The sequence below is a fragment of the Phoca vitulina genome, unplaced genomic scaffold (genome assembly GCF_004348235.1).
Source record: "Phoca vitulina isolate PV1807 unplaced genomic scaffold, GSC_HSeal_1.0 scaffold26, whole genome shotgun sequence".
Classification (NCBI taxonomy): domain Eukaryota; kingdom Metazoa; phylum Chordata; class Mammalia; order Carnivora; family Phocidae; genus Phoca; species Phoca vitulina.
This window is the reverse complement of record NW_022589729.1, coordinates 21,256,898-21,398,988: the sequence shown is the minus strand read 5'-3', so window position 1 is coordinate 21,398,988 and position 142,091 is coordinate 21,256,898. Positions and strand designations below refer to the sequence as shown.

Below are 142,091 nucleotides of genomic sequence, written 5' to 3'. Positions count from 1 at the left end.
ACCCACATCTTGGTTCATGAGGTTTATATGTTCTCCTCTAATTGGTTGGGTTGACCTTCCCAGGACATAGCTAAGGTAGCCCTTGAAAGCTATAATTAAAAAAAAAAAAAAAAAAAGCCCCAAGAAGTCCAGAGAGCTCCAAAAGTTAGGTAAAAGCAAGGAGGTGGGGGGGTGGGGAGGGAGTGTCAGAAGTAGTGAGGAAAGATCAAGGATTAACTTGGAAGTCCTGCTTTCTCGGATACCTGGATCTAGGCACATCGTCTCCCCTCATGTCTACTGGATCACTCATCACCTAGACATTTTTTTATTAAAGTTCACCCCAAAACAAATTGATAACACAAATCTTAACATGCCTTAAAAAAATGATAGGGGCGCCTGGGTGGCTCAGTTGTTAAGCGTCTGCCTTCGGCTCAGGTCGTGATCCCAGGGTCCTGGGATCGAGCCCCACATCGGGCTCCCTGCTCAGCTGGAAGCCTGCTTCTCCCTCTCCCACTCCCCCTGCTTGTGGTTCCCTCTCTCGCTGTGTCTCTCTCTGTCAAATAAATAAAATCTTAAAAAAAAAAAAATGATAAACAGCAGACTGTGATACTTGCTTTTAGTTGCTCCTGGCAGGCAGAAATCGGTGTCATTCATCAGCTTCCTAGTTGGCTGTCTGTGGGAAACATCTGCAAGTATGCCTGTCGGGACAAGAACTGGTATAGCTCGCACAGGTTTGAGCACCCTTAGCATTACCTTCCTCTGCGTGCTGTCATCTGTGGAGAGATTCATTTAGGCCTCTAGAAAACCCTGTGCAATCTACCTTTTCATATCCAGGAACCCAATTACTGCTTGGTAGCTCTAACCTATTTTTTTGTTTTTAAGTGTTTAAATTCTATATCAACCTCCTCCGTGGCCGCCATACGGCATATCCAGCCATGCTGTACCATCACATATCTGTCTGAAACTTTCTTGGGGGTGACAACAGGGCATAAATAGCTTCGTAGTGTTTCTAGACCGTCCTAAATGAAAAAGGTTAATTATATGTCATTCTTACAGGAATAAATCAGTGGAAATGATTAGCGAGCTTTGATATCTATATAATGGCTAAAACTGATACCTGGTAAAATCGTAATTTCCTTGTCTTAGTGAAAAAAAACACTGTTTCTTCACTATAGAGGCAACTGCCAGAGTCTACAGGGCTGGCTGAACTTAAAGCTGAAGATGTAGCTAAAATCTTACCCAACAAATTAGATATTTACAAAGAGGAAACTAAAGCATTTTCAAGTGAGGTCCCACATTTTAGTAATAACAAAGTCAATAGATAAACGTGATTTGTCAGTAAATGAATCAGGTCTCAGTCAGTGAATACCATGCAAGGTAGACTTCTATTTCAGTTAGGAGGAAGCAAAAGAAGGCACAAGGCAGAGTAGTTTGATTATATATGGGTCCTTTTCCATACCTAAGAGATGGTGTGGCAGGTCTGTCTTTGGAGAGACTGACAAGAATAGTTCTCCCAAGGGCAGGGTGGGGGGGAGAACGGTTCTCCCATATGGACAGTGAAGTTTGAAAAAGGCAGCTTTGCCTAGAAGTAGCAAGAGAAAGTAAATGGTCTCTTAAATTGTTAAATTGTTTCATTTGGTTGTCTGTGAGCTCAATTCCCTGACTCAAAGGTCCTAAGTTAACTTACTACTCTAACTGACATCAGCAGCCAATATAGTATTTTTACAACCAGAAAGGGAACAGGGGAGGGGGGCAGGGCAGGAGAGGAAGCTGACATTTTAAGAATGTACTTCCTCATAACTATCACATTTAATTTTTACCATAAGAGTAGCTGGTAACTTGCACAAGGTCACATAGCTAGAAGATGTCAAAGCAACAATTGGAGCTCAGGTCCAGCTAAGGACATCACACTCTTTCCCAGAAGCATTAACAGTTTAGTTCCGTGAGTCTTCACTGAGCACCCATCGTGTTCTGGCACTGAGGATGTAACTGGGAAAAAGTGCATGCATCACCGGTAAGGAAACCCCCCGTAACAACATGTCTTTTTTAAATCTATGGATGTATGTCTTTGTATTTCTCTAACCTTCTCTTCTCAAAATTCATGACTTTTAGGAAGCCTTTGTAGTTGGAGCCCACTGATTACCACCCTTACCTCCTTAGCCCTTACTCACATGTGTTCCTTCCCTTGCTTCAGACAAGCTTGTTGATTATGTTCCTGGTGCTCTCCTGACTCACGCAGCTTATTCTGTGTATTCTTCCTTGGTGCCTCTTCTGCAGGGCTTTGCACGCAGTGGGTTCTTAAATTCACTAGATCCTTAACATTTGCTGGTATGGAGTTCATTCTTAATTCATGAATCTTTGCCATGTCAGTTTACAGTTTTCCTGGGATATGAATTTGAATTCACCCAGATGCCTTAAAAGCTGGATCTTAACACTAAGCTGGTGAGTGGGCATCGCCAACAGTCTAGCATCTCAGTTTTCACTTGAGTAGACTTGAAACGTGTTTATACATTAAGTAATTCTCGAGAGGTGATTAAAATTTAGTTTCTTTGTTCGAAAATAGGATTCAAGTAAGAGAAACAACCTTAGTTAATGTTGATAAAGTAGTCATTGATAGTGTGGGCTAGGCATATGACTCTCCCTGAAGATCAGTTATAAATGTGAGACAGGGACCATTCCTCAATTCCAGATTCGTAAGTTTTAGGACACTACAACTCCCAAGTTTATGAGAATGCTAAAGAGGCACTATATACTTTTCTTACTGGCTTCCCCATCTCCAGTGGGACACATCCTCACATTAAAAAGCCTTTGTTTAGTCCAGTGGTGCTTGACCAGGGCTGTACCACAGAATCACCTGGGGGACTTTAAAAAATACATGTTAGAAGGCCCTACTCTAGACCTAGGGAAAGAGAGTCTCTAGGGTTGATGTTGGGATATGTACATTTTGAAAAAGTCCACGAAAGAATTCTGATGAATATACTTGTGGTTTAGAGAGAGAATTCCTTTCAGCAAACACTTCTGGACAGCTTTAGGGGGTGGTATATATTGTGCTGTCATGCTGTGTTGGCTGACAAACCAGTGGCTTCCAGGGACCGTTTAATGCTTCTTCAACAAAGCAGTGTCATTGAGTGACTCCTCAGCAGTCAAAGGATTTATTATTCGTTTTGTAGATTATTGGGCCCTTGTTTCTCTTCTTCCATTTTTTGTGTGTCCTTGAGGACTTTGTTGTTCTTCAGTATCTCCAAAGAGAAAATAAGTAAATACATTCAAATCAACTGAGTTTTTATTTGCCTGAGTTCTTTAAAAAAAAAAAAAAAAAAAAGGTGGAAATAAGAGGGTAACGGTCATCTATGATTTTTTAAAATGTAAAATATCGACATAATCATTCTTTGTTGTTTGTTTACAACCATAGATAGACCATCGATAGATAACCAAGCTTACAGTTTGCATCTACAAAACTCCTTTCTTCTGAGACCTCAAAGTACTTTCTTATTCTTTTCATTTTCTAACCACCATCCTAGGGACTAGGATGGGACTTACCCGCTCCCTGTACTCTCTTGCTCACCTTTCACCAGAGGTCTAGGATAAAGCAAGAAACTGTCCTGAGTTTTAATATTTGTAGATTACAGTATTCACTCAGGGCAGGGTTGGGGGTTTGTGAACAGAAGGAAGTTAATAGAATGGATATTGAGATCCAGAGAGGCTAAATACCACACAGAAAATCAGTCCCTCCTAGAACACAAGCATGGTTTGTTAGTTGGGTGGTGGATAAGGGTGGGGGTACGTTTTTGATCATTTTACAGTTTGCTGACTTCCAGTTAAAAAAGATGCTTTCCCCAGTCTCAAATCTACTGAGTCATGGAAGACTAGCTTAAGTAGCCTTTTGTGCAGTCATTGAATTGCTTTTCTTAAATTGCACCCATATCTCCACCTGTGAAGTTGAGACATCTGATTTGAAAAGTGCATTTATAAATGGAAATAATAATTATCAGTCCCTTGCTAATGCTGGTTTTGTTTTTGTTTTGTCTCTTCCTTTCTCTAGCATGAAAGACTTTCTAGGTAAGACCTTTCCCTGTTTTATATGCATGCTTAATACTTGTGAGAAGTGCATGTCTAATTAAACTTAGCTTTATATCATGTGCTCATATTTCTCACATCCTTTCCTTCCTTTTCATTTCCTCAGCCACCGCAGTAGTTCAGACTTTTATTATTTCCTAAGTTAATGCAGTAGCTTTTCAACTCACCTCCTGCCTTCAGATTCTCCTCCTTCCAATTCATTTTGTATACTTCCACCACATTAATTTTCCTACAGCACCTACCAGGCACTGTGCTACAGAAACAGCATGAATAAAACCCTATCCTCACCTTCAGTAAGGGCCAGGATAGTGGTATGGACAGTATTATGAGCAGAGAGAAGAGGCCATTAGCCTAATCTGGTGGTTCAAGAAGACTTTGTTGCAGGATACATGCCCGAATTGAGATTGAGTTTAGATACTGTCATTTAATAGTGGATCTAACACAATTCCTTGTACATTGATGGTGCTCCGTAATAATTTATTGAAAGAGCTAAAGACCAGTGTTGCAATTGCTGAAAAATTAAGGAAGCAGATCAGAGTTTGGGGAATGATCCTCTCTAATTTTTCACCTAGCATCGGAGGATACAAAACTGATCTTCCTGAAGAACAAAATAAAAAATAGTAAAGACTGTGGAGCCAACAGTATGAACCGCTCCCTTTCCAGTTTTCCTCTGATAGAGAAATTAAGAAGAAATTGAGGGAAAATGTAGTTATGGGATAGCATAGGGCAAATGAGTCTTATAATTTGTTTGATAATTGAGCTTATTGCACCTTAATGATATATTTCAAAATGTTTAAACTTGCATGGATTCTTCCTCTGCTCACCCTCTCACCAGGCACCAGCTGAAGATAAATAATTTACATCTAACCTAGCAGAAAATTAGTTTTGCAAAATTGGTAGAGAGTGGTTATTTTGCTATAGTTAATTTTTTGTGGATTCTGTTACATTATAATAGCCATTTATGAAAAGAGACTTTCCCTATAGACCTCAAAATATGCCAAAAAACTAATGGTTAAAACAGTGGGGTATTAGTTCAAGAATAAACAAAGATATCAATGGAACACAGTATAGTCCCCCAAAAGTCATATGTAAAGGTGATTTGTCAACTCTGTGGGGGAAGAGTTATTTAATAAGTGATCATTGGGACAACTGACCGTCTGTTTGGGAAAACATATCCTTCCCTGAAGCCATACCAAAAAACAAAAACAAAACCAGATTCCAGATGGATTACAGTTTTTAAGAGAAAATGATTTTACTACAAAAGCAATAGAAGAAAATATTTATAATCTTTATATAGGAAAGACTCTCCCAGGCATGGTACCATAAAGGTAAAAATTGTCCAATTTAGTTACATAAAATGTAAAATCACTGCTAGTAATAGACACCATAAACAGAGACAAAAAGTAAAGTGGGAAAAAATATTTGCAGCTTATGTTGTATAGTTTTAAAAGCTTTGCTATATAGGATGCTCCCACAGTGTAACAAGCGGAAGATTAACAAAGGCTCTGAATCGACAATTCAGAAACAAAGATAAATAATCAAAGATACTGAACCTTCCTAGTGATCTACAAATATTAAAATTAACGACAATGTTTCTCCTGTTGGATTAGAAAAGATTAAACTCTCTGAAGGACAGTATGACAATACATGTATCTAAATTTAGAATAGACTTACACCCGACCAAAGGGTTCCACTTCTAAGATTTTATCCTAAGAAAATAATCAGGCAAATGCACTAAAATTTATAGACACGTCTTCTCACTTGTAGCATCATTTCTAATAGCTAAAAAGTTCAAAATAATAGAGGTGTCTGTCACTAGAAGATTCAATTACCATACACCACACAGTGGAAGACTGTGCGGTCGGTCATCTTTTTTTTTTTTTTTTAATGAGACAGATCTGTTTACTTACATGGTAAGATGCCTCCAAGCGTAGTGATAGGTGGAGGGAGGAGGAGGAGTTAGACAACAGTATGTATTATCTGGTTTTATTTATAGAAATATATACATTTTAATGTATCTATGTGTTTAACCCTTTGCAAGGATATGAAGTAACTTAACAGTGGGTTATTTCTTGGGCAGGATTATGGAGTGACTTTTACTTTCTGTTTTAGACACTTTGGTACTACTTACATTTTTCTGCAAGCACATACTGCTTTTGTAATCAGAAAAGTCAGTGAAGAGGTTTCTATTTACAAATTAAAAAAAAAAAAGTGTAAGAAAAAAAAGAAAGCTGTGAAGACTGTTGTAGGACTTAGCATCTCTGTAAGACAAAGTGGCCCTTAATGCCATTAGGAGCTTTGCCTCTCCCCTGCTGTGTCCTCCTTATTGCTCCTCTACTTCTTCTGATACGTATTCCAGCTCCCCCACCCCCAGCTTTGGCAATAGCTACCACAGGATAGAGCCTTGAGATGGAAGTTCCACAGCTGTGATTCGGCACACCATCCCAGTTCAGGGAGGGAGAGCTCTGCAGGGCTGGTTTGTACGTAGCAGTCTTGTGGGCCACATTTTCATTTGGAAAGAACAAAGTCTGAGAAAAATGTAAACCACTGTTAAGAATCAGGATGATCGTTGTACACTTAAACAGATAGTCAGCTGAGAGGCCCTTCCACTAATGAACTTACCACTCCTGGAAATGAGGCCACCATTGACTCTCAGAGCTCAACTGCTGGAAGACGTAGAAATCCTCATCACAGGCTCACAACCGCAATGTGGACTGGAGAAGAGAGGGTAGAAAAATAGCTGTTTGGGCACGGAGGTGGTACCCTGAAATGTTTGAGATTCCAACAAACCTGCAGTGCACCTAAAAAACATACTCGCCATGCCCTCATTGTCATTTCCGCCCCCACACCCTCCAGCTCTGAACTCACAAGTCCGTATGTTTTTGATTCATTGACAGTTCGTTGGAATCATTGTCTAAGAGCCATTGAGATCCAAAAAAACTTCTGCTTTTAAAAGCACACTCTTTGAGGAAAGCTGTTCAACCCCAAACTAATTTGAAAAGCTCTTAAGATTTAAGTCGGCACATGGGTCCAAACCGCCAGTTTTTCAAGTAAGCTCCATTCTTGGCAAATGATGGCCTCCTCCTCCAAGCTGGCGCAGCTTAGCTCAGAGGTCCAAGAATGCTGGCTGAGGGGATTCAGGGAAGGAATGTGCGTTGTTTCTGGCCAAGGTGCTCAAGTGCCTCTTAGAAAAGGTGCAAACTCCCCTGAAGCATTACCTTCCTCCCGCGCTCTTCATTCTTAAAACCAATGTTCACCTTTAATGTATCTCCCACAGGTTGGAATCAGGAGGTAGTAACCCTACAAGCAGCGATTCTTACAGTGACCGGGCCTCAGCAAGAGCCCGCCGCGAGGCCCGGGAGGCCCGCCTTGCCACCCTGACCAGCCGCGTGGAGGAGGACAGCAACAGGGATTATAAAAAAGTAGGCTCCCTTTTCAACTTTGCTGTTGTTGGGTTACAACACGTAAACCTCTCAGCCTTTTCCCCAATGTAGAAAAATGATTGTAGTTCCCATGAAGCAGAAGAAAAGTGCTTTACATGATAAATAGTAGCAACTAATTTTCTTGGTTTGTTCCACCTCTCTACCAGCTGAACACAGACCATTTCATATATTGTTTTTAGTGCAGTAAATATATGCCTTGAATCAGATATTTAGAAGTGTAGGAAAAAGTAAAGATTGACAATTGTAGAAAGGGGAAATAAAAGTAGTGCTGTGTGTCTGAGCCCAGAGAGTCATTTGGTAAGACTCATGTTATTAACAGACATGTGCTTTTAATGCGGTCCTGTGAATGTCAACCAAATACTTCTTGGTGATGGTAAATGATAATCTGGTTTGTTGGGGGTTTAAAACACTTTACAGTTCATTGCCTTTGGTTCTTGCAGAAGAGTACCTAGCTCCAGGGGCTGACTTGAAAACCTTCCCTTTCAAGTGCTTGAGATGCCACGGGAGAAAACCATTTTTGTTAATGAAATGTTTGTTTTGTTAATGTTGTGTTAAGCAGAACTTGACTAAAATCAATATACACACTAGACCGGCTCTAAAAAAATAATTCTCTTTGTATGGGGAATGACAGCGACTATTTTTTCCCCCAGAGATTAACATTTTTGAAGTTGGAGCACCATTCTGTTTGTGTTCAGCACCTGGGACTTCACCAATGTTAAGAAGCAAGAAACCAATTGGCTGAATATATTCTGTTTCCTAGACTTCCTCCATCTTCTCCATCTGTCCCACAATGATGGTTTGGGGTGGAGGTGTGGTTCTCATAGGATGAAACTGTGTGAGTGCTAATCCTGCAAGCCCTGCCTAGTAGGTGACCTGATTCTCTTTCCCTCCCCTCAGCTCTATGAGAGTGCCCTGTCTGAAAACCAAAAACTGAAAACAAAACTTCAGGAGGCCCAGCTAGAGCTAGCAGATATAAAGTCCAAGCTTGAGAAGATGGCCCAGGTAAGAGAGAAGAGGAAAAAGGCTGGGTGGCAGGGTGAGTGTGAGGAGGCAAAGTAACTTGGGGTCTTAGAGAGGGGAAGTGACATGGAATTAAGATTGGCCCTCCTCAGAGACAGGAAGACAGAAGCCCCTGAGATTCTCATCTGATTTCAGGGTTCAACTGGCATTTAACTTAAGACGGAAAACTGATAGTTCAGTGAACAAGTCCTAACAGCCTGAATGCTAATAATTAATATTATGGATTATCTACTTATTTCTTAGTAAAACGGTATTAACCAGCATCATAAGATTAGTCCTAGACAGTGTCTCCTGTCTTGATCATCATGTTTCAGTTCAGTTTATCTACAGTCACCTCCTAGAGAGGGATAAGCAAGACACCATTAAACCCAGTGCAGAGAGGTAGCAAATTAGGCCTAGAGAAATAAGTGGTTTGCCTGGGTCATATAAGAAATCAAGGACAGGGGCGCCTGGGTGGCTCAGTCAGTTAAGCATCTGACTCGATTTCAGCTCAGGTCATGATCTCAGGGTTGTGAGATAGAGCCCTGAGTTGGGCTCCACGCTGGGCATGGAGCCTGCTTAAGATTCTCTCACTCCTTCTCCTTCTGCCCCTCACGCTCTCTTGTGTGCTCTCTCTCTCTCTCTCAAAAAGAAAGAAAGAAATCAAGGACAAAGGTGTTAGAATGTACAGTCAGGTCCCAAAGCAAAGATTCTGTCCTGCAGCATATGTTACCTCCTCAAGCCACCACCGTTTTTCAGCCTAGAAATAAGGAATGTTAGCGGCAAACAGACCAGATAAACCATTTCCTTTTACTGCCAGGCCTGATTTAATTAGGTGACACTTTAGAGGATACTAGAGGCAATAACCTCATCACCAGTGAGACAAACACTGCAGCTGAAAGCCAAAGCAGGTGCTGTCTTGGGTTATTGCTGAGTTAACAGGAAACCTATTGAGTTATTGCCCTCCTGGAATGCCCAGTGACTAAGAATTTTGAAAGCTGAACTGAGGTAAAAATGACTCTTTACTGGGAAGGCATAAATGAAAACCAGAGATGGCTAGTTGTTCTGGCCATATGATATAATCCAAAAGCAAAGCCTAACACGCTAGGATTGTCCAGTACTGAATACATGGGGCTTGGGGGGCAGGGGTGGTCAAATACCTCTGAACATCTTGCGGCAACCCCTCTGGAATGGGATGGGCCAACACTTGGAAGACAGCAGGACAGACTGCGTGGGATTTCAGCAGGACAGCCAGGACACCCGCATTCTCCAGGGAAGGGCTCGGTCAGGTGCACAGGGGACGGCCTGGCCTGTGCCTGTCCGTTTGGAAGAGGCCCCCCTCCGCCTGGTTGGAGTAGCTGAACGTGGCTCTTCTGCTGAGGATCTGTAAGGCACAGATGACAGCTGAGCATGGAGTGATTCAGTGCGACAGGAAAAGTGGGTCTCAGCCCAGGAGAGCACACGCACACACATGCACGCGCACACGCACGGCACGGGTAGAACTAAACAAACCTCAAGGGCTCTGCCGGCCCCAACCTGACTGAGCCAGGTGGAATGTCTCATTCACAGCACACCCGCAGAAGATCCCTGAGGCCGACTTTTATTCTGAGGAGTGCCACAAACTGACAGTTATTAATTAATACAGATCTGCTGCTGCTTCTCATCAGGAATTACTGGGGCTATTTTACAGAAAATTGGGGAGCAGTCATGTGAGGAACCACAGGAAGACCCAATTTTACCTGCTCCCCCACTCTCTCCAGAAGCACTCTTCTGACAGCACATTTCTTGACCTTTAGGGGTTCTTGGCTTTTCCACCAGCTCGTGCTTCGGAGCAGTGAGCAGGCTAACAAGCTGCTGACATTGACTTGCACAGAGGACACTGGAAATAAAATCACCCTTGCACTAGGGAAGGGTTTACTTTCTAGGCAACTGCTTTGCTGGGTGTGTCGGAATATACTTCGTTTTGCCAAATACAGGTGACTAAAAATCAGGAGAAACAGCGGTGCTACACACCAGTTCTCTGCTGTTTACCCCAAGTGGAGCTGTCGGGCAGGGCAGAGAGGAGGAGGGCCCGTCAGCCACACACGTTGTAGGGAGCCCCTTACCACATGGACACACACGACGTCTTACATAAAAGGTCCACTCTAACCCTAAGGGGGTTAAGATTTAAAAAACAAGACAAAACTAGTTCTGTGTAGAAGTGAACTGGTTAAGGTCACTCTGTAGAAGTGACAGCTTCTGTGCTTCTCAGGCTGACCAGGATAGAAACAAGCGCCAGGATCTACTTCTGCCTTTTTTCTTTTCCTTCCGCTTCATAGTAGATTCAGTGAAAGGCAGATGGCCCTGACCTTCAGAACAGAAGGTGAAAGCCCAGCGCAGGAGCCAGAAATCAGAGTTTTACTGTTAGTTCTAGCTATTCCTTAATATTCTGAAGAAAGAAACCTCTGCTAGAAGACCAGCATACTTTCTATATTTATTAAAGGTTGCTTGTGCATGGTACTAGGCAAAATAAAAATAATCACCCTGTATTTATTAAATGTAGTCTATTAAATGTAAGAAATTTTACAGTGCTAAGGCCAAAAGGAACTTAAGGTTCAATTCCATTCCCTGTTTAAGAGTCACTACCTGAAGTAATTCTACTTGTTAGCTCTGGTGGCTAAATTTTTTTGGCCCTTCTGTGACATTTATAGCAAAAGTCAAAGATGTTCTGAAAGAAAGTTCTAATCTTTTGTTCAGGTTAAATCTTACCTCACCTGGAAGCTCAGTATACAAAAGAGATAAAAGGGGAACTGTTCAGTTCAAAGCAGGGCAGATGGCACGAGTGAGCTCCTGGGAAGCCCTGGAACCCACCCACACATGCAAACCACTGCTTTAAAAGAGAAACGGCATCAGTGCCCAAAGCAGAAAGAATGAGTGCAAAGGGATTGCTTAGAAGAGTGCCAGAGACTTAGACCTTCAAGTTCATGAGTCTCTAGCTTTCAAAGAAGAAAAGCCACTTTTCATTTCCTCTGGGTTGTGAGATTACTCACAGATCAGGAGAAGGGAGGGGTGGTGAGGCATAAGAAGATAGTTGGCGTTGAAGAGCTAGCAGGGGTTTGTGTGTGTGTTGTGGGAATGTCTTTGCACTTGTGACTGTGCTAAACTTCAAGAAACACCACTACTGCCTTCTACTCCCCGATGGGAATCCTGCAAACTTCAGAGAGGCAATCATGTCAGGCTTAGAGATCTGTCAGAATCTGTTTGCTAAGGGCCTCTGCCACAGTGAGAGCCCAAAGCCCTGACATCTATTTCTGGGTGTCTGACGGTGAAGCTGAACCAGACCGGGCTTTCTAGTGACCCTCAGACAACCCAAGTGACCGTTGTTTCTCTTCAATTTGCACTAGCAGAAACAAGAGAAGACCTCTGACCGATCATCAATGCTGGAGATGGAGAAACGGGTATGTGTGTGTTTCTTTCCCCTCTCTGTTTCATCTGAGTTTCTCTGACTTTGTTGTTCATGCCAATGGAAAAAGTTCGTCTTCAGAAGGCGGGAGTTCTGCCACATTCCATTCCCAGCTTGATAATAAATTCTTTTTGTGTGACTCTGGACAGCAGTTTGATTGCTAGTCCTTTTGGCTTCTTCAGATGCTTAGTACTTTTCACTTATTCCAGTCTTAGGGTGGGAAGGGTCCTTGGAAGGTCATCCCATGCACTGGTTTGGCCTATAGGCAGAACTGCACACACACACATACCTACAGTATATTTTGGTTTACTGTAAATCAGCACACACGTACACACCCACGACCAAGGTCTCTTTACCCTTCCCGTCACCTTGAACAGAAAGGAAGTTTTCAGCAGGACCCTCTGCCATTGATTTAGGTCTTCTGACTTGAAATATGAGCCAGCAGAATCTTTCCCTCACTCTGACTCGGGGTGGGGAGGGGGCGTTCCAGTTCAATTGCTGACCTCCTCCTGACTGCATTCAGAATATTTTTCTAGGATTTGACATTCTTGGATTGGGAAAACTCAGATTTATTGATGAACCCTCGCTGTGATTTGACCCTAGGGGTGTAATATGTTCCCATCTCTCCTGTTTAATTTGGAAAGCAGCAAAGTTTTACATTTTATTTCCTTGGCCTATAACAAAAACTCGGTATCTCATCTAGAATCTAAGAATCTTTAGAGTTCAGGCTAAATCAGGAGTGGGTTGCTGGGAGAGAGATGGGCTCGGGGGAAGGGTGCTGTTTCTTCCTAGACAACGATGGCTACTTCCCCACTCACCATCTGCTCCCCATCATGGGAGAAGCAGCTCCTTAGGAATTTGAGGGGAGCGTTCCTGAAGATAAGGATGCCTTTTATTAATAGAGAGCAGGGGCCCAGGTCACTTGGAGTCATTTGAAATATTCCATGAGATCTTCAGCTTGCACAGAATAGCCAGAGTACCCTGATGCTGCCATTTGTTTAACTTCTAGTATTCTGATGGGAGATTGAGGTCCTGTGATTTCTCTCAGTGAAGTAGTGTCATCCCACGGATCAGATAGTGCTTAGTCTCCTGCATGAGGTTTGCCTGAGAGGTGGCGCTGCTGATCACACGTCAACCGGGAGGCAGCATTTTGACTCCCTTCTAAACCCAGTAGATGTTCAACAGTCTCCTTGTTTCTCAACAGGAGAAGCGAGCCTTGGAGCGGAAAATGTCAGAGATGGAGGAGGAGATGAAGGTATGGAAAGATCTCCTTTCTCTCTTTGTTCCCCAAATGCCTGCCAGGACTGGGTGATTGAGCCTAGGCCCACCCCTCCGGATTTCACCACACACTCCACCCCCTCAAGAAGAAAGGATGTGTGAAGAGGAGCCGAGCATCTCTCCTCAGCCATTTCATAGGCCCTCTCAGATCACACAGCATCCCCTCTGGGCACCTGGCAGCCCTTCTGGGAACCAGTGCTGCCTCTGGTTTAAGTGGGGGGAGGGGGGAGGTATCTGCAGACTGGAGACAAACCTAAGTTGAACTTCTAAGATTTTCCAAGCAGTAGTTTCACCCTCAGGGGCTGGATGGAAACCCTAAAACAAGGGTCCCAGCTCTGCAGGCCTCACATGAGGTGCCTGGGGAAGCCTGAAGGCGACCAGAGACTTTCCTGCCTGGTGCGCCTCCCTGTCTCAGCCCTTCACTGGAAGGAACACAGTTTGAGTCATTCTGCAGCAGAATGCAGATTAATTCACACATCGATTTCCTGCCCCAGCCCATTTCACCTGAAATACTCAGTAATATTCGGTACTCGCCCACTAGAATCAGCTCATGCCACCAGTTACACCTCACGGCTCACTGCTTTCCTCTCTCCCTTCACCATGCCCTGCAATGACCAGCATCTCCATTAGCCACTTTAATGAACAACTGCCATCCTAGGCAGCAGCTTTGAGTGCTGAGAACTGGCAGTCGACCCAGAAGAGTCAATTCCCTGCTGTGGAAGAGGCCTGCAGAGCAGTAGGGAACATAGAGCTGCTCGGGGTAGCCACCTGGGGATGATGTGGAGCATCTGAGCCCTGCAAGTGCATGATGCCACATGCCCATAATCACCTAGTGCTTGCTCAGCTTCAGACTTTTTTTTTCCTTCAAGGATCTTATTTTACCAGATGTATGATACAAAGCATTCATCTGGTGAAACTCTGGTTTCTTTACCTGCAAACCAGAAGCACTGGGGTAGAGGCAGATCTCCAGGGCTCTTGCTCTGAACAAGCATCCCTAATATGCAATTAGAGCACTTTAGGAGAGACATTTATTATTACAATGGCCAAAAAGATATATAGTTATTTACTTAAAAAAAACTTCTCAGGACCTGACAAGGTCCAAGTTTACACAAGATCCAGTGCTCATAGTCCTGTTACTCTTTATATAATTCCAGAATGAGGGAGATGTGCCCTGCCCTTGAGTTCTATAGTCACCATTCCAAGGCCATAACTGATCGCATTCACATAGAATTTTAAGCAATACTACTTATATCTCCAAAAAGTGGCACTTATATCTTTCAAGTTGATGTAAAACAGCAAGCGTAGAAATAATTAATGGTTGATTCTCCTACGATAAAAACAGGATGACCCAACACCCTTAGCTTCTCCATCTTCTGGTTTTTCCAGATCCACCTCACCTACCGCACAGAAGTATTTTCTGTCATTTAGAGAAGTATGTTAGTAGAGCTAAACAGTTCTTGATGAATGAATATCCACAGCTCTTGGTTGCACTGGGGCCTCCTCCATTTCTGAAACCCCTTGAGTGATACCATCTGTACTCTGCTGTTCAGCAGCTGTCAGTGATGCTCCTTAAGGAATAGCCTAAATGCTGATCAGGAGCACGTAAATGAGGCCAAAGCTGGTGCCTTCTAATGAGTACCCAGGAGCTCAAAGCCAGCCCAGACCCACTAGTCATGGAACTCTGCACCACGTCTGCCCAGGCCCTCACACAAAGACCCAGAAAGTCTCCAAGTGGAGCAGTTGAGGTCCTTCTTTATTTCCATTCCAATCCTAAATTGCCAGGCATGAGAGCCCCTTCACTGGTTCCAGTTGCTCTCAGTTCTATGGTTTGAGACAGGCTTACATATTTCTTTCTCCCTATCCTGCCAGGCTAGGATTTCCTAAACTAGGTCATGAGTTCCTTTCTTTCCTCGGTAGAGATCATAATACATGAAGGTGTTTGCAAATGTTTAAATTATCAAATGGAGCCAGATCCTGGCTGTTTAGACCTCAAAAAATAGGTACACCAATTTGAAACTTTTTTGTTGTTTTTATTTTCGTTAAAAAACGGACGCAGTCAGTTGCCATTATTCTCCATTACCAATTGCAAAGCCATTTGGAGAAGAAACACCTGCAAGTTCTAAAGCCCCTAAACACCCTTTGCTCAGATAAAGCCCAATACCAGGTTTACGAATCATCCAGCTCCCCCTAGAGGACAAAGGGGAAGGAACATACAAACTCGTAGCCAACGCCAACTTCGTTTGTGTCTGAACCTTGAGATAGGCAAAAACTTCAGATATATAGATACAGACATCATAAAATTGATCTCACTGGCCTTAAAGGAGTCTAAGAAGCTGCTCAGGTAGCTTTCAAGTCCTTCTTCATCCAGGCTACAGTTTGTGGTAATCAACATCTTGGGAATGATCAGTGGTCAAAATCTCTGTTCTAGGCCGCCAGTCCACTGCACAGGTAACTGTCTTATTGAATCTGGGACCCAGTAGAATTAAGGGCCAGTTAGCCCCCGTGCCTGCTGCATATTTGGTTTATACAGATGCTCAAACCTCTTGGAGCAATCAGTAGGGAGCAGGTTGAAGTTTGACCTCCAGTGAACTCCGAAGATCCAGTAGGTGCTCAAGGACAGAAAGTGACTCTGGTGCCTGTTTTTCTGATTCTGGCAAATAAAGTGCAAAGGTCAGATGAAATGGGGAACCCTGAGATGGGCTCGCCCAGATGTACGTGGGGCCCTGTGCTTGTGACATGGGTTGTGTCTTTCTGGCCATACAAGAAAGGTAAGTATTTATGAGTTCTCCCCAGGACAGACTGCACTCAGATCCTGGATTGGAGTAGGATGGTGTGCCAGCCTCTGACAGGCATGCATGTCAGCGTGAGCTGTGTGAGGCTGCACTGGGTCTTGCCCCCATCAGACCTGATGACGTTTCTACTGCATCCTCCATTCAGCATTGGCCTCCTTCCCAGACTTTCTCCCTGCCTCTCCCAGGTCCTTGCATGAGGGGCCCAGCAGCCACTCCCCTTTTAGATTGCTCTTGGAATTTTTATTTTTACTTACTCTGGAAATACCACTCCTGATCCTGCCCTTGCCCCCCCTGCTCTGTGCCCTGCCCTCCCCTCCATCTTGCTGTGCCTTGTTTTCAGTACTATTTCCTATGGAACATTCCACCAGATTGTTTCCTGCCTCTCTCCCTCATGCTCATAACTTCCAAATTCTTCCACCTCGATCTGCTTGTACTCACATGTTAGATTGAATCATTTTCATAGTTCGTGTCTTTAATATTACTCCCTAGGAGGCAAGGACCACTTCATATAGTGACAATGATTATGTTGAAAGCTTTGGTCCAATGTCAACACCAAAGAAGGGTGAGAGCCAGGGACTTTCCATTGGTTCTTATGTTTGGTCCCTGCCCATTTCTTTAAATATTTCCATATGCTGCACCATGATCTCCTCTGATCTCAGTCCTCTCCATGGCCAAGATGCTTGCAGAGGGTAAGGAGCATTTCCTGGTCCTTACCCTTCAATGGCTACATGGAAGTGTTGGGCTGCTCTGCCTTTTTTCCAAGGTGCTCATTCTCCCTCTTTGGGGAAAGAGATATTCAGCAGTTTGTCTCTGCTTGTTTTTCCTTTTCACTGTTTTTTCCCCTTCATGCTGCCTTTCATTTTCTTGCTTCTTCGCTTCCAACTATAACTCCACTAATCCTTCATTTCTGTCCCTCACATCCATGTGGACATGAGAGACTTTCTGGTTTGTCATCACTGTAATCCACAGGATTTTTCATCTTCCTCTCTGAAGCCCCATTTGCATAATAAAATCCTTTTCCTCCTCCCAGAGAGCTCGGTTATAGGTCAGTACAGGCGACTACTTAGGCAAGGATAGTAACCGTAAGCAGACCTGTGATATAATGCCATTTATTGAAGTCTTTAGGTCCTTTATGGGCTATGAGGTATTAGGAAGAATATCTGTGGACTGGATATTCTGTCCCATTTGTAATACTTAACAAATAGTGAGGTCTGAACTAGTACATCAGCCCAACCAATTCCATTATCTTGGACATTTATGATTTCTCCAACTGTTGTGCACAGCTGTAATTTTCATAGTATGAGTCTGTATGTGAACACCTCCAGGCAGCTGCCCGCCTCTTTATGAGCTGGGACAAAGAGAGCACAGTTAGCTGTGAATTTCATGATGCAGGTAGTCCTATAGCAGGTCAAGGGCAGGTTAGCAGTTCTTGGATCCTGGAACAAGCATCTGGACTGCAGTGGAGAACTAGCAGGGTTAATGAAGCATCCTACAAAACAGGTTAGAGGACCGTGCAGACAGCTGCCAGTCTCTGATCTTGTATGTGCCCCTTCAACATTCTAAACAGTACATGCCTCGTACAGAAGATACTTAAACAACAGGCCCCTCTTTTATTTTCCTTGTTTCACTTTTTTAAAATATGAAGTAAGAGAAGGACCCAGAAAAAAAAAAAACAATTAGGAGTAGGGGGCCAAGTATGGTGCAAGATGAGAGGAGGGAGAGAGAAAAGGGCCTTAGCTGGATTTAGGAACACACAGAGTCCTCAACTCCAGGACCCATTGATGATGAAGAAGGGCCCCTGAGGCTATGGCTCAACTATGCTAAATCAGTTCAGAAGGCCCCAAGCCACACAGTGGGCTGTCATTCTCAAAAGCGATCCACATGTGCTATTTGAGAGCGTGGTGGTTGTATTCACATGGCTGACCTGCAGCATAGTTAGACCTTAGCCAAGAATCGTAGGCCCGGCTCTCCCCCTCGTTGGTGCTTTTCTCCCTTCTCCCTCCCCTCATCCTGCACCATTACTCCTGCCTTTCTCATTTCCTTTCTTGCATGCCAACTAAAAACAAAAACAAAAAGTCACGTGATTTCTTTGTCCTACTTTTATCTCTTCTGGTCTGTCTTGTCTCTCTCTCTCTTGTCTGTATGTCCCCTCCATGTTTCACTCTCTACAGAACCTCCACCAGCTAAAACAGATTCAAACCTTGAAGCAGATGAACGAGCAACTGCAGGCTGAGAACAGGGCCCTGACCCGAGTTGTGGCCAGACTCTCGGAGTCCGTCGAGTCCTCGGAAACCCAGGAACTCTAGTTCTTGCCCCTCTTCTCCACCTCACTTCCCTCCTCCACCACTCCAGGCATGTTCACTCTTCTTGTTGGACCCAGAAGCCCTGTGCTCATGCCCCTCCATCAGAGCCACAGTATGTGGGTGCCTATAAATGTCGGTCATCTGCAAATGGAAAGAGCCAGGACTGAGACCACAGAGTGAGACATAACAGCCTAGGTCAAGGGAGGCAGTAGGGGAGTCCTTGCCTGGGCTGGTGGTCTATTTGGTAAGATCACCACATCACCTTCTCCTCCCCTGGAGGCCAAATACAGATTTGCTCACTCGGCTACACATAGTGGTACATAGACGTACGCATGCACCTGTGAATGTGCAAATTTCTTTGGTGGCGTCATTGCCAAACTGAGATTGAGCTTTCTCAGTCAGCAGCAACCCAAGTGCAACCTGGTTGCTGGAGCAGTTGGGGCTGGTCCTGGACTCCAAATTGTTGTTGGGCCTGGGGTAACCAAGGGCAGGGGTTCTCAACCCTGGCTGGGAGCTTTTAATGTATATAGTGCCTGGGCCCACCCCATCCCCCAACCCCCCAAATCAGTAGTCTGAGCTGAGACCCAGGCATCAATATTTTTTCAGACTTCCCCTGTCGATTCTTCTGTGAAACCAGGGTTGAAAATGGCCCTTTGCACACCAGACAGAACTAAGTCTTCCACACCTAACAGCATGCTAGATGGGGACGACTAGCGCTGAATGCTAGAGCTCCACCACCAGCAACAACACTGTCCATCCCACCATTTGAGTAGAATTTGGCTATTCTCTGCCTCCCTTCTGCAGTTATCTTTGCATCCTTCCCCCTCCTTGGGAGGCATCACTCTCATCCCTGTCACAAATCTCTGGGCCCTAGGGATGTGCCCCCTCACCCCACCCCTAGCCAGTGTGTGGGCTGTGAGGCAGAACACAGCCTGGATAAATGAGACCTTCACACATTAGGGAAGCCAGACCTTCCCTAATGGGGCTAGCTTTGCAAAGGAGATGACAGTCATTGGAGCAGAGAGCAAGGATTTATTCTCAACTGAGAACCGAAAAATATGGTTGGTAAACTGGAGCCTTTCCCTGGATGTAGGTCTGAAAGACAAGCTCACAGATAACTTGTTTTCCCATCCCACAGTAGTGTGATGGGGTCACCACTGCTGAGCAGTTTCACTCTCTGAAATGAGTTTTTAATTTCCAGCAACAATCTAATTAGTCCTGACCAATGCCTGTTCTTTTCTCTGCCTATTTGCTTGTGCCTTCAGGATCAGTAGCTGGCAACTAATGCCCGCTAGATCTGAAGCGCCCAGATCACCGTGAGGGCTGAGCTGATACCCTGCTGTAGATGCTGTCACACACAGAAGGGAGATTAAAAGGGAAGCAGTACCACAGCCTGGCACCAAGCAGCTTCGTTACCCCACTGCTTGAGTGCCATGTTAGGTCCAAACTCCATGCTTTACAGTGAGCCTCAGGGTTACTGGAAAATTTGACAGGGGTGAACTAGGGACCCACAAAAGATGTCCCAGTTATTTTTCGTTTCCCTCTTTGTGCAAGATAGTATAGGATATAGAGCAAAACTAGATCTTGTGCTTTTGGTAGTTAGTAACTAAGGTAACGGTTGTCATTTATTAAGGCCTGTGCACAGTACCGTATATGCTTTTTCTCACCTATTCCCCAGAACAATCATTTTAACATATGGGAAAAAATGAGTTACAGATTAAGTAACCTGTCCAAGGTCATTCAGGGAGTAAGTGGTACAACCAAAATTCAATCCAAATATGTCAGGTTCCAGAGCAAGCACTCAGCCACTGTGATATTAGCTGCCTGCATATTTGGCACAGAGTTTCAGCCATTTGTTAAGCATATGGCCTAAACGGGTGCAAGAAGAACCTATTGAACGACAACAGTGTGCCCCCACCATTGCAGCTGAGGGATGAAGGACAGCATTCTGCTTTCTCCGCACTCTTGACTTCCCAAACAGCCATTTACCTACCAAAAGATTTTGCCCCTGTAAAGAAACCATTGCATAGCATATGACCTGCTGTAATAGATCAGCAACCTATGGCCCGTCAGTATGGCCCATGAGCCATACAAATAGTTGGGGGAAAAAAATCAAAAGAAGAATATTTTGTGACACATGAAAATATATGGAATCAAATCTTGATGTCCAAAAATAAAGTTTTATTGGAACTGAGCCATGCTCATTTGTTTACATACTATCATTATGTTCCTAAGTACTTTTATGCCACAAGAGCAGAGTCGATTAGTTGGAACAGAGACCACATGGCTTGATATTTATTATCTGGCCCTTTACAGAAAATGCTGACCCCTACCAGAAGGAAAGATGCGATAACTAAGCCAAACTGACAGTGTGGCCAAGAGAGTTTGCCCTGCCTTTTTGTTTTTGTTTTGTTTTTAAATAATCCCCTAGAGAAATCATCTTATCTCAGTGTGTCGTGCAACCCACTTCCAACAGAATATATAAGCAATGGGACCCCCTCCCCACTTCCCAAGTAGTCAGAAGCAAAGCAGCCTAGGCAAGACTCATCCTGAGCCCCCATCACCCTGCGGCTGGCCTTGTCCTTCCTGGGTCTCCACAGCTTCAAGACCCTCAGATCCTCTCCCTCTTCAACACATTCCTCATCAAAGGCTGGACGAAGTCATGTTTGGGAAAACATGCACTTAAATTTTATTTGTCCAAGATACCTTAACATCACACTGTGGTGAACTGGAAATTTAGAAGTTAAGAAAGCTGACCTCCAGGGGGTTGAAATGATAAAGCTTTGTTAAACCTCATACTTCTGTAGTGTTTCCACATGTGTTCTTATTTAATCATTCTTTAACTTGAAGTGAATATCAGATAACACTGTTCATTTCCTCCTCTCTCTTTTGAGAGTCAAGTTTATGAGACTGTTTTCCCCCTTGATTTCTACATTCCACTTCTTGTACTTTTTGACACTCCCTTAAGATGTCAGTTGTAGTATATTGCGGCTGGGAAATTGCCTTGTCCAATTTTTTTTTTCTTCAAAGAATTGAGTTCTTAATGTGGAAATAAATCATCAAAGCTCAACGAGTTGTTTGTACATTTAAAAATCAGTTCTGATTTGATGAGCTGCTGGCCCGGAAATAAAATCCAATGACATAGCTTCTTCCCTGCCTATGGAATCCTATTACAGAACTACAACGTTCAGAGTCTCACTGATACCCAGGCTGGCTGTGGGACCCAGCATGGGGCATTGGAGAGCAGATGGGACAGTGAAGCACTGCGGGGCCATCCTGGCTGACTTTTTCTAAAACTCATCTTGGACTGAGTTTCTGAGCGCACACTTCTGGTAGTCAAGGCCACGGGGATAGAGGCACGAAAGAGAGCAGCCAGAACAGCTTTGATTAGGTTGGAGGTAGGAGAGGCAGGATTAAAGGACCAAAACTTTATTTTGATACTATCTGGATTAAAATCTTTTTAGTAAAATTTGTAGATTACCTACTCACCATCCCACATTCATGGGAGAACTCACAGTGGTCGTGAGAATCCTGAGTATTGCAGAGCATATTATGTACGTCATCACACTTCCACATCCGATACCTCCTGGGGCCCTCACAGAGTCCCGACTTGATGAGCGACCAGGGCAGAGATGATGATTCTTCTTTAGATACAAAAATGGAAGCCCAGACAAATTGAGTGATTTGCTTAAAGTAATAGAGATTGTTCATGACAATGACAGTGCTGAGATTCTGGACTTCTGTTTTTTTTTCCAGCCCCACACAACCTCTGTTGTATCAGGCACACATGGGCTCAATATCAGCTTTGCCATTTAATAGCTGGGTACTTTGGACTGGTTATGAAAGTCTTCATTTCCTCATTTGTAAACATAAGGATAACAACTGTTTCACAGACTCATGAGGTGCTAATGAGACCATGGGAGTGAGAACCTCTAATACAGTGCCTTCCACAGTATGGATGTTCAAGACTATTTTCTTTTTGTTCCCTTAGTACAAATCCCTTATGTCTCTGTGATGCATATATGTGTGCATACACATATATATTTGTATAATCTACATCCTCCATAAGAGATTAAGGAAACAAAAATTCTGTTCTTAAGGTACAGTTAGATCCCACAAGGGGTTAATAGCAGAGCCCGAACCAGAATTAAACAGGCCTCGTGACCTCCGAGCCCAGGCCATCCTTTAATGGCGACCTCACCTGCTGTTGGAGTCCTGTAGGTTTGATGACTAAAAAAATCAAAGAACGTTTGCATTGAAGAGATGAGATTTCTGTAGCCTTCATGGTGAAGATGTACTTTCCCTCTAACCTAAGTCTCCCTAAACTGCCAGCAGGGCCCACATATAAACTATCCCCTCAGCAACGTCCCATCATGGTTTTTTAGATGCACAGCACACCAGTCAGTGTGCCTGTTCGCATATAAAGACTTGGCTATCCGGACTAGGGCTTGGGCTGCAGGTTTTCCCTTGTTTGCATGTTGACCAGCACTATGTGTCGTGTTCCAAGATGGCAGAACTGATAGAATTGAAATCTCTATTCCCCCGTTCCCCAAAGCACCTATTTCCTGGATTTGTAACACTATCCCCTAAAACTGCTGCTAAGGCCCCCTAGTATCCCATGATAGCTACCCACAGGGAGCTCGGGGTGAGAATTAAATACATGCCTAGTGCTCACTGTGCGTCACAGCCATGCAGTGACTGAATCCGTAAACTCCCTGGGTTTTAGTGGTTGAAAGTGGATACATGTAGTATGACCAGCAGGAATTTAGGTGGATTTTATCACAGAACACACTAGGAGGATCTTAAATCATCTTGTGGGTGTGACAGCCGAGTTGTGCCGCTTTCCCCTGCATTCCTGTTTTTGATGGGATGTGAAGCAGTGTCTGTCCTTAACTCTTTTAGTTGACCCAGTACTGCTTTCTCAGTTTCTCCTCTGTGACCTCACCAGCTCACTTTGGCACTCTCCTTAATTTCTCCAGACTAGAAGTGAGTTCAAGGGCTGGAACAATTATAAACAGTTACTGACTCAGGAGGATGAAAGGATACATGGTGTGGAACGTGAAATAAGACGTTATTGCTAAATATGCTAGTTCAAAAGATGGAGGTGCTGTGGTCTCCCTAAATATGAACATTACCAACTCAACAAATAGGAAGAGTCAGGGGACTTTCATCCCTGAGAGAAAGGGTAGGGACAGTCCACTGCATAAGCTGCCTCAGAACGCCTTGCTCACGGGGCTGGCCTGGCCCGGCCTGGTCAGGGAGGGTAAGGAGGTGATGATGCTAAGCTCTAACACACCTTTCCCTCTGTCACCCTACAGGTGTTAACAGAACTGAAATCCGACAACCAGAGGCTGAAAGATGAAAACGGTGCCCTCATCAGAGTCATCAGCAAACTATCCAAATAGACTAGGCTCCCCATTTAGGAGGGAAAGGGCAGGATGTGCTGCCCCCACCCCTCTTCTGCGGCCATTGCCTTCCAGCCAAAAGAAGTGAATGTTTTGGTGGAAGGACAACGTCTTTCTGACCCTCCTCCGGTCACCTCCTCTGCACTGTACATTTCCTCTGCACTCTCAGTGCCCTGTTCCTCCCATGCCCCCCACCCCCTGAGTTTTATGACATTTTTAATTGAAGCATGATTGTGATCATTCGAGCCATCTGGAGAAGGCCTTGGGGAATACACCAGGCTCAGCTGTGGACCCCAGCTTCCTGCTGCTCAGCTACTTGTCCACATTGGATTTGGTCCAAACATGTAAGGCCTCTAGCCAAACCAGTACCCCACAGCCTTTTCCACTGACCCAGTGTCCTCTGATATAGGTGAGTCTTACGGTGGCCATTCCAGGATCCTGTCTGGGATGCCAAGAGAAACAGGATGTTGGCATAATCATCGGAAGGCCTCTAGAGCTATGTTTCCATTAGATTCCAAGGTGACAATGACTCTGCATTGAAGGTCTCTGCTAGTCTGCACCTCTCAGGAACTGACTTTTCTCTGACTCCTTGCTGGTGTTACTGTTACTTTTTCTATCAACAACCCAGTAACATCCCTGATTAGTCTTAATTCCTATTCTTCCTTCATGCCTGGCCCTCTTCCCCGGGGCTCAGATGACCCTGGCTTCCTTTATTCCTTTCCTTTCTATCCTTCTATTTTCCTTTCTGTCTCCCCTCCACCACCTTACCACATGGTGTAAAAGCTAGAACAGAGCATCTGACCTCACTTGTCTTTGGCCATTATGGAAAATCATTTCTCCTGGGGCGCTCTGGAGACCAGAAGAATTGCCTTGGCGGCACCACGGGCCCTCTTGCCGAAAAGCCAGACCCTGGCATAAGTGCCAGCCCGCTGTTCTCACCTCCCACTTGTTTTCCCTACACAGTGATTTTCTTTATTAGAAAATCTGGGCTCTGAACACCCCATTCTGCCTCACCTCCTTTTGACCTTGTTTTCCTCTCTTCACTCTGGCACCTGCTCCTAATGAGAAAGGAAGTCCTTGTAAGGAGGCATGAGAGCTGGGGAGGGTGGATGGGTGGGAGGCGGACCAGGGAGTGGAAGCAGGTCGGAAAGACATATATGGTGTAAGTAGAGTATCTGGGGACACTTGCAACCTTGTGACAAAGAAGATAGAAGATAGATCGTGCTGTGGTAATGGTGGTGAATGTGATTATTTCCAGTGGCTAGATTTAGGGGAGAGACGTCTGTTTTCTTAGAAGCCAACAGGAGAAATGACTTCTTATTAGAGGTTTGAAGTGATGAGATCCTCCCAACCCATTGATGAGAGTCACGGAATCTTAGAGTGGCAAAGCCCAGAGGTCATTTGGTTGAGCTTTCTGTTGTCATGTCACAGGGACCCCCACCTGCACCCCACTGCCCCAGCTCTGACCCACAGTCAGGTAGCCGTGCATTTATTCCTCGAAACGTGGGTGACTCTAATAAGCAGAAAGCTTTTACTAAGGTGAGTCAGGGTCTGCCCCTGGGTGCTCCACACAGTCCAGAGTGCCCTTTGATGTGACAGCCCCTTGTGTAGTTGGTCACCTCCCCTTAACCTTACTTCCAACTGGCGTTTTCCCGGTCCTTTAAGGCATTCCTCACATAGCATACTTCTCCTGCCTGTCACATCTCGTCTGTCCTCGTCTGGACAAAAACAACCTTTTAAAATATCATGCCCAAACCTGGACAGATACTCCGTTAGCACAAAATGAAACGGTTAGTCCTTGATGATGACCCCATAGTAATACCAAACGTATTTGGTCTTTATAGGCATTTTCTCCCTTGGTGGGTTTATTTTGAGTGTGCAGGTCATTTAAGTCCTCCTCATTTGGCTGTGGTAGTCAGTGCTTAGAGTGGTCCATTCTCTTAACATCTACTACCTCTGTCCATTTTTTAATCTCTTCCCCGAAAATGACAATGTAGTTCTCCATGGCCCTCTGAAACATTACATGCTCTTTAAACCAGAGTTTATCATTCAAGAGCCTAATTCCAGAATAGGAAATATGTCTCCCCTAGCAAGACCCCATTTTTAGAATATCCAAAATTCTCTCTTCCGTTTCCAACCATTTTCCAAGAGAAGCTACTACTGATTAGGATTTTGTATGAGCATGGGAGCACTGTCAGCTCAGTTCTCAGGGAAGGCTAAATTAGAGTAAAATGTTTCCTCACTTCCACTATAAACATCTTCATTCTAGGGAGAGGGAAAATCAAAACAAGGTGTTGACTAATTGATTCTCCTGGCACATCCTGGATATTGGGCAAGGCATGGGGGTGGTTGCTGCCTCTTTCTCAGGAAAAGAAAACTGAATTATTAGGAAAACATTTGACCCTCTCCCATTAGATAGACCGGGTAAAGGGGTTACCGAGAGTTCCCTCATCTGTTTGTGCCTTTCAAAACCGTGGGACAGCGTCTGTAAACTCTCAGGCTGGTGTCGTGGCCTGCTGCGTCCACAGCCTTTTCACATTAAAGATGCCTTTTCTTGCCAGAAAGTTTTCCTTGTGATGAAAAATTCACAAGCTTTTCAATCTCAGGAATATTGGATTCTATGGCCAAGAAATCATGAAAGTGTAAACCATGCTAGGTAATTGCAGGCACCCTCTCTTATGCAATTAATTTTACCAGACAGATAGACCCTGAATTCTGGTCCCTTCCCGGAGAATAAAATACCCTTTCTTCACAGTTGCTTTGACTGGAAGCCCCAGGACCTAATGACCAGCCGCGCACTCTGGGTGCCAACAGCCAGCAGGCCTCCCTCCTCTTGTGCTGTTGGTCTCTTCAGTGGCCACAGACCTCCTGTCCTCCACCTGCTGGTTTGGACTCCCAAGAGCACCCCAGATAGCTCAAGCTGCACGAGTACTGCCAGTCTGGCCAACAATTTGGGGCTCAGCTGTGCTGTGTCATTTTTAGGGTCTTTACATGAAATATCAGAATGGGGATGAGAAGGTTCTTGGTACAACTTTATATCCTCTGTTCTCATTTATTTGATATTTTTCAAAGCAAGCCACACCTTTGAGAGTAATGATTCAGCCATTCCAGAGATTCTCTGGCTGAGGTTTCACTGCTTCGCCTATTTGTCTTTCAAGGGCTGCTTACTCTTTTCCAGATGGCTCTTGGGCATGATGACCCCTAGTCCCAGTCCCAGTCTCTAGTGCAACAGAGTTATGCAAATCTTGGGGTGTTGCCTCTAAAGAATCTAAAGAATAGACATGCCCTGGGTTTGTTCTGTGCGCTAAATTCTCTGTTGGGCAGTCTCACTTGATATGCCCTGGAACCTCCCTGGCTTTTTCTGTCCAACTGCAGGATGTGTTCGCTTCTCTTCTGCGCCTTCCTATCTCCCACCCCATGTTTGAGACCAGGATGTATTTATTGCTCTCTGAGGCCACGTACTTCTCCTGCCCAAAACAAAACGTCCTTATTCGATAGTTCTGCCCAGAAACAAGAAGGCTGAAACCCCGTGTATTAGCCTGTGAATCCCACAAAAACGTGTGTGAACTACTGTTTTGATATCAAGGGCTTTTAAGTGAGCCAGGGGTGAGAGAAGAAGAAACTCTCAAAGCCACGCATTTGGTTTGGTGTCTGGATTTCTGGCCCCAGTGCAGCCTCCCCTAGCCCAGACAGACAGACTGCCTCCCCTCGGACGAAGGCCGGCGTTTCCGTCCTGACCACGTTGGCAGTCCTGCAGCAGGAGAAGCATGGACATGAGAGACGAGCTATTGACAAGATTGCCAGTTATTCAGCTTCCAGGCTGCTCTGCCCCACAAAAGGGAAAGCCTAAAGGATTCAGCAACTGAGCCACTAGGCAGGGGGAATTCCTGGTACCAACCCACTGGGGGAGCCACTGGTTCCCCTGGAGCTTAACACTGAGGTGACCCTACCTGGGCGCTGGCTGGGGTCCTTCCCTCCTGGCCATTCCCAGGGGCCGCTGTTCGTGCTAGCACCGCACCTAACTCTAGACACAGAGTTAGCAGCCCCAAATCTAGGCCCAATTATAACTGCAGATCTTGGTCCCCACGCTGATTTTTAAGGCAGGTTACAACCCATCAAAGGATGTGAGTCCTCTCACCCAATAAGCAAGGCAGCTTTGAGGGCAGAAAAAGGCAAGAGGAAGGGATAAGCCCCTAGGAGTCAGAATAGCTGGGTTCTAGGGCCAGCTCTTATTAGCCACGTGACCTTGGGAAAGTCACCTTCCCTGTCTGCAGAATGCAGTTGGACTGGATCGTCCTTAAGATCCCTTCCAGGCTTACAATTTCTATTCCTAGGAAGATCAGAACATTTTTTTTTTTTTTAAGTGTAACTCTTTTTTTTTTTAAGATTTTATTTATTTGACAGAGAGAGAGAGATAGCGAGAGCAGGAACACAAGCAGGGGGAGTGGGAGAGGGAGAAGCAGGCTTCCTGCCGAGCAGGGAGCCCGATGTGGGACTTGATCCCAGGACCCTGGGATCATGACCTGAGCCGAAGGCAGACGCTTAACAACTGAGCCACCCAGGCGCCCCAGAATATTTCTTAAAATCGGAATTTTAGCTCTTGTTTTCTTCTGAATTCAAACTGTTTAACATTAGCACGTCAAGGTTGACTTCTCATCCTTGTTAGAAAGTGAATTTAATATTGAGGGTAATTGAATGGTGTTGCAATTGCTTTCCCTCCTAATGGCTTGGTAAGAATATTAAAACCTGCAGAGGTGGAAATTGGAGCTCATGGGGAAATGGATAGAAAGCAATTTGTTGCGGGCAGCCTTTGGACAAGTTGTTTTAATAGGAAATAGAGCTGCTGCTTCATAGATTTCCTCAGCCCTCTCGAATGTGGTCTCCGTGGCCCTTAACGTCCAAAGGGCAGACATTGCCTTTCTGCTTAGCACCAGCTTACACATAGTCTTAAAGTCTGCCCTACAGCAGCAAGAGAATTTTCCTCAATGAAAACTTCAACCTTCTAGTTCTGTGGAGCCCCTCTGGATTCTGGACTATCAGAAGTAGGAGGTTCTAGTGCTGTTGAGGATGATCCTTCCTTTAAGCAGGTCTGCAGAGGAGACTACCAGTGCAGAAAGAGGTCATAGACCCTAAGTCCACACAGCCGTATTGCATAGAACAGCACTCAGCTCTGAAAAGCCTCCTGCAGGACTGGGTGTGAGTGGAGTGAAAGGACAGAGACCCTGAAAGTGAAGGTGGCCCGTGAGCTGCGGTGGGAAGGTGGGAAGGTGGGAAGGAGGCAGAACGAAGAGCAGGGCGGAGGCTGCCAGCACCAGAGGAGGGGGTCACTGAGAGGTCGAGCTGCGTGCAGGGAAATGAGTGCTAGTCACTGGTACTCTGGTCCCTTGGCCTCCAGCAGAGCGGAGATTTTAATCAGCTTCCCTAATGGGTATCGACATTGCTTGGGAGCAGTAGACCCTATCAAGGACAGCTATTGATCGCTTGTGTTCTGATTAGATTGGAAAACAGATCGACTTCACTGCGGCGCAGGCGCTGTTACTGGCAGAGCTACCAGGGAGGAGGTAGTCTTTGGGGGCTGATAAAAACCAAATCAAGAATCTCGACTAGCCTGCTAGCAGCTGCAGGGTAAAAGAGATGCATTCACTTCTCCTTTGGGATTTGTGGTGAGGGTCCAAATTGAACCTAGCTGTGGCTTGCAGCCCAGTGTCCCCTCCTTGGGAAGAACCGTGGGAAGTGGGTATGTTCAAAGACAGACACCACTGGTGAGTGATGGATTGATGAATGATCTGATCTTACCTGAAGAGGTGTAACGATTGGGAGATGCCTCTTGCTTCTAACCTGCCTGCATACACGTGCACATTTGCTAGGCTGGCGTATTCTTGAACCAATTTTATCCAAGTGTATTATTCTGTTAATTCATATCTTTTGCTTTTCCCCTATCCTTCCAGTCCCCCAAAGGCCTTCTCTCTGAGCCATTCTCCAGTCCATCTGCTTATCATTTTGGACTGAATCTGCCAGAGTGATCCTTTCTGTTATTTCTCCTGCAAATTTCCCCCTCATGCTTCCAATAAACTTCTTGGGTGTCCCCTTAAAATGACATGAGGATGCTTTTATGTCCTTCCAAACAAACAAACATACCGTTCACCCTTCCTCTCCCATCTCCCTCCATTCTTTGTTCTCTGCTGTTCTCACTTGGAGCTGATGATACATAGGAGGTTGTCCGCACAGCAGCCATGATTCCTGTTCCAGTTCCATCCACCAACAATGACTGCCACCACCCCTCTTCTAGTTTCAAAGGCCCCTGGCCGTGCTAATAGCCTCTCAGAGATGAGGTTTGAATGGTGGGCATGTCTGACTTGTCCGTAGCCTGGCCAGGGAGACCATGGGTAGCCATGTCTAGCTTACTCAGTCTTTGTCCTGAGAGGTTTGACTATTTCCAGCTAGAGACAGAGTGTCTTGCCAGGAAAAACTTCAGCCCATTGCTGCCTTGCAGGAGGAGATCCAGGAAAGGCACACTGACTTCAGGGAGCCTCTTAGAGCCTCTGATGTTCCCAAAGAACCAGAATACCAGAATTGAGGATGAGTGCAGATCCTGTGCTCACTAGACTCTCACCTCAACATATCTGACCTTGTCTTTCCTCCCTCCCACCGCACTGAAGCCTGGGACAGATTCCAGCTGTCCTTTGGTGAAGAAGGCCAGATAACGAGAGGTTGGAGGAAGGAGGACGTAGAGGCTCAAGCAGAGAACACCAGGAGACGGGCTGCAGGGGTGGGAGAGGGTTCTGGGAGGATGCAGCAATCCAAAATAACTCCACTTCTGGCTAGAGTCCCTTGAGCCTTTGAAAGATTAGGCCTGCCACCTAGCTGGCACCCAGGTAGGGCCACCATCTCTCTGAGGAGGGAAGGAACATGTTTCACCCTTGCACCCCCTGCTCTTGGAGAATATACAGCCTGTTCTCACTGGACTCATTCAGACTCTGGCTTTGGCTTCGTGGTTTCCCTCCCTCCATTCTTCCCCTGCCTTGACCATGATCAGTTAGGGGTGAGAAGAGCTTAGAAGAACCACACTGGGGTCTTCATGCCTCTCCCATTTTAGGGGTTGAATTTTGTCTTTTCTCCACTCAGTTCACTCTTCACTCCCGACCTTACTTCCACCACAGTTAAAGCACCAGATGTAACTTTTTCAGCTGACTTGTATGGGTTAACTTCAGTCCGTTGTAAATACACCTGGGGTGGGATAGGGACATTTAGGGAGGGGGAGCCAGATTCGCTTTGTGAATTGAATGTATTTTTATGCAATTTTGAGTGGCCTTTCAACCCTGAGATGAATGATTTTGTTTTACTGGTTGTTACTATATAGTATTATTAAGTATTCTGTGTTTGAAAGTTTGGGAATAATAATATTCACATCTATATGATGCCTGTAAACACAACCATATTTATAAATGAGTAAATAAAACCGTGTTTTAACTTTGTGACTGTGTCTCCACAGTTTAGGAAATGGGGTTTATAGGATTTCCCATCTGGGGGAGCCCATCCCAGTGTTACGGGGAGGGGGACTCACCCTCCTGCCTCTGTCCCAGGAACAACCACGAGTGAATCACTGTCACTGAGAGCAGGATCTCAGGAGTCAGACCAAGGACAAGCCTAGATTGGAGGTTCAAAAGAACCGTAGGAAGAAATCAAGATTCCCGGTGTTGAGTGCCTAGGAATATGGTGATTTCTTTGAAGAGAGCAAGGCTCGTGACAGAGGTGTGGAGCCGGTCTGGATGGACATGTGCATGTGCTCATGCCCACGGGCAGGAGAGGGCCGGAGAGGTGGCAGCCCGGGCTCCTGCAGGTGGCCCAGCATCCCCCCTTAGCCCTCTGCTATGTATGTGATGGTCTTCACGAGGCCACTGTGTGGGTCACGAGAGCCGAAACCGCTCAGTAGCTTCCAGCTACAAAGGCAGCTAACGCGAGGGTTATCAGAGGCTCAATCCGAACTCCCAGCAAAGGAGCTGTGCACGGGGGAGGCTGCTCAGGCCTGCTGGCAGGGATGGCAGGTGGGTGGCCGGGTCTGACCTCGCTCAGCCAAGGTTCGGGTCTGGTTTCTCCCTCCAGCAAGCCCGCCTCTGGCTTCACTCAGCCCTGGGTTCTCTGCCAAGCGGAAATCCCTGGTCACTGACTTGGCGCAAGCACAGGGAGGAAAGATGCTTTTCCCTTGCGGTCACCCAGCTGCTTGTAGCCCAAGCAGCAATAGAACAAACACACATGACGTCATGGTTGAAGAGTTCAGACCTGTCCCGGGGCCCGAAACAGAGGCAAAGCAGCATGTGTGATGTGAGGGCTTTCTAAACCGCAAATGTCCTTTCTCTTTCTGGATCCCCCGCTTGACCTGGTGAGGTGTTTGTTCGGAGTCCGAGTATGCCCTGGCGGCCCTGTGGTCCAGCCCTCTGCAAAGGGCAAGAGCCCCCGGCGGAGAGCTCACATGCTCAGCCAGGAGACCCACCGCGGACAAATCCCCAGCCTCTGGGCTGAGCAGTCTCCCGCCCCTCCCCTCACCAGGCCACCCAGCCTGCCTGCTCAGGAACTAAAGCAGCAAGCCCAGATCTGCCGTGCCTTCCAGGAGACAGGTCCACAGGCGGGAGAGGGAACCGAGGAAGGAGCCTCACCCTTTCCAGTTCTTGGGGGTGTGAACCTGGGTAAAACCCCTGAACATAAGAGACTCCATTCTGGGACTGACACTTCATCCTGTTTTTAAAAACAGGAACTGAGCTACTGAACTGGGCAGAGGCATAGGACTGCACACAGGCCTGCTGCTTCCACATTCCGCGTAACAACTGGACACTCGGCAGGTTTTCCTAGTGACCGACCGTACTCGGAAAACCAATTGTAAAATGTAATTGTATCTTCCAATCATAGTTTTTGGAAAACAACTTGTGTACATTTCCTAATACTTCCACAGTCTGCTGATAGAAAGCTCCAGCTTTTACTCTTGAAGGGACACAATTGGGTTGCTACCCAAAGCTGGTTACCCTGAATTGCAATTCTAAGACCCCACATAAATGCTTTTGTTTTAGTCCAGTTCTCCCTCTTTTCTCTCTCAACGGGGACAGTTGCTGCCCTACTTTCTCTTTCCTTAAAATTCTGAAGCTTCCTCCTTGGCCCCTAACATCTTTGCCTCAGAAATCAAAGACGTTTAAAGCTATTTACAATGGGGCGATCAAGGACTTTGTAGAAATTCTCACTTTTCGGGGCACCTGGGTGGCTCAGTCGTTAAGCGTCTGCCTTCGGCTCAGGTCATGATCCCAGGGTCCTGGGATCGAGCCCCGCATCGGGCTCCCTGCTCAGTGGAGAGCCTACTTCTCCCTCTCCCACTCCCCCTGCTTGTGTTCCATCTCTTGCTGTGTCTCTCTCTGTCAAATAAATGAATAAAATCTTAAAAAAAAAAAAAAAAAGAAAGAAATTCTCACTTTTCAAACTTCCATTCCCCAGGCCCAGCTTCCGTGTCTTGGCGCTCAGAAGGTGGCTGTTTCCCCAAGCCCAGGCCCACGGGGAAAGGAATCGAGGATCCCCCAGCCTCCCAGACCATGTCCCCCAGCACCACAGCCCTGACCCCAGAAAGCTGTCATGAGGATATGTGTGCCCCACCACCCATCACAGACTGCATCCCCAAGAAGAGAACAGGCCTCAGGCCCCTTGTCCTGCTTCCCCGAAGGAAGGCGCTGGCCTCGAGGCCAGATTCTCCGAACCCTCTCCCACCCGTGGCCGCCATGCAGACCCTCAGGAGGCAGTTCCTGCCTGCCCCCTCCCTGCAGCCTGGCAAACACTAGAGACACCCCCCACCCCCAGGTTTCTTTCAGCTCATTTCTTTAATAAGGAGACGCAGCTCATTACAAAATAACAATTTGACAAGAGATCAGACAAGAACAACAGAGTCCACATAAGGGGGGTGTGGAGAGCATTGCCAAGCAGAGGAGGTGGGGGGCGAGGCGTGGGGGTGGGAGCCACACAGGTGTCCTTCCTATGGAGACAAAGGCAGGGTTCCTGCCCGGGCCGATGCATTCCAGGGGTGACCTGAGGCAGGCTAGGGTCTGCCCCCCCCACCCCCCACTGGTTTTGAAGTTTTCAGATCCCTGGGATTTCGGAAAGCAGCAACTCAAGTCCTTAGATGGGGAGGAGTCAGGGCAGAACAGTCAAGCTTCTTTGGAGAGGGTCCTCCTCGAGTCCTGATGGCTGAGGAGGGCTGGATGGAGAGACCCATGCACTCGGCTCTGCCACCTCACCAGGCCAGAGCCCCTCAACTCTTGCCTGCACCGCGGTCTGCCGTGGGTGTGGAGAGCGGGAGGGTCCCAGAGAGCGCTAGCGGGAGGCTAGGCACGTCTTCCCTCCACTCCTCCAAGCTCCCAGCCCAGCCGGAGATGGTCCCCAGCACGAAGATCCCCGGGGCTCCTGCGTGCTCACAGGTCGTGCTTTGTGAAGGGCAGAGCCCACCTCGCCGCCTTCGGCCTTGTCCTCCTCACGTTCTTGTCTCTCTCCTTCCTCGTGCTTACCAGTCGCCATGCCCGAGGCCTCCTGGCATTATTCCCATGAGTTGTCTGCCCTCGGCCGTGCCCATGGGGCCAGGAGCTGCAGGCTGGGAGCTTACATGCCCGTCCTGGTACAACAGAGTGATGTGGGACCTACAGAGCCCCCAGCTCTGCTCCCCCAGTTCTCTACCACAGGGTGCTCCTGGCTGGGGGGGTCTGCAGGCCTCAGGCCACCCACTCTTGGGCGCTGTCAGCCTGCAGGAGGGAGCACGGTGGGAAGAGCCTAACCCACTGCGTTCTCCAGTGCACCCCCGCCCCCTGCATTGCCACCCCCGGCCCTGACCCCACTGTGTTACAGAAGCAGGGCTGGTTCTGTCAAGCCCGAGGGGATGGGAACCTGAGCCGCTGACTAGCTGCTCCCGAAAATCCTGGGTGTCTCCTCAGTGCCCCGAAACTGTGGCGTCCCCCCCACTGCCCCGTCCACACGCAGGATGGAGATGGCGTTGGACTGTCAAATCCAGGTGGAGGAGCCCGCTTGGGCAGGGCCAGCCCGGACGCCTCCTGGGACTCGGCCAGAAGCCCTGGACGCATCCGTCCTCGTGACACGGGGCTGAGAGAGCGGGAGGGGTGACAGCAGGTGAGCCCTTCACAAGTGTTCTGTGGGGAGCCAGTCGGAGGGACACGGGGGGCTCCTGGGAGGAACCAAGGGCAGTCTCCGGCAGGAGGCCCCCTTTATGGCTTTTCAGTGAATTCATACAGTGGGAGGAAGGGGCACACCGCACACATACGCGGGACACAGAAGCTCCCGGGACAGCAGAGCCCGGGCTGGACACAGCGCACGGTACACTGAGGGTCAGCTCTGCAGACGGATGTGCAGCAGGCGGTGGGGACGGGCCTTCGGGGCGCCAGTGTCCTCCCACGTCCCCGAAGGCAGGGCTGGTGCCCGGGCCCGAAACCGACGCCGACGCCCCCAGCCGGTGGCTCCCACTGGGGGGTTCCCGATGGGGTGAGACAGGGTGGGGCTTGGGGACAAAGACTTTACGTGACATAAAATCGAAGGGGCGGCCTCAACGAGTTGTGTAAAGTGGGGTCGAGGGCAGGGGTTAGGGGGACTCTCAGCATGGCCATGCGGCTATTTACAGAAAGTCAGAGACATGCATGTTGAGTAAACAAGATTCGGTTCATAGGTTTATAGATCACTATCTTCTTTTATATATAACTAAACGCGCATGGAGGGGGTCATGAGGCTCAAATGGCTTCAGAAGGTTCTTGTTTTGTTGTCACTTAAAAAATAAAGTATATTCGTGTGTCTTCAAGTCACAGTGTCCCCTTCTCAATATTGCAGCTCGAAAAGCAGGTTAAGTAAGATCCTTGGTGACCAGTCTCTGGCCCCCTGGGACTGAGGGGGAGGGGGGGAAGTGGTCATAGAATAGGGGTGCCAGATAAAACACAGGATGGCCAGTTAAATTTGAATCTCAGATAAACAACAAATCACTTTTTGTATCGTATGTCCCAAATTTGCCTAAGACATACTTAGACTTTAAAATTAAGTACTGTTTATCAAAATGCAAATCGAACTGGGTATCTTGTATTTTTATTTGCCAAATCTGACAACCATGTCGTGGGACTCTGGGCCACCGAGACCAGGCCTTGGGACTCTTCCCTGCCTGCCACCAGCCAGGGCTCTGAGAAAGGGCCCCCAACCAGCCTCAGGTGGGAAGGGGGAGGGGAGTAGGGACAGAGTGGAGGGTTGGAGGGCAGGTTCTGGCTCAGTCGCTTCCTACCTTTGTGTGGAGGGACAAAGGACAGTCTCTCTCTGTATGTGGTTGGGTGAGACCAAGAATTAGCATACATTAAAGGAATGTGGAATCTCTCACTCCCAACCCCAGGGGAGGTTTCTCAACCTCTCTGCTCACCCACCACCACCCCACTGCATGGAGCCTTGTTTTTCAGGGAGCTGGTTTTACCCACAGGAGGACTGCTACAACCTCTCCCTTCTCTCTCACTGGAGCCCTGGGCCAGCAAAATCATCCCAAACTGATTCTGCAGAACCACAGCTATGTATGGTTTCCTGGGAAGAAAAAAAGATCAGGATCTGAGACTATGCTCTAATCCCTGCTGTCCCATCCTCCAGCTGAGGGATCCCTGCAAAGGCGCTTCTCTTGTTCATGCGAAGCACCTGCTCACTCACTCTCTCGGGGTTGCCCAAGTGTTCTCTACCCTGCTTCCCCCAGGCCTCAGCTTCCGCTTCCAAAGTCCAAAAATCTGCATAGGGCTCTGGCAGAGTTAGTTTCTCTTCTGGAATGATTATTCAAGGAGAAAGGAGAGGACTGAGCTTTCTGGCCTCACCCCAGTTCCGGGTGGGATTGGGTTTGGGTCTTTATGGTCTCAGTTCATGTGGAAAAAATCACTTCTATCCTATTTTCCTGTCTGCAATAGACTTTGGGAGTGAGAACTCACAGCCGCAGAGGCCTCCAGAACCCCTCACTAGCCAGAACTAACTCTGTCCTACTTAGGGCATACACCCCAGCATCCTAACATCCCCAGAAATAAGCCTGCACGGAAGTGAGGGTTCAGAACGATGCTCCGTGCTTCGGGTAACATCACCCCTCAGGTGTAGAAAACTTACAAGCATAAGTATGTTCACCTGCCTAGTTCATGGACCTGGACAGATGCCTTCACTAGGATGGCTCATCTGGGCCAAGTGCCCATCCGAGGACCAGCCAGAACCTAGGTGGGTGGGAGGGAGGAATTGTTGCCCACACTCAGTCTCTCAGCAACCTGTCCCCACCCCTCAAGGCTGCTCACTAGACGTGGGCCCAGAGTAACAAGATCCAGCCCCTGTCTTCTGGCACATGGCCACCCAAACCACCAGAGGCACCCACCATTTCCTTTCCTCCCCATCAGGAGAGTGGCAAATCTTGGGCTCTGGAAGGGCTGAATGAGGTTCATGGGCAGAGAAGACTCTCACGTAGTAGAAAGTACATTGGGAAAGGGCAAAAGAATGAAGGTAAGGAAGATGAGATTGACAGGGAGGTCCTATGAACAAGGGTTGTGGGATATGGTGGGGAGAGAGACCCTGAGAAAGCACCAAAATCCCACAGCTCTGGGGATGGAAGAAGAGTCCAGTGACTTCTGATGTCCATACCAGGACATCTTACGCTGCAGTCAGCCAGATTCTGAAGGCACCCTATTTTCCTACAACTCTCTACCATGACCACAACTCTGGTCCCAAGGACCAAAGCTCACAGTCCTTGTCAGAGTCCAACCTTCTCATCATTAAGTACACACCCACACTCACACAGGGTCCAGTAAAATACAATCTCCCATGTACCAAGGGCCACTAGCAAGAAGGAGAAGGGTCTCTGAGAGATGAACAAGGCTGAAACCCGCTTCCCAGTCTGGTTCTGGTGGAGGTGTTCCCTCATCCCGTACTCTAACCAAAAAACATGGCACAGCAGAAACAAAAAACCCATCTTTCTTTTAACAAAATAAAAAGACACTCTGCACCTTCTTCATGTGGATCCTCAAAGCCTGATTTTCTCTAACACTGTCCATCTATCTCAGGTACCTACAGGAAGCTGAGGTGGCCCAGATGGGGCACGACGGGAATTTTTGCCGGGAGAGAGATCCCCAAGGTTCTGAGAAAGCTATGAGTATTCTGTGATGAAGAAGTGGCAGGGGCCTCAGGGCTTCATTGATGGAAGAGAGAGGCTGAAGGAAGGGAGGCAAGGATGGGAGGAAGGGGCGGAAGGAAGTGGTGCTGGCCTCAGGCCATGTGGGGCCTAACTCTCTTGCCCAGGCTGAATGTTTGGAAGGAGGCTCAGTGCAAACTTGACTAACATCTATATGGCTTTTTATCAGTGCTGGGAACAAAAGATGAAGAGGGAATGGGACACAACTGAGCGCGGGGTAGAAACCCCAGCAGGTGTCCTCCACCATCCATTTGGAATGGATATCCTGCTTCTTGGCATTCATAGAGAGAAGCCTCCCTAAGGAATAGTAGGATGGGGCCTCCCCACAGGTCTCCTTGGGCCACACCAGCTACCCATAAGCTGTCTGGCATGGAAGGCAGAGGAGTGGGAGCTGGGGGGATTCTCAGCACTCCCACCTATCTCATCCGGGAAATCTCTGCCATCTGTCCGCCATCCTCCCCTTCTTACCTGGACCTCAGGGGAACTAAGAATATTTAAACCTTCTTTTAGAGTTCTCTGGCTCTGTACAGATAACAGTCTTCAGATAGCGTTGCTCCATTTAGATTAAAAGAGAAAACAGAAGCAAAAGCATCATGGGGAATCAATGCAAATGAACCGCATAGCTTAAATTCTGGAAAGGGAGGAAGCATCCGTGTTTCCCACTGGAAGGGAGTGAAGAAGATCCAGGAGTTTCATTTGGTCTTTCTAGGTAATGGGTCTTGTTTCTTCATAGTTTGATGTTAACTGTCATCAACATATGAGGTCCCAGGAGTGATGGTCCCTGTTAGAGCCTGACCAATCTAGTGAATAGTTCATGTCCATGAATGTCCCAGAAACCACACTTGTGGGGAAACGATGCCTGACAGGAGGAAGTCTGTGATGGCATCAGGGGTTTGGTTCTAGTTCTGGACAAATCCAGTCTCCACATCTTGCCTCCCAAATAGCCACCCACAAGGAGTACGGGAGCTTCTGGCTTCTGACCAGGATTCTGAGCCCTCTCCACGAGCTGACAGAAGATCTCCCACTTAGACAGTGGACGTCTCTTCATTTCAGGGTCCCTGAAGAGCCTTCTCTTCCCACACAACTTAACCGTCCATGGCTCATTCCAGGAACGCAGAGAGATGCTCACACACATGCACGCACACGCATACACACGCGTGCACACGCACGCACACACACACACATACACACACACACACACACACACACACAGCATAGGCCACTGTGTTGCCTTTCCTGTCAGGAAACAGGATGTGCTGCCATTTTGTTGGTCCAGAACACTCAAAAAACAGGAAGTGCTGCGACTTTCTGCCGGAAGAGGGCCTCGCTCAGGGTGAGGCTTCAGTGAAGCTTTGAAGAAGTGAGAGGGAAACGTGACAGGGCATGCAGCAAGGACAGCTCCTGGGACGAAGAAAAGAGCCAGGCTTCTCTTTCACCTGTTAGGGGACTCTCCTCACACAGCCATCAGAGGGAAGTTGGTCTTTAAAAAGAGAAAAGGAAGGAAAAACAGGGACACAACCACAAACAAATGAGAAAGAAAACCTCTAAGGTCGCATAACTGAGGTATTGATAGCTCTGGATCTTGTCAGTGTCTGTCACGGCGCGGGGTCCCGGCGCTGCTGCCTACTTGTTCTTGCCCAGAAGTGCGTCCACCTCCTCCTCGGGCTTGAGCGAGTGCCACTGGGCGATGGGCCTGCGGGGGTTGGCCAGCATGTCGGACCAGTGCCGCAGCTCCGTGCCCGTGGCGTTGCTGCCCACAAAGATCTTGCCGATGGCTTCGTTCTTGCCCAGCTTGTCGTAGTCCAGCACGGTGACCACCACCTGGACTTTCTGTGGGGAAACAAAGGAGGGAGGAGGTTGGCAGGTGAAAATGAGCGATCCCGTGACCAAACTCGTCCTCCTCCATCCTCTACTCCAAATGCTCGGCAAGGAGAGGCCTCCCAGGGCACCTTGCTTCCCTCTCTGGCTCCAACTAAGACTGAACTTACACGGAGGCAGAGACCACACCTGCTGGAAAGAGCCTTTGTTTCTACCGAGAGGCACCTACTGAGCATGTGCCTTGCTCCGCCCGCCATTGAGGGCCTGGGGTGGAGGGCGGGGAGGAAAAGGGAAAAGGTGAACAGCGCCTCTAAGGAAAGCAGCAGACACGTACTGAGACACCTACAACCCCAAGTGACAGACACTGACAGGAAAAGCTTCACAGAGGAGGTGACACAGAAACTGGGAGGTGAGGGTGAGGGCTTTTCTAGGCAGAGACAGAAGAGGATCCCAGGAAGGAAGAGTAGCCTGGGTCAAGGCCAGAAACACAAGTGTGCACTGGGTGTCTGGGAAACAAAGTTCAGAGCCACTGAGGTAGAGTGTGAGAAGCAACAGGGCGGAAATGGGGCCAGCAGCCCCCCACGAATGGGCCTTTATTCTTCAGCCGAGTGGCAGGAAGCTCCCAAAGGCTTCTGAGAGGAGTGGCATGGAAATTTCAGGACGAGAACCCTGGCACTGAGGCGGGAGATTCACTGGAGGGGGACTGGGACTGGCTGCGGGGCCGCGGTAGGGTCGGGAGGGGCGGGGGGTCGTGAATGCCTGAACCAAGGCAGGGCAGTGGGAATGGAAGTAGGGGCCAGACTGGAGAGGTGTTGAGGGGAGAGAATCAAGAGGACTTGGTCGTCAGTCGGACTGGCTGAGGGGACAATCAGTACCTTCCTCTGGCCTGCCCCCCCATCCTCCCCCCACCAACTCAGGCTCATCCTTTAGGACCAAACTTGCTCCAGCAAGCCTCAGCTGTGTTGTTCACCGTGCTCTGCGTTTGCTCACGCTGAAGCCCCCTCTCCCTGTGTTTCGGTGGCCTGTTACTGCCGCCCCTCCCGACTGTGAGGTCCTCGGACAGCAAGGACTGTGTCTTCTACACATGTGTTTCTCCAGCACCTCGTGAGTTCCTGGCACTTAGGGAGTGCTCAGCAAAGTATATGGGATAAATGAGAAAGGAAAGAAAAAGGGCAGAGGGTCTGAGATGATGCCCTGGTCTCTCACTTGAAAACAGAAGGCAGACGAAGCAGGTTTGGCTGGGAGCCGTATGGGGAAGATCATTATACTGGTTTTAGGCACGTCGAATTTAAACCCCCTGGGCCAGTTCCCTTTATATCCACCTTAAGTTTTCCACAAGGACGACCCCTCTTGGTCTAACATTATCACCGAGCTGCCCCTTATCCCCTTGATGAATTCTCCATAGATGACGGCACCAGCTCGGACGATTCCCTTGGCACCCCTTCCTCCCAGCCCTAGGGAGGGGAGGGCAGGGGGTGCAGGGAGAGGGAGAGAAGAGGGGGCAGTTCACTCCAAAGAGGGAGAGACCAAGACTCCAAAAGGATCCAGCACTCTGCAAGCCCCTGACGGCTGGGTGGGTATCTGGTCCTGCCATGTTCAGATCCCACTCATGGCCGCTCGTGGTGAAACACGGATCTCGCCTCCAACACTTACAGAGCTTGCTGGCAGGAGGAAGCAAGGAGAGAGAAGAGAAGGGAAGGACGGAAGGAAAGAGGAGAGAGGAAGGGGGCGGAGGGGTAGCTGGGGACAGACCTAGGGAGCAGCAGAAGAGGGGGAAGGATGAGCAAGATGGGAAGTGGCTGGACCAGGAAGAGCAGGAAGAGGATGAGGCTGCCCCCGCCTCCTCGGCAGCTCCAACCTCACGGGGCGCACCGCACACTCGGCTGCCCCCCAGGCCTAAAGGAATGACTTGTTTTGAATAGTTCATGTTCATCTCAGGAACGGGGGAAGCTGTAGAAGGGGCCCCAGGAAGGAGGCCCCAGGATGGGACAGTGAGAGCCAGAGCCCTCCCCGCCTGAGCGAGGCGGCTCGAGGTTTTGGGTGAGTTCCCTTGAGCCCCCACGAGGGCACACGTGCCGCCCCCACCCGCTTGTGCTTCTGTGCCCGAAAACCCAAGCACCTGAATCTGCTCGAAGGGGATCTCAAAGCTGAAGGACTCGTTGAAGTAGGGGTTCAGGGTCTTCTTCTTCACCGTCGTCTTCTTCTTCTTGAGCCTCTTGCCATTCTGCATCAGGTGGATCTTCACGTAGGGGTCTGCGCAGGGAGAATCCCAGCCCCAGAGAGGCTCCCTTAGCCTCCCCCACCCTCCCACCAAATGCACTCGCCTCCCAGAGCGCCCACCGACCAAGGCCAGGCGCCCAGCAAGCCCTGAGGCGCAGGCTGCTGAGTCCAAAAGAAGCAAAGTAAGTGTCTAGTTCAGGGGCAGCAAGAAAGTTGCACTTCCAAGACCACCGCGGGCTGACTGGTTGTGGCTGCCTGGAGCATTACATGGGGGCCATTCCTGAGACTAAGGAAGGCCTCGTCCAGAAGGAGTAAGGGGGTCACTTGGTGCTATCTGTCTGGGCAGGGGACAGAGGAATGCTAAAGACACCACACACATCTGCCATCCCTGATTCGGTCCAATCCTCCAGACCTTGCAGCTGAGAAACTGAGGCGCACAGAAGGGAAATGACGTGTCCCCGGTCACACAACCGGTCAGTGACAGAGCTGGGGCCAGCAGACCCCGTGCTGTGGGTCAGCCCCGCTCCGAGCGCTCCCCACCCTGCAGTCCCCTTCCAAGGTAGAGCCAGCAGGGCCTCTCCTGGAGAAGTGTCCCAGATGGTCGGTGACACGACAGAGAGGCCAGCTCTGGGCTGCACCCCGTCCCCTTCCTACACTTCCCTGGGAGAAGTCACTAACTCATCTGGGAGATGAAGCTTCTCTGATCCTTTCCTCCATGGTCCATACTGAGCAGGGGCAGGGCACCCTCGGAGAAAGGAGGGAAGGCCAGGCGTCTCCTGCTCCACGGTCCTGCCCTCAGGACCCCCAGCTGCTCTGACGTATCCTCTGTGTCCCAGGGCAGGAAAGTGTGGCTCTAACAGGCGTGTGAACAGAGGGCTCTGGGCCGTGACTGGCTCGCTGGTGCCACCCAGTGGCAGCCAGAAGCCCTGCATGTACCTGAAAGGCCGCCTACGTCCATCTTCTTCAGGTTCTTGGCCTCCAGGATGCAGACGGTGAGTTTCCCGGCCGTGGGCACATAGCGCAGGGACGTGCAGATGTCGCCCAGCTTCTCTGGCTGTCCAGTGGGGAGAGCAGGACTCAGGGTCAGCTCTGCCGTCCCACCGCGTCCAACGCGGCTCACCCCCCTCTTGCCGAGACTAGCGAGACAGTGGTGCCTCCCCAGCTCTCTGGGTCCCCAGTCCCCACGTCTGTGACGTTTGAGAAGGTCTTGGGGGCCTCCTGCTGCAGTTCAACAAAGTCCCGAGAGTGGGGCTGCAGCAGCCATGGCCTCAGGAGTGAGTGGAAGGAGCGCAGGCTGCGGGCAGGAGTGTGTGCGTGATAGAAGGCGGGGAGGGCGGGGAAGGCGGGGGCTCGGGGTGTGGCCGGGCTCCCACCCCAGGCCCAGGGGAGGGGGGAAGGAGTGGGTGTGGCGCACTGGAAAGGGCTCATTTCCAAGGACACGGTGAAGCTGAGTGTCTCTGAGGTCTTCCTCCCTGACCCCTCCCGCCCTGGAGGTAGCTCCCAACAACCGTTTCACTGGCACAGTGATCCGTGGTCTTCAACGCACTTTGCGTCCCTTTTCCTGGGTTACTGTCCCCGCAACGCTTTCACATAGATAAGTGGAGGGTTCTCTGTGACCAGTGAGAGTTCCACAAAGCCCCACAACAATTTCTCACTGGAGGCAGGATGAGAACCCAGGGCTGCTGAGTCCTAGGAGCTCTGCCAACATCACGCCAGAGTCGAGCTTCTCAGAAACGGGGCCACTTGGGCCAATTCTGACCACCTCACCCATATCCCAGCTCAGGTGTGCTGGCCCTGCTCTCACACAGCGTGAGCCCCAAGATAAGGAAGGGTGTCTTAAGTGTCTCTTCTCACCCCCTCCATTACCACCTGGTACTGTGCTGGGCACAGAGCAGGGGCTTGGCCGAGACAAAGGACCGACGCCTGGAAGGAGCAGTGGCTAAAATGGAGTATTTGGCACACCGTAGGTGCTCAGTAAGTGTTTGGTAAGTGATTGAATGCTGTAGCAGTTGCTGGGAGGACAAGCCCCCATACTGAGAAACTTTTATAATAAATGTGGGCTTTCCCTGTGGGTAAACTGAGGCACAAAGTCATGAATCACTGGCCCTAAGTGACAGCAGGACCTTAGGAGTAAAATAATAATGGTGTTCTCCTTTACTTGAGCACCTACTAGATGCCAAATGCCTACTGGGTGTCAGGTGCATTACAGAGATAGGTAATTCTCACCTGCAAAAACAGGCTACAGGAGAGAACCCGGGTCTACAGAGATTAAGTGGCATACCCAGGGTCACACAGCCGGAGGTGTGGAGTTGGGATCCTAACCCGGCTCACCAACTCTAAAGCCTGCCCTCTCCCTGTCATGCCAATAGGTGGTAACCCAGGTCGGCAGCCACATTCGTCTTCCACCTCTCACCTCCTCCTTCTCCCCGCCCTGCAGGTCTCTCCACTCCTCGATGGGCTGGCCAAGGTCCACGGTGTTCATAGGCACCTTTACCTCCCCAATGATGTCATGTTTGGAGAAGCGGTCAAAGTCATAGATAGCCATCACCAGGGTTTTGCCTCCTAGCTCCTGGTATGGTACCTGCAGGGCACAAGCAGGATCAGAGAGGGGTCAAAGCAACTCACGCACCTCCAGGGGCTGCTGTGGGCAGGACCCTGGGGCTGAGCTCTGTTCCCGATAGCCCATGGGACTCCCAGTGAGTCTGTAGACACAGAGAGAAGACTTCGGGGTCTGGTGGAGCAGAATGTGTGTGGGAAGGGGGGATGTCCCAGTCCTACAGGAGCCTGAGCTGTGACCTCACACATAAGCCCACAGTCCAACCTGCCATTGTTCCAGCCTGAGCTCATTCCAGGGCCTTAGCCATGGCTAAGGACCAAGGAAAGATCTGCAGAACTCAAATGGAATTGGGATCGGGGAGGGGACTGGCATTATCCTTCCCGCCGGCATCACCTTGAAGGTGAAAGTTTCATTGAAGGCAGGGTTCAGTGTCTTCCGATGGACTTTGGTCTCGTATTTCTTCTTCTTGTCTGGAAGAAGGAAGACTTTGACATAAGGGTCTGAGGTGCCTCCCATGTCCAGGGCAGGCAATTCAGCAGCCTGCAGAACACCAACGGTAAGCTGTGGAGAGAACAAGGGGGCCCTGAGTCTCAGGACTGCTCCAACACCAGACCTGGGCCCGGACCCAGCACTCACCAACTCTTCCCCAGCGGCGGGCTGCTGGGGAGGTGGGAACAGGCTGGTGCTAGAGAAGAAAACTGGTCTCCATCTCCAGCCCCAGGAATCTGGCATGATATCAGTAGAAGCGGAAACTGAGAGGGCAACTGATTTGCCCAAGGTCGGTGGGCAAGTTTACAGCAGAGCCCATCTGAGCCAGGGAACCTTCTCTAGGGCACGCTGGTGGCCAAGGCAGAGTCAATGTCTCGGGGTACATGCCTAGGGTTTCCAGCCCACCCCACCCCATGAAAAGGAGCAATGTCCATGGGCCAAGGTGGGGGTGAGGGGTGTGGGAGTGTGGAGTTGTTTCTATCCCCCTCCCACCCAGATCCCAGCCCTTTGCCCCATCCCCCACTTCACCCCCCAGTCCAGCCCTCATACCTGGTTGGCCTGGAAATCATAATCCAGGGAAAACTGCAGTTTGCCCAGATTCTCTGGCTCTTTCTCTTCCTCTCCTTCACCTTCTCCCTCAGTCAGGCCGGTCTCTGCATCGTCATCATCCTGTGGGGGCTGCGCAAGAGGAGGGGTGAGTTAAAAGGAGAGAACGGAGCCTGGCTGGTGCAGGGCCAACGGGAAGCCAGCCCCTCTGTGCCCACCCTGACTCGGAGCTGGGTGTGGGGCGAGGAGCAGGAATGTGGCACTGTCCTCGGGACTTGTTTCTGCCACAGCCCCTCAAAGCCCCCAGGCAGCCCCTCAGAACCCCAGCCTGTGTCCAGAAGACACGGCTCCGGTTTGGGGGTGCCTCTCTCCCTGCAAGACACAGTCCTATGAGGCCAGGCACCACGCCGATGCTCTGGAGCTTCTTGAGGTAGGGGAGAGGTGCTTCCCTTGGTAACCCCTCCCCAATACTTCCCCAGCTCAGGCCCCACCCACCCTGGGCAAGACTTACCAGGAGCGCGGTCCGGGCATTCATGAGTATGGAGAGTACACAGAGGTGAGAAGAGAAGGAAAAAAGTGATGTAAGAGAAAATCCTACAGCTCAGACCAGCCCCTGCAGTTACAGGCACCTGGTGAGACCAGGCTGAGCTACACCCAGATCATTCTTGGAGTCTTCCCTCCCACCCCAACTTCATACTGCAGGCTTCTTTCGGGGGCGTGCACACACACACACACACACACATTCACACACATACAGGCATGTATATACATGCACACTCAAGCACTCAAAGGCTTTAATCTCTGGCTGACTTCTTGAGATCAGGCCCTTCCTTCCATCCTCCATATTGATTTCTTGAGCAAGAGATTTCTCCTAGTCACTCCCAGAACAAATGAACGAATGTGGGTAAAAGTGAAGCACACAGGGGCCTTTGTAAACTTAAAAGGAGAAACTAGGGTTGACCAAAGGACCTTTCCAGGCCAATCAAACCCCCAAAACAGGGGTAAATAAACCAAGTGATTATGTGACTAGAGAGATGGATTCCACTTGGCCCTGTCTCGGTGCCTCAGGACCATTCTTTCACTTCATTTGATCCCGCACCCATCCCAAGTAGAGGCCTCCAGTGAGATTTTGTCCTTTAGTCTCTTCTGGCAGGAAAACACAGGGTCACTCCAATGGCGGTTTCCTGGAGGGTTGGGCTTTCTCTTTCCAACATTTTGTCCCATAGCCTCTTTGGGGGTCAATATATTGTTCTCTTCCTCTGTCTTTTCAAGGATGAGTCCATGCTAACACGTGAATAAGTCCCCCCTTCCCACCAGCTGATGGGTAGACAACATTTCACTAGAGATGCAGGCAATAGGCAGGGGGAGGGCGTGTGGAGTTCTAAGAAGAGGAGCTGTTTTGACTGTAGAGCCCAGAAGCCTTTGCTTCACCTTCCAGCATCTGGAATGGCTGGGCTGGGCCCCTCTCCGATCCTCCCACCCCTGCATTGTCCTACCTGACCCCCTTTCATATCCTTCATGTTCATGGCATTCTTCATGCCTTTGCCTTTCTCCTTCTTGTTCTTCTTCTTCTTGCAGCAGCACTTCTTGCAGATGCAGAAGCAGCAGGTGAGGAGCAGGAGGCCAGCGACCACAGCAATGGCGATCAGTGCCCAGGGTGGTACTGCCCACACAGAGAGGACCCCAAAGTCAGCAGTGCTCTGCCTTACAGCCCCTGACCCCATAGCATTGGCTAAAATGGGTGGAGACTAGGAACTCCAATGCCCACACTCTCCCTTTCTAAACCACACACTCATGAGTGCTTGATGTATAAGTTGCATATCCTTTTTGCGTGTCTTTTCATTAATACCTTGCTCTCTCCTTAGCCTACTGCCCTTGTAGATATAGCCCCCTAACTGAGAGATAACAGCCAGGTGTGTACAAGGAAGAACATCAGTTTGGCTCTGTTGAGTTTTGACTCGTTTGATCTATGGAAAACTGGCTTATATTGGAGAGCATGGGATGGTCCTTATCTGACCCAGGTATAGAAGAGCCCCTTCAACCCATTCCCTATGTCCAGTCTTGAGAGGGCTGACCCAGAGCCAGCAGGCCAAGCTCCTTAAGGACCTGGAAGGCTCAGCTTTGCGGAACTCGAATATTTGGGGATGGGCCCTGGGCTGCTCTCCGGGGTCCTGAAGCGCCCTCTCCCACTGGTGGGGGCTGCTCCCCTTAATCTCTGGTGACTCCTATCCAGCCTTTGCCAGAAATTCAGAAAGCAGTGGGGGAGGAGGGGAGGTATTTTCCGTCTTCCAAACTAAAGCAGTTTCAAAACGTGACTGGCAAACTTCAATAATGACTTCTGTTTCATGATTTTTCATCTTCCTCTGGTTTCAACTTTTGACAATTTTCTAAGTTGTAAGGACTTTTTTTTCCCCCTGGGAGCCTGGGGCACATAAAACCCTTTCTTCCCTTTTAATAGTGCCGGACCACACTCTCCCCCATTCCTGAAGGGACTCCCCAAATAACCCATCCTGGAATCCAAACATGCAGCCAATCACGTCCCAGTGGTGCTCCCCACTCTTCCCCACCCTGCCCTGCCCACAAGGCCTTTCACTAACCCTAGCCTCACCCCGCCCTCTCAGCCACCTGGGACACTCACAGGGGATCTTCTGGATCTCATTGAAGAATTTCTCCTTTATCTTGGCAAACATGTCCTCCTTACTCTCCCCAGCGCCCCCACTCTCGGTAGAGTTGGGTAAGAGCCCGGTTGATATTGTGGCGGTGGTGGTGGTAGGAGCCACAATGGGCTCCTGGTTCCTCTTGAAGATGTTCCTCATGGTGGCAGAGGGGATCGCTGCAGATGAGAGGGAACAGGAGCAGATGAACATCCCAGAGGTCTGAGTGCAGAAAGCTCTACCCAGAGGACCGGGAAAAGTCTTTCAAAATCTAAAGACTATTAATAATAATCCCTTTATAATGCAAAGATATTTCCCATAATATTAACAACTGCGGGAAAACAGCAACAGTAATAATCAACATCAAGTTAGGACATATATGAGTCAGGCACTGTGCAAAGTACTTTCCATGCATGACCCTCATTTAATCCAAACAATAGCCCAATGGTTTTTTTAAAGATTTTTATTTTATTTATTTATTTATTTATTTGAGAGAGAGAGTGAGAGAACACAAGCCGGGGGGAGGAGCAGAGGGAGAAGCAGACTTGATCCTGGGACTCCGGGACTCCCAGGATCATGACCCAATAGCCTAATGTTTGATTATTATTCCCATTTAACAGATGCGGAAATGAAGGTTCAGAGGGGTCAGGCAGATTTCCCAAGGTCACTTAGCTGGTAAGTTCTGAAACTGATGTGTGAACCAATCGGCCTGACTCCAAAGCCTGTAAACCTAATCGCTTTCATACATATCTCATTTAAATCCAACCACACAACTCTAAGAAGGAGGCAAGGTTCTGCTTTCGAAGACTCCTTCTTGAGCCTTTCTCCTCCTTAACGTCTTCTGTGACCTCGTTCTGCCTAGATTCCTACCTGTTCCTATCAAATTCCTGCTGTCATCATCCCTGCCCTCAATCTACATCAACATCTCTAGAAAACAGAGGGCAAGAGATTGAAAGAGAAGCTGCCCACAATTTTACCATGCAGAGATAACTCAGGTTCACATATTGGAGCATTTTGTAACAGTTTTTCAGAGTTTTTTTTACCTGTTGAGACCATACTACATGTAATTCGGCATTCTGCTTTTTTTTTAACATAGGATTTTATCATAAGCCTTTTCTCTCTCTTTTTAAAAAAATTTATTTAGTTTAGAGAGAAAGAGAGTGTGTGTGCATGCGAGTGGGGGAAGGGGCAGAGAGAGAGAAGCTGACTCCCCGCTGAACGTGGAGCCTGGCGTTCATTTAAGGCAGAGGAGTGCCCTGCTCTGTTAAAATTGGGGCTTTGGGAAGATAGCTCCACAGGCATTGGAGGAGGTGAGGCTGGGGCTGGGGGCCGGCAGACGGCTGGTTCCACAGGCCAGCCAGAGATAACATGGATCCAGACCAGAGTAGGAAAGTAGGGGATGGAGTAGAGAGGACAAATGTGAGAACCATTCATTCATTCACTCAACAAATTTACTGAACTCATACCATGCTTCCTTTGTGGAACTCACCATAAAGTGAATTAAATAACTGTACATAAGTGAATATAAAATTGTAATTCTGAGAAATGCCAGAAAGGAGAGATACTTGGTGGTATGAGTTTATAATGGGGTACATTTGACCTAATCTGGGAGAGAAAAAATGCTTTCCTTAGGAACCGACTGAGACCTGAGGATAGTGGGAAATATCCAAGTGAGGAGGAGAGGAGCAGCCTGAGCAGAGAGAATAGCATGTGCAAAGGCCCAGAGGCAGGAAGCAGTGTGATGAGTGCAGAACCTGAAGGAAGACCAGAGTGGAGGGAGCCTGGGTCCAGATGGGGCTGGCAGAGCCGGCCAGGCTGGCCCAGGCGCAGAACCTCACAGGCCACAGCAAAGACTTCGTCTTTACCCAAAGACTAATGGGAAGTGTCAGAGTGTTTTAAGGATGCAGGTAATGTGTACAAATTTACATTTTGAAAATTGCTCTTTGGCGGCAGTGAGTAAAAGCCTAGAATGCACCCTGACTCCAGAGGGAGAGGGAAAGAGTTTAAAACAGCCAATAATGGATGTCTTGTCATCCCCAAGTTCCCATGAAAGATTCTCCAGTGTTCTTGGGGAATCACCAGAGGAGAATGACAAATAGCCACTTGGAGGGAACGTGGGGCTTGTTAATAAAGCCGTAGCACAGAGCAGTGGCTTTTCCAGGGCCTGGGGCCTGGAAGGCCCTTTTAAATCCACTTCTGACAAAAAAACAAACAAAAACAAAAACAAAAAAACCCACGAGAACAAAGCTGCCCAGCTAAGCAAGGGGATAACGAAGATGCTCGAGAAGATGGCTCTTGATAGAAGGCAGGCGCAGGGTCATGCACCCAGAGATGGGTGGGGTAGATGCAGGGCCCACTTGCTCAGTTACACATCTAGAAAGTGCTGGGAGTCATCCTGAATTCCTCTCCTGCCGTCACCACCACAAGGCATCTGCAAACTCCTCAGCTCCACTCACAGTGTTTTCCAAATTGCGCCACTTTCCACCCCTCCACCTGGAGTCCCACTGTAGCCACCTACCCGGAAGCTTTCCAGTCTCCTCTGCTCTGTCTAATCTCCACACTGCAGCCAGATCCATTTATTTTAAACCCTCCAATGGCCTCTCATCACACTTAGATAAAATCACACTTAGATAAAATCTCTGCTGGGCCTGGCCTCTGGCCCCTGGCTAGCTCCCCAGTGCATTTCCTAACTCTTCTGCTCTCATTCCCTCAGCTCCTGCCATATTGCAGACTGCAGGTCATAGGCTCACCAACCCAACTCACAGCTTCACACTTACTTTCCCCCCAGCCTAGGCTCTTCTTCCTCCAGAAATCTCCTTAACCTTCCTGAGGCACCATCAGCCCCTCCTGTCTTCATTTCCCATCATGGTCCGTCATGCCAATAACTTTTTCCCTAATTCCCTACAACCCCTCCCCTTCTCTGCCTGGCTAAACACCACTCCTGGAGAGATCCCCTTGCCCGTTAGGGACTGAGTGTTCGTGTCCCCCCACACTCATGTTGAGATCTAATGCTCAACTTCATGATGTTCGGTGGTGCTCAGGTGATCCGGTGGAGCCCTCACGAATGGGGTTGGCACGGGAGAAGCAGATGCCAGAGCTAACTGGCTCCTTCCGCCATGTGAGCAGCCAGATGCCGGCGGTCTGTCACCGGAGCCCAACCGTGCTGGCACCCCAATCTCAGACGTCCCAGCCTTCAGAGCTGTGAGAAAGACATTTCTGTCGTTGATAAGCCTCCTGGTTTATGGTATTGTGTTATAGCGGTCCGAGCGAAGACACCCACTATCGGCATTGTCCTCTCCACTGCCCCCCAGACCACTGAGCACTGCAGGTGAGCATCCTGCATGAAGGCAGCTGGGTGCCCCAGAGATTCTCAACATCAGCCGGCCCTTCAACCCTGCATGGAAACCTTCGGTACGCTCCCCATCAACTCACTCTGCCTCCCTTCACAATGGACGTTGCAAACCTTCTATTTCCATGGCCCTGGGGCTTGCCCACAGCCCCAACACCTGGCCTGTTATTATTAGAAGTCACTGAAGAGAAATCTCTGATAATGCCCCACCAGAGGCCAAACCACTGACCTTCGTGCATATTGACCACCCTCTCCTCCTAACCTCCTGTTTCAGCTGAGTACATTCCTCCTATCTAAGGTCAGACCCTCCATCTCGGAGACGATCCTTCTGACCTTCACAGGACACCTTCTTGATCCGTGTTCTTCCTTATGCCCAACCTTTCCTGGTCAACCAGTTTGTTCAGATCTAGTTGATTCACAGCCTACTGGGGACTGGTCACCAGGTCTCCTAATGCCTGCCTAATCCTATTTTCCTCTAGACCATGCAACCTCTTCAATGGTGGAGGATACACTTGTAAAAAAAATTATTTGTAGGCTCAGGAATTATTTTAGAATAGTGAATGTTTTCATTTGAGCCACCACCATATTTTTAAGAGTTGGCAGCTACTGAGTGATACAAAACAAATAAAATGTGCAAATAACATAAACAAACAAACAAAACAAAACAAAAATGGGAACAGGGAAAGGCGGGGCATAAGAAAAGTTCCCTCTATGGGGCGCCTGGGTGGCTCAGTCTGTTAAGTGTTCGACTCTTGATTTCTGCTCAGGTCATGATCTCAGGGTTGTGAGACTGAGCCCCATGTCAGGCCCTACTGGAGATTCTCTCCCTCTGCCTCACCCCCTGCTCACTTGCTCTCTCTCTCTCAAATCATAAATGAATAAATCTTAAAAAAAAAGAAAGAAAGAAAAAAAGAAAAGCAAAAGAAAGGTTCCCTCTGCTGGATTTTTCCATTTTAAAATACCACCAACCAAACAATGAAACCCCTCCCCACCCCTCCTTGTTCAGCTGCCTCAGTCTCCCCCTCCCTACAGGGCCACGCCCCACCACATGGTCTCTGTTTCCTCGCCCCTCTCCCTTCAGCGTCCCCTCCGTGGCTTCTGCCCCATCACTCCACTGATGTGGCTCTCTGCATAGTCACAGGTGACTGCAAGGTCGCTGAGCCCAGCAGAACCTTTCATTTGGTCGTACTTGACCTCCCTTGTGTTCCCCCCCGACCACTCCCTGATTTTCATCAGAATTCGGACTCCATCAGTTGCCTCAAGGTTTACCCTCAAGCCTTCTCTTCCCAGGCCAAGGGCCTCCAGGTGACCTCTAGCACACCCTGGCCTCAGCCACATCCCCATTCCCATGACTGTCAGAACCCACCTTACTTCTGAACTCCGAGGCCCAGAGGTCCAGCTGGGCCCTTGACAAGCCCCCTCCATCCCCTGTACTTCCTCTCGCTCACCTCCCATCAGTTCTGCAGGTGCCACCGAAGCAATCTTCATAAAACATGAATCTGACCATGTCACTATGGTAAAAGCCATCCCAAGGACACAAGCCACAATCCTGAATGTGGCCTACGAGGCCGTCCTATTCTGTACCCAGCATCATTTCCTCTTCCCCTCCCCTGAGTCTCTAACACCAACCACACCTGCCTTCTGTTATTTCTTCTAATACACATGCGCCGCCCCCAACATACACACTACGTGGCCTTTGCACATGCTGTGCCCCGCTCCCCAGCTTCACGGAGCTAATGCCTGCACATCTGTCTCAGCCCAGCTCAAATGGCACCTCCTCAAGAAAGCCTTCCCGACCACACTCCTGGCTCCTGCCGCCACCCCCACCAGATCGAGGCCTGATATGTGTCCGTGGCCCCGTCCAGACTCTCACAGTACTTACGAGGCCTGGGACTATTTAAGCAGAGACTGCACTTGTTTTGCTCACCCTGTAGCTCTGGTGCAGGGCTTGGAGAACTATGGCCCGCGGGCCACATCGAGCCCACTGCTTAATCTTTGTAAATAAAGTTTTATTGGAACACGGCCACACTCATCCGCTCACACAATCCCTCTGGCTGTTTCTGCACCACAACGGAGCCGAGTGGCCGCGGCAGAGGCTGTGTGGCCCACAAAGGCCTGTGATCTCTACCCTCTGTCTGGTCCTTTAGGAGAAACTTTGCCGACCCTGCCCCGGCAGACACCATACCGCTGACATATGACAGGCATTCAGTAAACATTTGGTACGTGATTAGAACAAGGAATGAGCAGGACACAGACTCTTAGATCACTGGGCACGTGATGTCACCTCGAAGATGACACCGAGCCTGTCCTTCCCCAGACGCCCAGGGCACCTGTGCCTGGCTGCTGCCAGGGCTCTTTCCAGAAGCATGTTAAGACTCAATCCGACTGCTCCAGTAGTCACCAGGCTGGGTCCAGGGCCGCGCACCGCCAAGAGTGGGGAGCGTGTGCGTGCATGCACGTGTGTGACCAGACAGGTAAGTGGGGGTGTGCACAGTTCCGAGGGCTGCCCACCCTTCCTCTCCCTTGGCAGCCGGCCCTGTGCTAAAGTCGGGCACATTCCCTTACGGGCTGTCTGACCCTGGCTGGTTTCTTTGACCTCCCCGAGCATGAGACGGCTTCACTGTCAAACAGACCTTGCATTCCTAGCACCTTTAGTCGAGGCTAGGATTAAATGGGATGGTGCGTGCCCTTCCCACGGCCCCAAGCCTGTCCAGAGCACTGAGAAGTGCGTCTCCTCTTTCCAAGGCTGCTCTTCAGGCTGAGTTTTCATTTCCCCTCGAGAGTTGCTCCCTCTGAAGTGACTCAGTGACCCTTATCCCCTTGCTCTGCGGTCTTCCAGAGTCCAGGAAGTTAAAAAATGTAAAGAGAGAAAGCAGCCCAAGCCCTCTCCCCACCACCCAATGACCCCACGGTGCCCTCCGGAGGCTCCAGGCCCCTCTGCCCCTCTGCCCTGCCCCGGGGCCCTCCAAGGTCTGCCCTTCTCGGGGGGCCTTTCTTTCTTTCTTCTTTCTTCTTTCTTTTTTCCGATGCGGGGCTCAATCCCAAGACCCTGGGATCATGACCTGAGCTGAAGGCTGACGCTCAACCGACTGAGCCACCAGACACCCCTCAGGGGGCCTTTCTGTCAGGACAAGGAAGACGGGAAGCTCGTCAGTCTTCCTACTTTCCCTCTTGCCCATCTTTAGTCTATCAGCCCAGCAGGCAGAGGGATCCTGTTACGAAAACAAAACCCTTATAGCGGCTCATTTCCCTCAAAGTACCCCATCCTCCCGACAGCCTTCAAGGCCCTGCACACCCAGCCGGTGCCCTCGCTCCTCTCCCCCCCCCCCCCCCCCGGGCTCTCCTCCTTCCCTCCCTCTGCCTCGCTGGCCTCCTTCCAGATCTTCACCCATGCCAAGCACACTCTTAACTCAGAGCCTTGGCACCTGCTGTTCCCTCAGCCTAAAACACTCTTCCTTGCAGATTTCCACATGGCTAGTCTTCAGCTCAGCAAGGTCATCTGTGATGACCGTTTTTGAAAGTGCAAACCCCACCAACCACTGGCACCTCCTTCCCCCCCCATTTTTTTTTCTCTACAGCACTTATCACCAACTGACACACGCTATATTTTATCATTTCATGTGTCTCCACTCACTTTAAGATTCATGAATACAGGGATTTCTGACTAGCACATAGTAGGCCCTCATAACTCTCCATTCAGGCATGGATGAGTCACATGCCTTTCACGTCCACAATGCCTGCGCTCTCCAGCCTCTTAGAACTCACCCAGTTATGAATGTTTGTGACATCACCAACTATTTCTAGGGCACGCACGCATTTCTAAAAACAACAAAGTTTTATGTTCCCTCTTGGGTAAGCCTAAGGGGTCAGTTTTTTCTTCCCTACTCATTCTACCAGAAGCTAAGGAAACAAGATGTTGAAGACTCAGCACTAGTTCCCAATAGTCCTATGGAAAACAGAGGCCCAGAGAGGTGAAGTGACTTGTCCAAGGCCACACAGCCCCTGCTGCTAGCCGCGCTGGGAGCAGAATCTTCTGGAACACCATCCAATGCTCCTTCCCCTCCAGCACAGCTGCCTCCTTCATCTCCAGGGCTCTTCCCCACTCTGGGATGCAGGCTTCCTGCGTCTGAGCAGAGACGGAGACAAGCACAGGGAAGGAGGAAAAAAGCCAAATCCTCAGGGATTTATAGCTGCCTTGGCCTCCCTCATGGCTCAGTCTGCAGTCCTGGGGAAGGCAGCCAGCTGGAAGGGCTGAGGATGATAAATGATTGGAGGCTCCAGGGGCTCCCAGGACGGAGTGAACTCCTCTGTCTGGTCAGAATCGCCAGAGCGGGAAACATGACATGGCACCATCAGGCAGGGATGGCTGCAGGGGTCTGTGACACCAGCACCAGGACACCGGGGAGACAGGCTGGGGCTGCGTGGGGGTGCCTGCTCTGCGCCTGCAGGGTTGGGGGTCAGCGTTGGACAGCGGGGGGGAGGGGGGAAGGGGGGCCTGGGAGACCCAGCCAGGAGCAGATAGACAGGGGAAAGGATGAGGAAGGGTCTCATTCCTGGGAAGACCCTGGGAAGCTCGTGCAGACCACCCCCCCACAGCACCGCGCCCTCAAAGCCTGGCTCGGCGGGTTGGAAGTGTGACCCAGGAACCCTCGAGGAGCCACAAGCGCCCTGGCTCACCATGACGCGGGTGGTCGGTGGCCACACTGCGGGAACTGAGCTTCTAAGAATTCAGAGAGACTTGCCGGGGGAAGTTAAAGTTCAAGCCCAGTGGCTGGAAGTCAGATAAGCCTTGAAGGCTCTGCGCACCGGGACAGTGCCCTCCGCCTGGCTTCCATCAAAGGCTGCAGGAGGAAACCACAGGCACGAAGAACTCAATAATCAGTTACGTTTCCAGTCTTGTTCTCGATGAATCTGCCCGGGAGGGCACGGTCATTTCAGAGATAAGACGAATTCCGCTCAGCTAAGTGCCTGCCCCACAGTCAGCATCGTGACTAGAGCCCAAGTCTGCCTGAGGTCAGCCCCTGCTCCCCCACTCCCTTCCCCCCTCCCCGGGTGGGGTTGGGGGACAGACCGCAGCAAGGGGGAGCCTCCAACAGTGGGAACAGAAGCCCAAGGAGCCGGGGTGGAGCTGAAGCTAGGTAGCCGGGTAGAGTGGAGAATCCCCGCAGGTATTCCCTTCTGCCCCCATGCCCAGATGGTTGCTGTCCATCTGTCTGTCTGTCTGTCCAGGATGGCCACTTGGCTCCTGTGACAGTCTCAGTCCTCAGCCCTCTGGCCTCTCCTTCTCTCCTCGGGGGAAGTCAGTCCCACCTCCGGACTGCAGCCACCACTCAACGAGCCCTCCCCACCTGCATGTACCCCTTCCCCAGCTTTCCCTCCTCCCCCACCCCTGCACCCTCAGGGAGAAAAGCAAAGATACGGCCACTTCAGTCAAGCTCTGCTGGACACCGGAGTAAGTGGGCCCGGAGCAGGGAGGAGGCAGGGCCAGGTGAGGTCTAACAGTCCTTGCCCACTCGAGCCCACACTGGGGTCCCTGAGCACTAGCTCGCTGCCTCTGGCCCCTTCTGGCAGGGCGAGCAGCCACCTTCAGCCTGGCGGTGGGGGGTGGGGGGCGTGTCGGGGAGCCAGTGAAACGCTGGTTGACTTATTCTTTATCTTATCCATTTTTCTGTCACGTAGGAGCAAACCCGAAGAAGCAGCCCGGAGCAGGGGAGGAAGCAGGATAGCAGGTGGGTGTTAAGAAGGTCATATGAGGGGCGCCTGGGTGGCTCAGTTGTTAAGCGTCTGCCTTCAGCTCAGGTCATGGTCCCAGGGTCCTGGGATCGAGCTCCGCATCAGGCTCTCTGCTCCACGGGGCTTCTCCCTCTCCCACTCCCCCTGCTTGTGTTACCTCTCTCGCTGTGTCTCCTTCTGTCGAATAAATAAATAAAATCTTTAAAAAAAAAAAAAAGAAGGTTATATAGAGAGCCTTGGGGTACAGCAAGACAGGGAGGGCCGCCCCCTTCTCCAGAGAGCCCTCCCAGCAAGCAGAAACAACAGGCGTCTGGAGGCTGTCTCCTCCTGACTCCAAACACCCAGAGGTGCTCAGAGCTCAGCTGTGATCCCTGTTATCTAAGATGCCGTTGACCATAACCTGTCGGGTAGGATGGAAGGGGCTCAGATGAGAGGCAGAAGGCTGCATGAGCTGGCCTCGCACCCACTCACACTCACACCCACAGAAGCTCTCGGATCCTCTGCTTTTAGGGTCTTTGCTCAGCTCGTGGTCAGCCGATGTGGGAGCATCATGGAGGTTAACCTGCCCCAGGGCTTCGCTCTTTGGGTAGGTGTAGATCTCAAGAGAATGATAATTGAAAAATGAATATGCACAAGAGTAAGCATAATATCGGTGGAGGGAAAGGGGGAGACGTGTGTAGATATGTGCTTATATATTCAGAGACTGGCTCTGGAAGATGCAGAGGGAGTTGGTGACATGCGTTGTCATTGCTTCAGGGGAGAGGAGTTGGGAAGGAGTAGTTGGCAGATAGATCGCTGTGCACCCTGCTGTAGTTTTTAGATTTTGAAGCACACAAATATATCTGCCTATCCCCTCCCCCACCCCGGGGGCTTCAGAACCAGGAGCCCGGTCCCCAGCCTTGCAAAAGAGGGCACAAATGAGGGGGTTTGTGTAGCTCACCCGGAAATCACCCAGCTTGGGAGTCACCATCAAGCCCTCCCCCGCCTCGCCCAGAGGCCACCCTGCTCCCTCACCCCACCCCTCCTCTGCCCTAGAACGCATCAGCAGCTCTGAGGCCCCACACTCTTCTCAACTGGCTTGTGGGCCCCCAGGGTGTCCTCCTTGATGAGACTCCCTTCAAAATCAGATTGTGACCCCGCACCAAAGATAAGTTTGATCCCCACCCCCCACCCAAAGCACATGGGCGTGCACGTGCACACACACACACACACACTCACCAACTGTCACCTCAAACCTATTCAGTATGATCTGGGGACCCCGCACCTCTGTGGATTATCACACTCAGGCCTGGTCTCAGTACAGATAATGGGGTGCTAACTGGATACAACGTATTTAATGTCTCCTCAGGTTGTATTTGCAGAAACCAAAGTAATGAGATGGAAATAGGCAACCAGCAAGATGCCTCTCACCAAAGCCAGCAGACTAAAAAGATCAATACTTCAGGATAAGTTTCTTTCTTTATTTTTTGAACCAATGCTCCAGTCCCACATTTGGTCCCAGGAGGCAGAGGATAAAGTTTCAGTGAATTACTTTTCTAGCTCATTTTGAAAATAAATTAGCCATCTTTGTGAATTCCTTGTGTAGCGAGGCCTGGGGCAGGCCACACACACCTTGATTTGCAACAACGTTGCCACTGCTTGTCTATAGAAGCTGAGCCTGCTCTTGACCCACTGCAGGGTCCCAGAGAGCTAGAAAGTCCCTCCCAGGGTCTAACTTCAATCCCTCCTGCTGCAACGACACTCAACTCACACTCCCTTCCCTTCTTTCGTATCAGCAAATCCCAGGCCACCTGAGGAGAGGCCCGGGGTCCGCAGGAGGCGAGGGGAGGCGATGAGCAGGACTGAGTCCCTCCCAAGCCTCTGCTGGCACCTCGGGCAGTTAACCATCCCTGCTCTGCTGACCGGTGGTGACCGAAGGGGAAAGCTGCACGCCTGCTGCCGGGCGTCTGTCCCTGAAGCTAGACTCAGGGCGCAGCTACTCTTCATCACAGACTGTGGGAGCTGAGGGAACCCGGCAGACAACGCAGTCCAAACCCCTTGTCTGAAAAAGTAGCGTGGCTGAGCGACAGGGGCAGCCAAGTCCTCGACTCCCTGCTCTTTGTCGCCCCTGCCCCACCCCCAGCAGCCCACAGGTTCCAGTTCATCCTTGCTTAACGGGAGCAGGGTGCAGGGGGTGCTGGGGGTGGGCAGGGACGCCCCAGTCAGGCCAGGCCCCGGGGGCCCGCGTCCCTCTGCCACCCCAGCCGGGACCACAGCTGGGACCAGGACAGAGGAGCCCCTGGGCGGAGGGGAGCGGCGCTGGGGTGCAGACTTCCGCAGAGCGAGCACCGCACACTCCAGCCGAGGGAGAAGCTGCTGAGTCACCTCCGCCGGCGGCCCGCCAGCCACTGGCCAGGACCGGAGCTCCCGGGCTGCCAGTCCAAGGGGTCCCGCTACCCATGGACCTGCTGCATTCCCTCCCTTCTCCCAAGACTCAGAATCCTGGGTCTTTGTCCAGAGCCCCGCTGCCCGGCAGCCGACAATGTCTCCCAGACCCACAGGCAGCTCTCCGGGGTGGAGGAGAGGGCTTCCATGGTGGGTGTCAGGACACTCGGGAACGGGCTGGGAAGGCTGGGGGAGCCTGACTGAGTGGGGATACATGGCAGCTTGGAGACCCGCGACCCCCAGGCTGCCTGGGGCAGCGGGGGTGCGGAGGCCTGATGCCCAAAGTGTCACAGAGCCTGTGTGTGTGCTGTGAGTGGGGGGCACGAGGGTTGGGGCCCGGGGCGGGGGAGGGGCTGTGTCCTTGTCCCATTCAGCCCGGGAGTGCTGCTTCCGGTAGCACGGGGAAGCCCTGGTTGTGGGACAGGAACCCTATGGCTTAGTAGTGATTACCCGACACAAATCCACAGGCCCCCTGCTCTGCCACATGTGAACGGCTCCGTACTTCCCAACACGGCCCGTTACCCTGCATGCCAAATGCACATCTTCATTTTGAGCTAAAAACCGTTAAAAACTGATGCATCTTCTTCCTGACTAAACATTACAAGCTTTGAACACACTAGCTCTGCTAAGGGACCGGGGGTTAGAGGCTGGGCTGAAAGCAAAAGTCTTTGAATTTGAGTGTGTGAGCGTGGAGGTGTGGGGTGGTGCGTGGGATGTGTTTCCGAGAGTGTCGGGGGCTGCGAGCGTGTGAACGTGAGGCTGGGGTGTGTGGGGTGGTGGGGGGGGGTTGGGAGAGAAGGAGCAGGCTGGAGCAAGGTGACAGGGGCCCCAGGCGGCTCTGAGGGAGAAAGTGAGAGACACCAGGAGCCTCCTCCCAGGAGGCCTGGCTCATGGAGACCCGGTTGGGGCCCCCACTGTCTGCCAGGAGCTGCAGCCGGCGCGGCCCCGTCTCCACCTCGGCACGGATGAGGGCTCCCCCACCCTGCGCAGGCTCACGGACGCCTAGGCCCCACTCACCGCTCACAGCCCGGACAGGAGGAGGGGGCAAGTGGTGGACGGCTCCATTAGCCGAGTGATGGAGCAGAACTGCGGCTCGGCTTTGCATCCCTCAGGCCCAGCCAAGCCAAGTGACAGAGGCTACTGAAGGACCGGGACGGTGAAGTGCGGGGTACCGGCAAGGCCCTGTGTGTCACAGCACGTGTGACCGTGCTAACACACGTGCACGGCACCGTGAACACGTGTGTAAACAAGCGAGTGAATGTGTGCGTCACGCAGCCATATGGGGGAATGTGAGAAGCCCTAGGAAGAGAGAACAGGGGGTCTCAGACCACACCCCTTGTCTAGAACTTGGGGATGACATGCAAAGATCCTGTACTTGGATCGCGAGCGGGACGGACCCCAGCGTGGGGCACCTTGCAGAACCACAGAGCCCCGGGGGTGGGGGAGACCGCAGGCCCCCAGCCCCCCTGCAGCATCCCTGTCACCTCTTGCCAGCCCCTCAGGCGAGCGGATCCTCTGCTTCCACAGGTGGCCTGAGGGGTGGGACCCGAAGGAGGCATCGGGGGACCTGGTGTCTCTCCCCTTCCTTCCGCCCTTTGGAAAGTGCCTCTGCACCTCCCTGGGTGGCCCCGTGACCTTCTGAGATGCTTGGAGACCTAACCTCTGAGCATGAGCAGCACGAGGGGTGTCGATGTAGTGAGGAGAACGTGGGCGTTGGAATACAGGGCTGGGTTCGGCCCGGGCGCCTGGCAGCTGGGCACCCCTGGGAGCAGGGCTCAGGCCCCAGCATCATTCCTCAGCTACAGAGACAGGGCAAGGTGCCTGTCCCGGCAGGGCCCCGTGAGAATGACATCAGCCACAGCGTGCCGCCGCAGAGTGACCCCTGAGCGCACCCACCTTCCCTTTCCTCGGTGCTCCCCAGCGGGGCTGGTGGCGTCGGCGCTGACCGTGGGCCCCAGGTCAGGCCTCATGTCCCCAGAAGGAAGCCGCAGCCCTGGCCGAGAGCCAGGGATTCTGCTCTCCAGTCCTGCTCGGGCCAGGAGGCGAGGGGCACTTTGGGGAGCCCGAGGCTGGGGGTTCTCCTCCCAGCCCCTCCCTGGTCCTGGGGAGACTGCACCATTCCTGCCTGTGTCAGTCACTTGCGTGAGGCTCAGCTCCCCGAGGACTGTAAGGGTCGCCGGGTGCGAGGTGTCTTGGCCTCTGCATTTCCTGCCGCCCGGCCCTGCACCCAGGAGCCGCCTGGCTGCTGGGCTTGGCAGGTAGGGACTGAGAAGATGGGGTGTCACCAGACACTGCACCCTCCCCTCGGGCAGCCACATCCAGCAAGCCCCCTGCTTCGGAGGGGAGAAGGGAGACTCCAAGGCTTGGGGCACGCTGTCAAGGCCAGATCCCCACAGCCTAGGGCCTGAGTTGTCATTGGCCCGGGGGAGGCAGGCCTGCAGAGGGAGACAGACCGGCAGGCTCTAGCAAGCTGTTTCCTCGGTCTCCTCCCTCGGGAAAGGGAGTCCCACACAGTTCAGACCTCAGGAGAGTCGCAGGCTGAGGAAGGGCGTGAAGATTACGTCCCTCCTTACTGAGGGACGGGGCAGAGGTTGTCCGCCTTATCCAACCTTGAAGGTAACGTCAGAGCTAAGTGCCGGGAATACGAGATGAAGAAAACTCAGCTCCATCCTCAAGCAGCTCAGGGAAAGACGACACACTCAGAGCTTCTCAGAGGTGGAGCAGATGGGATTCTCCCGAATGACAAGAGACCTGAGGCTCAGAGATCAACTTACCCAAGGCCTCACTGTGAACTGGAACCCTGATTTCTTGGCACCCAGCCTAGGGCTCTTTCCCTCCTAACAAGCAGCCCCAGCTCTCGGGACTAAGTGTGGGGGAAAGATATCATGAAGGCCCTGGGCCCACAGGGTGGGGGTATGTGCCAGGGAAAACTCCCCTTCCTAGAGGTTCTAATGAGCACCACACTGACTTCCATGTCATGTTCAGCCGTGTCAGGTAGGTACTAGTATCCCCATTTTACAGATGAGGAGACTGAGGACACTCACATCGTGTCCAATTTCCCCTGCCCCATAGGACGGCAAGAACTGCCCTCAGGTGGCAGAGTATTTCATCGGGGGCTAAGCAGGGAGCTGGGGGCAGTCAGGGGAGCCCAGTCTGCTCTCGGCACCTGGGAGGGGGGGTCAGCTGAGGAAGATGCAGTCTGCTCCCCCCCATTCCCTCCCAGATGCTGGACAGGCCCTTGGGAAAAAGATGTGCCCTTCACTTTTCAGATGAAGATGACCATTACCACCAACACTTCTGACAGCTCATGGTCTCCAAAAACTAAAGTGGGTCACGCAAGTCCCGGGGGCACAATTATATTCCCCGAAGAAGCCAAATTTCTCCTGCTTGACCTGGGGGCCAGAACAGACATGGGGAATAGGGGCCCAGAGGGGCAAACCATGTCCTCAAAATGCCAACAGGCTAGAGGAGGGAAGAGATGCAGGACAATACCAAGTTGGAAAGTCCAGCTTGGATTTTATGTGGATCCAAACCTGGGAGGCAGGACCACTGAGGAAAACGGAGCCAGGTCAAGCCCGGGGGGGAGGGGCAGCCACGAGGCGCATATTAGCGCCCAGCCTCTGGATCAGATGGACCTGGCTTCAAGTCTCAGCTTTGCCACTTGCAGCCCTGCACACTTTGGCAGGTAGCTTAGCTTAGCCTCTCTGGGTCTTGCTTCTCCCTCTGTAAAATGAAAATGAAAATAATAGCTGTCTTGTAGGGTTGTGAGGCTCAGGGACAGTGACTATAGAGCATGGTATTGTGCCCATATCCTGGTCCTGAGGGGCTGGAACCTGCAAGGAGCACACAGGGGTGGCTCCGGGGGGGAACGGGGTAGAGGGCAGGTGGGCCTCTCCTAAGCACCGTACTGTGGCCCAGGTTAAGCTCAGCACCCTTCTGTGTACTTCCTGGAGACTGCAGCTCTTTGCGCTGGTAGCCAGACCTCTCTAAGTAAACCATCCTCCCCCTGCCCGTACCCTCAGCAGCAGCCCAGTCAGTCTTTTAAGACCCAACTCTGGGCTGAGTCCTGTCTCTGAGCCATGGCACTGTCCCGTGTCCAGACAAGTCCCTTCACCTTCAGCCTGCCCCTCCCGCCCACTGTCCATCACTCAGCATCAGCCAGCCTCTCGAGCTGGGCCTGCTGGGGCTCCATTTTGTTGGCTCAACTTTTCAGATTCTTACGGGTGGGTCTGACCCGGTCCTCCCCATAGAAGCTAGCAGAATCTGGCCCTTCTTCCTCTGGCCACCACTCCCATTCTGCAGTGACAGAGCTTGGAAGCAATGAGACGAGGTGGTGCTGGTGCCCCGAGGACATCCCAGCTGCACCCTAGCCATGCCAGTGGGCCACCAAGCGGTGGTGACGTCCGGCAGGTGGCTGGAGGGCTGGTGTGCTGCTCAGGAATGGGCGCTATTGGGAGAACCAGTGTCTGGGAGTCATTAGCACAGGTGGCTGGGTGGGGGTGGGGGAGTGTTGGGAGAACACTCACCCCGGGGAGAAGGAAACCAGAGACAGGCTCCAGGGAACAGCCACATTTAGAGGATTTGCAGGAAGAGGGGAAATGCCAGGAAGAGTGAAGAACAGCCAAGGATGGAAGGAGAGCCAGGAAGAAGAGAAAACGGATGTGCGGTGACAGAGGTAAGAGAGCGGTGGGCGGGGACACAGGCAGCCTTTGGGATGCTTGGGAAGGAGAATATACTGATGACAAGTTGTGCGTGTTGTTGAATCTAAGTTACACCTCAATCAAGAAGAACAAAGAATGAGCAGAGGAGAAAGCTCTCTCAGCTAATGTGTGGTCAGTGCTCCAGCCCCGCGCTTACACCCTCCATTCGGCCTGCAAGAGCCGGACTAGAGGGCGGCCGGCGGGGGGGGAAGGGGGGTGGCGGTTAACAGGCCACTGCCCAGGGCGCTGGGCACCAAGGGGCCCACCTGTTTCGCCCGTGATGCACCGGTGCTCCTGCTGAGAGACCATGGAGCAAAGGCACAAAGAACCAGGGAGCACCACTCGGGGGAGCTTCCAGAAAGGAGCCCCAAGCCAGGGACACAGGGGTGGGCTTGGAAGGGGCTGGACAGTTCTAGGCAAGAGATCTGGCAGGTGGCAGGGGAGGGTGTCGGACAACTGCAAGAAGAGATGGGACCCCGGACCACCATGGCCCTGGAAGGTGCAGGAATGACAAGTGACAGCAGGTGGGTGGTGCAGTAGGACCCCGGTCCTGGCTCGAGAGACCCCACCTTCTGGGACACATTCTCCACAGAACCTGATGTGGGGCAGGAGAGCCTCCTTGGGCCAGGACGCCAGAGGCCTCTAGGCTTTCTCTCCTAAGAGCTGAGGCATTGCTCTCCACCCACCATGGCTGAGCACATTGAGAATGGGCCCTGCGGTAGTCAGGAGTGAAATGCACACAGGTTTCCAGCCTCTCTGCCATCGGCTGGAGGAGACCTGAAAAGGACGTGGGCAGAGGATCGTCCCCTCCAGGCAACGGGTGACACTTAGCATGCACAGAATTCGGCAACCGTAGGGCCCAGCTCCACATCAGTTCTGAAGGGCCACACACAACACAGGTTACAGCAGAAGAAACCGAGCCAGAGGGAGGAAGTGACTGGCCCAAGGTCACAGGGTTCGTGGGCAGAGCCTAGCTCCCAATTCAGTGCTCTTCCAAGCCAGCAAATCCTCTGGCTTGGAGAGTTTGCCAAATAGGCATGATGTGAGCATCAGGGGTTTCAGTCTCCCTGTGGCATGGCCCCGGGTTCAAACTCTAACTGGAATTCCTGGTGTGACTCCCGTCAGACCCCCAGTCCCTGTGGCTGGTAAGCGGGAGGCAGTATTTAACCTTTTCCATATATGGAGCCGGTCTGTTTCAGTAGTTCTGATTTTCTGCCACATATTCAAGCTCCTCACACACTTAAAGCAGGAAAGGCTTCAGGCATCTAACTTCAGTTTTCTCTAGCAGCCCTCTCGGCTCTCCTTGGTGGCCCCCTCAGAGGTGAGGACCACAGCGCATCTCCGGGGCTCAGAGGTGCTTCTGCCCCTGCCCCCAACACTGCACTGGGGTCCCTCTGCTTCCCCCTCCAACCCCAATGGTGTGAGGGCTGGGGCAGAAGATGAACTCTTCTTCTGGTGGGGGCTCCCCGCCTTCAGGCTCAAAACGAGGGAGGAGTTTTACATAGTCAGCACTTTCCAAAATCCTGATGGGATGGTGATTTTATGAGGTAATGAGTACCCCATCATTGAGAGTATTCAAGCTGGGATTAGACACTACTGGAAGGGATGCCAGAGACAGGGAGGGGACACAGGCTTGGCCTAGACGAACTTCAAAGTTCCCTCTCCAACCCCGTGAGTCCCCAAACCTCTGACACCTCATTCCGCCCCTTGCTGTCAGCTGGCTTCATTCGCCCGGGCTCTGCCAGCTCCCAGGCTCTTGGTCCTCAAGAGAAGCCACCACCCGATTACGTGGGGAGCTCAATAGTTCTCTTCATAACATCACTACTCTTGCAGGGAAGGCTTGGGGGTATTGAAATTAAATACAAAATGGAGACCAGACTTGAGAATTCCCTGAGCAGACAAGGCCATTTAGGCCGTGTCAGCAAAACTAAATCTAGTTTATTTCATGAACATAAGCAAAATTTAACTTAGATTAGTTCTTGTAAATGCCTCTGATATTCATTTAAAAAAGAAAAAAAGTTGTCTTCCTAAAAAAACGGTATAAGAGAATCACCTTTAACCAATCCCCTGCCAAGTGGAAACCTCCATCATAATAAAGCACTCTTGGTAAAGGGTAAACAACTTGCTTCTCACTTGATAAGCCATCCTGTGATGTCCAGTCCCTGAGCTTCTTATCAGTCTTTGAATTTAAAAGCTCCCAGTTTACCAACTGTTCTTAAATGCACAATAAACTCTTACTAAATACTATGTATTGATTTGGTTTTAATTTTGCTTTTTCTGGGCTTGGGGTAGGATGGGGGAGGAAACAGGACAAAGGACGGCATGGAGGGAAGGGGGGGCCTGGAATCCAGTGTGGCTACCACCAAGGGAGTTGGGGGGCACACTGCAGGGCGGGTCTCCGTGAGCTGAGTTGGGACCCAAACAAGCAACAGCCCAGCGCTGGCCTCCTGATTGGGGGTGGTTGTCAAGTGAAAAGGGAGCCCGCTTAGCTCTCCGAGGCTTGTTAGAGAAAAAGGTGAATGTTGAAGACGTGTCATGGCAGGCAGCTCGTTAAGCCCACGGAACTTAAAAATAGTGAGACACACAGGCATTGGTGGGGAGGGGAGCTGGGGACTGAAACTCCGGCTCAGCACACCAGAGGCAGGAACAGCAAGCCCTGGAGAGACTGAAGCCATCCCCAGTAGAAGGAAGGCTGCTTAGCCATCACCTGATCTCCCCAGGTAAGCTTGGAGCAGGACCCTGCTGGAGATGCCGCACCTGCTCGGCGAAGAGAAGATGAGCCCCAGAGGATGGCTGAGCTCCGTGCAGATGTCGACAGAGATAAGACACAGTGACACACCTGCTCTGGAGGACTTCGGAGCCTGCCTGCTCACGGACACTCTACTCGGTTTCCCTGGGTCCGAGCACCCCTCAAACGTCCTTTATACCACCTTTCTGATCAGTCTGCTGTGCAGGCTTTGGGACTAGACAGGCTTCACTCAAATCCTCCCACCTGCCAGCTTGGTGACCTTGGAGAAGGCGCTCCCCTATCCTGGACTTGCTTTCTCTTCCATTAAATAGAGACACCATGGATCCCTACCACGTAGAGTTAAATGCACCGGCCTCCACGTACCTGGAATGCAGTAGGACCTCTGGCAGGTTCCAGAAAGCAGGGAATGTGAGGTAAAGGGAGGGTCTGGGAAAGGTTGCAATGGCTGGATGAAGATGCAGAATTGTTGCGGCTGCCTTGCTTCGCGGTGCCAGACTGGGTTTGGAAAACAGTTATGGCTTTCACTGAAAAAGGGAGGGAAACTAGGGGAACCAGATTCAGAGTCAACCAACACACAAAGGGCACCTACTGTGTGCTCAGCACTTGTCCATAGATGATCCTAAACCAGGAGGTGGGGCCAAGCACCGGAAGCCAGCTAGGTAGTTGACTGGTGTGAGGGCCGCAGTGACTCTAGGGAGAATTCCAGGGACACCTGGGTGGCTTAGTCGTTAAGCATCTGCCTTCGGCTCAGGTCATGATCCCAGGGTCCTGGGATCGAGCCCCGTATCAAGCCCTGCTTGTGTTCCCTCTCTCGCTGTCTCTCTCTGTCAAATAAATAAATAAACGCTATAAAAAAAAAAAAAAAGGGGGGAGAATTCCAGAAGTGCAGGAGTCAAGAGAAGGGAAACCAAGAAGGGGGGCGGGGCAGTGAAATGGTTCTTTTTCTGGCTTAGATCATAGGAGAAGGTCCCCAGCCCAAGGGCTCTAGGATGAAGGGAGGGCTATGGGGGGATCTCGCCTCAACCTGGCCTGTTAACACACTGGGTGGGAGAAGTGTTGTTAGCGCCCATGGTAACCTGAGACCTTGGACATCTACTCCAGGCTTCACCCCTGGGGGCTCAGGCTACTGAGGAGATAGCATGGGGCTTATATAGGACATAAGAACTGCAACACACCTTAGGATCGATTATTCCAGCCCTTTCTTGAACAATGGGAAACCAAGGCCCAGAGAAGGGAAATTACTTTCTTTCTCTTTTTTTAAGATTTTATTTTTATTTATTTTAGAGATTTATGAGTGGGGAGATAGGCAGAAGGGGAGGGAGAGAGAATCTGGAGCAGACACCGCACTGAGCACAGAACCCGACGTGGGGCTCGATCCCACAACCAGGAGATCATGATCTGAACTGAAATCAAGAGCCGGACACCCAACTGACTGGGCCACCCAGGAGCCCCAGAAATTACTTTCACATCAGTAAGAGAGTCAGAGCTAGGATCTAGGATGCTTTCCACTACACTGCACTTCCCACACCCTGACCCTGAGTCATGGGTCCTCTCTGCCTCTTAAATTCCACATTGGAAGCTTTATATACTAGGGGAAAATGGACTGAGGCTCAAAGGGACACAAGAAGTTCCTAAGGCCACACAGCAGGTCAGACAGAGGAATGCAGGGTGTCTGGTCATCTTTCCCAGGATACAACAAACATTAATTGAGCATCTACTATAACCCAGGCAGAGTGCTGGGAACAGTCTCGTACCTCACCTCTTTTAAACCTCACATAGAAGCGAGGTGCTAGAGGGGCTACCGCCAGACTATCAGGGTTCAAGTCCTGCCTTTGTTAGTTCAGCGTCCTCAGATACATTATCTGGGCCTGGGTCTCCTCATTTTGTACAATGGGACTAATAATAGTACCTATCTCACAGAGTACAAGGAGATAATCCATGTAAAATACTGACAACAGGGTCCGATGAAAGTTAACTTTCAAAATAAATATACCATTTGACCCAGCAATTCCACTCCTCGGAATGTGCCCCAGAGAAGCGAAGATATATGTTCTCTCAAAAGCCTTGACATGCAGGGTGCCTGGTGGCTCAGTGGGTAGAGCACGTGACTCTTGATCTCAGGCTTGTGAGTTTGAGCCCCACGTTGGGTGTAGAGATTACTTTTTAAAAATCTTAAAAAAGAAAAACAAACCTTTACGTGAATGTTCATAGCACCCGTGATAGTTCTTATCAAAATCCAACCCAAATGTCCATCAACTGATAAAAGGATAAACCAAGTGTGGTCTATCCACACAATGAAATATGATTCAACAATAAGAACAAATGAAATGGCACCTGCTACACCCCAGAGACGCCTCGAAAATGATGTAAGTGAAAGAAGCCAGACACAGAAGAACACATATTATCAGATTCTGTTAATATGAAATATCCAGAAGAGGGGCATGTGTAGAAGCAGGCAGTAGATCATCAGTGGGCTAGGGCTTGAAGAAAGGAATAGGGAATGACCGCTAACGTGTGCAGCTTTCTATCTGGGGTGAAAAAGTAAGTTCTGAAATTAGATTATGGTGGTGTTTGCACAACTCTGTGACTGTACTAAAAACCACTGAATCATGCACTTTAAATGAATGAACTATATCTCAATAAATCTTTTTTTTTTTTTTAGTAAAAAATTGATATGCCCCTGAAAAGTAAGGAGCATCCAATCACATTTGGGGGGGAGGGCGATGAGGTTCAGAGAGATCCAGCACTTAGCCCAATATGGCTAGCAGTCTGCAGGATCTGACTTTGGACTTTGTGTTATTGAACTCCAAGTCCAGGGCTCTTTCCTGAATCTTCTTCTAAGACCTAATCCAGCCCGGACTCCCAAATGTCTTGGGAAAATCTTCCATTCCCTCCCCCTCACAAGGCTACTCAGCAAATTCTCCTTGCTATCTAACCTAAATCCTTCCAACTTTCTGAGGTATGAGTGCAGGGAAATTTGAGGTCAAGGCCAAGGTCACAGGAGATAGGCACCAGGCTGGGCCCCTCCATTTCTAGCCAATGTCCAATGCCTTCTTTAGGAAGTCTGGGGAATGGAGCAGATGAAATACAGTGGACTCTGAGCATGAGCTCATGGCTGACTTTGGAGGTGACCTTGGCAAAGCAACCTCATCTCTGGGGCTCTTGGTAAAATGATATTTGGAAAGAGGCTCTGAGGAGGGCTCCAGAGGCAACATTTCCAAGGCCCTGAGTAACTCTGAAATAAAGTGTCCTCCCTTCTCCATACCTGCCATTCACCCCAGACGACCAGCTGCGAGGGCTGTGGGAGAGTGGGCATCACTCAGTTGCTGGTTTGGGTATCTGCAGCCTGGTCATCCCTGTGGTCTTCGGCAGGGACCTTCGGTAACCACATGTGAGACCCTTGGCCTAATCATCGAACCAGTACCATCAGCCGGTCAGCTCGGCACCGTCTCCCACCCCAGGAAGGAGACAGATGACGGAGGGGATAAAAGTGCTATCAAGCAGGGTCCTTGACTTACTTGGCAGGAAAAGTGCTGAATATGACACGGCGTCAATGCCCTGCTTCCAGGCAGCCCCCTTCCCTGCCTCCCTGCACTGCAGATAGCCTGGCTGGGGGTGGGAGGACGAAGAGCCGCCTATTTTGGCCATCCCAGGGAAGGCATGACCCCAGTCTGTCTGTGGCTCCCGGCCAGGGTGTCCCAGCTTGAAGGGTATGTTCAACCCTCCTGCTCTCTGCGTATACAGCTGTGGACCCTGTCCAGAAACACTCCTGGCCCCACTGCCAGGAAGCATGGAGAGACACAAAACCACGATCCCTTTTCTTGGCCAAATGAAAAAGAGCAGGCACGGAGAGAGGCCAGATTCAGCCCAGAGTCACCCAGAGTCTGAGTGGCCTCACTGGGAGAGCGGCCCACTGGGTTTGGTGCCATTTGCAGAAATTTCAACGCGCCAGAGCCTCAGCCAGGAAGGCTGCCTGCATCACAGAGGCTGAGACAGTGTGCATCCTCTAGGCCCGCTGGGTTTTCCAGACCATCACCCACCTGATTGGATCCCCAGGACACCTCGGAAGAGGTGAGACAGTCATCCTTCTCCATTTTTTCAAATGGGGACAAATGAAGTCCAAAGATGGGAAGACACAGCATGTGTGGGACCATGTGCAGTAACTCAGCGATGAAATCATTGGCTTCCAGATCCTTCCGATCAACTACAGTCACATCCCTGCCTCACCCCACTCCTAGCTCCAGTGTTATGTTTCTTTTTCTGCAAAATGCCCCTTTCAGTTTTAAGAATCACCATAACAATAGCTAAATCTTTATTAGCACTGTATGCCAGGTACTTGCTATTCTTAGAGCTTCTCATGTCCACCCTATGGCGTACCAACTAATTTATTTCCACGTTAAAGATGATGAAACTGAGGTTCCAAGTGTTTAAACAACAAAATCCCAAAGGAGTTGGGCAAGCTGGCGCCCTGGCATCTGAGCTCTCAGCCACTGTACAATAGCGCTGAGGACCCACGAGTTACAAGGATCCATACACTCCAAGCCCCATCAAAAGATGGGCAAAGGTCCCAAGGCAGGCTCAGAGAGTTTGCTCAAGATGGAGCATCGAAGCCAGGAAGCCAGCGCAGGGAAACTGGGCGGCGCTCTTGCCCAGGGGCCATGTGCTGAGGGGCATGGGGACAGGCTGCAATCTGTCTCCCAGCATCGGGCTGCCCTGGAGGCCCAGCCCCTGCCAAGCCGTGGGGAGCAGGCTGAAGGCTCAGAGCTGGCAGCCGTGGCCTGCCCTACTGTGAGCAGCAGTGAGAGACTCTCCTGCCGCCAGAGCCGGGGCCCGAGCAGCTTGGAATACTGCAGGAGCCCCTGCGGGCGCAGGGCTGGCTGCGTGCAGGCCCAGGGCCGTCCTTCTCCCCCCCAGTCTCAGTCCCTCAGCTGCAAGCCCACAGCAGCAGCAGAGCAGGCCCGATGGCCGGAGGTCACTCTGGCTACACGGTCTCCAGGGACCACCGGTTCCGCGGATCAGTTTGGGAGCCTCAGCACCAGGTTTAGTCTCAGGAGGCAGCTCTGACCTCCAGGAATGTCACTGTGAACTTTTCCGGGGGCAGGTAAGAAAGCTAGCTCATTGCCAAAGTGGGGAGGTGAGCTCGACGGATCCACCCCCACGGCTGCCCCCTAGCAGATTCACGGAGAGCGGGGAGAGCAGGGGATTCCCACTGTAGGAAGTCCTTGCTCGTACCTCACCTGAGCCCTTCCTGCTGCAGTGCAGCCAGCCCCAGGGCCTCATACAAGAAATGCTTCTGCTTCCAAATGCGCCCTTTGTGACATGGTTAAGACGCGACTCCATGAGCAGCACAGTGATCACAAAAGCCATCAAAGCAGCCGGCAGCTGCTGTGGGGTCAAGAATTTCATTTCAGTTGAGGAAAGGCTGGGGGCTTTGGCCCTCCTCCCCCCAGGCCCTACCCAACTTCAGGACCCAGAGAATAAGGAAGCAGGATGCAGAGAAAAAAAAAGAAGAAGAAGAAGAAGGAAAGATAACAAAACAAAGGCAGGGGGAAAAAATTATTCACAGCCTCTCTTGACCTGCCAAGGACTTTTTCCACATCTTTCCCTGGGCTCAGGGGCCCAGATAAGGAAGCAGCTTCTGCATGGCTCTGCCTGAGCTTCGCTCAATGGGCCATCTGCTCTGAGGCCTTTCTGCAAAAGCTTTAAAAGTCCCATTTCTCCAGGGAGCTGGGAGCTGGGGAGGCGTCAGCTCCGAACAATAAGGGAAATTTATTAGGGATCAGGGCTGCCGGGAGGTTGGTGCCGGATGCTGTCCGAGATACAAAGGGTTATTGAATGCGGTAAACGCAAAGGCTCCTTTAGAAGTCAAGGGCTCACATGGGAGGCCCTACACTCTGCAACCTTCCTTTCCAGAATCCCTCCCCGCCCCCCACCCCATCCCAAGTCACACTCATCTCCCGTCCTTTGCCACTGGGCAAATATTGACTTTCTTTCACTCAGGGTTGCCAGTGGAACTGAGACCCACGGGGCTGGCTAGCGTCCCCTTCCTCGGGGAGGGCAAGGCAGGCTGTCAGCCGAAGAGCACCGAGCAGGGGCCAACAGAACATGTCAAGAAAGAAAGCCTCGAAGGAATATCATGGTCTTGGGAGTAATATTTCTGTCTTTCTTTCTTCTGCTTTGTCTCTCTGTCCTCTGTCCCTTTCTCAAGCACATTTGGGTTTATTTTCTCACATTCTGGCTGTCCTGCACCCGCCTAGCATGTCTGACCCAAAGAAGGAGCGTACAATAGCTGGCAAACGACCAGAGCTCTAGCCTGGGAATTACGGTCTCAGACACCGGGCAACCTCTGGCTAGTCTTGTCATTTCCTGGGACCTCAGTGTTCTCATCTGCAAAATGGGAGCGTCAGACTAGATGCTCTCAGAACCAGGTCAGAGGTGCTTTCCCATCGGCGACCCATGTCCTTTCTGCGGCCATCAAAGTCTATTGCCTCGTGCTCTCTGATTTTAGAAGAGCTGGAAAATATCTGCTTGGTGCTTAATGGGGAGAGTGGAAAGAGCACTGGATGAGGGCCCCCAAGTGCAGGCTCAGCGCCATCTCTGCTGCTTACGTGCCCTGTGATACTGGGCAAGGTGCTCCCCTTCGCCGAGTCTCAGTTTGCCCATAATCAAAGTCAGAGACTGGATGAGATGAACTGCACGGCCTCTTTCAGTGCCTCGTGCTGTGGTTCCACTCACCTAACACATGCCCAGGAGCGGAGATGCCTTTTCTCCAAGAAAGGGCTGTCATTTTACAGCCCTTTCCTGGTGACTAACCTTGAGTGGAAGGCTGTGCCGCACCCCCGGCTTGTATTCCCTCATCACCATCACCGGGAGCTTCCGTTAACCTCCCTGTTCTCGCTGACAGACTCACACTCTGCCTGCAGCCCCCTGTGGCTGAGCTTGCCCCTCCACAGGCCCTGTGACAAGGACCAGTGCATTCAAACTCCAGAAGCCCAAGCCAGCACACAGAGGGAGCAGGATGCGGGAGGCCAGGGGCACCCTCTCAGAAGCCTAGTGAAAGTGCACGACTGTGGGCTCTGCCCCACCCCTCCTTTAACCTCAGCCCCTCTTCGTGACAACACAGAGCCTCAAGAAGCCCATTGCTTGTGCAGCACCCAGTCCACACTAAGAACTCCCCATATTCCAGGAATTTTATAGAAGTTATTCCCATGTAATCTTCACAAGAACCCTAGGCGATAGGTAATTTTCTTCCCATTTCACAGATGAGATAACTGAGGCTCAGAGAGGTTAAGTAATTTGCCCAAATTCACACAACTAATAAGAGAGAGCCAAGATGAGAACCCAGGTCTGTCTACCTGCAAAGCCTTTGCTCTTAACCCTCAGCAGTCTTACTAAGAAAAGATGGCATCCCCTCTCCCCAGGTTGTCCCAGAACTGTGACCAAGGGCCAGTGAGAGCTGATGCCCAGATGATACCCACAGACCTCCTACCCCACCCTGCCCAACCTCAGTGAGGGCAGTGCCAACCGGGCCCAGAACCAAAAAGGGTTAGAAGGACCTTTGATTGATCTAAACCAATCTTTCACTTTGCAAATGAAAAAATGGAGGCCCGTGGATGGGACTTGCGTAAGGTCACGCAGTGAGTCCTGGCCCTGCCACCCCTCCACCCAGCCCACCAGTGCACCCCGCCTGGCCTGGCTCTGGGATCTGGGATCCTGAGAGTCCCCCCAAGGCCGAGCCAGTGCCTTTGCCAGCCCTTTCACCCCAGCCCAGGAGGGCCTCTGGCTCTTCGCCCCCGGGATCTAGTCTCAGCCTTCCCTGGGCTTCTGCGGGCTCATTCCTGGAAGGTTCAGGAAGTGGAGTCAAAGCCCCATGTGTCCTCGCCACGGAAGGGACCAGAGGCATGGCAGAAAGTGGGGAAGGGAGAGCTAGAGGCAAACAGGTGCGAGGTTATAGGAAAGTCAAGCAGGTTTTTTTCTTTCACATGAAGTTTCTGCTGCAGAATGATGCTAATGGTGAGAGAGGGAGGGAGGGAGGGAGAGAGGCAGTGAGGCAGCACTGCTGCTCCAGGTCCATAGGGAAGCTCTGGAAGCCCAGGGGAGAGCCCAGGGCCCCGTCCGTCCGCGGAAGGCGCACCTGCTGCCACAGGCTTTCTTGTTATCATGACTAGCAGCGACCACTCACTGAGGACGCAGAGGGCTCAGCACTGGACGAGGGCTCAGCATTTTCCGAGCGTTTCTTGTTTAATCCTCACAACAATCCTAAAATACCACCACTATTTTCATTTCAACCGAGTAACTGAAGCTCAAAGATGTAAAATACTGTATCTTGTCAAGGTCACACAGCTAACTAACAACCAATAGAGCCCAGGGTCTCCGGAGGGTTCGCTCCAGGGCTGTGCAAGGCCTTGAAAGTGGCCCCTCCATATAGAGTACTGAGTCTCCAGTGGTCTCGGCGCGGGGGACAGAAGTGTGCTCGAGGCAGGTGTGCACCACCTGTCCCCATCCCCCAGCCAAGCCCCCTGCCGGCTGCTCAGACACCGGTCTAGAACCTCAGCCCCAGAACTGCAAGGTGGGAAGGGTCCCTGGGAAGTGATCTAGTTCAACCCTCTCGATGTACAGGTGGGGAGAGCAAGGAAGGGGCTTGCCCAAGGTCACACAAGGTCACACAAATTGGAGGCAGAGCCTGGAATTAAACTCATGCCTCCTGTCTTAAGCCAGGACTCTCCCCCAAACACCCTGAGGCCCAGTGAGAAGCTATGCTTCCATCCCAACTGCAGACAAAGCCAGAGTTCACCCGAGAAGGTGTGAGATTAGGTTTTCCTATGACAAAGGTTGTGTGGGGGGTTAGGGGCTATTGTAGTGGAGATCTCTCTAAACAGAGAGAGGACCTTTCTAAACATGATTCCTTCAGATCACCCTTGTCTGAGGTGGATGCAGCCCCGTCTAGAGCCAGGGGCCAGACAGCATGACCTTGGGGGATCCTTGACATCCCCCTTTGGCCTATGGGACTCCTATCTGTCACTGGGAATCTCTCCCCAGGGAAGGCTCTACCCCCTGCAAGGAGGATGTGTGGCGCTGGGAAGCCAGACATTCTCACAGCCGTACTGGAAATTTTAAAAGTGGGAAGAGATGATGGATGAGCAGGCTGAGGGTCTCAAGGCCCTGCTGACTTTCTCAGGGGGCGGGGAGCCACAGTTTCCCCAGACGCTAGGTCACAGGAGGAATGCAGCTGGTGAAGCTGCACCCCACCCCTTCCTTCCATTGGCCTCCCCTGCATGCTGGGGCCTGCGGGTGTCAGACCTGGGAGACTTCAGATACCAAAAGCTCCAAAATCCCATTCCACAGATGAAGAGACTGAGGTTCAGAGGGCTAAGTGAGTTGTCCAAGGTCACAGGCTGGGTCAGAATGGAAGCTTCCTGACTTCCCCTGGAACGCTGGGTACACAGCTCCACACTGCCACCCCTTCCCCAGGGAGCGAGCGCTGAGCTCCCCGCAGAGAGGCCTTCCATCAAAGGCATGAATTCCTAGGCGCCAAAGCTAGGGACAGGCACCCAGGGGGCTGGTTCACCTGACCGCCCTGCCCCCCACCTCGTCGCCCCATTCCTGACTGGGGCACCAAGTGTCTCCATCTTCGTGAGGTTCAGAGAGGTGCAACAGCTTGTCCAAGGTCACACAGCACACTGAATAGAGCGTGCCCTCCTACTGCCCTGGTGCCCCTTCCCCAAACCCACCCCGATCTCTCCAAGCTTTGCTGCTTGCCAGAATCCTTAGGACCCCGCTTCCTCCAACACACCGAGCCGCGGCGCTCGTTGGAGTATGAAAAAGTTTCGAGGAGAGGAAGGGGCGAAGATGCCGCCTACCCATCCCAGCCCCGGACCGCTGCGGCAGGGCGGGGGGCGCGGAAGGGAAGCGAGCTCCGCGCCCCGCCAGTGTCCCCAGCGCGTCCCGCTCTGCGCCAGGGGGCTCCCGAGCTCCGCGCGGGGCGCTTCGGCTCAGCCTCACTGCGGCGGGGTCCCACGCGCCCCGCACCCACTTTTCACTGTACACCCACTTCATCGGCCTCCCCCGCACCCCCTCCCGCCGTTCCCCGCTCGCCCCGGGTGCCCGCGCGGCTGCACCGCGGCCTCTCTCGCCTTCTCCCAGCGCGCGTCCCGGGCTGCCCGCGAGGAGAAGCAGGGCAAGGGCGAGGGGTTCCCGGGATAATTCAGGACACCTCCCCCGGGACCGACCGGGTGGTTCCGACGCAAGTGGATTTCCGGAGCCCACTCCCCCACCGCGGGCTCCGTCCCGCACTTAGTTTACCCGGCTGTGAGCGCCGAGCCCAGAAAGTCAGAGCGTCCCAGGTTAGCGACCCTGCATCCGCCCGCGCCCCAGGCCCTCCCGGGTGGCCGCGGGTGGTCGGCGCGCGGCTGCGCTCGGGACCACGCGTTGCCCTCGCAGGGTGTCCCCGCCCGGGGCGGCTCTTACCGGGGACGTCCGTGCGCGGTGCGGCGTGAGCTCGCCCGGAGGGCAGAGCGCGGGGACGGCCGGGGTCTCGAAGTCGCGGTCCCCTCTCCCCACTTCGCGGCCGGCCGGGCCGCTGCGGCTCTCCTCCCGCCCGCCGGCTCCCGGCTCGCCGGCTCGCCCGCGCTCTCTCTCTCTCTGCGGTAGTAACGGCCCGATCCCGCTCCCCCCGCCCGCCAATTGAGATGCTCCTCACATCCGCCTGCACGCAGCGCGTGCCGGCCCCTCCGAGGGCGATCCCCGCAAACCGCGGCGCAGGGCCCCCGCCCCGGCAATCCCCACCCCGGGGAGGCCGCCCCTGCACGCCCCGCGCCCCCCTGCTCCGGGCCGGACCGCCGGTGGGCGGGGAGGGAGGGGCGACAGGGGAGGGGAGGTGTGTGCGAGGGAGGCGCGGCGTGCGGGAAAGGGGTTCGACCCGGCGCGCCCCTAGTGAAGTTTGCGGTGGGTGGGGCCGACCTGGGGTCCCCGGAGCCCCGCGGGGCGATGCGGAGGAGTCCCCTCCCGCCCCGTGCCCTCCTGCGACACTCCCCACCCCACCCGCGCCACCCACGAGCTTTACAAGCCTCTCGGGAGCGGGGATTGGCTAGGGGAGGGGCGCGGGGAGGGGGATCGCTGCGCGGTCGGGAACCGGCTAGCGGGTAGGAGGGAGCCGATTTGCTTCAGGGGATACGGATGAAGGCTTTCCTGAGTCGGGAACGAAGAGAAAAGGGAGGGAGAAGAGGAATGATAGAGACAAAAGGCAGAGAGCGGAGGGGAAGGGGCGGTGGGGGTGTCTGGCCCGGAGAGCTCGGACAGCGCGCAGCCCCCCAGCTTCAGTGCAGGAGGCTGAAGTAGGGACGGGCGCTCGGGGCTCTCCTCCCGCCTCTAGGGAAGGGGAGGGGCCCTGGGGAGAGAGGAGGAAGTGTGCGCTGCGCTGGACCTGGGCCTGGCTCCCAGGTAGGAACCCACCGAAAGGGCTCCGGCCAGAAGGACCCAGGGCCTCCCCACTTGCCACAACTCAGCTTTCTTCCTCTTGGGGAAGGCCAGGCCTCAACCCTCCCAGAGCAGGGGGAGGACCAAGCATTGCCGGGACTCACAGGGCAGGAGGGGCGGGGAGGACTGTGAGCCAGGGTAGGGCTCCTGTGCCTCGGGTTCACCCTTGTGCCTCCTCAATGCCCGACACTCACCCACTAAGACCTCAGGACCCCAGCTCAACCCTGTGCAGTTTCTGCTGGTGTGGGGCCACCACCCATCCCTGGACCTTCCCAGCCCCACCCCACCCCACCCCTGCCCTCATCCCCACTGACTCCTCCTCCTCCTCCTCCTCCTCCGCTTCCTCCCGCTTGCTCCTGTACTTCATACCCAGACTCAAGAATCCAGTTTGGGGTTTGACCCAGGAGGTGATCCCCCCCCCAAAAAAATCCCGTATGTGTCGGGGAGGGCCTCCCCCGGAGCTTTCCAGGGCTTCTTATCTCCACAGAGTCTGAGGAACCCTGGGAATTCCCAATACCTGCAGACTCCCCTCTCCCGGGCCCAGCCCCCTGACATCGACATCACCCCAGAGCCCGGCCACTGCAACGCTGCGACACCCGCTGCTTCTTGCTGGGCTGGAGCCTCTCTCTAGAACAGCAGCTGGCTAGTCAGGGCCCCTGGGCGGCAGAAATCGCTGACTCGGGGATTTCCAGGCTGCAAGCGCGTGGGGGCGTGTGTGCTACCCACGTACCGGGCTGGGGCCGCACATCGCTGTGGGGAAGGGGTGTGGGGGGGGGCTGTGTGTGTTTTAGGTGTGAGCTAGGGGACAAGACAGAGGCCCCGAGACTCTCTGGTCAGCTCTGCTGACCTCTCACCATCCTTCAGATGGAAAAGGGGACCGACCATCAAAGCCTCAAGGTCAGATGCTGGGCCGGAGGACAGCAGGGATTTTCCCCCACAGCACCACAGCCCCGGACCACAGGGCTGCTGGCCTCCTACACTGCGGGGGGGCTTGTCACTTGGCTGCTCCTCTTCTGGGGGAAGAAATGCTTCTCTTTTGAGATCCACCAAAGGCTTTTTTGCCGGGAGGAGGGAGAAAAGGGCTGAAAGTTCAGCGGGCTGGATGGGGCATAGACGAGATGTCCCGAGACACCTGGAAAGCAGATGCCTTGATGACTGCAATGGAGTCCTGCTTGGATGCTGGGGGATGGATGACAGGAAGCCCCTGGCTCCTTCTGGTAAAAGGGATGAAAAGACATCTGAGTCTCACTCAAAGCTGCTGCCAGTTAAATTGGGTCTAATGTCAGAAAATTACGCATTTATTTAGGACTATGTCTGCTCCTTATGAAAATACCTGTGTTTAATGTATAAGCTTCCTCCTGGGGGAGTGGGATTCTGATAGGGTAGGGAAGGATTAGGTGACATTTGCACAGGCAGGGGGCTGGCTGGGTCAAGATGGGGAGGTGGGAGCAGTGTGGTCCCTTGAGAAAAGCTAGCTTCGGTTTGCTCAGAGCCCCTAGGGCCCCAGAGGGGCAACCCCACCACACCCTTCCTAGGGTGGTAACAACAGCTTATATCCTTGATTTTACTTGATCCTTTTAAGCAATCCCGGGAGGAAGCAAGGCAAGGAAGGGACAATTCTTCATTCCACCGAGGTATAGGAAGCTCCCAAAGGGTGAGTGACTCACCCAAGTACCTGGGTTGTTTTGGTGGGGAGTTAGGGCATGGAGCTGGGTCTTGTGACTTCACATGCTGACCCTCCTCTAGTCTTCATGAGCTGGTTGCATAGCTAGAGCTGTGGCCTCTTCCTCAGGGGCTCCTTACAGTTACCCCTCCTACCACCTTCTTTTTTTTTTTTTTTTAAGATTTTATTTATTTATTCTACAGAGAGAGACACAGCGAGAGAGGGAACACAAGCAGGGGGAGTGGGAGAGGGAGAAGCAGGCCCCCCACTGAGCAGGGAGCCCGATGCGGGGCTCCATCCCAGGACCCTGGGATCAGGACCTGAGCTGAAGGCAGACGCCTAACGACTGAACCACCCAGGCGCCCCTCCTACCACCTTCTTGTAGACATCTCTAGATGTGGCCCCTGCTCACCCTCCAGCTCTGCCTGGCACCCCCCATTCCCTTACCCTCTGAGCTCCAACTGCAGGTCTGGAAAGGGCTGTGCTCTTCCCTGCCACCGAGCCTTTGCACATGCTGTCCTCTGGTGGAGGACACCGTCCTCTCTGCCCCATGTCACCACACCAACTCCCCTCTGTACTGCCTGCCAGTCTCAGCTCCCTGGCGCCTCTCTTGTGTACCCTGTGCTTCTTGTCTGTAGCACTTGTCACCCTCGCCATTTCCTGCTAAAAACTTTCCCCCCACTAGACCGTAAGCTCCAGGAGGGAAAGGACCCCCTGCCCATCTAGCTGGTGCAGAGTCAGCACCCAATAAATCTTAGTGGTTCTGAGGCTCAGTGTCCTCAAATCCTGGCACTGCCACTTGTGCCCTGTGCTGTGTGACCTTGGGTAAATTACATAACCTCTCTGAGCCTCAGCTTTCTCAACTGGGGATCTTAATTATAAAATAGGGTTAGCACAAGGATTAAAGGGATAACGAATGTAGAGAGACTAACACAGTGCCGTTCCTGGCATATCCGTGTTAAAGAAATAAAGGTTGTAAAGAAATACAAAAGAAATGAGGGTTGCAGGAATAAAGGAATGGCCCATATTCCTCTGCTTCCAGCCTCCTTCCTGGGGTGCTCAGTGAATCTCCTCTCCTCGCCTCGCCTCCCCAGGCTCCCGGGACATAGATGGCAGAGGCAGTGGCCCCTTCCCTCACCACCCAGGCTTTGCCTTCCAGCCCAACATGGATTCTCTGCTCTGACCCTGTGTTGGCTTCAGGGGTTGGCACAACCCAACTCCGCTTGGAGCTTGGTGGCAGGCATGGCAGCCCAGCGGGGGGCAGCAAGGGAGCTTCCTTCGTGATCTGTATCAGCATCTCCCAGAAAATCATCTCCGACTAAGTCCGCAAACTAAAACAAGTGCCCTCACCTCCCTTCCGATGAGATGGCAATGCTTGGGCTCTTCCTACACAGAAATTCTGGAGCTGCCCCGGAGCTCTGGGCTCTAGTCCAACGCCGCAGGATCAGGCTCCTGTGGCCCATATGTTTCCTGGGCCCGTGGATGGAGGGCCATTTTGGGAAGAGGTGTCCTGAAGAGGACTTTGCAGTCTCCCCAGGCTGGCTTCCTGTTGCTGTTCGGATGTCTTCCCTTCTATGGGAGTGACCTGGGCCTTCCTGGAAGCTAGTGCTGAGGAGGTTGACAGCCCCTCTCCCCCCTCCCCTGTTCCACGAGCAGCCCCACAGCTGGTACCCTGGAGAAGCAGCTGAAGGCAGCCTTGCTGGAAATCCCCATCCCACAGCCCAAGCCCAGGCTGACTGAGAGGGGGGAGAGAGGGGAGGAGCAAGGAGAAGAGGCTGCTTGAAAAGCCAACCTAGCTCTTCGCCTTGACCAAGTTCCCTCCCCACTTCAGACCTGTCCAGACAAAATAATGACTCTCGGTTCTTCCCTTCCAGAAATGCAACTGGATTTCTGCAAAGAGCTTCTAAATCCTGCAGCCACTACCAAGACCATGGCTAGTGCTAACAGAGCCCCACTGCTCCTCTTCCCCCCTCGCCACCCCTGCCCCCCTCAGCTTCACTGAGCAATCAGAGCGGCGGTTTCTAGTGTTTGTCAGGGGCCATAAGACTTGGAATCATGGATCTTCACAGCAGTCCTAGGTGACAGGGGGGAAACTATGCTGGGTGAAAACACAGGCTCTAGCTGTTTGACCTTGGGCAAGTTTCTCAACCTCTCTGCGCCTCATCTGTAAACTAGGAACAAAAATGGTATCCATCTTATACAATCATTGTGAATATTGCATGAGTCAATACATGTGAGAAACTTAGAACGATGTCTGGGACATAATAAGTAGTTAGTACGTGTTAGCTCTTATTTTTATATTATCTCTATTTTGCAGGTGAGGAAACTGATAAAAATAGCTACTGTTTATTGAGTCCTACTCTGTGCTAGGCAGTTTATATGTCGTCGGGGGTGAGAAGTCCAGGATGGGTTACAGCCAAGAACCATCTGCACCCACTAAACCTGAGGAGTGTGCTGACATCCCTCTTCTGGAGTATTTATTTGCATCCATTGGTTTACATGGGGCTACAGAGTGGTACCCTAGGGAAGCTTGAACTGCGCCTAAAATGGGCTCCAGACATATGGAAACATATCCGGCAGACTTTAAATAGACGTTTCTGATAAATAAATTGTCAAAAAGAAGGAATACAGCTGACAAAATGAGCCAGACCCCACAACAGGGCTTGCAGTTCAGAAGGAGGGACCCTCCAGGTTGGATAGAGTGGCTGGCACTCGACCTCGCCTGACTCAGTGGTCTGGAAAGAAAAAGAGCTGTGTGTAAACTGAAGGGAGGTCTCAAGAGCTGACTTCCGAAATCTAACACTTCAGGCTCAGGCCACCCTGCCCCTCAAATGAGTATTTTACCACGAGGGGGATACTGTTCTCACTCTCCCTTTTGAAAGAGCCTGCCGGGCCGGGAAAGATGGAGAGCCTGGGCTGCTGGGCACATCAGCAGGAACGGGGAGAGGTTGCACAGAGCCGCTGGGACAGTGGCGGTGTGGGGAACGAGACACTGACAGCAGGGGCAGCCCAGACCCGTGAGGCGGCTTGCGTGCCAGTGGGCTTCAGGAGGCCCCCACACATATGCTGGCCAAGGCAGATTCGGGGGACTAGACTTCCTGCAGGTGCGTGGAGCTGCTGCGGAGCGGGTACTAGGACGCTAATGACGGTGATGGCCGTGGGGACAGGAAGCACACATGGGGTGAGCGCTCTGTGCCAGGCACTGTTTTAGGTGTTCAATATGAACTTACTTAACTCAGCCACCTTAGGAACGAGGATCATTCTTATTCCCAGTTTACAGACAGGAAAACTGAGGCAGACAGAGGTAAAGTATGTGCCCAAGGTCATGCAGCGAGGAAGTGGAAGATGCAGGATTTGAATTCTGATTTTCTGCTTCTGAGGCCATGCTCTAAACTCCTCTGCCGTATGCCTTGCCAATCAATAGCAAGTGCCCTCATTCCTAACCAAAGCTGGACAGGGTTGGGGACGCTGGGTCCTCCATAAGCTTTACAAAGACCTTATGAAATTGGTGTTTGTCCCCATTTCACAGCTGAGTAAAGTGAGGCTCAAAAAATGCAAATGATTTGTCCAAGTTCACATAGCTGGGAAGTGCCAGAGCCTGTGGGGCCCTCACGCTCATCCACCTCCTGGGGTGTGATGTGACTTGTCCAAGACCACCCAGCTAACTCCCGTCTCTCAGGCTGCTATAAATTCAGTCCCAGTCTTACTGTCACAAGAGAACAAATCATCTCCATGTCCCCCATTTTCCTGGACATGAGGAAGGAGTCCGAGTGCTCTCTAGTCTCAGGCCAGACATTAAGAACAGATGTTTGGCAGGGGACCCTGAGGAAGAAAAGGGACTTGGGTCAGAGGATCTTCCCAGAGAATTCAGGAAGCCAACATAGTCAACTCCCATAACCGTGGGTGTGTAAACTGCAGTCTGAGGAACTCTGTTTACCTGGGCAAGCCTCACGCTTCCAGGTCAGCCTGCCCACCTGCAAGCAGGGATTTTAGCGGGCCTAAGACAATCACCAAAGGGGCCTCGAGTTTGCACAAGGTGTCATTTCTGTCGCCATCTACTGGTCAGAGCGTATATATAAAGGACACAGCATGTGTGTGTATTCCTTCTAGTGTGACTTTGGTCTAGTCCGTCTTTGGAATTTTATTTATTTATTTGTCAGAGAGGGAGAGAGAGCACAAGCAGGGGGAGCAGCAGGCCGAGGGAGAAGCAGGCTCCCCACTAAGCAGGGAGCCTGATGCAGGGACTCAATCCCAGGTCCCTGGGATCATGACCTGAGCCGAAGGAGGGAGCGACTTTACCCCACACAGGTGAGGGCGCCGTGCAAGGCCTGGAAGGAGGGTGGTGTCAGCAACAGTGAGCTCAGCGGCCACACTGGACAGAGAAGAGGCGGGCCACTGCCACAGGTAAGTGAGAGATAGATCCTGGCCTGGACAGAGAGCACAGGGGGAATGAAGAGGAAGGGTGACATGCTGGTGACCGGGAGTGCAGGGTAGGGGAGAGGAGCCCAGGATGCCTCTGGTCTCTGGCTTGTGTGTCACCACCTTCCAAGATGGCAGAGTCATTCACTAAGAGAGGTAGCCCCCCCAAGGGGGGATGCGGGGGGTGGGGGGATGTGGGTTGTGAGTTCATTTGCTGGTATGCTCCGTGGGGAACCTGGGCTAGATTCAGGAGGTGTCCAGTAGGCACTTGGAAATGTGGGCCTGGAGTTCAGGAAGGAGGCTTAGACAGGAGATATGCCTTTGGAAGTCACTGATTCATAAATTATAGAGAAAACTTAGCTCTGAAGATGCTAATAACCCAGTGAGTGGCAGTGACTGGATTTGATCCCCAACTGTTGGATTGCTATGCTGATTACTTCTCCCACCTCAGCACATTCCTAGCTATCAACAGTTACTACTTTTCAGGTGTAAGTTTCCATTCCGATATTATTCTACCCATTTTACAGAACTGGAAAGTTGAGGCATATGTTTAGATAAGCCACACAAGTTGATTATAGAGTCTGAAGTAGTGTCCGTCACAGCCATTCAGCCGGAACTATCTCTGGGAGAGCCGCTTCCTCCGCGGAGCTGGTGGCAGCTGATGCCCACAGAAGGGATGTCACTGGAGAGAGAACACCCCTCACCCCTTTGCCTTGAGTGAGTGGCATCTCAGCTCAGAAGGACAGTTTGGAAGTTTGGCTTGCTGGGGAGAAGTGGGCATGTGTCAAGGGCTGTTGTGGTGGCGAAGGAGGACCTCATGGGCCGTGCATATGTGGGGACGACAGGGAGTGTTAGGGGGTTCACCCTCCAACTTCACTGTTCTCCCAGGATCCACCACACAGACCCCCTAAGCTTTTCATCTCTCACTCTCCTTCGTTGCCTGGCACCTGCCCTTCTGCGGGAGACCCATCCCAGATCAATCTGTCTTCCCTGCTTTCTGCATCCTTGACAATAGATTAGCACCGGGTGACAAGAGTCAGTCCCCCTGCGATGGTGGGATGGCTGGAGCCCCGGGGCCACCTGCTGCAGTGTGGTGCTTCTCAACGTCTCCATCCATCCGTCACCTGAGGAGCTTGAAAGAAAGATGGCCGGCGCCCCGGAGATTCAGATTCAATTAGCCTGGGAGGGGCCCGGGCATCCATCATTCTCTGTGTAGACAAGGGTGCGAACGGACTGCCTCAGAACCAGTCTTCCCCTGTGGCTTCAAAGTCAGACCTGGAGTCTCCGCTCTGCCTTAATATTAATGGTGCGACTTGGATGAATGACTTAAACTCTCTGAGTTCTGTTTCTTTCTCTGAAGGAAGGTTCAGAGCCAATCCACCCAAGGTAACACATATAAAGGCAAGGCACCATGCCTTGAGCTTGGGCTACCCCCTTTGATACCTGTCGCTCTGCCCCCCACTTCCAGCTCCCTTAGAGTTTGGGATTTCCTCCTCAGGGAGCCTTGCGAGAAGTCCTCCAGCTCAGCAACCCGTGGAAAATAGGTCCCTCCCCAGTGGTTTTAGCTGGCTCTCCATGTGTGGCTGGACACCTCGGTGCCATTACCTTAACTGAAAACCCTGCGCATCACCCTTTTCCAGCAGCAGCAGCCAAAAGGCTGCTCTCTGGCCATCATGGTCCCTCCTAAACTGGCCCCATGTGATCATTCCAGCCCCCTTGCTCTGCCCCCAGCGCCGACTCTCCTGAGCCACCCAGCCGTCCACACCCTCCCCGTGCCGATCTCCCTGCACGTATTCACACAGTCAACTGCAGCAGCTCTCGGTGTCCCTCAGAGCCCCCTCCCACCCACCCAGACACCTCCTTTTCCCTCGTGGCTCCAGTCCTCCCCGGCTGGTCCTCACGGACACACGGTTCAGTGCTCCATTGCACGCTCTCTGCGCGGTTCTCCGGTTGCTTCACAGGAAACTGTAAACTCGGGGAGGTGGGGGCTCATCCTTGCAGTTCAGTCTAGCCCAGTTCTGGGTGCATGGTAGGTGCTTCATCAGTGCGGACTGTTCACCTCGGGGGAGGGGGCAGTCAGAAAGAGACCGGAAGTTTTGCACCCAAGACTTTCCCCTGAGATTGGGAGCGGGGAGTGGGGGATATCTTCAAGCCTGCCTCAAAGAAACTCTAGCCTCAGTTTCCAGATGGGGAAACAGAGACTGGGTGCTAGAGTCCCGGATGGAGGCTGGGGCTCCTCAGGTCGGCCTGCTGCTCTGGGTAAGCCATGTCATGTGACCCTGTCACCATACCTCCTGGGCCACCACGGTCATTATTTGTACATCTTCTCTTCTCCCCCTGAGGAGGAGGTCCTGGTCTAGGAGGCTGGGAACCAGGGTTCTGGGTCTGTCCCTGTGTGACCTTGGCTGAGTTATTCTCTCTCTGGGGTGACGTCTCAAAGCCCTGGAAATCCTATGTCTTTATCAGAGGGTCACTGAGGTAATGGATGGCCATGGGCCTTTCGGTGTCCTGGCAGCCTACTTTCAGCCAGTTCTCCACCCCCCACCCCCCCAGGGTCCCCCTCTCCCTCCCACTCCAGGCCCCAAACAGGGGAAATTAATTGCGTGTTCAAGTCTCTCCCTTTGCCCAGCCATAGCCGAGCTGACTGGGGAAATTAGGGTGACACTGGTGCAAATAATGGAGTGTCTTTCCCAAAACGATCTTTAGGCCCTGTTGCTTTAGCTGCTGCTTAAATGGATGAGCTAATTAATTTAACTAATTGTTCCTGAGGACTCATATTTTCAGTCACGTGACCTAAAGGCACATTCTCCCAGGAAGGCCACTCTGCTGCCCACACTCCCTGTTGGACCAGGTTTTGGCAGAGTCCGTGATAGTCGTCCCCACCCTTCGTGCTCTGCGCTCAACCCAACCCCGGATCTTTAAGGGACCAGGACCCCTTCCTCCAGCCTCTGTCCACATGCAAAACCTAGGGCACCCTCGCCAATTCATTCATCCATTCAACAACTTTGTGTTAGTTGCCTACCTCGTGTCAAACACTGGTCTCAGTATTGAGGAATCAGTGATGAGTAAGAGCAGACAAGGCTGTGCCTCACGGGGTGTTCAGTCTACTTAGGGATATGACACTAATCATATGACCGCAAACACACACACACACACACACACACACGTCAGATCTATGCTATAGTCAGTACTATGAAGGGATGTGAGATGGCACTATACACTCTAATAGACAGACTTCGTGGGGAGATCAAGGACGGCTTCCTGGAGGAAGTGGCCCTTGAACTGAAGCTTGAAACTAACCAGAGAGGAGGGAGGGAAGTGCATTCCAGGCAGAGGGAACAGCTACTTCACAATCCAGGTAAGAGACTGGCTGGACCAGAGTGCGGGAGAGGGACAGAAGTGGAGGGTTTTGAGAGAGAAGGGACTGGCTTTGGTATGGGGTTGGATATGAAGGGATAGGGAGGGGAAGCATTAATAATAACTCCTAAGCTTCTGGTCTGTGCTGCCGGCGGGCTGGGGATGTCACTCACTGGGACAGAAAACCCCAGAGTTAGGCCAGGCGTGGGCAGCGGGTATAAGCATGAGCCGGGTGCTGGGATACCTCTGAGGCACCCAAACGGGGATGTTGAATGTGCAGATGATAAACCCGCAGGTCTCAGAGGAGCGGGCTGGGCTGGAGGTGCGCGTCTGTGCGTCACCTACTGAGGGGTGGGGGTTGACACTGCAGGGTGTGGTCGGTCAGATAACAGTCCTGGGCACGGCTTGACTGGCCCCAGACTGCAGCCCTGCAAGACAACAGATGTGAGCACGTGCCCCGTTTTCACGATGTCATCTGGTTCTCTTTTCCTGTCTCAGAGTCACGTAAGTTTCCTGTTTCCTTTATCTACTGATAAACTGACAGCTGCGCGTGTGCCCGAGACTCTCCCCGTGACAAGGGAGCACTGCGATCATTCACAAGGGACACGACTGCTCAGCTGTGCACTGTGCTGGGTCTTTCCGTGTTTTCACTCACTGGGCCTCTGAGATCGAGACTCCTAGCCTTGCTTTTCAGAGTAGGATGCTGGGGCTCACGCGTTCCCAGGATCAGGCCTGCGTGACGTGTTCTCACTCCGTGTGTCTCCCCAGAAGAGGAGGGTATGTGCCGGAGGATCTGAGAGACCCTGGGAGCGCCGGGGCCAGAAGATTCCGTTCCTAGTTTCCTTCAGCTGGTCCCGGGCAGATGCAGGTAGGGAGGGCACAGGGGCCTCTGGGAGGTGGGGGGGTAGGAAGTGCTGGGCCAAACAGGGGAGAGGTCTGGGCCGGTGCCTTCCTGGTCAGAGCAGCAGGGGGAGACTGAGGCAGGGAGTCAGGACCAGAAAGCGTGGCTTGTGCGCCCAGAGGAGGCTGTGCCAGTGAGAGAGGAGGCAGGGTGAGAGAAGTGAGCCCGCACACGGGCGCGGCAGCGGAAACGGGCAGGCTGGCTTAGGGTGGTGCAGAGGGCTCCAAACCTGAGGGCGAAGGGGCTCCCCCCACGTCCTGCCCACCCCGCCCCCTGCGCACGCTGGGGGCTTCACTGTCAGTGGGAGATGGGGGTAGGACCCAGTCTTATTGGGGCTGTGGAGGGCCTGGGAGGGGGCTTGGCAGGACAGAGGCTGGGAAGTCCCCCTGCACTGCTAAGAGGCAGAGGGGCAGGTATTCCCAGCACGGGGTCCTGCGGCTCCTGGTCGGCTGGGACGAGGGACTGCGAGGGAGAGGCGGGCTATGAAACATACATGCGTGCGTGCAGGCGCGTGCACACACACGTACACACGCACGTACACACGCACGTACACATGCGCACACACACGTACACCCACGCGCGGGCTATGAAACACATGCGTGCGTGCAGGCGCGTGCGCGCACACATACACGCACACACAGGTACACACATACGCGGGCTATGAAACACATGCGTGCGTGCAGGCGCACACACACACACGTACACACACGCACACACACACACCCCAATCGGGGTAGTCAGTGGAGGAGGTCAGCCATAACCCAGGGGCTGAACTGATCATAGCTGTATGACTCCAGGGCAAACCGAATCCTCTCTGGATCTCTGTATCTTCGGCTCCCAAGGGCTTCTTCTGCTCCCCTGTCTCCCTGACGCTGCTTTTTATTCTAGACCCAGAGCAGGAGTGGTGCCATCCTCTGTCTAGGCATTTGGCCCCTCCCTCCCGCTCCAGGGCCCTGAGGGCCTGAGACTTAAAGCCAAGAGTGGGAGGGTGCCAAGACCCAGGGACTTGGCCTGGGTTTGAGTCCCAACTGCTGCTTCCTAAGTGGACAACCTTGGGGAAGAGTCTTGAACCTTTCTGAGCTCATGTGTCATCTCTAAAAGCAGAAAATGACACTTCTTTCAGCAAGGACGTTGCGAAGCTTTGAGGGCTACCCAGCACGTTGGCTTGTGTGCATGTAGAGGGCCAGTCACAGCCATCAATGGGAGGCCCCTTTGCTTTTCTGCTTCGCTGTCCACAGCCCCAGCTCCTACTCCCTGCAGGGACTCCCTGTCCTTCATCCTTGATGACCCCGCCTCTGGCTGCACATTTTAGCAGTGGGCTACGTGAGGAAGAGCCCTTCCCACTGTTTGTACATCTTTAGGAGTTAGCAAGGACTTCCTTAGCTTGAACTATAATCTTTTGCTGGAGCTTCCGCTGCTGGTGAGAGTGGAGCTGCCCAGAAGGGATGGTTGTCCTCCGGCTCTCTGAGGACAGCCACTGGGGCCCCCCCAGGGTGGCCTGTCTATCTACCGGGCTCCCTGCATCCTTCTTCCACCGTTTCCCATCCTGGCCAAATTCTTCCGGACAAGATCTGGTCTGTCTGTCCTTCTTGAAATGGGATATCCAGAGAGGTTCAACAGACCCTAAATATGAGCCAGTGAGGCCAAATTCCAGGGGTCAGACTTTGGCAGAGCCCTAGATAAAAGGGATGGTTACATTTCTTTCCCATGGATGTACCTCCTATGACCATTTATAATTTGCTCCCGATCAAGTCAAGAGGCAGATGTTTACATAATTTATCATCTTATCTGGAGATGTTCTGAAGTGTGACCCAGACCCAAATGAGATTTCTGGTCAGCGGCACAGAAACCTTTTCATCAGCCTCGAGCAGAGCTGGTCCAAACACACGCACACGGGAAGCACGCTCACCACAGTCTGAGGGCAACCCACCAGAGGAGTCCCCACAGCAGGCTTCGGAAGTGATGCTCAGGACCCGGGCAGGGCCTCCTTGCCCACCCATAAGTCTGTCCCCTCCCAGGCAGACCTGGAGCCCACTTCCCTGGAAGAGGGATGGTCAAGCCCCTGGACAGAACTGCTCCTCGCTTTCAGAAGGGAAAACTGGGGGGTGACCACATGGCCCTGGGGAGAAGTCGGGTGGGAGGGTAGCAGTCGGACAAGTCTGTGAGCTGGAAAAGAATGGCGGTTCTCTGTATTTTTCCCTCTCCTCCCTCACACAGGAATGCTCTGAGCTGGCCTTGGGTGCATGGCTCCTGCGGTGATGAATGTAAGGTGCCCCCCTGTTTGGCCTCTCTCTTGCTCTGATGTCGGCACCCCGGTCCAGAAACCGAGAGCCGCCAACACAGAGGAGGGCCCTGGGAGCCCCCGCATTGTCCTTGACAAGTTCTGGAAGATGGGTTGGAGCCAGCAGTGGAGAGAGGGCTTCTGAAGGGTGAGGGCAGAAGACTCCGGGGGTCTACCCCGCTGGAGGAGGCTCAGGGTTTGGGGGTGACGCTGATCCTACCCCTCCTCCCTGGCTGCCTTGAACAACTAACCTATGAATTCATTAGTCAATCAGCAGAAAGTCACCAGACCCCTCCCCGGGGGTGGGGGGGCGCCTGTCACTTGGTCTCACTCAGCGTGTCCCGGTCACTTCCTGTACCAGGGGCCTCTGCTCTAGGACCAGCTCTGCCTTCAGCTCGCCGAGTGACCTTGGGCAAGTCGCTTCACCTCTCCGGGTCTCAGGTTCTTTGCAAATACAATAAAAGGATTGGACTGCATGGTCTCTCAGGTCCCTCTCAGCTCTGATGGTTCTATGAGTCTGCAAGCTAGAAGATGGGAAGTGGGTGGATGGCAAAGGCTGCGTGGCCCCTTTTCTGGAGAAGGAGGAGAAAATGATAGGGACGTCTCCCAGCGGGTGGCGTCAGGGATGGGCATGCGCTAAATGTGCCCTCGGCGACGGAGATACCCAGGGCGTTGTGACAGAGCCCGACCACCACGTCCCCCTGCTCTCTCCCTTCCCCCGGCTCTGTCATCCCCACCTTTGCCTCTCCCAGCGCCCCTGGGCTCCTGCCTGGGCCAGTCAGGAGCTGGGTGGCAGGAGGGCTGGTGACGCGCTCCCCCTGCCCCGGCCGGCAGGGCTGTGTGGGCATCTGCCCGCGGAGCTGAGGAGGCGCCGGGCTGGGCACGGGCCGGGGGAGGACGTGCGGCGGGCGTGTGCCTCCAGCAGCCACCAGCAGCCTCCCCCACTCACAGGCACTGCAATGCAGTGGCACGATTTTTTTTGTTGCTCGGTTTTTTCCTAAAAGTCCTCATTTCCCAGGGAAATGTGCAGCCAAATGTTTCCAGAAAGGGGTGGTCAGGTTGCCTGGGGATGTGTCAACCCTTCCACTTCAGTGTGGTGCCCCCCGACACCCCCCCTCGCCAGTGTGCAGCCCCCTACCCTCTGTTCCTGGTGGAACTGGGAGGCCCAGGTGGAAGGAGCAGGAAGTGGCCGATCTTCCCTTCCCAAGGCCTGGGACACAGGCTGATGGAACTTCAGTGTTTGCTGAATTGGAGCACTTCTCAATTTCCTGATCCCCGGGGGGCTCTGGCTTGAGGCTCCATCCCCGAGGCAGAGATGCCTTCAGATTCACAGGGAATCAATCTCTCTCTCTCCCAATAAGCATTTTTTGGGGGGACAACGCCCCCCTTTAGAGTATCAAATACCAAATCTGCTGCAGGGTTTCCAGGGAGGCCGAGAACTTGGAACCACCGTCTTGCTCCCCTGTCCCACTGCACAGCATACTCATTTTGCACGCACTCTACTTCTGTGTTCTTCTGTTCTTGGGTTTCATTTTAAGGGAACTTTTCTTTCTTTCTTTTTTTTTTCTTAAGATTTTATTTATTTATTTATTTATTTGAGGGGGGAGCGGGAGGCAGAGGGAGAAGCAGGATCCCAGGACCCTAGGATCATGACCTGAGTTGAAGGCAGACACTTAACCGACTGAGCCACCCAGGCGCCCTTAAGGGAACTTCTCAATCCAGCTCTGCTCTCCCAATTAAAAAAGGTGATGAGTTCAATCAGCTATGAAAATAAAGCCAGATGAGGAGCCTAGGGGAACAGGGGCAGACCTATCCCTGCCAGCTCCATTCCCCCCCCCCCCATTTCCCCAGAACTCCGACGGCGGGGGGAGGCGGGGGGGTGAGCTCTCCACTGACAGAGAGCAGCAGAAGGAGAGAGCTTAGAGGAAGAACTGTGGAATGCGGTCAGGAGCATTTGCTAGGTGAGTGGGATTTCAGCCTTAAAAAGGACTTTGAAAGCCCTCTCTCTGCATGGGCAGGTAAGGCTGTGTGCCCTAAGCTCTCTCCCCACAACCTGCAGGGGCTATGAGGGCCCCGTCTGCCCTTCTCTGTGATGTTGGGTCTCTCTCAGGCACAGATGGCTCTAGCTCAGGGGCAGCCAGGACACAGCTGAGCCATCTGGGTACAGCCCAGGGAGAGGTGCAGCCAGTCTGCCATCTGGCGAGCAGGTGACAGCCACCGACATGGAGGTCCGGGGTGAGGGGCAGGGAGCTCGAGGCTAGCAGGGTCGGACCTGCTGCCTGCAGGAACTCTCCTCGCTGCCTTCAGAATCCCTGGGCCCCAGACAGGAGGTGCCTCCAGGCCCCAAGTGGTGTGGAGGTCTTTAAATGAAAACGAACCAAGCCTCCACCGCCCCCCCCCCCCCCCCCCCCCCCCCCCCGCATTGTGTATTTCCATCAAAGCACAGGCTGTAGATGAAAGTGACAGCTCTTCTCTTCTCCCTGAGATCAGGGCAGGGGACTCCGCTCCAAGGACCGTATAGGGGGATTGAGGTTAGCCACCAGGAAACACCCCAGGACAGCAGAGGGAATCCCATGCAGTGTTTATAAGCCAGACTTCGGTCCTAACTCTGCTACCTTCTTGTGGTGTGCCCCAGGGCAAGTTCATTAACTCCTCAGAGGCTGTTTCCTCTTCCGTAATAGCTGTGCCTCCTTGGGCTGCTGGGAAGTTACAGGACAAAGTACAGAGATGCCTCAGGGAGTGATGGCTGTTTGTTTTACTACTACAACCCCAGGACAGTAGGTGAGAAAGGCAAGGAATCTCCACCCCAGCAGCCTTAACCAAATGGCTGTTTGTTTGTTTTTTGGCGGTGGGGGGGGGGGGGGGGGGGGGGGGCAGAGGGAGAGGGAGAGAGAGTCTCAAGCACACTCCCCGCTGAGCGGGGAGCCCAACGCAGGGCTCAATCTTGCAACCCTGAGATTGTGACCTGAGCCGAAATCAAAAGCTGGACACTTCACTGCCTGAGCCACCCAGGTGCCCCAAGGCTCCCAGATGTTAATGTGCATTAAAAATCTCCTGGAACCTTCCAGAAGGTACAGAATCCCAAGCCTGACCCCCCAAATTCTGACTCAGTAGGTTCAGTTCAGGCATCCTGCATGATTTTAACACGGGTGGTCCGCAGACCACATTTTGAGAAGCGCAGCCACAGAGGACAGGAGAGACGGTCCCAAGGATTAACCCTCGCCCCTGCTCCTGTCCCCCAACCCGGCCTTCCTTCTCCCTGGGTGCTTGGCCTCTCCTGTGCTTTGTCCCTGCCGCAGCCTCTCGCTCTTGCATCCACATTGCTCAGTCAGTTCCTCATTCAGCAAATCCTTACTGAGTGCCCACTCAGTTCCTGACACTTCTAGGTGCTAGAGAGAGGGCAATGAGTAAGACAAAAATCCTTGCCCTTGCAGACCACATAATTCATATTGACTGACTCACCCAGTCATTCACTCTTTCATTCATTCATTCATTCATTCATTCAGTGAATACTATCTACCGAGCACCTACTCTCTGCCAGGCTCTGGGCTAGGTGCTAGGGTTGACGTATGCAGAGTCCTCCTTGTCAGAAGAAGGCCAAGGAAGAGATGCCCTTAGGGACCGTGTGCCCCTGGGGACCCTCCGCTCCAAACCCCAAGGCAGAGGGCAGTGTCAGGCTGGCTGCTGACCCCTTCCCCACAGAGGCAACCTGGGGGGGACCACCTGCCGGCTCGGCCAACTGCAGAGTGGGATCGTTAAGCAGAGGCCATCTGCAAGAGATGCATGGCTTGGCCTTCCTCCCCAGTTCACTCATCGTCACTGCTGGGTACAAAACATCTTTTTTCCTGATCCCGCCCTGTCCCTTTACATAATCCTGTGCCTCATAATTACGTGTGAGGATGGGCCAATTCCCCCAAACACTGTGTCAGGCCATCGATTACATTCCCTTGCCATTGCGCTGCGCCACTCGGTGGCCCTCGAGCCACCTGGCTGGGGGAGCGCAGCCCCTGGCCTCGATTTTTCATGCCAGTCCTGCATCCGTCACCGGGCCGCCAGCTCCAGTCTCTGCTCCAAGGGGGCAGGTGTTCAGAGAGAACACTTGGCAGGCCCTGGCCCATTCCCACCACCCCCGCCGGAGTGTTTATAAAGCACTGAGGGCCTTTGGAATTCATCGAACCCAATCCCCTCATTTTGCAGATGGGATAACTGAGGCTCAGGGTGGGGCCTTAATTTGCTCAGAGTTGGTCCCAAAGCTAGTGTATTTACCTCATTCATTTACCCATTCATTAATTCATCTGTCAAACACCTTGAGAGTCTGTTAGGTACCAAAGCTCTGCTCATCACTGGACATACAAGGATGACCAAGACGTCGTCCCTGACCTGAAGAGGCTCACACTCCAATTAGGAGACACACATCAGGACCACCTGGGTGGCTCAGCTGGTTGGGCAGCTGCCTTTGGCTCAGGTCATGATCCCAGGGTCCTGGGATTGAGCCCTGCATCGGGCTCCCCGCTTGGTGGGGAGTCTGCTTCTCCCTCTGCCTCTGCCTCTGCCCCTGCTCACGCTCTCTCTCAAATAAATGAAATCTTAAAAAAAAAAAAAAAAAAGGAGACCCACATCCCCACAGTACAATACAGTAAGCACACTAATCTGTGTGGGGGGAATAGAAAGGAGCGGAGGGGGCTTCTGTGCGGAGTTTTAGAGGGAAAATAGGAATCACCCAAGCACGTGGGATGGGAAGGGCATCCCAGGCAGAGGGCACATCATAAGCAAAGACCAGGAGGGGCGCCTGGGTGGCTCAGTCCGTTAAGCATCTGCCTTCACCTCAGGTCGTGATCCCAGAGTCCTGGGATGGAGCCCCGCGTCGGGCTCCTCGCTCAGCAGGGAGCCTGCTCTCCCTCTGCCTCTGCCTGCCCCTCCCCTTGCTCGTACTCTTTCTCTCTCTGTCAAATAAATAAATAAGCTTAAAAAAAAATAAGCAAAGACCAGAAAGTGGCAAGAGGCCTGTAGTATGCAACGCTGGTGGTAGAACTGGGCCCAGATATCCAGATTCCAGTGTTTTCCCCTCCCTTTGCAGCCTTGGGGCTTCCTACGGTCCTAGGGATGCAGGAATTACACTTCCTGATCCCCCTCTGTGGAACGGGGCCTGCCTGGGGGAGAGGTAACCCTCTAATCAGTGGTGATGTTCAGGGTGACCTCAAGAAGGGAGCACGCCAATTACTAATACTTGCTGGGGCCAACGGCCCGTCCACAGGTAGAGCAAGCACGGATGCCAGTAGGGCCAAGTGCTACCCTTGCACCTGCTCAGGGACAGGACAGCTAGGCCATTCCACGTCATCAGTCAGTAGGGGGTGGGGGTGAAGTCAGCGGGCTGGAGACCCTGAAGCTGAGCTGTACCCAGACTCTGAGCAGACCGTACATGTCCCCTCCTTCCTGAGCCTGTGTGCCAGTCTCACTGTGAGACTCTGTCTGGTGACGACAGATACAAGCTTTGGCATTACACCAAGCTTGGTTTGATTGTTAGTTCAGCCATTTACTAGCTGAGTAGCCATGGGCAAGTCAGGCAATCTCTCTGAGCCTCAGGATCATCATCTGTAGAAGAGGATTCGTAACATCCATCCTATATAAGGTTGCCAAAAAGTAAACATGGTGTGTACAGAATGGGTAGCCTAAGGGCCTGGCACATGGTCAGTAAATCGTACGTAACAACAGTGGAGATATGACGGGGGTTGGGAAGGAGCTTGTTCCTTCTCGGAGGAGAGAAGCCACAGCAGGATGCGACCCTGAGTCCTTGGATACACCTCCATTGCCCACAGTTAACTGGATGAACTGGCCCAAATTACTCAACCTCTCTTGGCTTCATTTGTTCTTCCTTTCGTTTTTCCCTGTAATGGAAATAATATTTCACAGGGTTATTATGGAAATGAAACCTCCGATGCATGGGAGGTGCTTGCATGTAGCAAGAGTGTAATAAATATTTTTTCCTGCCTTCTGCACAACTAGACTCCTGCTTCCCCCCTCCTGGCATATTGGGGGTCCCCTTTCCTGGATTAGCCTGAGATTATGGGTATGTGGGGCCACAGATGGGCCCAAGGTACCAGAAATAACCCCCCCAAAACAGTCAGTTAATTTATGACAAAGGAGGCAAGAATATCAAGGGACAATGGGGACCATAACCCTCCGCAGGAAGAAGGCCTCTGGGCAAACATGCCTCCTCAGCAGTCACTCTAGCATGGACACTGGCTTCCCACACTGGCAGGTCAGCCCTGCTCCCAAGGCCTGACCTCCCCTTTCCAGCTCTTTGTAGACGCCACCGTCTGCATCCCACCCACAGTACTTCCTGAGCAAAGTCCTCCAGGCAGGCTCTTCCTCCTGACTTCCCTGCACCTGCTGGTGGACCACTGTGTCTCTGTCTACTCTGCTTCGGACCCTTCAGGACATCTTTTTAAAAAGATTTTTTATTGGGGCGCCTGGGTGGCTCAGTTGGTTAAGCAACTGCCTTCGGCTCAGGTCATGATCCTGGAGTCCCGGGATCGAGTCCCGCCTCAGGCTCCCTGCTCGGCGGGGAGCCTGCTTCTCTCTCTGACCCTCCGCCCTCTCATGCTCTCTGTCTCTCACTCTCTCTCTCTCAAATAAATAAATAAAATCTTTAAAAAAAAAAAACAGACTTTTTATTTATGGACATTTTCAAACTCTCACAGAAGTAGAAAGAAGACTATAATACGCCTCATGGGCTTGTCACCCAACCCCAACATTTATGAACTTTTTGCCATCTTGTTTTACCTAGTATCCTCTACACTTTCTTTGTTTCCTGGAGTATTTTTTTTTAAGATTTTATTTATTGGGGCGCCTGGGTGGCTCAGTCGTTAAGCGTCTGCCTTCGGCTCAGGTCGTGATCCCAGGGTCCTGGGATCGAGCCCCACGTCGGGCTCTCTGCTCAGCAGAAAGCCTGCTTCTCCAGCTCTCCTACTCCCCCTGCTTGTGTTCCTTCTCTCGCTGTGTCTCTCTCTGTCAAATAAATAAATAAAATCTTTAAAAATAAATAAATAAATAAATAAATAAAGATTTTATTTATTTATTTGAGAGAGAGAGAACACAAGAGCAGGAGGGACAAAGGGAGAGGGAGAAGCAGAATCCCTGCTGAGCAGGGAGCCCGACATGGGGCTTGATCCCAGGACCCCGGGACCATGACCTGAACCAAAGGCAGACACTCAACTGACTGAGTCACCCAGGCGCCCCTTTTCTGGAGTATTTTAAAGCAAATCCAGACATCATATTATTTTTCCCATAAATACTTTAGCACAGCTAAAAATCTTTTAAAAATATAATCTTTATAACTACCATTTCACTATCATACTTAGCACAGTAAGATTCTTCAATAGCATTTGACACCCTATCCTTATTCAAACTTTCCTGATTGCCTCAAAAATACCGTTTCCCTCCTATGTTTTCTCCAGAATTTTTATGGTTTCCAATCTTATGCTCAAGTCTTTAATCCATTTTGAGTTAATTTTTGCATGTGGTGTAAGATAATGGTCCAGTTTTATCTCTTGTATGTGGCTGTCCAGTTTTCCCAACACCATTTATTGAAGAGACCATCCTTTCCCCATTGGATATTCTTGCCTCCTTCGTCATAACTTCACTGACCATGCATATGTGGGTTTATTTCTGGGCTCTCTATTCTGTTCTGTTGATCTGTGTGTTTCCTTCGATGTCAGTACCATACCATTTTGATGACTCTGGCTTTGTAGAATAGTTTTGCCCTTTCCAGGTCGGTTTGCGGGGCGCCTGGGTAGCTCAGTCGGTTAAGCGTCTGCCTTCGACTTAGGTCACGAACCCAGGGTCCTGGGATCAAGTCCCGCGTGGGGCTCCTTGCTCAGCAGGGAGCCTGCTTCTCCCTCTCCCTCTGCCCCTGCTTGTGTGCACGCACGCACTTGCTCTCTCTCTCTCAAAAATAAATAAATAAAAATTAAAAAAAAAGAAGATTTCAAGGTCGGTTTGAGTCCACACCTTGCATTTGGTTATTATATCCAGTAAATCTCCTTTATTCTATGAAAGAGCTCCCTCTCTTTTTTGCTGTCACTGATTTGTTGCACAAACCAGGTCACTTGTCCTGCGCGATGTCCTGCTTTGGGGATTGGCTGATTTAGTCCTCCTTGTGTGTTTTAGTTTCCTCTGCTTTCCCATCACAGCTCACGCCTCCATATTCTTCATTTACCCGTTTACTTGCATGTTTCCCCCTAGACTAGGCGTTCCTGCGGGGCAAGACTGGCTTTTAATCCTCTTCCTACCCCCAGGGCCTAACACTATGTCTGTCACGTAGTAAGCATTTAATCAATATTTACAGAACAGAGGCGACTCCCCCAGCAATGGCACCGGACTCACAACACCGGAGGACAGTGACAGGGCTTGAGAAGAGTTCTCCTGTCAGGCGCTGGGTGCACACGTGCACACAGCAGCAGGACCCCAAGGAGCAAGAAGAGCCTCCTTTGCAGGGAGTGGGAGTGAAAATTCCCTCGTGCATCTCACATCTCCTCCCTGCACATTTTTCACCCCATCACCCCTCGAGCCTTCCTTCGGTGAATTGGAAATAGACGCTCCCCAGGCTGGCTAAGGAAGCCCTGCTCTGGCCATAGGGCCTATGCAGGGCGGCGGGGGGCGGGGGGGGGGGGGGGGGGGGCGGCGGGTGGGCAGGAAGACCCACCCGGCAGCCCAGGACTCCGTAAATGGATTCCCCTTTCTCTGCGCTGCACTAATTTTCTGATGGTCTTGAAATCCAAGAAGTTCCTCTCCTGGATGCAGGTCAGCCAAATTATCGAATTCCAGGATTCCAGAAGAGTGCCCTCTGGGGTTGTACCATGAGGCAGAATTTGGGGGAGGGGGATCAGCTACCCTGCCCTGTGCTCTTCTTGTCACTCCCTTCACATAACTGTCTTCTCTTCATGCTCACAGGTGGGGAGGCAGGTTTACCCATTGCCTGAAGCTGGGCTTCCCCAAACAGGGGAAGGGGGTGTTGGGAAGACCTTTCCACATGAAATGAGGAAAGCTATTCCTGGGCCCTCTTCCTAACGTAAGACCAAGATGTCCTTATGAGGTCTAACCTCAAGCCCCTCCGCCTGGTTCAGCCTTAGCCAAGAAGAAGGCAACTCGGTTACATCCAACTTAGGTTTCCCGAGTGCACACAGTACCAACAAAGCCCAATTCCTTCATTGCCCCTATTTTCATGTTTTCTAATCAACTTTACTGAGGTATAATTACATACATACAATAAAATATACCAATTGTAAGTGTATAGTTTGATGAATTTTGTTAATTTCACCACCATCCTAATTTAGAGGCAGAATATCCCCATCACCCAAAAGTTTCCTTGTGTCTCTTTTTTTTCTTTTTAAAGATTTTATTTATTTATTTATTTATTTGACAGAGAGAGACACAGCAAGAGAGGGAACACAAGCAGAGGGAGTGGGAGAGGGAGAAGCAGGCCTCCCATGGAGCTGGGAGCCCGATGCGGGGCTCGATCCCAGGACCCTGGGATCATGACCTGAGCCGAAGGCAGACACTTAATGACTGAGCCACCCAGGCGCCCCTCCTTGTGTCTCTTTGCACTCAAGTCCCCATCATCCCCAGCCCCAGGTAACCACTGATTTTTTTTTCTCACTATAGATTAGTTCATTTGTTTGAAAAATTCATCTAAATGGAATCATACTGTACACACCCTTCTGGACGGGCCTCTTTTACTCAACATAATTATTTTGAGATTCACCCATGTTGTTGCAGGTGATGGCAATTCATTCCTTTTTGTTGCTGAATATAGTATGTCATTATATGGAGTGCCTATTTAAATTTAAATTTTAAATTTCAATTTAAAATACTTTAGGCAGCTCTTTCTGCCCACAGGTCCAGTCCCCATGCTTTAATAAAAACACCTTTTTGCACTGAAAAAATAAATAAATAAATAAAATAGGGGTGCCTGGGTGGCTCAGTCGTTAAGTGTCCGCCTTCAGCTCAGGTCATGATCCTGGGGTCCTGGGATCAAGCCCTGCATCAGGCTCCCTGCTCGGTGGGAAGCTTGCTTCTCCCTCTCCCACTCCCCCTGCTTGTGTTCCCTCTCTTGCCGTGTCTCTCTCTGTCAAATAAATAAATAAAATCTTTCAAAAAAATAATAAAATAAAATCATTTAAAGGTTACTTATGTCTTCTGTTCTTATCCTTCCCCCAGTCTCCTGTTCTAAGAAATTCTGCTGCCTTCTAAGAGAATAATGAGTTTGTCTCTGGGATGAACATGGTAAAGTAAAAAAGGAAAATTGCAAAAAAAGAATAAGAAAGGAGAATCTCTGCTACTACCTCTTACAGACAGCAGGAAGTCAAAAGGTTATGCCTGGACTGGGGAGAGGCTAAACCAAATAACTTCTTACACTGCTTTTCAGCTCTCTGATTCCCTTTCTGTGACATTCATCAAAAAAATATGAGCACCAGGACACTGGCTGGCTCAGTCAGTGGAGCATGTGACTCTTGATCTTGGGGTCATGAGTTTGAGCCCCATGTTGGGAGTAGAGATTACTTTTAAAAAAACATATGAGCACCTACTATGTCCTCATCCCTGGACTGAGGACACATGACAAGGTTCCTGAGCTCAAGGTACTTGTCAGGGAGGCAGACAGATAAACATGTGTTTCTACACTGGACTAAAGCCACAGAGAAGTTTAGGGATCCATGTCATGGGCCTTCAGTTAGAGTCTATGCTTATAGCTGGGAAATAAAACTACTTAAGTCTTTAGGTGTGATATCCTGAAAGGCCACAGAAGAGAGGCATCACTAGGCAAATTATATGTATTTCTCTGCATTTCTGTCTTGTTCTGTACATTAGGGCCTCTGAGCATGTCTCTCTCCCCTCCCCACTTGTCCCTCGCTCCCTTGTTCTTTGTCTATCCACATTAACTGGTCATTAGTCCAAAATTTATATTTTTGTTATTTTTTGTGCTTATTTGATAGGCTTTTGTGTTCACAATTCCTAGTTTAAGAAGCAGATAAATGGGACACAAATTAATTTCCTTAAAAAGCTCACTAAAATGAGTTAGTTTTGTCAGCAGCTCTCAGTAGGAGAAAAGATTACCTGGTCCCTGGCCTTCATGATGCCAAACAACTAATTTAACTTAAATTTCCCTGGTGATCTGACAGCTTGACTGGTAGTTTCAGCAGAATCTGGCTCTCTAATCTGCTTGTTGAAATGGTAAAATTCTCTTCACCCAGAGAAATCTCCCATCCAGGAAACTGGGACAGACTGGCACCCCGCAGAGCAATCCTGCAGAGATTATGACCCCCTAGGATTCTACATCTTCTTTATGTCTTACACATAATATCAAAAGAAGGGAGAGTTTGAAGGACGGAAGCCAAATAGGGGAAAAGATTTATTGCAAAGAAAAACAAAAGGAAGAAACCATGGCCACTCCTAGAGCTGGTACAGGGAAAGCAGGAGGAGGTGGTACCATTAGGACCCAGAATCTGGGGCCATCTATTAGGAACTAGAGCCATAGGGGAGACACAGGTGCTGCCAGAGAGGCCTCCTGAGGCAAAGGGAGACATGCCCCTCTAGCCCTCCAGTCTACCTTTGGCTGAACTGGTCCAGATGCCAGTTAGCAAAGGAGCTTGGGAAATGTAGTTCCCGCTGTCAGAGCAGAGCAAAGGGCGGGTAGTGGATCCGAGGGCAGGCAAACAACCAACAAGTTGTGTGTGTGTGTGTGTGTGTGTGTGTGCACGTTGTTGTTATTGTAGTTGTATGTGTGTGTGTCTGTATGGCTATTGCCAGAAAGAAAGAGGTACTGATGCTTTAGTTTATATTGGCCATTCTAAATAAGTCCCACGAGAGCAATTCACCGAGCTCACAGCAGGCTTCTCAGATATTTCCAGGCATCTCTTCCTCCTAGCACTATCAAAGCTCATAGAGCAGCTCAACAGCCTACAGAGGGATGGAGGTGGACCTCTTGCTGTGAACAGAATAGAGGCAGGAGACTGGGAGTTCACCCAGAATATAAAGGTATGGAATATATCTCCGACAACTGCCCCTCCTATTCACAGACACATGTAAATAATCATCCGTTCACATACTCATCCATTTGTATACTCAGACACACACACTTACACTGCAGCTAGAACACATAATATCTGCTTTAAATCTTTTTTTTACTGTGGTCTAGAACTCTCAGGAGTGATGTAGGAGGTAAACAGAGTAATCTATGTAAACGTGGTTTATAAAGTTTACAGCATATTACTCAAACAAGCACAAAAATAGAACCTGGATTCTAACTTTATTCTGTAGTTAGTTTGTTGTGAATGAAGGCTGCTAGTGATGGTTAGAGGTGGAATTATTCAAAGATTTACAAGGTTTAAAGACTCTGGGATAAATAAAGAGTAACCTTTATTTGGGGAAACTATCATAAGGACAACAACCATTTATCACGTGCTTACCACATGCAGGTATTTTATGTGCATTATTCTATTTACCCCTTGGAGCATTTCTGAGAGGCAGACATTACTCTTCCAATTTTCCAAAGGAAACAAGGTTAAGTAACCAGTAGAAGAGCTCATGGCTGTTGAGGGCAGAGCCAGGATTTGGGCTTGGGTCTGTATGGTTCTACCACTGTACGAGGCATCACCTCAAAGAAGGGAGTCAAGGCACTGCCGAAGGGTACCTGGGGAACCTGACGGCTTTCATTTTGAAGCCACATGTATTTCTTGAAGCAGAAGCCAAGAAGAGTTAAGTCAGGTAGAAAGGACGTAAGGAAAAATGGCCGAATGGAGGAAAACAACATGGTGGTTAGGTATCTGTTTGTATCTCATTTTAGTCAAGCCTTCAGAAATTTTGGAACCCGTTGATGATTCTGAAAGTCTTGAGCTCCATGAATAAATTCAGAGTGCATTAATTCCACACAAGCCATGAAAATATCAGCTACTAATACAAAATTAGATCACATAACTAGCCAAAGTCTTTGCATCTCTTTAAATTTTGCATTGAATCGTGTGTTAAAACACTATTGAGAAATACTAGCTAAGGTTTAATCCTTACTTTTAATAGATTTTAAGAACCACAGTTGAGTGGAAGGACACACATATGCTCCCCTCACCCAATCTACTTACCCAGGAGCCCTGGCCTTTCAGATCAGGGCATAACTAAAGTACCACCATCTGCCTGGTGACAGCCTTTCCTAGTTGATGTGGAAGGAGAAGGTCTGATGAATACAGGGCTTGCAGGTTCAGACCCAGCGAATGTGGGCGTCATACTCCAGCCCAAGCATTGATTCGCTTACCTTTATGCTCAGATACATATGGTGGTGCTCAGGAGGGAGAAGGGCCCATAGCAGCCCCAGAAAGGAGGGAGACCCAGAGAACACCCTCATGCTCTGAGCCAGAGGTAATGAGGGAGGGGGCTTTCACTGTTTAGGGTGATGCTGAAATGTTAGAATTTAGCTCCCCTGCAGACTGCCAGGTCCCGTGAGGGACTCCACCTCACAGGAGCTCTGGAGCAGATGAAGAAGGAACTGAGGACATGTTATCATTCCAGAAGCTCAGGAACCTCCAGAGAGAACAGGGTTGCAGCTAATAGAAAAGTGGGAGAATCGGGCACTTAACTCTTTAACCCCTACATTGCCAAATGTCCTTTCACACTCAGTGAGCTACTGGCTCAACATTGGGGTGAGGCACCTGAGGCTCCAAGTAGTTGAAGAATCCCAGAACCCCCTGTTCCCCAGCTAGCCATCACCAGGAATAACATTCTTCTTTGAGCCATTCACTGTGGAGAAAAATGAAGAGGAAGGGGGATGCAAGTACATTGGGCACTAAATCAAGATTAATGAAGTTCCTGCCAAGATTAATTACTGCACTCCCTGGGAGCTTGCGAGCATAATGTGGGCATGGCCATTTATAATGGCCAAGTCTGGATTTGAAAAGCATGAGTGGGACAGGATGGGCGACTTAACCCTCTCGCACCTGACGTTTGAAGGCAGCGGTGAAGGAAGCAGGGTAAAAGGAAGGCACCCTTGACAGCCCTGGTCACTGCTCTGCATTAAAACCCATCCTTTGTTTGTCCCAGTTCTTTCATCTGTTCTGATCAATGTAGGCTCTGAAGAAGTCATACCCAGCCACAGGTATCGCTGATAAAACAGAAGAAGCAACGTATTCAATGGCCTGTGAATGGGGAGGCTGAGTTAGAAATGTGACTTCCCTTCACAGACTCTTCCTCCCCTTTCTGGACTCCAAATGTGCACCATACCAAGGCCTCCCCGTGATGGACAGGCCAGCTGAATCTGTCTGCTCACGTGGTCAGCGCTGATCTAGGTGAGTCCAGTCAAAGAACCCATCAGTTGTGCTAAATGACCCATCATTTCCCTAGGACATCAGCTGGTCTCATGAAGCAGTCAGAGCAACCAAACATAAAGGCCCCATTCACTTGTCCCCACAGCTTCACACCAGCCACACGAGTCCTCAACCAGTGCACATGCGGACAAGGCACATGAGGAGTCCTCCCTTTCACAAACAAAGCTGTGACCATCCTCCCTGACTCCTGAAAAAAAAAAAAAAAAAACTAAAAGAAGTTTGGGGAAGAGTGAAGACCAGAGCCAGACCTGTGACCTGTGACCTCAGAGTTGGAGAGAAGTGTCACTGCTCCTGCTTGCGTGGGACAAGCTCACAGCTCTGGGACATGATCCTAATCATGGCCGTGGGGTTCTGGGGGGCCAAGCATGCACAGGCCAAAACAGAGGGATCCACTTTTAGCAAAGGGAAATTAGGGAGTTAAGATCAACCCTCCCACTGAAGACAACTAAGAAAAGCATGATGACATACAAAATCATCTTTTTAAAAAAAGTTTTATTTATTTAAGTAATCTGTACATCCAAAGTGGGGTTTGAACTCACAACCGTGAGATCAAGAGTCACATGTTCCTCAGACTGAGCCAGCCAGGAGTCATCTTAATCACCATAAAATCATCTTAAAAGCATCAAAGACCTAACCAGATAATGAGGAGGCCCTGAGCCAAAGTCTAGAAGACAAGAAAAACCTGCAGACACAGGTCTGGAAGAAAAGCCACTTTTGTCCTGAGGCCATTTGTCCATCAGGAGGATGCTGCTGAGAAACTGAGTACAGCACCTCTGCCCCTTTGGCAGCCTCCCTCAGTTGGGGAAATAAAAGTCAATGGCGAGGGCCCACCAAAGTGGGACTGTGATAAACTACCTATTGTTTTAAACTATGGTCTCATCCTTTAAATGCATTTCAGAATGAGACATCTGGTCTGACTTTTCGCACTCTGATTAAGGAAACTTAAGGCCTGAACTTGAATTAAGGTACCCTGCTCCAGGAATGCCCCTAGGCAGCCTGTGGAAGCAAACAAAAATCCCCTCTAGGGGAAGATAGCATACAATTTGTCCAATACAGTGCTTATTAGTACATCATTGAAGAAAATCAGATGCGCCAGGAAACAAGACACCTTGAATAAGAATGGGCAGGCACAACAGATAACAGAAAGAGACCCACAGGCACTCTGGGAATGAGAATTAGCAGATGCTGATTATGAAACCACTGTTTGCTATGTTCAAGCCAATAAAAAGCCAACCTTGGAAATTTCAGCAGGGAACCGAAAACTATAGAAAGTACCACAGAATATTTCTGAAAGAATGAAATGTAAAGCTTCTAAGTGATAAATATAATAACTGAAAATAAGAATTCAGTGGGCAGATTTAACCACAGGTTTCACATGGCTGAAGAGAAAATTGATGAAGTAGAGGATCAATCAGAAGAAATGATCCAGTGCACAGTGGCAAAAACTTGGCAAATGTGGAAGACGGGGGAAGAGACCTAGAGGAAAGAGTGAGAAGAAAACATCTATTTCATTGGAATTACAGAAGAAAAAAAAAAAGAGCTGAAGGGGCAGAGGTGATATTTGAAGAAATAAAGACTGAGAAAGATATCCGGGGCTGATATTTAGAACTGAGAAGAGATTGTCAATCCACAGATTCAAGGACCCCAGCAAAACCCAATCAGAAAATAGGAACTGAAATTCACATCCGTACATCTCATAGAGAAACTGCAGAAAACCGAAGAAAAAAGTCTTAAAAATATAGAGCCAAAGCAAGCAAACCAAGAGTCAGGAAAGCAGTACAGATGCCATTTGTCTCATGATATCCAGATGTTTGCTAGGATGTAAGCTGAGTGAAGACACTTTTCACTCCTTGCCTGGACATCTAGGCCCATGGATGTGGGGGAAGGGAGAAAAGAAAATCTTGGGGATAGGAAACAAGAGGAAATGAGAAATGTGAGTCCGCCAAGTATAGATTGTGGGGTGGACCTGGATTTATGGAACATTTTAACAAACCAACCAGGAAGAGGCAGATGTCTTAGCGATAGGTACGATTAAGTCTTGCTTAGAGATAGGAATGAGAACTCTTCTAGAATAAACAGCAGGATAAATCTCACAAGACCGTGTGGCAGGTCAACTTCAGCGTCGGAAGATGTAAGTTAAAAAAGTAAGTGAAAAGAGCCCAAACAATATTATAAAACCATGGGCCTGGAACCTCAGTGACTTTCCAGGAAGGAATCAGCAATCTGTATCCAATTAGGCCCCCAAAATATATGGATGTGTTGTCTAGAGATTCCAAAAACAGTTTGAAGTGAGTTTTGACTCAACTAGCACTTCTCCTCCCAGAATGGATCAAAGGATACAGATGTTTCTATGTCAAGAAGACCGACACTCACCCCTATCCTTGGGGGAGGTCCAGACAGCGCCAGGTGACAGGGTGCATCACCCAGGGCAGGAAGCCACAGTTACCTTGGGGTGACCTCCGGGAAGCAGACTCGCCCACACTCCCAGCCCCCTTCCCTGCTCTTGGGCAAGGGGACAGCCCCAGCTGCTGGCACGCCCCCTCGCCTCATAGATTTACTACTCTGTTCCCACCACCGTCTCCAGCCACCTCTAGTTGTTCAGACTTTAATGCATTTTCTACATCTGTACAAGATTTATTCGAGGCAGGGAGATTTATTTAGCACATTCATGCTCAACAGAGAGGACAATTCCTCATAGAGTTCTGATCTCATTTGCCATTAGAAACCTGGATGAGATTGCTTGGGTGATGGGCGGCAAGAGTTGGCTGACTCTGGGTAGGAGTGAATGTATGTATGTGCATTGACGCGGACATGAAATTTGTGTGTACCATGGGAAGTCCTGTGTGGGCAGGTTGGTGTGTGAGCATCCTCGCGTGAAGCCTGTGAGAGCACAGGTGTATTTAACTATGCCTATGCCCAGGTGTCAGCATGGTATATTTGAGCAGGTGAACATCTGCGTGGAAGAGTGGGAAAGTCTATATGATATGATGTTATCTGTATCCATCTACGAATGTAGGAAGATGAGCTTTAACCGATGACAGTGTGTGCATATCATGATCATGCATGTTCAGTCCCACACCTGTATCTGTATAACCCATGCGAGTATGGTCCATCACCAACCAGAGGATTCCTCTTAAACAGTGAGCCACATTATCTCTCCCCCACTTAAAACTCTCCAAGAGTTCCCAGTGCACTTGTATGAAATCCCAACTCCTTAATCGCACCTTGAAGGCCTTGTGTGGTCCGGCCTGTCCACCACACTGACCTCCGCGTCCCTCAGGCACCCCTTTCCCGCACTGCTCTGGTCGTACCAGCTCCCTAGTGTTTCCTCCACCCACCACGCTGGCTTCTACCATTATACTTGAGGGCCCCTCAGCCTGTAGGCTCTGCCCCGGGCCCTTCACCCCTTCTTCCACCCACCCCCGCCAGATGTGTTAGTCTGTTCGGGCTCCTATAAAAATACCATAGACTGTGTGGCTTAAAATCAGAAATATGTTTCTGGAGGCTGGGAAGTCCAAGATCAAGGTGCCGGCAGATTCAGTATCTGGTGAGGGCCTGCTTCCTGGTTCACAGATGGGTGTCTTTTTGCTGTGTCTTCACATGGCGGAAGGAACAAGGGACTTCATAGAGGTCTCCTTTATAAGGGCACTGATCCCATTCATGAGGGCTCTGTTCTCATGACATAGTCACCCCCCCAAAACCCCCCCGAACACCATCACATTAGGGATTAAGTTTCAACATATAAATTTGGGAGGGAACACAAGGACTCGGTCTATGGCCCTGGTCTCAGCTCAAATGTCTCCTCTTTGGAGAGGTCACTCCTCATTATATCACCATTTTGTTTTCTTCAGAGCACTTACTACCATCTGAAATTATCTTGTTCATGTATTTACCTTGTTTACTATCTGTCCCTGCCTTCCATGGAAATGCAAGCAGCAGAGAGGGGGCCACTGACTTCTTGTTTATGTCTATACCCCCAGAACAGTGCTTGGCACCTAGGAATGGCTCAGTAAGGATCTGCTGAATGAAGGACTTTACATGTGCAACCATATGATATATATAAGGAAAAATAAGATGCAGTGAATATCTGTGGATTTGGGGCACATGAATTAGAATGAGTCTCTATTACCCTATATTTAATATACAGTCTTCCTTTCAACAAATATTTACTGAGCTCCTACCAGACACTCTAACAGACCCTGGGGACATGCTAATAGGCCCTGCTCTCATTGAGCTTACAGACTAGTTGGGGAGATACACAATCAATTTTCAAAAACATAAAATTACGCCCAGACTAGGAACACAAAGCCCAGAGAGCCGAGAGTATTTGACCAGGACACATGGTTGTGTTGGGAGCTGAACAAAGGCATTCCCGAGGGCTGCAGGCACGCCGACAAGTAAAGGCTGCACTTTGCACTTTCTCACCCCGAGGGTATATATTCATCTGCAGTTGTCATCACTGGAGGTCCTGAACACAGAGCAGGAAGGACTTCCAGTGTTTTAGGATGAAACATACTCGTTCGCTGACACCCAAATAGGCTTCTCTCATGGCCTCCTGGCTGGTCTGGCTCCAGCTTCCCCTACTTCCTTTACCCAGTCCAGCCAGCCAGGTTGATAACCTGAAACAACACTTAATAGGACCAAAATAAAGCTCTTCAACTGAGGTTCTGGCCACCTGTCACCTGGCCTTCGCCTGCATGGCAGTCATCGCTCCTAGTCTGCCTAGTTTACAGAGAGACTAAATAACTTGTCCCCAGTCATCCCACGAGGAAGTGGCAGAACCACGTTCCATCCCAGCATGACTCACTACAAAGGCCAGTCTCTCCAAGGCCACTGCTTTTCCCATCCCTGCAGCCAGGCAGGTGACTCGCTGTCACTCCCACGCGGGTGCCCAGGTCACGGCCCCTGCCATGGAATGCCCGTCTTCCCCTCCCCCCTTTCCCCACCAACTCCCAACCCTGCATTCAACATGTATTTAGGGAGCCAGGTGCCCTTCAGGAGACTGGGAACAGGAAGCTGGGTGAGAACCACCACCCTAGCCTGGAGGAGCCCAGGGGCAGAACATCCCACCCAAAGCCGACTCCTAACTCTCAACCCATGCTGATCACACCCTCTGAACTCCACTTACAAACCTCGTCATCGCCGTGGGTGTTTGTGTCCTCTGACGGATTACTGGTTTCTCAAGGGCGAGAACCCTGCCTTATATTTCTTTGCCTGCCTTACAACTCCTAGCATATGGACTCGCACTCAATTCATATTGACTACGTTTCTCTTTGCCTTGTCTTGCTGAGACTTATATCTGAACAAGTGGCGAGAGTCTGGCATTTCACAACAACCAGGCTCAGCCCTTTGGCTATAACACCTCTCATCACAGCAAGAGTTTCCACCAGGTAAGCATTTGGCTTTACTAATACAAGGCTATGCTGAAACCAAACCCATAATATTGCTAACGGCTCTCCCTCACTCCCTGAACCTGAACGCCAGCTACGACATGTATTAAAAAGTAAGTTCCAGGGGCACCTGTGTGGCTCAGTCCTTAAGCGTCTGCCTTTGGCTCAGGTCATGATCCCAGGGTCCTGGGATCGAGCCCCGCATTGGGCTACCTGCTCAGCAGGAGGCCTGCTTCCCCCTCTCCCACTCCCCCTGCTTGTGTTCCTTCTCTCACTGTCTCTCTCTGTCAAATAAATAAATAAAATCTTTAAAAAAAAAAAAAAGTAAGTTCAGTTCTAGATTTCACAGCATGATGCTGAGCAAGAAAAGCAAGGGAAAGAAGAATACAGACTATAAAATCCTGTTTAGGTCAAAGTATTAAACACACTTGTGGCAGATTGTTACCTCCCATCCAACATACTCTTCTTACAACATGACTCTGACACTGACAGTCAATGTGTCCCCTGTCCATCTGTGTCCCCTCATTTTGAAACTTGGTGGATTCAGTGATTGCTTCGACCAATAAATTATGGCAGAAGTGTTGCCATGTGACTAAGGCTAGGTAATAAAAACGTAATGCATTTCTGCTTTGTTCTCTTAGGACACTTACTCTTGGAACCCAGCCCCCATGCTGCGAGGAAGCTCAAGCAACCCATGGAGGGGTCATATGGAGAAGAGCAGAGGTCCCTAGCCCACACAGCCTCTACCGAACTCCCAGCTACAGCTAGCACCAACTTGCTGGCCATGTGAATGGGCCATCTTGAAGTGGACTCCCCAGGCCTCAGTCAAGCTGACACCACGTGAGGCCGAGATGAACCGTCCCTGCTGAGCCCTGCTCAAATTTCAGATGTCTCAGCAAAGTAGATGCTTGGTGTTTTAAGACGCTAGTTTGGGGTGGTTTGTTCTCAGGCATTTTATCAAGTCCCATCAGGTCAGCTGCTGGACTGGATAACTGATACAACACACAAAACCCAACGCTACACGGTTTATGAAGTCTGCACAGCAAAATCCTCATGGCTGCCTTCGAAGAAGTGGACAGGGAGCGGGATTGGAGGGGACACTCCAAAGGGGATCCTAGCATCATCTGTGATGTGTTCCATCCATACATATATTTTCATAAAGGATAGTGTGTGCATTCATTATTTGTATTGTTTTTAAATATGTAGAAAAAAGACTGACAAACATTAAAAGTTGTTAGTTCTGTGAACATGGATGTTTGTCATGTTTTTTTGCTATTTTAATTTTCCAAAAACAATTTTTTTTTCAAATATGGCAACTTTTCAAGATTGATTCTACGACCCATGTGAATCCAGATACAGAGGCTGTGATCTGGAGACTGAGACCGTGTCTCTCAAGGCACCTCCGCCTCTTCCCTTCTTTTTTCTTTTCATTCCGAGGCTCCCCCACGGTCCCACAGCTTCCTTGTTAGTCTCTCCCTCTGGGATCCTAAATGGGTCTCCATCTCCAGGGCTTCCTCCCTGCCCCACCCCAGTCTCCCAGGCGAGGACTGGCCTTACTCCAGCGTGAGCCGGTGTCCCCGCGCCCTTCTCCCCACACTTCCCCACCATGGTCCTGCTCCTCACCTCTCCCCAGTGGCTCTTCTATCTTCCACTTGCCTTGCCTTTTCCACCTACAGGTAAGCTCAAGTTTATTCCATTGATAAATTTAAACACACACACAACCTCCGGCCCCTCGCATATATCTCTTCTTCCCAACACAGACACGCTGCCTTCACCTGCTGCAACATCGCTGACCTACTGGCCCTATAATCTGAGAGGGTCTGGCTCTGGCAGTGGCCCCTGAAGTGCCAGTTCTCCGGGACACTCCCGGACCCTGCCTTGCTTGACCTCACTGGCATCCAGTGGCTGCAACCCCTTTACCTCCCCCTCCCCCACCAGCAGCGTTCTGAAGCGACAACCCATCTCCTGTTCTGCTGCCAACTGCTCCCCCACCATGCCTGTCCTGCGGGGGCAGACACCCCCACCCCCTTCCCTCCCTGCCCCCCTCCTGATGTCTCGTCCTCAGCAACCCCCCATCCCCGCCTCTCCTGAGCACTAGACTCACACTTGCAGCTGTTTATCTGTAATTTCTACACAGATGTCCCAGGGGCACTCCGAACTCACTCCATCCCAAACTGAATTCATTCTCATCTCTCAAATTAAACCCATCCTTCCTCCCCCACTTCCCTTCTCAGTGCACAGTGCCATGGTCATTCACTCATCGCCTGGTTCAGAGGCTCAGGGATCATTCCCAGCCTCCTTCCCCTCTGCCTCCCACTTATAATTGGTTATCAGGTTTGGTGCATTAGTCTTCCTAATTAGCTCTCGAATGCAGACTCCATCTCCCAGAGGCCCAGGCCTCATCGCTTCTCACCTACATTCCACAATTATCTCCTAGCCGCTTTCCCTGCCTTCTGCCTTGCCCCCCTCCAAACCAGGAATCATACCTCTGCCAGAGTGAAGTTTCTAAAATGTACGTCTGGTCTTATCCCACCCCTGCTTATTATCTGGCAAGGCATTAAACCCAAACTCCTCAGCCTGCCAGGCAGGGTTCTTCACGATCTGGCCTCATCCCCAACTAGGGCCCAACTTCAGTGCAAACCCCAGAAAGCCCTCGGCACTAATCATGCCTTTCCACTTGTATCCATCACGTTCCCTCCACCTAGGACACTGTATTCAACAAGTGACCTCTACTTCTCCTTCACATTTATGGAATGTCACCTCCCCCTCCCGGCCACCAGGTCCTCCTTAGCATGCCTAATATTTCCATCCTTCTGAACATCATCTTGCTGAACTGAGATACCATCTTGTGCATCAGTTTCCCTGGGATATGGGCTCTCTGAGAGCTGGGGCCAGGATCATCTCAGTATCCCAGAACTCAACACAGTGGATATGGAGTGTATGGAGTTGGGGCTCCATACATTTTGGCTAAATATAGAGCTTCCTTAAATCAAACATGAAAATTCAGAGGATTCTAATTAATATGGGCCATTATGTAATTGTTGCTGAAATAGGAAACCGGAACATGCGAGCTTCTGCCTCTAGGGTGTCTAGCAGATAGGACCTACCTATGGAATCTTTGTGAATGATTCTTCCTCTCACTATGTAGAACCCGTTGGTGATGAAATGTGTCACTGTCAGAAGCTATGGAGCAAGAAGCTGGGGAGGGAGGTGCCTGAGAGGAGAATGGGAGAGTAACCCCAAATCCTACTTAACCACAGAATTTGCATTGTTCCCGCACATTCTCAGCTTCTTCCTCGCTGCCCGCTGCCCCTGCTTCTCTCCATCTGAAAACATTCTCAGAGAACCGAAGCCCTAGCCCACAGCAAACACACTTAGTGTTGTCCAAGAGGAATGAGGTGGAATGATCCACTGCTCCTGAGTGAGCACGTGGATTTCTGTGGGCTCCACTGACTGCTGTGGGTCCCGGTCAACTGGCGCTGAGCTATGCTCTTGGTGACTTGAGGAGAAAGAGAAGAGCCCTTGGCAAAAACAGCTGTCCCATCCCCGCTCCTGGTGCCTGGAGCCCACCATTACGCCTCCAAGATGGCGTCATGTCCAAGTCCCTCCCTCCAACGTGGGTGGTACTGGCAGAGCCAATGCAGCCTGGCCAGGGCCTCGGCGGGGTGTGAGATCCTCCGACTCCGTCAGGTCCCAGCCCGACTCCTGGCCACACCCAGCTCCAGACACACACACACACCCCACCCCCAGCCACGGCCACCAGGCATCGGGAGCCCACCACGCTCGGAGCCTTCTCGAGCCCCGCTCTACCCACTGGCCTAATTCCAAGGTGGCCCCTGGGATCCTCCCAGGCCCAGGGGCCCCAGAGGGTGGGAGCGAACTAGAGGGAAGAGTCCCCGGGACAGGAGATGAGAAGTGCGAGCTGGCCGCTGCAGAGAATCCTCTGCCTCCCCACTGGTGTTGCGTCTTATTTAACAGGAGAAATCCCCAGAGCGGGGTCCTTAACTTCTCCAGGCCTGGCCGGCAGACAGGAGCACTCAGGAAATGTTAAGTGAAATCTCTAAGAGGTCCCACTGAAAGCCCGTCAGCCTCCAGGGCTGAGGAAAGGGTTCAGACCAGAGTAGGATCTTCAGCCCCAAGGGGGGCCCAGATGGGAGCAGAATGAGTCACCCTCCACAGTAGGGGCAGCTGGGTCCTGGGGGGGAAGGGGAGGGGACGGCAGGGCCTTTTACGGCTACTTTGATGACTGTGCCCAGCTGTGGGGAATGTGTGGCAGTGAGCTATCCCTGTCCCCCCAACAGCCCCCTTTGCCCCCAACTACAGCACTAATAAGCACACTGAAGTGGCAGGAAGGGAAGAATTCCCATCTCCTAGCACAGCCTCCCCTGTGAGGTGGGGAGTGGGGTGCATGAAGCAGAGGTGAGCGATGCTGCTTTCCTGAGAGATCAGATCGGGGACAGTGACCTCATCAGCTACCCCATAACTAGTCAGCAGTGGAGCCTTCTGATTATAGCTCCTCCTAATGGCTGTGACCTCAGGCTTCTCAATCTGGTCCCCCCAGACCACGTCACCCAGAATCAGCCCATCCCACGTTTGCTCTCACACCACCTCCACAGCTCCTGGGCCCCGGTCTTGTCTCCCCCAGGAGAGTGAACTCACGGGGAGGAGGTACTGCTCGTTGCTACATCCCTACCCAGCTTCCAGCACAGAGCCGGCACCGAGCAGAGGCACAGAAAACGCTCAGGTTGACCGAGCGACCTGACAGGTGGATACGCAGAGAGGGCAAAGGAAGCATGACGAGGTTGCCCGGTGACTTGACTTCTGACTGCCCCCTCCCCTTTCCTGGCTCAAATAAGCACCCACAGTGTGCCAGGCGCTGAGGAAACACAGTGACACCACCAACTCAGGGAGATTGCGCAGAAACACACAAAAAGTTAAACAACAAAATAAGACAACAGTAGAAGAGGTGTCACAAGACAGAATATCATTAATTGCTAAAGGAGGCCAACAGACATGAAGGGCCAAGCGTCAAGGAGGAAGAGACCATGGTGAGTTGCTGGAGCTGGAAAAGGCTTCACAGAAGAGGGGGGATGTCATCTGAATGGGGTTGGGGGAGCACATGGATTTGAATACCCCAAAAGGCTCCTAGAAAGCATTTGGGGTAAAGAGCGTGCCAGAGCAAAGGCCCAGAGGTGGGAAGCAGAGAGTGGATCTGGGGCTGGGGTGTGGTCTAATCTGACCCAGTGGGTTCTGAGCAGGGGGAGGAGTGAAGGATAAAGCCAGAGAGCTGATGTGGGGCTAAGCATGGACACTAGACAAGCAGCAAACTGAATCCAACAGGGAAATGATGATGGAAACCAAGGAATATGCAATTAACCAGCCAGGTCCTGGCTTCCCAAACTACACCACCCAGCTCTTCGGCTTTCGGAAGAAGAGCACAAGTGAAGGATCAGGGCCTGGGCCTTTAAGAGAAGTAGGCACAATGCCCACAAATCAACAAGAAAAAGACAGACAACCCAGTAGAAAAATGAGCAGAAGATTTAAATAGCAACTTCAAAAAAAGATGTCCAAACGGCTAACAAGTACATGGGAAGAAGCTCATCTTTTTTCAGTCATCGGGGACATGTACACTGAAATCAAAAGGAGCTAACACAAACGCCCACCAGCATGGCTAAAATAAAAAGACAGAAAGTACTAAGTGTCGGTCATACGGGGCAGCAGTGATCACTGCCATCACTGCTGGGAGGAGTATAAACTGGCAAGAGCATTCTGGAAAACGCATAGCCTCGAATGACAAGACACACATGGACCCCAAGACCCAGCAAGAGAAAATGTGTTTATCGAAAGGCACACAGAAATAAGCTCACAGCAGCACTATTCATCATAGCCCCAGACTAGAAACGAACTAAATGTCATTAACAACGGAATGGACAAATAAATTGAGGTACATTGTCATAATGGAATGTGACACAGCAATGAGAAGAAACAAACTGCAAGTACAGACAACGACATGGTTAATGTCACAAACAACGTGAAGTGGAAGAAGACAGCACAGGTGAGTGCATTCTGAAATGCATTATTCCAGTTCAAAGACTAATCTGTAGTGCTAGAAGCCGTGGCTGGAGAAATGAGGCATTTCTCATTCATCTGGTGCCGTCTCCTCCCTCTGGGGTGCTGGCGATGTTCTATCTCCTGGTCTGGCCGCAGGTTACACAAGTGTGTTTCGTTTGTGAATTTCATCCAACTATACACTTAAGATCTGTGCGCTTTTCTGTGTTTATATTATATTTCAGTCAAAAGTTTTTAAAAAGAGAGCATATGCAGAACCTTGTCCCCAGGAATTTGTCCCTGAATGTCCCCGCTCCTTCTTGCCCCCTGCCCCCTGATATAATGGGTCTCAGTTGGGAGTGGACCCTTCGTCTGGCCCCTCCTGAACTTAAGATGTTTCTTGATCTGTTGCAGAGCTGACCCCCTGTCCCCAAGCTATGAGGTTCTGACAAAACTCTCCATCCCAGCTGACCCACCTCCAACCCACTCGCCCGCTCCTGGCATTGACACCCAGACCCTCCCTCTGGCACCCTGACACCCTCTGGGAAACAGCACTTGAGTGGGCACAGGCTTGGCAGTGACATGCTCAAAAGATATTCCCGGAACATTAATGAAGCAGTGGGCGGCGGGTGGATGTTGAAGAGTGACCAGGAGCCCAGCCATGCCAGGACACCAGTCTGGATAGGATGAGGGTAGCAGCTTGAAGAGAAGCCCGCAGAAGCTGGGAAGGGAGAAGTGTCCTTGGGGGGTGTCCCACCTTGCCAGGGAGGGAGACAGAGCCCTTGGCAGAATCCAGCTCTGGGAATTCAGCCCTCTCTTGGCAAACCCGCCTGCTGAGGAAGTAACTGCCTGAACAAACAGTACTTTTACCTCCTAAGGAATAAAATAAATGAAAATAGAGCCATTTCCCATTCACCTGGCTGGCATTATTCATTCGCTGGGTACAGTCTGTTTATAGGTTATGAGAAACAGAAGTGGGGTGTGCTGAGAAAAACCCGATCTGCACCAGTGCCAGGTCCCCATCCTAACAGCACCATTGCTCACACCAATAGGAATTCCACTAGCAATGCAGAGAATCAATGGAATTTAATTATTCAGACCCAGGTATCCAGGAGCTTTAAACATGCCTATTCTTTCTTCTGTATTTCTAAAGTCGCCATCCACCTGCCTCCTTAGCGCAGTAGGCAGCGCGTCAGTCTCATAAAGTCGCCATCCTTCTAGAAATACAAGGTTTCAGCTCTCCCAATATCTCTGGTGCTTTGGGGTCCTTGACACTCCACAGCTCCTTTCCCACATATTTCATCCCCTCACCCCACCCTACCCACATGCAGGGATGCTCAGGTGGGGGAGAGAGGGAATTCTGGGGGAAATGTACCCTTGAAAGCTGGTGTCTGGATGAGCTCCCCACATTATTTCTTTTTAATGCTCTGTTGCAAAATACACCAAGTGTTTTATTTCAATCCACACTGAAGCATATTTCAGGGCAAATTTCCTATTGCCTGTCACAGCTCAGGGGAAAAATGAATGCACATTTCCCCAGCTCCATTAGCTAGGGAAACAGGCTCACATTGCTAGAAGGCATAGTCCCCGCAAGTGAGGCGGGAGAATGAGATCACCAGGAAACAGTCCCGGGGGTCCGGGCATGGGGTGCACAGGTGCACAGAGGTCTCCCCCTCCTGCAGCGGCTGCCAGGGGACTGCTGGGGCAGGGCCAGGCACAGCCACTAGCGAGAGATCAGCCCAGGGGGACTAGACCCTGGTCCCCATTAGCACTGTGGTCCACGGGTGCTCCCTGTGGCCTTCCTGCTTCAGCCTGTCTTCTCCTTGTCATCCCTACTTTAGATAGACAGACAGATAGACAGATGGGGTCTCAAGGAAAACAGTGAGGCCATAACGTCTCTCTTTCCTTCTTGAGGTGGAGTCCTGATGCCTCTGTCTCTAGGAGACAGAAAGCAAAGGCTAATCTGGGGCAAGGGGCTTCCCACTCCCAGGCTCCCCAAGGAGCCAAGGACAAGTTACCCTGACACCCATTCCCTACACTCTGCTGGGGGGGGAGAGGGGGAGGCAGAGAACAGTTCCTGCTCCAACCAGTCCCTTCGTCCACCACCTTGTAGGGCCACTGCCCCTAACAAGCCCCCAACCCTAGCTTCCTGTCTCTTACCACAATCTCCAGGCCATTCTCTGTGCCCTGCCAAGTGAGAGCCCTGAGTGCACATCTGTCTCACCTCCATCCTTCCCACTGAACATTCATGGTCTTTCTGGGGGTGGCCCCTGCCTGTCCCCCTCCAGCCTCATCTCTCACTACCCCTCTGCTGGTATTTATGCCCTCCTCCCTGGCCTTTCAAATCCCCCCAGGATACTTCCCACCTTCAAGTCTCCATTCTGGTGATTCCCTCTGCTGGAAATGACCATCCTCCCTTTGTTCATCTGGAAAATCCTGATGTTTCTTCTAGCACCAGCTCAGGCTTCTCCTTTATGAGGCCCTCCCTGATTCCCTTCAGCAGAACTGACAGAGGCACCTGGGTAGCAGAGTCAGCTAAGCGTCTGACTCCTGGTTTCGGCTCCGGTCATGATCCTCAGGGTCCTGGGATCCAGTCCCGTTCTGGCTCCATGCTCAGCAGGGAGTCTGCTTGAGACTCTCTCTCTCCCTCTTCCTCCCCCCCCCCTCCCCCCCCCCCCCCCCCCTCGCTGGAGCATGCGCCCTCTCTCTCTGATAAATGAAAACATCTAAAAAAAAAAAAAAAAACTGACAGCTTCCTCCCTCACCCCGCTATACCCTATAAGTTTATCTTAGCACATACCTTTCTATCTTGAAATTACTTGTTGACATGCTTGGACCAGAAGTCCATGGAGGGTGGGAGATGTGTCATCATTAAGCATCTTTGTATCCCCAGCACTCAGCACAGTGCCTGTCCCTGGGTGAGTACTCAATAAAATATTTGCCAAATGAATGAGTGAGAACTCTCAAAGACCCCAGTGAGTTCTGCTTCCAATGAAAGTGTCCTCCTCCAGGAGGTCCTCCGGCCTGCAACAATGCCATCCTCGGTCTCCTTACCCTCCTGTCTTGTGTAGCTGCCCGCCCCACCCCCACCCCCCGACGCTGACTGCCTCATCCATGTGACAGGTTTGTGCTGCTGTCTCCTGCCATCTCCCTCATCTCCATGGGAGTTTAGTCTGAATCTCTTTCATGTCACCCAAGGGCAGAGAGGAGACTTCGGCCCTGCAAAGCCTAGCCCTGGGCTGGGTGTGTTGTAGCCTTTCAGCTGAGCTTGAGAACTCAGTGACTGATGGATGGAGCAGGGAGCTCTGTGAGAGGGATCCCCCCTTGGCCAGGCACTGGAGAGAGCCCTGGGACGGTGACTCCAAAGGCACGTGTGGCTCAGACAAGGAGGGGTGCTGGTCTGTGCGAAACAGCCTTGTTTGTTTCTTTTTTTAAAGAAGAGATCCTCTTCCATACCATTAATATTTCCCTCTGGGAACCTGAGGCATGAAAGCTATCCTTTTCCTCCCCTGTGCCTTCCTATTTGCCAAGTCCTTTGTACCTAACGCTGAACTGGAGCTAAAAGAAGCAAGAATGTTCTTTGCAGCCATCACAGTTCTGAGGGCATATTAATGGAATAGGGAGGGATGCCTGGGTGGCTCAGTGGGTTGGGTGTCTGACTCCTGATCTCAGCTTAGGTCTTGATCTCAGGGTTGTGAGTTCAAGCCCTGTGTTGGGCTCCATGCTGGGTGTGGAGCCTACTTTGAAAAAAAAAAATGATACTGGAATAGGGCCAGTGCCCCAGATGGCAGCATGGGCCTGGGCATTCTTTGCAGCCAGGGCCCTTCCTGCAGCAGAGGCCAAGAGAACAGAGACAACTTTCGCAGGCAGGAGCCTGGCTTTCTGGTCATGGTCGCTCCCCATACCCAGGGCCTAGATTTCTGAGCAGAACACCAAACATGCTTTCACACTCCCACTGCAGTATGAATTCTGGCATGCCATTTAACTCTGAGTCTCCGCTTCCCCATCTGTAAAATGGGCTAATGCAATCTGTCATAGTGACCTCACTCTTCTCCTCTACCCCTAGCGTCAAAAGGGTGAAATGAGAGAATGTGGTGAAAGCCCACTGAAGTTTTTACTCATTCCTTAGCAAGGATGACCCTGTCATTATAACACTCTGGCCTGCCCCAGCGGAACGACATAGTCAAGGATCTACATGAGTCAGGGAACAGTCCTGCTAGATGTTCTGATTTGGCCTCCTGGACAGCGCCCAGGTATCGAGCGGAGAAATGTGTCAAGTTGGAAATGAGAGGGATTTGGCTCTAAACCCCAAATCCTGAATTGCGTTTTCCTCTCTGTTAAGCAAGCATTACTCATCCATCTCCCACGCCTGTGATGTTACAAGAGACCTTGGAGGGAGAGAACTGCAGACCCAAAGAACAAGAGGATACACTTGGTTGCAGCAGGAGGGCATGGGACTAGAAGCCGGAAGAATTTCTTGATGATGGAAGGAGCTTGCGAGACGTGGAAATGGATGGTCAGAGGCAATTGGCCCTATCTCTCTCCTCAGGGTATTTCAGAACTCAGGAGGGTGGGCTGAGTTAGGTTTTCATCCTATAGATCTGTCCTCAGGCAGCCCCTCACCCAGCTTCTGGTGGGGATGGGAGACATGGGGACAGAGGGAAGATCAAATGGCAGTCAGGATTTATGGGTTCTAGTTGGGGTCTGGAGCTCCATGGAAGGTTAAATGCTCCCGGGAACAGCATCAGGAAGGTCAACCACATATTGACAGAGTGGGCTGGGACGCAGCAAGGTAAGGCACTCTCTTCAATCCCACCACGGAGCCAAGCCCCCACTGCGAATCTGGCAGTGTCCTCCCTGAATTCCTGGCTCTGATATACTTGGGGGGCTTCCTCTCCTCCCTGCTGAGCTGATCACACACACACACACACACACACACACACACACACACACACACACACTCCCATCATCCCATCCCCCACGGGGGACCAGCCAGCCTTCTCTGCACAGCTGCTTGTGGCTGTAATTCTATCCCGGGATCCCAATGACATCACTCCCACAGGGTCAGCGGGGAAGGGGAGGAGGGGACAAGGCAGAGTTGGGGTGGGGAAAAAGGGCCAAGAGACTGTCACTGTAGACACAGCTCTGAGGAGAGGCACTGTGGGAGGAGCCCAGCTCCACAACCCTAGAGCTGTCTGACCTTAGAGAAATCACTTAACCCCTCTAAGCCTTCTTCCTCATCTGCATAAGGCCATTCTACAGGGTTGTTTTAAGTACTCCAAGGGCAAGGAGCATTGTGGGAGGGGGGCTCCCCCATCCTCTATGCACCATCAGTACCCCACTATTCCCTCTCAGATGTCCCAGGGGCTGCATGCTGCACCTTGTTTACCCCAACCATCCTCTCTGTAGTTCACCGTTCTGAATGTTGGGTGGCGCAGCTACCCCACAAAGCAGGCAAGCCCAGAATAAAGGACGATGGGCCCCTGCCCCTTTCCCTGCAAAGTGCACCCTGAGAAGGCCACTCCACGGGATCCTCTGCACAAAACCCACTTCTCTTTGGGGAAGTGCCCCCGCCCCCAGGATTCTGAGAGTCAGGGAAACCCAGGAGTCCCACACCTACCAGCAGGGCAGCGTGAAACATCTGATTACACGAACTTGCCATAGTCCCTGCTGAATATTTCATACGGGAGCAATGATCCATTAGTCACCATCAATTATTCATCCTCATCAGGGCCAGCGCCAGGCACGCAGCATGGGAGCAGCTGGAGCTGGGACCCACACCCACCCCACCTCCACTCCCCCTCGAAGGCAACCAGCAATCTCTCCCATCCCCCTGGCCCGCCTAGGGTCCTACCGAGCACCCATCTCTGAAAAGTATGCACGGCAGGCAGATGGATATCACCCCACTGAACAGATGGCCAAGCAAGTCACAGGCCAAGCTGAGGCTGCCACACATGAGCCTCACAATAAGGATTTCCAAGAAATGAGAAAGAGACACGCTCTCTTTATCAAGTTCAACAAGCGTATTTGGCAGCAGGTTGATGTCGCAGAGGTGGCTGGGCCAAAGGTACCAGGTTATGTGTCCCTTACAAAGACTCCCATGGTCAGGCCAGCTCTGGCCCCATTCTGAAGGTCTCCTTTCTTTCAAAAGAAGTCACAGAGTCATGGATTCTCAGAGTTCAAGAGAAAGGGCCCTTAAGACCAAGCCATCAGTGTGGCAGGAGCCCCTCCAGCAACACAACAGTGAATGTACCTCAGGACAAAGCGCTTGTGTCTCTTGAGAAAAGCCACTGGGTGTTTGGACAGTTCTAATCCTTCAACATTCATTCAGTAAATATTTACTGAGTATCTTCCATGTGCCAGGCCCTGAATGAAACACTTGGTTTGCACCCAAAACAGACCAAATTTTTGCTCTATTAGAACTATCTTCCTCATAGTGGGTCAAAATTAGTCTCCATGTATCTTGTGCTCTCCAGGCCTAGGAGGAGATGAGAAATAGAATCTATTGTCTTTAAGACCAAAGCCTTGGGCTCACTGCAGTAAGACTGTGGGACTCAGATTGCTCCCCCAGGCTGGCCTTGTACCCCAAAACCACCTCCCTGTTTGGGCAATGGTTTTCAGGACTGGACCTGAGCAACGGACTCTTGGTGCTAGTGGTTTAAGCCCCTAGTTCTCCCTCCCCCAATAAGAATATTGTACCCACAAATGTAAACACCAGTCTCCTCTGCCAAACAAGAGACTTGCTCCACCTCTTCCTGCCCCCATTCCACTCCCAAGAACTGATTTTGCCCACTGGTGAGGTAGGCAGTGTTATAAATGACAGAGGAGAGCATTGCCTTAAATATGTTCCCCAATAGCCTTCACCATGCCTGGAATCCCATCATTATTTACCCAGCCTTTTTTTGGGTAGGCATCACTGCCTATTCAACACACAGATGCCTTTTTGTTGGGAGGAGTGCCATGTTCAGCAGAAGAGCAGTTTGACTCTGTGCCTGGGGCTGCGGAATAAGACATACTGCACTGTTCTCAATGCCGGGAAGAGGGAGACGAGGTGAGCAGACCCAAGTGCGGAGGACTGGGTAGCACAGGAGAGCTGGGAGGCACTTGACATCTCTAAGGGGAGAAGCACAAAAAAGGGGAGATAGAAGGTAACCTGAATATTGCCTGGAATTTCCCTTTTGTGTTCAGTAAGTTATGGAGGGTTCCAAGTGATCCCACCCAGAAAGCAGAGCCTGAGCTGCCTCTCTAATGACCCAAAGGATGCCAGGTACACATTCTCCCCCATGCTAAGTGCCCTGGACAGGGAAACAAAGAGTGTTTGGATTATCAGTTTAGCAAAATATATGGTGGTCAAGGAAGAAATGCAGATGCAGGGAAGATGAGAAAAGAAGGAACCAGATGATAGAAAAGAAGAGCTTCGTCCTCCCTACAGGATTTCTGGGGGCCTGGAAGCAGAGAATGACCCCATTCAGATGAACCAAGAGGCTGAAAAGGTGGTATAGTCCTCCTACAGGCACATAAGGACACAGTCATGGTCTGGTACTCTATCTTCTCTCCCACCATCACAGGCTCCCCCAGTCCTCAGAGCTCTGAAGAGCTTCCAGTCTCTGCCTACCCTACCCCCACACCTGGCCCCATGCCAATCTATGCAGCAATTCTTCCTCCTCCTGTTGCAGGCTGCTCCCACAGCAGCCCAGCTCTCCCACAAGTGAGGGAGGGGCTCAGTTCTAACACCCTGCTGACCTGCCAACATGGAGAAGACTGGATTCTCCACTCTAATTCCTTATAGCTCCCTCCCCTCCAGGGATGCCCAATCAGCTCCAGCTTCATTTCAGTACTCTATCTTCAGTTAAACTTCACACGACTGCATCCTACCCCAAAATCCCTCCCCTCTCACCAACACAGGCTAGGTTTTGCCTATGAGTGGAGTGGACAGTGGGGTATCTGGAATAGTGAATATTACAGGGAAGATGCCCCTGCTCTAAACATTTCAGCAAGCTGGAGGGAGACGCAGGTCACGGATTTTGGGAGACCACAGCCAGATTCCAGGATTTTAGGTCATGTATTCCTATCACCTACTAGCTAAACTGGCCTTCCCCTAACCCAGACCAGGCGTGTCAAAACTACTTTTAAAGACCTCCTGGGAAAGATGATTATATAGACACTCAGGCTCGTAGGATATTTGGAGTTCAACCCTCTCATTTTACAGAGCAAAAAGTGGGATCCAGGAAGAGGAGGTAGCTTGGCCAAGGTCTCACAGTCAATAAAGGGTGATAACAATTTTCCACAACACCAATGTTCCTCTCACCCCTGCCTCTTTCTCCAAAATCGGAAAGTCGGGGCTTAGCCTGTGACCATCCAGTCTGGACAGAGAGCGCAGGTGCAGTGCTCTGTCCATGGTGCTGAACCTCCCAGTCCCAAGCAGCCAAGGTTTGCATTTTTTTAATTTTTTTACTTTTATTTATTTATTTTTTCAAGACCTGCATTTTTAAGCACTCTGGTGTTGGGGCCTCTAGCATCATAAGGGTGCTACGGGAGATCCAGGGAAAGTTGATAATATAATCCAGGAGACCATTTACATGAAGGAAGCCGAGACTAATTCCAAGGAGATAAACAGGCAGATGTCCAAGAGCATGGGGAAGGGGACAGTACACCATCCCTACTCCTTACCTCTTTTCATCACCTTGAACTGGGTATGGGCCCCTGGTTCTAAGATACTGAGATACAGGTCCTTTCAGAGAAGCTAAAAGTGAGAAAACAACATGACTGGTTAGTCTCAAAATTTCCAAGGGAAATTTTCTAAGAAAGAAGTCACCAGAAGGGAAGGCCAAGAGAAATTTGGAGGATATGGAGATAACAGGAGAGTCTTCAGAAGATGTGGGGTGATTTTGAAAGGTTCTGCCATGAGCCTGGAGACTGGGTATCAGGATCTTTCAAGGTCACACCTCCAAAGTCCAGAATCATGACTGTGACCCTTCGTGGTTCCTTGGAATCAAGTAAGGGGAGGGTGGGGGATTTACAAAAAAGTGCACTGTCAGGATTGTGTTAAAAAGAAGGTGAGTCTAGCCTGAGCTCTAAACTGGAGCCCATGCTGAAAAAATCTGGAAGCCATATTCTTCACAAGGCCCTGGCTCTTTACTCTCTTCACTATTGAGTCTGAATGATTGTGGCTTGTTAGCAAAGCAAATGTTCAGCATGTGTGAATGGACCCCATACAAAGGAGCTGTTTTATGGGTGCCTGGTTGGCTCAGTTGGTAGAGCATCTGACTCTTCATCTCAGGGGTCATGAGTTCAAGCCCCGTATTGGGCATAGAGCCTACTTAAAACAAACAAACAGGAGCTGTTTTAGCGAGAGGTGCACAGCATCCTGAATTTGAATGGGCAGCTCACATGGTAGCAGGCATCTACATATCCTGTTGCAGGTTTGACTCTCATAAGGAAAGTCTCCTGATGCTGAGTTCACACACACACACACACCATCCCTTACCTCAGCAATATTATCCCAATACTGATAAAGAGGCTTTTACTCTCCTAAGCCCTATTATGCCTAGCATTACTCTCTTCCCCTTCCTCCACCTCCCCTCCTCCTCCTCCTCCTCTACCTCTTCCTCTTCTCCTCCTATACTGTGATATACTCATTGAATACAAGTCAACTATAACAACTGTGCACACAGTCAACTCTCTCCAGCACATCTACATCCACACTCAAGAACCCTGGGATGCAGAGAATCTTGGTGGTCAATCTATCCTTTCTAAATATCTACCCTGTCCCAGACTTTCTTCTCTTTGGAGATCACACCATCTGTTTGGTTTTCTGTCACAATGTCTAACCACATTTACCATTCAGAAATTCCTCTTTGTGTCTACCTGAAATCCTTCATGCTCTAGGTTGCCTTTCTGACATTATGAATCACTAAAGATGAAGAGCATCTTCCTCAGTGGGAGTGGGAGGCAGGGTTTCATTGGACCTTTCATAATCTAGAGGCAGAGATACGCACAACTGCAACACTCACCCCATCTACATACACACGGAGAACCTGTGACTGTGGGTAATAACAACAAAAAAAGTCCAAGGACACAAAGAACCCTTGAGATGGCATCTGATCTATCCCCCATTCATAGAGATAGAACTGCCTCAGGGTCCTCTGAGAAGGCCTCATGGGCCGCCCAATCCCATGCCCTCAAGGAGCCCATCTCCAGCCCTTGTTTCTGGGTCAGAAACATAAAACACCCGGGCCTCCCTTAGCCCCACACCCAGCCGCTCAAGCAATCACATTACCAGCAACTAATACACTTCTCAGAAGCCATATTTATATTACAGCAGGACAAGAGAGCAAAGGTGTAATTGGGCTCGATTTGATTGAGTGTGACAATTGCAGTTAGCCACATGTGTCATCGAGAGATGTGAACTGGGGATAGTTTATGCTCAAAAACTCATTTCCAAGAGGACCTGACATCTTCCTCTTACACACATCCAGCAGCGCTGGCAACGCAAGATATCCACAGACTTGTCTGAGGGAGAGACCTCGTAAGGTCATCTCTCCACCCCCGCCCCCACCTCCACACAAACACTCCCTCAGAAAAGCTTTTTCTCTGCTTTTCTGGAATACCTATCTGACACCCTCTCTTCACCCCCTTGCAGGCCTGCCACATGTCTCAGTGCAACAAGCATGAAAGTGCTGCCTAATGTCTAACCTAAACCCTGCTTGCTTCAGTTTCCAACCCTGGCTCTAGTCCTGCCCTTGGTGCAATGACAGCAGCCTGTCCTGTTATGTCTCCATCGCTGATTCCAGCCACTCTGGGGACACACCTGCCGTGCTCACCCCTCCCTTTCTGACCTCAAAGAACCATGGTCCCCTGGCTCTGGGTTTGTTCTCTCCCCACTGCTCTCTGGAGTCAGTGCCCAAGGAGCTTTCCCATCCTTGTTCCTGAAATCCTTTCTGTCCCCAAGAGAACTAGAGTTTGGCCTTTGAACACCTCTAATGCTTTTTCCGGGACTCTGAGAAGGGACTGCAGGGATTTCTAGCCAAAGATCCCCATTTTACAGAGGAATGAACAAATGCAAAGAGGGAAAATGACAAGCTCAGGGTCACCGGGGGAATCAGAAGCAGAGCCAGACACTCCCTTGCCCTTTGCAACCCAGAGCCTGCCATGCAGCTCCCTGGCAGTGACCTGGAGTTACCCAGGAGAGCCTACAGCTCTCCAGAGTTCATGAGCCATGGTGGCCATATGCCCACTATCCCCACCCTGCTAGGTACCCCCATTACAAGCCCTAGGAGCATTGAGCTCTTTTTACTTCACCTCGATTATCATAATTGTCATCAAATAATCAATTGTGTGTTTCTTTTCTTCAATGTCCTCCTTCCCTCGGACTATAAAGGTCATACCACCTTTATCACCACTGCAGCCTCGCTCATGAATGCTCATTGCAAGAATGAGTGACTGAATAGATAAATGAATGAGTGGGGGCCTGTGGAGGGGTGGCCGTGGCCAGTGTGGCACGAGAGAGGCTGCAACGCTAGGGGTCCCAGCTTCTTGCCTTGGCCCCAACACTGAGGAGAGGAGACAGGTAATGTCACGACTTTTCCTTTGCTGGAGAACTGGGACACAGAAAGGAGTCTTGTCACTATGGGGTCCACGTGAAGCAGCCCCCTGCTTTAGGGGAGCCCTTCACCTCAAGTTGTTGGTGGAAGGATTTAATGAGTCTACGTGCTTTCTTACCTATCTTTCTCCCTGCCCCCCCGCCCCCGCCACATCTCCTCTGTCACTAGCGCAGTGACTGGTGCCCCAAGCCCTGGTCCCAGACACAGTCTCATTCACCTTCCCACCAAGAAGCCTCCTGCTTCTGAGCAACACAGCCCACCCCCCCCCGATCAATGCTGCCTCCAGAAAGGTCTAAGCTAACAGCCACAGCCAAGAAGGCTTCACCTACATTAGCTCCTAATCACAGATGGCAGACGCCACAGGGTCTGGAAAGGCAGCAATAGTTATGGGAGAAACCACAGGTCCAAAATCTGCAAGCAGACCACATAGCTGCTATGCCCCCTGACCCGACCGCGCCAGACCCCAAACTCCAGCCTAGGACCCCGCCCAGAGCAGTTCCAAGCCAAGCCGGGAAGTGGCAGGTGGAGGCGAAAGGAGAGCACATGTCACCTGGAGAAGTCCTCTCCAACCTGAAGATAAGGTCTCAGATCTAATTTCATTCTCAATTTCCAAGGAATGTAAGAGGGAGGCCCCACTGCCCACAGGCTACCTGCCAAGAGCTGTGTGTATGTGTGGTAGGTTTGCATCTGTGTGTTTATGTGGAGTTGTGAATCTTCCCTAGTCAGAGCCAAGTGCTCCGGGATGTCACAAACCCCAGACAAGAAAGAAATGCTCTCTGAAAGTAGGGCAATGGGATGGACACCGGGAGGGGCTGTTTTGGGAATCTCTCTGGCTTGTTAAAGGCCAGAGCTCTGTGCCCCAAACTGAGAGTCCTGGGGGTACCAACCTGCCCTATGGAGGCTGCCCCATCCTGCCTCTCTGTGCTTCCAAATTTACTGTTGAGTTCTCCCCTGCCCACTAGCTGCCAAGCCCAGGGTCTGTCTCCAATGGATCTCCTGGATCGAGAGGAAGAGCCAGAGAGATAGAAACACATTCATGGGACTGGGAGAGTGGAGGATCAGGAACCCAATTCCTGCTTTAGCTCACTGACCCCACAGGACAGCTTCCAGGGTTTCAATGCTCTCTCCCCACTCCCAGGAAAAGACAAATTGCTCTGGTGACCCTCATCCAGGAAGGCCTCCATCTTTTACTATGTCTCGGTCTTTCCCTTTCCTGGTCCAGGATGAGCAGCCCAGGATGGCTGAGCCGGGGAAGGAGCCATGTGCCAGGACAGTCAATTACCCAGCCCCGTGGCCGCTGAAGAGCTGAGAGACGCGTGTTCCCCGCGGGGCCAGATGTGCGTGTGCAGACGCCTGACCTCGTCTGAAGGTGGTTCCTCCACCGTCCTCCAGAGCCTCCCTGCCCTGCCCTCCACTTGTCCTCCCAGGATGAACCAACCACATTCTTCAGTGCCCAAGCCACTAAAGCCACGGAAGAGCCATGCAGACTGCCTGTCCTTGCTGAGGGAGGAGCCCTCCCAGCCTCTCCGATCAGGGTGCTAACTCTTAATTACAACAGGCAGTTGTAACTCGGCAGACACAGCCCGTAACTCAGCCTCCAGCTCGCAGCTTCTGACCCCCAGACTCACCTGGCAGGAGGCAGCGAAGGATGTATTATAAGAGGAAATGGGGACTCAGTACAGAAGGAGGAATACGGCTAGACACAAAGAACTTCCTCACTCTCAGGGGTTACCGTTAAGGACTATTTTACTTCTCACCAGGTGGCCCTTGGAGGTCCTGTCCAATATGGAGCTTTAGGTCCCCTATACAAGATAGGCAACAGGAAGCTCTGCCAGTCCTCACTGTGAGATGTTACTTCTAAAGGGGGCTGAGATCCGGGTTTCCTCTGCATCCCCAGAGCTGTGTGGACAGAACCAGTGTCCAGACTCCACCAGTATGACCAGTTCCGGAGAGAGCTCTGTGAATACCAGCCTGTGTGGGCATCTATCCACAGTCCAGCCTGTCCCCCCCAACAGTCCAGCCTGACTGCCCCCCACAGTCTAGCCTGTCACCCCCAACAGTCCAGCCTGACTGTTCCCCCCCAAAGTCCAGCCTGACTGTCCCCCACCCACAGTCCAGCCTGACCGCCCCCCAGTCTAGCCTGACTGTCACCCCTAACAGTCCAGCCTGACCACCCTGCCCCCCCACAGTCCAGCCTGACTCCCCCCCCCCACAGTCCAGCCTGACTGTTCCCTGCCCCCCACAGTCCAGCCTGACTTCCCCCATCTACAGTGTGTGGCCTGGGGGAGCGTTGTGGCTGGGTGAGGGGGGGCACACCAACCTGCGTTTGTATGTTGATTCAGCCCCCCACTAGCAATGTGATCTTGGGGACATTTATTTCACATTTCTGAGACTCACAAAGGGGGTGAAATACCACACGCTCTAAAACAAGAAGGGCTTTATGTGTCCTTCTCATTTCTTCACAAAGAACATTAAAAAGATGTGCACTCAAGAGTCAAGATTTAATAAAATTTGTAATCTTTACTCCTTCGTCAAAGAAATTCATAAGGGAAACTGGCATTTATTTATTTGTTTATTTATTTAGCAGGTGTGTGGTGGGGAAGAATGCAGTGCCTAGAACAGTTTGGTGCCCTGCCTTGATCCACACTAAAGTACCAGCAGTTCAACCCATGGCCTCGGGACCATCACTGCCAACATATTAAAAATGGCAAATAACCTTAGGATTATTTGGAAAATAGCTTTGACCTTATGGCTCCCCCTGAACAATTCTTGGGGAACCCCAGGGGTCCACAGACCACACTTTTGAGAAGTACGGTCCTAGGACATCTCCTGTACTCTTCCCATGGGCCGTATCCCTTGTGTGTTACTATCTCCGTTTTCAGATGAGAACCCTGCAGCTCAGACAGTTTAAGTCGCTTGCCCAGGCAGGACGTGGTGGGTGCTGTTTCTGTTATGCCCTGCAGAACATGCAACTGTGGGGCACGGACCCAGGGGGTGTCGGGCATCACCTCTCCGCCTTCCCCATCACCTCTCCTCACCGTGCCTTTGGAGCTCACCGTCTATATCCCTGGGGAAGCCTGAGGACACCTCCCGGCCTCTGCAGTGGAGAGGACCTGGCTTTTGCTAGTGTCTGTTCCCCCTGGGCACTTCTGCTGCTCTTCTACCAGCAGGAGACCTGCCAAGGCTGGGGACCAGGGTCTCCCTGGGAAGCCTCAAACTCTGGGGGCTGAGCTGCCAGTTGCAGGCTCAGCCCTCACGTCCCCCCTGCCTCCTCTGGCAGCAAGCACAGGGGCCAGCGTCAAAGAGCTAATCCAGTTTCTCCGTGGTGCTTCCCCCTTTGCTTCCTGCAATGCCAGGATTGATCTGGAACCAGGGCAGCCTTATTAAAGTGATGCCTTTTCCTCCTCACGGGACAGTCAAACTGGGAGAGGGAGCCCTCTTGTCCCGCAGCACCCTGTGCTTCCTGGGGCCTAACTCTAACTTACCTTGGCCCCTAGTGGTGAGGCTGGGTTTCAGCCCCCAGGTCTGCTTCCCCAGGAAGCACCCAGGACCCCAGAGCACTGAAATGCTAGCTTCTTGTTCATCCTCTGTACATGCCTCCGACACGGTGGACACACAGGAACCCAAAGGTTCTGGCATCTAATCGCAGACCCGCAACACTGGGCCCATGACTCTGGTCCATGGCAGCTGGCACCATACGGTATCCCTGGCTAACAATGAAAATGGGGAACCAAGCAGCCCCAAGGAGGATAGAGATAAAGGGCTGTGTGTTAGCTAAATATGCTTTTCTCCAAATAAACGCAGGAGATGAGAGACAAGGAGGGTCCCCAGAGACCACCACCCAGGGCCCATGCCCAGGGTCCCCTCACGCCACCTGTCAGGCTCTCCTCCTCTCCAGAAAGGAGGCAGGGGATATGAAGTTGAGGTGGAGCAGAAAAAGGTAAGGTTAGACATCAGAAAGGAATTCCTTTCTATAAAGAGCATAAAAGCTGCTTCCCCAATCACTTGGGGGAACAGGAAGCTAAAGGAGAATGTCCAAGGCCCAGGTGAGCCTCCTTGACTTGGCCACAGTCACCTCTTGCTGTCTGCAGGGGGCTGCTGGGCCTCGACCCAACCTGGTCTCCCCTCCAGGTTATGTCCTCAGTCTACTTGCGATGTCCTCCCCATCCCACCCCCATGCTCCGTCTAAGAGGCCCCCTCATCCCATTCCTCCATTCATTTCAGTTTTCTCATCTCCCTAGTGCCAAGCTCCTCGTTACAACCACTTACACTCAATATTAAGATGTATGCAATAGTAATGGGTGAATGCCACCTCCAATTGCAATATTCTCTAATTGCTAAATTCCAGAGCTATGGCATCAACCCAATTATGGGAAGCCCTGCCAGGGGTCTCCACAGCCTGAGGACTCCCTGTCCCACCCAGAGGCACCTGGGTCTCACAAATGCCTCAGAGGAGCCTCCCTGACTCCCTGCTCAGCCACCGCCCTGCCCTAGTCCCAGACTGCCCAGTGATGAGGCCCTTGGGTTTCTCAGTCTCTCTTCGGAGGGAGGAAGGGAACAAGGCTCCAAGGACTGAGGGAAATCTGGTCCTGGCAGGCAGCTATCCTGGGGTTGGGAAGCTCTGGGAGCCCAGTCTCCTTGCACCCAGCCATCACAAATGCTCCTGGCTACAGAGCTCTATTCTGGGTGTTGGGGGCGGGGAACCCAGCAGAGAAGGAAGAGCCCCATGCTCTGCCTTTGAGGAAATCCCAGGCTGATGAACAATAGGTGGTTATTCTGAGCTCCCTTTTAATCCCTAGTGCCTTATACAGAATAGGTGCTTGGTCCATCTGATTTGGAAGTGGAAGGAAAAGGAGGAAAGCAGGAAATCAGGAACGGGTGTGCTCCGGCCCAGCCGCTGCTTGGACTCTAGCTGCCCCTGCATGCGAGGGTTGAGTGCCGGCTGTAAGTCCATGGGGATCTTGACTTCTCAAGCCTGGACTCTCTGAAGAAGAGAAGCAGTCAGATACCAACCAGACACGAGCATATGTACCATGCCTATGTCCTGCTGGGCTTCCGAGGATGACTTGACCGAATTGGGAACTTGCTGATGACGCCAGCACCCCGTTCAGATAAGGCTGCATGAGGCTGGGGGCAGATTCCCCAGGTGCCCCATCATCTGCTCTGCTCCTTCCACCAGGGCTTCTCCCTCCTCACTTCAGAGCAAGTGCTCCTGAAGATGACAAAATCCTTACGGCGAGTCCCAGAGAAGCCCAACACCAGAGAGGGAGAGCTGATTCCATTTCTCCAAGGGATCACTGCCTAATTTTGTAAAATCCTGCTACCTGATTTCAATGACCGGTCCCCTGCTTATACTCAAAGCATTAATGACTCTGGGGACCCCTGACGTTGTTGGCGGGCTGCACACTCTAGAGGGAGCTGGTGAGAAGGAACGGGGGAGGGGAGGCTCCCTAGAGAGGAAAAGTTCTCACCAATCAGCTACAGCAGCCTCGAAAGAACCCTCCCCCCCCAAAGTGCTCTGATCTGGGTTTGAGACCTTGCTCTGATCTCCATGGTGTGAGATTTTAAACCAGTCACACAACTTTTCTGAGCCTTTGCCTGTTTGTTGTAAAGTGGGACTGTGATTTCTGCTCTGAGACCCCTGTGGTGGGAGACAGAAAAGCTCTATCACAGAGGGGGAAATGAAGGGGGCAGCCTGAGAGAGGAGCGGGCCGGCGGGTTGCGCTGACGGCAGTGGGGCTCACACCCGGTTCTGCATCTCCTTGCCAGGCATGGTCCACGCTGGCTATGCCCTTTCTTCCGCCTGACGGTGAGTGTTGCCTACAGCAAAAGCTGAAATGTCGAGGCCCCAGACCAAATGGTCAAAAGGGGGGCTCTCCTGAATTTACAACAGCAGGGCTGTCCTCTTCTTTTCTTGCCCCGGACCCCCAGTTTGGGAGCTGCCTGGTAGCACCCAACCCTCCGAGTGTCAGTGGCTATGATAACGGACCAAGCAACTCACAGCCTCCTTCCCGAAGGATCCAACCTCCCCATCCCAGCATTCAGTCCTGTGGTCTCCTGACCAGACAGGTGGGGAAGTCTGTCCTAGTCTGGAAAATTATCCAGGGAGGAAGCTTTTAGGACATCTCTTGCATACCATGTATTTGGGGCATCCTTCCTGATGTTTAATTTTAGACCCCTTGCTGAAGCACAGACCTGTGTGTGTGTGTGTGTGTTGGGGTGAGGGGACGGGGGCTGTAAACTCACAATGACTGTTCACGTCCCTCTAGGCCCAGATCCAAATGGACCCATCACTCTGGCTCCTACCCTGACCTATCAGTTCCAGGGATGAAAATGAAGGACTGCTGGGACAAATCCTGCCCAGAAATTAAGCTTTGACAACATACGGCCTCGTCGGGCATAAAGAACTGCCTGAGAGTCAGAGGGAGGAAATTCTGGAATGGCCACCGAAGAAGTTACAGCAGCTCCTTCCTTCGAGTTTTTAAGGTTAACAGAGGTGGAAAATGTGCCGAAAGAGTCTGGGCTGCGGGCAGGGAAAGGGCTAGGAGGGCAGGCAGGCAACAACGAAACAACAGTGGAGCACATTGGCCCGGCTTTCACCAGGTGCGAGGCGCTGCTCGAACCCTTTCCAGGCATTAACGTACTGCATCCTCGACGAAAGCTGCCTATGTCACAGATTCGGGTTTTACCTCCACTCCACAGATAGGCAGACTGAGAAACAGCATTTGATCAACTTGCCCAAGTCAGAGGCAGGGGCCAAACCAGGAGGAACCCGGGCAATCTGGCTGGGGGCACTAGACTGTGTCCATGACTTGCCACTTCACCGGTGGAACCGTGTTACCCGTCAGACTCCCTGTCCTCCTGAGAACCCAGGACTGGATCATGGCATCTCTACCTGGGTTTCTCTGACCTAGTGGAGGATGAAGAAGCAACTTGTTGCATGTGTGATGGTTATTCATGGAGGAAATTTAGAATTGTATCCGTCCAGGGCGCCATATGAATAAGTTATCATTTACTTGTGGGGTAAGTATTATTACCTCAGATTTATAGATGAAACCTTCCAGACCTGGTCAGGTCACGCCATTGCATGGTCTTGAGGCATCCTGTATGTCTTCCTAACAGGTGTCACGGTTGTGATGAATTATTTACGTAATAATCTGCTTAATCCTGTGTGTTATTCACTAGATGGTAAATGCCACGGGGGCAGGAACCAGGTCTGTTTTGTTCCCAACTGAATCTCCATGGCCTAACATACCCTCGGCACATAGTAGACTCTCAAAATCTAATAGTTGAATGAATGTAGAAACTGATGCTCAGAGTAACTAAGCAACTTGTCTAGGCCTGCTGGAATGCAAAATCCACAAGGGCTGGGGGTTTTGTCTGTTCACTGCTGTATCCACAGTGACTAGAACAATGCACATAGTAAGTGCTGACATAGTAGGTGCTCACCAATAAATATGTGTTGCATGAATGAATGAATAAAGTCACACACTTTGTAATTAGTGGCCCTGGGATTATGAACCCAAGCCTGTTGGTTTGCTGCTTCCTTTGTTAACCACTACCCCGTACTGAGTAAACACCCTCTATTGTCCACTCTGGTTTGCTACTCCAGTTCTCAAAAATCATCTCCATCACTCTGGACCTTCTGTGTGTCTCAAAAAAAGCAGACCCACCTTCAGCTAGAACCCAGATCAGGAAAGCTCAAATCCCAAGGGCAAATGAAACAGCAAGTCTAATGTCCACGGTCTTTGACTATCCCCGAGGATGCTTCTGTCCAAGGAGGGGGATGATGAGCCACTCTTCCAGCTCCTTGAACCCCAACTTCCTCTGCCTCCATCCTCACCATGTTTCCCATACCCTGGATCCCAGAGCACCCACTGCCCCTCTCTCTGCTCTCCTGACAGGGCTACACAGACTCCACAGGGTCGGTGGGAAGAAACAGGAGACTCTGCTGAGAGAGGACAGAGTCCAGGTGGAGGCACAAGGGTCGCTGGAGGTCAGGCTCACCTGGGGCTGGGGAATACTGGCTCAGGGAGAGCAGGGAAGAGGCTTCTCCAGTCATCTCGAAAGCCCACCCGCCCGCGGGTCCCTGCAGTACCAGGGACATTCCTGTCACATCTGCATGGCAGCTGACTGAAGGTGAAAGGGAGAATGACCTCTGGTCTCCTCCTCCTAGGGACAGTGAGCCAGGTCTCTGATTCTGGAAGTAGAACACTTATATCTGCCTTCCCCTTTTTCAGCTTTCCAGAAGCTCCCCAGCTCCTCCTTGGGCAAGGTATGGAGAATGGGCCAGGATCAAGCCCGAGAGGTCCCCAGAAGAAGCAAGTCCCCCCAGGGGTGTCCTAGAGGATGAAGCCAGGGATCTGTCTGAGCACCAAGCAGGGAGAAACCCAGGACTGAGGGTTGAGCTGGCACCAGTCATTCCCAGGGGCATGCGGAAGAGAAGCAGGAGTGGGGCTGGGTTCCCTGGCCCAGGTCTCAATTTGTCTGGCGTGGACCCCTGACGCTGACTCACCCCTGGGGCCCTGACACAGGCCGCAGCTGGTAGGGCTGCCAGGCATGCACGTCCCACTGCACCAGGGCTGGCCCACCCCTCCCACCTGCCCCTTCGGCCCTGTCTTAGGGGCACTGGGCATGGCTCTTCTTTTGGCTCCTGGGGGGGGGGGGGGACACAGAGATGTTCCTAGCAGCCCAAAGTCTGCACGTGGACCTAAGCAGGGGGAGATGACTGGAAAGATGAAGGGCTCCCCTGCTCCCCGTGGTCACACCCTCTGATGAAGTGCCCAGGTTACCAAGAGCTGGATGGCTCAGGCTGAGGCTAATCGATTACACATGGGAGACCCTCTCAGGACAGCAGCAGGAGGAGAGGAGGAAGGGCAACCCCCCAGCTCTCTCCAGGTCAGACCTTGGCGCACCTTCCTGTCTTTCTGGGCACACAGAGCCTAAGGACTTCTTCATCCTTATGCCCACTCCATTCCAATCCGGGTCCACCCACCCCATCAGGCCTCTGGCCTTCTCTCCCCCACTGCAGTGCCCCTCTCCTGGGCCACCTCCTATGTCCTTGCACTCCTTTCTCCTGCCACAAGAGAAAGCAGCCAGAACACTCACTTCTCTACCTCAACAGTGAATGGGGGGAGGAGGCTGCAGAGGGAGAGATGGGGCTTTGGAGGCCCCCACACACACCATGGACCAAGGGTGTCCGGAAGGCACCTGTGGAATGTGGGAATGGAAGGGTGGAAAGGAGAAAGGAGGAAGGAGTGGGTTAAAGGGATAGGAGAAGGATAAATCATCTACCCTTTTAATTAAAAAAATAAAGCCCCCATGTCCTGAGAGAAAGGGGGGTGAACAGAGACAGGTGAAGGGGGACCCAAAATGGGGAAGGTAAATGAAGGAGTCCGGAAAAGCGGGGTGGGATTGTCTGTACTTTCTGGGTCTGGGAGCCAGCCCTGGGAAGGAGGGCTGAAGCAGGGACGGGACGTCCTAGGTCGTGCTGAGTCATGAGATTTGGAGAGAGACTAGGGGTGCTTCCATCCCCCTCTCGCGTCCCTGTCCCAGTTCCTCTCGACCCTCACTTCCAGATAGTCCCTGGAGTCTGTCCCCCCCTCCCCGCCCCCTGCCCTCTCCCCTAATCCAGGGTCTCTGCCTCCTAGAGCCCGCAGACCCTCCCTCCCCCTCCCACGACGGCGGGGCCGGGGGTCCCTGAAGCGTGAGGCGGGGGCGAAAGAAGCTGGGTTGGAGACGGCCCCGGCGGCCTTGGGGTGGGCGAGACGCGGGGTGGGGGGCGTCCAGAAGGGAGGGCGGGAGCGGCGGGGACGCAGAGCCCGAGGGCTCCGGGGACGTCGGCCCGCCGCTCCGCTCTGCACCTCATCCGCCGCGCCCCCCCCCAGCCCAGGGAGGAAAGCTGCTCCCTCCTCCCGCCCCAAGCCCTCAGAGCCGCGGGCTCCTCGCCGCTCGAGTCCAGCTTCCCAAAACGAACCTTCCACCCGCACGCGTCCAAACTACCCCCTAAGGACGGTGCGGGCGCCCGGCCCCCTTGGCTCCGAACTTCCCGGACCCGACCCACCCGCCCCCCCCAGGGAGCCCCCTCGGCCCAGTAACGGAAAACCTGCCCCGGGAAGAAAAACTTTGGAGGGGGAGTCGATGCCCCCCCATAGGCGGGGGAGGGGGGACGGACTTACACGGAGCGGCCAGGCAGGAGGGATCCCGGGTCCCCGAAGTGAGGGGGCGGCGGGCTGTAAGGGCGCGGCGCTGGCCACGGTGCAGAGGGGCGTCCGTTCCCCCGGGGCCCGGAGTCCCCGCTCCGCCCCGGCCCCAACTCGGTCCGAAGTGCCTTTGCCGCAAGACTTGCTGAGCTTAGCAGTCTGCGCCGAAGCGGCGGCGGGAGGCGGCTGACGGCTGGGCGAGCGCGGCGAGCGCTGCAGTGAGGGGAGGAGACGCGGCCGCGGGGGGCGGGGCCGGCGAGGCGGGAGAGGCCGGGGCGGGGCGCACTTGCCCCGCGGGGCCCGGTCCCCTCCGCGCCCCCGCCTCCAGCTCAAGGTCACGGCTGCTGCTCCGGGTCGGGGAGAGTCGGACCCGGAGCCGGTCGTCCTCGTCCCCACCCGAGATGGGCTGTCACTCTTGAGCCAGCTCCCTCTCCCAACTCCCGGAACCCACTGCAGCTCAAGGCTCCATTATTGGCCTCAGGAGCCCCCGTAGCCATTTGGGATCTCTGAGCCCTTCTCCCCACCAGGTCCTCCAAGTAAGGCCAACTGGGGGGTTGGGGCTTCTGAGCCTAAAGGGTTGATGACGAAGAGGGGGGATGCTTGGAAGAAGTTACAGGTGGAGAATAGGGTGGGTGGGGGGAGAGAAAGCACGGGGAGGTGGCAAGGAAGGTGGGAGAAGGGGGAGGATCTGGAAGGAGGTGGAGGGGAAAAGAGGAAACTCCCATTTAATAAAAGACACGGTTTTCCACACATGCTGGTTTCTTAATGCTTAAGACATCCCTTTAAGGTGGGTATCATGAGCTGTTTGCAATGAGAAAACAGCCCCTGAATGGTACTTTGGCCAAGAAGCCACAGACACACAGTAGGTGGTGGCATTGAGGAGCCTGGGGAGAAGAGTTGCAAGTACAAGGTGGAGCCCTTCCTCACCTACCCAGGAAGGGGTGGGGGGTAGCGGGAGGAGGGGGGCACGGCCGCAGGAATTGCTTACAGCAATTTGAATATCCACTTTAACTTTTTTTTTTTTTTTTTAAGATCTTTGACAGAGAGAGACAGAGAGCGCACACAAGCAGGGGGAGCAGTAGAGGTAGAGGGAGAAGCAGGCTCCCCGCGGAGCAGGGAGCCCGATGCAGGGCTTGATCCCAGCACCCTGGGATCATGACCTGAGCCAAAGGCAGATGCTTAACCGCTGAGCCATCCAGGTGCCCCTCCACTTTAACTCTTGTGGAGTCAACTTTTATAAAAAGACATTAGCACCCTGCCTCTCCTCTCCCATGGATGCTGGGAGAGGCTCCCATCAGGATCTGGCCTGACGGTCAGTCCTCAGTACTCAATCCTTAGGTACCGAGTGAAAGAGTAGGTGAAGGACTGCAAAGAGGAAATGGGATTTCAGGCTTGGGGGCAGGGAGGGTGCTTTTTCAGATCACTTTGCCAATAATGCCAGGTAGAACATGGAGACCACCCCCAGCCACTTTGCCTCAAAGCAAGGGGGCAGTGCTGCTACTCAGTGGTTCTCACAAGAAAGGTAATGAAGATCTTTAGGGAGTCTTAAAGGAGACTGAAGCTGTGCCCAACGTCCCCGAGGCTCAGACGTCGTCCCCCACTCACCTGCAGAGCATCTGCAGCAAGGGGCAGAGGAGGAAGCGGGGCGAGTTGAGTCTAAATCTATGAGGGACTGAACCAGACCAATAACAGTCATCCAGCTGCCCTACACTTTCAAAGAGGACACTCAGTCCCACCCTTAGCCTCGTGCATCCCAGGACTTGTTGCTTCACCAAAGGGGCTCCGTTTGCTCCTTCATGCACACACGCCATACTGACAATGAATCTGCAGGACATTCATGCGGGAGGAGGCCAGAGAGAGCTGCAGCCTCCTCACACAGACCCCAACCGAGCTAACTGGTCCCACTCAAGGGCCACCACCTGTCTCACCTTGTGATCAATCTGCTGCCCCCAAGTTCTCCTAAGTCCACCTGGGAGCCTGGGGTGGAGGGTAGAAGAAAGCAGCCTGCCTTTCCAGACTATTTAGAGAGTCAATGCTGCAATCAATCTGGTTAAATGAAAAATGTGGTGTCCCTGGCTATGGCCTTAATATTCTTTTAATTCATCAGGACCAGTAGTATCTGGGTTATAAACCTAATCAGGAGCTCAGCCTCCCTCCCGCTTATATCCCCCAGGCTTCAGCGGGAAAAGGAAAGAATGGAAAAGACATCCACCCCCTCCACACCCAGCCAATTATCCCGTACTTTGCTTTTCAACTGTTGGTCCTTGTGAAAAGATGAGCCCTTAGTAGTCTTAGACCACCATCCCTGACTTGCATGCTCTCCTGTAGGGGCCATCCAGGTACCAGGTCCCTCTGCCCCCATAGCATATCACATCGTGCCCATGGAGGTGGGGAAGGGCTGCCCGACTAATCCCAAGAGTTCTCCAGGGAGAAAGAGTCTGGCTACGGGGTTTCACCACCTTCCACTGAACAGTGCTGCCTGGGGGCTTCATTTTTCTGGTTTTCCGCAGGTAGCAGAGAGGACAGAGCAGAAGTGCAGCATCTTCCCCCATGGCACCTCTCTCCCGGGATGGGGATGCAGGTTCCCGGCGCCTTCCCCAGTGGGTGGCTTATCTTCAGCTGGGCCCCCCTCTCCCTCAGGTCTCCTAGCACTTGCACTTCTAGCACTTGGATTGTTTTCCCCTCGGTTCTGGTGAAGTCTTTGTCTTCACAAAGCTTTTCAAAGCTCTGCTTGTCATCAGAGCAAATAGAAAAGAGCCAGAGACAGGCGAGCCGACCTTACTGCAGGCCACGGGCAGCTCTGGTTTCCTGCTTTCTGTTCACACACATGCGAACACTAACACCCCCCGCCCCCAAGCTGCAGTTCCCATCCTCCCTCCCCTACACACACCCGTATTTCTCTTCTGGAGCAGTTTCTATTGTTCCTGACAACTAAGCAAACAAGGATTAAACTCTCCACTGAAGCACATCTCCTTCACTGATGGGCACTGAGCAAACAGTTGTAAAAACTTCCTTATATGCAATTCCTGTCACTAAAGATCTTGGTTTTCATCTTCTGATCTGAGTTTGTGGACATACCAACCTCAAATGTATTTTATTTTATTTTTTTTTAAAGATTTTATTTATTTGACAGAGAGAGAGAGACAGCAAGAGGAGGAACACAAGCAAGGGGAGCGGGAGAGGGAGAAGCAGGCTTCCAGCAGAGCAGGGAGCCCGATGC

General features: G+C 51.6%; 2 protein-coding genes across 5 annotated transcripts in view; one reads left to right on the top strand and one right to left on the bottom strand.

Moving 5' to 3' along the window:
• PPP1R12B (protein phosphatase 1 regulatory subunit 12B) overlaps positions 1-28,135 on the top strand; it is a 209,702-nt gene extending 181,567 nt beyond the window's left edge. For both annotated transcript variants that reach the window (XM_032422320.1, XM_032422321.1), the window contains 6 exons: positions 4,022-4,038; positions 7,334-7,478; positions 8,397-8,501; positions 11,882-11,935; positions 13,145-13,195; positions 23,632-28,135. In XM_032422320.1, coding sequence (XP_032278211.1) covers positions 4,022-4,038; positions 7,334-7,478; positions 8,397-8,501; positions 11,882-11,935; positions 13,145-13,195; positions 23,632-23,718 — 459 coding nt within the window. In that variant the 3' untranslated portion in view covers positions 23,719-28,135. The remainder of the gene's footprint in view (positions 1-4,021; positions 4,039-7,333; positions 7,479-8,396; positions 8,502-11,881; positions 11,936-13,144; positions 13,196-23,631) is intronic.
• A 5,434-nt stretch (positions 28,136-33,569) lies between these two features.
• On the bottom strand, positions 33,570-139,063 carry SYT2 (synaptotagmin 2). Of its 3 annotated transcripts, none has more exons than XM_032422352.1 (9): positions 138,848-139,063; positions 48,193-48,387; positions 47,051-47,217; positions 45,558-45,677; positions 44,913-45,080; positions 44,376-44,543; positions 42,899-43,016; positions 41,862-41,995; positions 33,570-39,754 (listed from the first exon to the last, which is right to left on the bottom strand). In XM_032422352.1, exons 2-9 carry the CDS (start codon positions 48,368-48,370, stop codon positions 39,548-39,550), a joined length of 1,260 nt encoding a protein of 419 aa, XP_032278243.1. In that variant the 5' UTR covers positions 48,371-48,387; positions 138,848-139,063; the 3' UTR covers positions 33,570-39,547. The 3 variants fall into 3 exon arrangements, with proteins under 3 accessions (XP_032278243.1, XP_032278242.1, XP_032278244.1); XM_032422351.1 differs by lacking the exon at positions 138,848-139,063 and adding an exon at positions 77,631-78,139; XM_032422353.1 differs by lacking the exon at positions 138,848-139,063 and adding an exon at positions 57,768-57,787.
• Between the last annotated feature and the right edge of the window lie 3,028 nt (positions 139,064-142,091).

Bases quoted from the DNA above. Each gene is read 5' to 3' on its own strand.
- SYT2 (XM_032422352.1), bottom strand. From the start codon at position 48,370: ATGAGGAACATCTTCAAGAGGAACCAGGAGCCCATTGTGGCTCCTACC. The intron at 45,081-45,557 runs GTATGAGGGCTG...TTCTCTCCACAG, and splicing joins ATGATTTCCAGGCCAACCAG to CTTACCGTTGGTGTTCTGCA. The intron at 41,996-42,898 runs GTACATGCAGGG...CTCCCTGCGCAG, and splicing joins GGACGTAGGCGGCCTTTCAG to ACCCCTACGTGAAGATCCAC.